The sequence below is a fragment of the Oryctolagus cuniculus genome, chromosome X, assembly GCF_964237555.1.
Source record: "Oryctolagus cuniculus chromosome X, mOryCun1.1, whole genome shotgun sequence".
Lineage (NCBI taxonomy): Eukaryota > Metazoa > Chordata > Mammalia > Lagomorpha > Leporidae > Oryctolagus > Oryctolagus cuniculus.
The window spans coordinates 97,921,671-98,065,849 of record NC_091453.1 but is presented as its reverse complement, the minus strand read 5'-3'; the positions used below and the strand labels follow the sequence as shown (position 1 = coordinate 98,065,849).

General features: G+C 41.1%; 2 protein-coding genes and 1 non-coding gene across 6 annotated transcripts; 1 reads left to right on the top strand and 2 right to left on the bottom strand.

Annotated features, from left to right (window-relative positions):
• Positions 1-20,203: 20,203 nt before the first annotated feature.
• On the bottom strand, positions 20,204-20,336 carry LOC127485044 (small nucleolar RNA SNORA15). The gene has a single exon (XR_007912245.1). It is a non-coding gene; the product is annotated as a small nucleolar RNA SNORA15 (small nucleolar RNA).
• Positions 20,337-33,047: 12,711 nt separating this feature from the next.
• On the top strand, positions 33,048-99,565 carry TMEM255A (transmembrane protein 255A). Of its 3 annotated transcripts, XM_002720401.5 has the most exons (10): positions 33,084-33,339; positions 39,925-40,067; positions 52,788-52,850; positions 56,331-56,420; positions 62,597-62,665; positions 64,165-64,236; positions 64,626-64,714; positions 72,391-72,553; positions 86,676-86,819; positions 97,231-99,565. In XM_002720401.5, the coding sequence occupies exons 1-10, from the start codon at positions 33,282-33,284 to the stop codon at positions 97,387-97,389; spliced, it is 1,050 nt and encodes a 349-aa protein (XP_002720447.1). In that variant the 5' UTR covers positions 33,084-33,281; the 3' UTR covers positions 97,390-99,565. The 3 variants fall into 3 exon arrangements, with proteins under 3 accessions (XP_002720448.1, XP_002720447.1, XP_017205367.1); XM_002720402.5 differs by lacking the exon at positions 64,165-64,236 and having other exon boundaries at positions 33,048-33,339; XM_017349878.3 differs by lacking the exons at positions 62,597-62,665; positions 64,165-64,236.
• Positions 99,566-99,830: 265 nt separating this feature from the next.
• Positions 99,831-108,000, bottom strand: ZBTB33 (zinc finger and BTB domain containing 33). 2 transcript variants are annotated; one of them, XM_002720400.5, is made up of 2 exons: positions 107,683-108,000; positions 99,831-105,014 (listed from the first exon to the last, which is right to left on the bottom strand). In XM_002720400.5, the coding sequence occupies exon 2, from the start codon at positions 105,011-105,013 to the stop codon at positions 103,001-103,003; it is 2,013 nt and encodes a 670-aa protein (XP_002720446.1). In that variant the 5' UTR covers position 105,014; positions 107,683-108,000; the 3' UTR covers positions 99,831-103,000. The 2 variants fall into 2 exon arrangements, with proteins under 2 accessions (XP_002720446.1, XP_069922928.1); XM_070066827.1 differs by lacking the exon at positions 107,683-108,000 and adding an exon at positions 107,447-107,651.
• Between the last annotated feature and the right edge of the window lie 36,179 nt (positions 108,001-144,179).

The window sequence follows — 144,179 nt, the reverse complement described above, 5'->3', positions numbered from 1 at the left end:
AGAGGACCAACTCCATGCTGATCATAGACTTCAACAATTTGCACCCATGCACACACACAACATAAAGAGTACAGTTTGGGGAGAGAATTTGCAATTAATTCTCATATTACAATTCAATAGGGACAGAGGTCCTACATGGGGAGCAAGTGCACAGTGACTACTGTTGTTCCTTTAACAATTAACACTTTTTTTATAACATCAGTGATCATCCGAGGCTCTTGCCATGGGCTGCGAAGGCTATGGAGGCCTTTTGTGACCATAGACTCCATCGGTATTTGGACACGGCCATAAGCAAATTGAATGGTCTCTCCTCTCTTCAGAGACGAGTGTCTCCTTCTTTGATAACCCTTTCTTTCCTCTGAGGTCTCACAGAGATCCTCCATCTAGGATATTTTTTTTTGTCACAGAGTCTTGTCTTTCCATGCCTGAAATGCTCTCACAGGCCTTCCGGCCTGACCAGGAAGCCTTATGGGTTGATTCTGAGGTCAGAGTGTTATTTACTGTGAAAGTCATTCTAGGAGTCTGCTGTGTGGATTGCTTCCCATGTTGGTCTTTCCTTCCTTTTTTTTTTTTTTAATTACAAAGGTTTTTTTTTTTAAAGATTTATTTATTTGAAAGTCAGAGTTACACAGAGAGAAGAGAGGCAGAGAGAGAGAGAGAGAGAGAGAGAGAGGTCTTCCATCCACTGGTTCACTCCCCAACTGACCATGATGGCTGGAGCTGCGCTGATCCAAAGCCAGGAGCCAGGAGATTCCTCTGGGTCTCCCACACAGGTGCAGGGGCCCAAGAACCTGGACCATCTTCTATTGCCTTCCCAGGCCACAGCAGTGAGCTGGATTGGAAGTGGAGCAGCCGGGTCTCGAACCAGCGACCATATGGAATGCCGGCACTTCAGGCCAGGGCGTTAATCCACTGCGCCACAGTGCCGGCCCCTCCTTCCTTTTTAATTCTATTATTTTTACCTTGTACTTGATGTTATTTATATTATCACTTTTAAACTTAGACCGATCTATCTGTTGCCTTTAACGTTTAATATGATCATTTTAACAGTGAAGATGGCGTTTATACCACTAATTCTTATGGGTTTGGAGCCGCATGACTAGTTCTTAGGGTGTACCCTTAGAGGTAAGTCTGTATGACTATATGCAGAACTAGCCTGTTTTATAGTTATAGAATACCTCCTCCATCTCTTATACCTCCTCTTGTGTTTTTTTTTTTTTTTTTTTTTTTTTTTTTTTTTTTGACAGGCAGAGTGGACAGTGAAAGAGAGAGAGACAGAGAGAAAGGTCTTCCTTTGCCGTTGGTTCACCCTCCAATGGCCACTGCAGCTGGTGCACCGTGTTGATCCGAAGTGCTTCTCCTGGTTTCCCATGCGGGTGCAGGGCTCAAGGACTTGGGCCATCCTCCACTGCACTCTCGGGCCACAGCAGAGAGCTGGACAGGAAGAGGGGCAACCGGGACAGAATCTGGCTCCCCGACCTGGACTAGAACCCAGTGTGCTGGTGCCACAGGATTAGCCTATTGAGCAGCGGCACCAGCCCCTCCTCTTGTTTTTAACTGGGATATTTTTCCAATTGCCTTAAAATACATATAATTCACTGTTTTCCACAGTGGATTTTACCAGTTTACATTCCCACCAACAGTGTGTTAGGGCGCCCTTTTCCCCACATCCTCTCTATCATTTGTTGTTTGTTGATTTCTGTATGAGGGCCACTCTAACTGGGGAGAGGTGAAACCTCATTGTGGTTTTGATTTGCATTTCCCTCATGGCTAGAGATCCTGAGCATTTTTTCATATGTCTGTTGGCCATTTGGATTTCCTCTTTTGAAAAAAGTCTGTTTAAGTCCTTTACCCATCTCTTAACTGGGTTGTTTGTTTTGTTATTATGGAGTTTCTTGATCACTTCATAGATTCTGGTTATTACTCCTTTATTAGTTGTGTAGTTTGCAAATAATTTCTCCCATTCTGTCAGTTGCCCCTTCAGTTTCCTGTTTCCTTTGCTGTACAGAAGCTTCTCAATTTGAGGTAATCCCATTTGCTCATTTTGGCTTTGACTACCTGTGCCTCTGGGGTCTTTTCCAGGAATTCTTTTGCTTCTCATTTTCAATAAAATTCATGTGTGACTGTCATTGGTTTTTGTAATACTCTATTTTAACTGATGAGTGGATGCAATAAGGCCTTGGGCCATCCTCTACTGCTTTCCCAGGTTACAGCAGAGAGCTGGATCAGAAGTGGAGCAGCTGGGACTTGAACCAGCGCGCACATGGGATGCTGGCACTGCAGGCAGTGGCTCTCCCCACTACACCACAGCGTCAGACCCTAGAGGGGATACATTTTAAAATGGGTCTGCTTTGGAGTTGGGCTTTTAGGAAAGGTTAGATTAGGAAGGTAAAACTCTATCTTCTGTAACCAATTTCTGCATAGGACAGCACTCTAGGCCCTGGCTTGTGTGGGCAGCCAGTTATCTCACACCTGTCTGTGATAGTAACCCATGCTCTGAAGATGCCTTTGAAAATCTTTGTCTTGCACCTGATTGTAACGCACGCTCTATCTCCTTGAAAATCAAAGAAATTGTAACTAGATGTAGACATAGAATCTAGAGGCAACATAAAATACAAGGTCAATGGTTCTAAGAAAACAGACAACAGACTTGTTATTGTATGAAGAATCATTATGTGACATGATATAAAAATAAAGTCTGGTGCTCAAGACCCAGAGTCATGCCATCAGCCTTGCTGTGAGTGTGTCTCTCATTTCTTCGTGCACTGACACCTCTCACACCTTGGGACCCCCAAGACTGGCTGGAACTGGATTCTAACAGTCTTTAATCTCATTAATTAGGGAGGATTCCTCATGGCCTAATCACCTCTTAAAAGTTTCACCTTTTATTAGTTTGCACATTAAGAACATTTGATTTGTGCAGCGGACACTTCATACCATAGCATTTGGGAACAAAGCAAGATACAGATAAAGATACAGATAATGGTGGAAAAAATGAGTTTCAGGGAGAACCATCAAAAAGTTCATGAAAAATGCACTTTGTCTTTTAGTTCCATTTTTCTATGAACATTCTGAAGTACCACTGTACTTCTTTTTTGATTCATGTCAAAAGGCTTCATGGAAGAGACAGAATTTGAAGAACAGTTGAAAATATTAGTAAAAGAGACAAACTGAGAGTCAGAAAATCTGATAAATGATCTGGAGTCCCTGTTCTATTACAGAGAATGAAGCAGTTCTAAGGTATTCTGCTGTTCCTAGTCCAGGTATACATCGCATGTTCTATATCAGCAAGAAAAAAGATAGAAACTACATTAGATATGAAACCATGGAGCACAGTCAAGGACAAATGCATTCTAAAACTCAAGTTTTTTTGGTTTCTTTGACATTTCTGATTATGTGTTATTTATCTACTGTTTCTATAAATGATCCTTAAATATTGAAGTTTATTTGAATTTTATCCTATTACCTCTGTTCTTCATAATATATAAATTCCCCAAGTGATCTAATCCACTCCAATGTTTTAAATAATTCTGACATTTTCCACACGTTTATTTCTATAGCAGATTGTCTCCTTCCACGCTTCAGGTTTTCTACACAGCTTTCTAGAGAATATTTCTACTTCATTATCCTGCAGATATCTCAAACTTGAAATGGTCAAAGTTGAATTTGAGTATTGTCAGAAATAATAAAGTGGTGAGGAAGAAAAATTCTTCCTCAGAAGAAATGAGAGCAGTAGTAATACTGGTCAGAACCAAAATTTTCAAACCTCAGTAAATTAAAGAAAGACTTAAAGGAATCAGGCAGTATTTAACTAAAGAAAAACTAAATTGCTACACTGTGGTAATAGCAGCAATCTCTGTAGTGTTTTTAACTTATGCTCATCTTCTCTCCAGCTTTGCAGTAACCTTTAAAACTGGCATGCCACAATCACATAGAAAATTGGTAGCCTTACAGCCATTGAAAGAGGCAGAATGAGGTTAGAACTCCTTCAAGGCCCTATACTCATATAATTGTCACTATTTGACCTGCAATATATTTATGTGTAAGACTATAGTCACCAAGCTTTTCTTTGTCTTGACTCAGAGGTTGCCTAGTGTGAATAACTTTTCATTGAAGGTGTTTTTTGAAAACAGTAAGTGGCAATTGTTTTAACATCATGGCTGCCTGATGAAGTGGGTAAAGGCTGGGACAAACAATACAGGTTGACAGAAATGGAAAGTGGAGAAATGAAAGGTTCATAGGAACTTTGAAAAGCTTTGACAGATGCCTGTGAAACTGGAAGACCACACATGCATAAGGTTGTATACATGCCCAGGGCTGTGCTCTTCTTGCTCAGGAAAGACCTGAGACGCTCCAAAGCTCTCACCTCTGACTCACTTTGGAGCTCAACATAAGCAGGGGATAAAATTCTCTGGTTGAGAGTTGACTGTGTTCAGTAAACACAGAACCTCTCAATAAAGACTAAGAAACTTACTAGTTCCAGCATTTAAGGTAATCTCTAATCATCAGCTAATCACTAAGCTAACTAAGCAAAGACTTCAGTGATCACACCTGACAAAGTATAGACTTTACACAATTACTTCAGCAAAGTCATTAAACAAGCTATGAGCAACAAAAACTTACCCTGAGCTTAAGAGAGAACCTAATCTCCAGAATTGCTACATTATATTATTTAAAATATCCAATTTTGAGGAAAAAGAGACATATCAAAAGTACAAGTATATAATGGAAAGGTAGTCAACAGGAACTGTTCTTGAGAAAGCCCAAAGACTGGAATTACTACACTAAAGCTTGAAATAAAACATTTTAAATATGCCCAAACAAAAGAACCCAAGTCTACAGAACTAAAGGAAAGTCTGACAATGATGTCTCACCAAATAGAAATTAGCAATAAAGAGATAGAAATTATAAAAAGAGTAATGAAATAGCAAGTATGTGGTTGAAAAGTACAACTAAAATTTAAGATTCTCTAGAGAAGTTGACAGCAGAATTGAGCAGGAAGGAAGAATAAATCAGTGAACTTGAAAATAGATTAGTTGAGATGATTGAATCTGAGGACAGAGGAAAATAGAGAACAATAGACACCAACAGATCTGTTAGACATGATCAAGCATACCTACACAGGCACAATAGGATATACAGAAAGAGAAGAGAAAGTGGGGGGAAAGTATATTTGGAGAAATTCCTGAATTTCGTGAAAATAATATGAACTTACACATTCAAGAAAGTAAATGAACTCCAAGAATCATAAACTCAGAGAGGTTTATACCTAGACACATAATAATCAAATTGACAAAAGACAAAGAAAAAAATCTTAAAAATTAATAAATTAGAGGGCCAGAACTGTGGCTCAGCAGGCTAACACCCTCGCGGGCATCGCATATGAGCTCCAGTTCAAGTCCTGGCTGCTGCACTTCTGATCCAGCTCTCTGCTATGGCCTGGGAAAGCAGTAGAAGATGGCCCAAGTCCTTGGGCCCCTGCACCCACGTGGGAGACCCAGAAGAAGCTCCTGTCTCCTGGCTTCAGATTGGAGCAGTTCCAGCTGTTGCAGCCAATTGGGGAGTGAACCATCGGATGGAAGACCTTGCGCGCTCTCTCTCTCTCTCTGCCTCTCCTCTCTGTGTAACTCTGACTTTCAAATAAATAAATAAATCTTTAAAAATTATTAAATTAATGTTAATTTTATTTAAAAGGTAGAGAAAGAGAGAAGGGAAGGGAAGGGGAGAGACGGGAAGGGGAGGAGAGGGGAGGAGAGGGGAGGGGAAGGGAGGAGAGGGGAGGGAAGGGGAGGGGCAGGGAAGAGAAGGGAGGGGAGGGGAAGGGAGGAGAGGGGAGGGGAGGGAAGAAGATCTTCCATCTATTAGTTTACTTTTCAAATGTCCACAAGAGCCAGGGCTAGGCTGTGCCAAAGTCAGGAGCCTGGAAATCAAATGTTGGTCTCCCACATGGGTGGCAGAGACCCAAGTACTTGACCCATCACCTGATGCCTGCCAGGGTGCACACCAGCAGGAATCTGGAATTGGAAGTGGAGGTGGAATGCGAACTGCGGCCCTCCAATATGGAATGTGTGCAAGTGATGTCTTAACTGCTGTGCCAAATGCATGCTCCCAAAGACAGAATCTTGAATTAGATTCATTAGATACTACAGAATCTTTAAAATAGCCAGAGAGAAATGAGAAGTGATTCATTAGATGTAAGGATTGCTTAACAAAATTTCAGTTACTTTATCAGCAGAAATCATGGAGGCTAGAAGGCGGTAAGATAATATATTAAAAGTGAAATACCTGCATCCCACATCAGAGTGCTTGCATTGAGTTCTGGCTCTGATCCCAACTCCAGCTTCTTGTTAATGCATACCCTGGGAGGTAGCAGGTGATGGCTCATGTAACTGGGTCTTGGTCACTCATGTAGAACTGGATTGAGGTCCTGACTACTGGCTTCACCTTGGCCCAGCCTTGTGTGTTGCAGGCATTTAAGGAGTGAATCATCAATTGGGAAGTCTCTCTCTATCTCTCAAGTAAATAAATAAATATATTTTAAAATGCTGAAATAAAAAATTGTCATCTAAGAATTCTATATCCAGAAAAATTATTCTTAGAAAATGAAAGGAAATTTAACATATTCCCAGATAAAGAAAAGCTGAAAGAATTTATTGCTGACAGACCTACAGTATAAGAAATGAGAGTTTTCAGGCTAAAATGAAAGGACACTAGATAGTAACTTGGATCAACATGAATAAGGTAATAAATTAGAAAATTTACCTATGTAGATAAATATGAAGAACCTTCAAAAAGTTCAAGGGAAATGCATATTAAGAAAACAGCTGTGTGGGGCTGGTGCTGTGGCGCAGTGGGTTGAAACCCTGGCCTGCAGTGCTGACATCCCATTATGGGCACCAGTTCTAGTCCTGGATGCTCCACTTCTGATCCAGCTCTCTGCTATGGCCTGAGAAAGCAGTGGAAGATGGCCTAAGTCCTTGGGCCCCTGCACCCACGTAGGAGACCCAGAAGAAGCTCCTGGCTCCTGGTTTCGGATTGGCACATCTCTGGCCGTTGCAGCCATCTGGGGGGTGAACCAGCTGATGGAAGACCTCTCTCTCTGCCTCTCCCTCTCTCTCTATGTAACTCTGACTTTCAAATAAATTTTAAAAAATTAAAAAAGAAAATAGCTATGCATGAATTTCAAATATTTGTGCATCAAAATAGACTTGTCTTTTTTTTTAAATTCGATTTTCCTGTAAACTTTTTGAACTACCTGCATATAAAAGACAACATAAGGGGCCTGCACTATGGCTTAGCATATTAAGCTGCTGCCTATAGCACTGGCAGCCCATATGCGCGCCAGTTCAGGACCTGGCTGCTCCATTTCTGATACAGCTTCCTGTTAATGTGCCTGGGAAGGCAGCAGAAGATGGCCCAAGTGCTTGGGCCCCTGACACCCATGTAGGGGATCCGTATGAAGCTCCTGGTTCTGCCCTGGCTACTGTAGCCATTTGGTGAGTGAGCCAGAGATGGAAGACCTCTCTCTCTGCCTCTGCCTCTCCCTCTCTGTAACTCCGCCTTTCAAATAAATAAATAAATCTTAAACAGACAACATAAATGCATTTTTCTTATGTTACTTCTTTTTGTCATCTCCTTTTCTCTCTATTGGGTTGTGGAGATAGCTCAACTTAACACCTGATATTGGGCAGATGAGATTTACAGGAGTTTATTTAACCATACACGTTCATATCTCAGAGGAGGAGGATATTGTATGCCAGGTAGAGCTACAAGGGTGTTGAACTTGGGAATAGTATGAACAAGCAAGGTCTATGGGAAGCAGACTTTGTAGCATCAAGAGGATGAGGTGGTTCTTGGTTTCCACAGAGGATGTGATTGACTTATTTGAATAATTTCATCAGTTTGCAGGGACTGAGGCCTGCTATTCAGAGATAAGCAAGAACTGTGTCTGGTTCCAAGGATAAGGAGAGTTTTTTGGCTAGGGAACCTTATCTGCAGGAGCAAAGTGGTGAGGGGAAATTGTGGTTAGGTTATTTGAAGCCCTCTTGATTTTTCCAGATGTCAAGGTAGCACTTAATTTTAGAACTTTCATCACACTGAGTCTTTGATGTCTTGACATCAGTTTAAACCTTGATAATGACCAAGACTTTTTGGTTATATAAGTAACTTCCTAGGAAGCAAAGTTGGCACTTGACAAAGAGAAAGAAGGCTATATTGTGAGGTGGACACCACACAACACAAACTTTAGAAGTGTCCCCATTTATGGCCAATAAAGGCATTTGAGGGACCTGTGTGGCATTGTACAGGAAGTACATATCCACAGGAGTCATTAATTTAGACTAATCAATGCCTGTGACAATAGTGACTCCCAGTGGGGGTCCATTTGCCACTTTGCAACTTAAATAAGAATTCTCTGCAGAGCTCATTATGCTTTCAATTAAATCAGCTGCCTAGGGCATATAGGAGAGGTGGAAGAAGTTGAATGCCTTCTTCAAGAGCCCAGTATTGTATATTCTGAGAAGTAAAATAAGTGCCTCTGTCACAATGAGTAATCTCCAAAGAAGATAACCAAAGTCCTGGCAAGTCCATATATATGTAAAGATGTGTTACCATGATTTATATTTATATTTCAAATATCTATGAAATAAGAGATTTCCAGCATTCTTTACCCCAAAGGGTAAATGATCCAAGAATTTTAAAAAATGTACAGATGGGGACAGGTGTTTAGTCTAGGGGTTAAGATGCAAATTAAAATACCCACATGCCATATCAGATTGCTTGGGCTCAATTCCTGGCTCAAGCTCCTAAATCCAGTTTCTTGATAATACAGACCATTGGAGGCAGCAGGGAATGGCTCAAGTGGTTGAGTTTCGACCACCCACCTGAGAGACCTGGATTGTGCTGCTAGCTACCACATTAGCCCTGGATCAGCACTGGCTATTGCAAGCACTTGGGGAGTGAACCAGTGGCTGGGAGGGAACTCTCTCTCCTCTCCCCCCTTCCCCTCCCCCTCCTCCCTCCGCTCCCTCTCCCTCTCTCTCTCTCTCTCTCATAATTATAAAAATAAATAAATTGAGCTGGTTTTGGTGAATAAAAAAAGCACATTGCTTTTAAAAATTGTACAGATAGGGCCATTTGTTGGTAAAGGCATCCAGTGTTAAGATGACTGCCTTAAGGATAGCGATAGCTAATTGTGCTGATTTTTGAATTTTAAAGGCCAAAGAACCTGGAACCTGATATTCCAGCAGGAGCAAGAAAGAACATATCCTGGTCATAGAGGAAGAACAAAAGGGGCAGTGGAGAGGGAGAAGGAGAGGGAGAAGAGAAAGAGGGAGAAGAGGGGGTAGAAGGAGGGAAAGAGGGAGGGAGGGAGGGAAGGAGAGAGAGAGAGAGAGAGAGAGAGATTCATTTAGAGATTTCCTCCTGTTTTTCTGTTCCATCTGGGACCCAGCTAATTGGATGATGCCCACCCATTGTGACGGCAGGTCTATCCCCCTCAGTTGGGTGACCTACATGTCAGTATTCTCTGGAAACATCCTCAAGGACACATCCAGAGGTCTGCTTTGTCAATTTTGTAGGCATCCAACAGTCTAGTCAACACCCAATATTAACCATCACAGGCAGTTTCTTGCATCAGAAGTATATGAACCACTTATGTTCATCATAGGTGGTCCAGAGATCCCTGGGTGCATGAAGAGGTTGCTAAAGCTTCTATAATCGAGGAGTATCTGACAGCATTAATAGAAATGTCTGCTTGTTTCAATTTGCACAGATTCTAGAGCCTTTTGTTGGGAAAGGATACATTCAAGGTGAGCTGATTTACAGTTAACACCATCAGTGAAATTAAGTAAAATTTATAAATGAAAAATACATTCCACCCCAAAATACTAAAAGATATCAGACTTGTTAACACTATGAGTGCTGAAAAGGGTCAGTTGCCATGTCTGGACAGTGTCATGGCTGGAACAGACCTCAGTTTACCAAATACTTTTAGGAATTTAACAGAGGTAGCAAGGCCTTGAATTTTGAGAGCAATGGTTTGTACTCTTTTTGAGAGCTCCTTTGTATTTATATGTCAAATTAATCTCCTTGGAGGAAGATATCAATATAATGTTGTATATGTGTCTCTAGAGAAAAGTGAATGCTAAAATCTTGTCTTCAAAAATTGTGTGTAATGGCAAGGCCTAGTGAAAGTATACTATGTCCTTTAAGTGATGTAGATAGACTACAACTGAGAGGCTGTTGAGATACATACTAAAAAATATTATCCGAATCTATAATAGCAAAATATTTACTGGTTGCTGATTTCATGGAGTCAGAAATCCCAATAATATTGTATATTGGGGGTAGGGATCTTACTGGATGAGACCACAGAATTGAGGTTGTAGTTGTCTATTGTGAGGCAACGTTCATTGTTTCCAGTTTAAGAAAAGGACAAATTGGGGATATGTATTGAGAAGAGTGGCAAGGATAATCACTCCTTCACTAATTAGATCAGGCCCTATTTTAAGTTACAATATTTTAAGTGGGGGAGCCATGACATCTCATTTAGTTGAGCCAATTTTTAAGTGACAAAGACTTAATTTAATGCTTATTTATTTATTTATTTATTTTTCATCTACTTGAAAGGTAGCAAGGACCTAATTTAACTCGAACTCATTATGCATTGGATCAATACAGGATATTTTAGGGCAATAAAGGCTAGGACCATGGAGAATTTATGGCAAAAAACCTATTTATTCTCAGTTATATCTAGTAAATTCCTTTTCTCTTTATATTAATAAAACTTTTAAAATATTTTATTCTGGATATTAATCTCTAATGTGATATGATTTACAAATGTTTTCTTCTATTCCATAGGTTGCCCTTTCACTGTGTTGATAGTGTCCTTTGATACACAAAAGCTTTTAATTTTATGAATTTCATCTTACCTTTTTGCTTTGCTGCCTGTGCAGCAATGGCATATTAAATAAATAGTTGTCAACCCTAAGAAAAAATTATAGGGGTAACTTGTTTAAACTTAATGGTCCCCAGTTATAACTGTAATTTGAGTCCTAGTACTGATTAAATCCATGAAGTTTTTTTTAAAAAGATTTATTTATTTATTTGAAAGTCAGAGTTACACAGAGAGAGAAAGAGAGAGAGAGAGAGGTGTCTTCCACCCAATGAGTTCACTCCCCATTGGGCTGCAATGGCCAGAACTGCGCCGATCCAAAGCCAGGAGCCAGGAGTTTCCTCCGGGCCTCCCACGTGGGTTCAGGGGCCCAAGGATTTGGGCCATCTTCTACTGCTTTCCCAGGCCATAGCAGAGAGCTGGATCGGAAGTGGAGTAGCCGGATCTCGAACAGGTGCCCATATGGGATGCTGGCGCTGCAGGCCAAGGCGTTAACCCACTACACCACAGTGCCATCCCTAAGTCCATGAAGTTTTGCAATGAGTACATTTCAGCAACTATTGATATTAATTCAGAATCTATGTTGTAAGAGGTACAAAAGTGAATCAGTGCCCTTTTACCTTTAAAGTTTTTCTTTGTGAATTCTTTTTAAAATATTTATTCATTTTCATTTATTTGAAAGGCAGAGTGCCTGGAGAGGGGAGAGAGACAGAGAGGTGGAGGGAGGGAGGGAAGGAGGGAGACAGAGAGAGACAGAGAGAGAGAGAGATTGAGATTGATTCTATCTCCTGATTTGCCCCCAAAAGTCTAAAACAGCATCAGGCTAAAGCCAGGGGCCCAGAACTCAATCTGGGTTTCCCACATAGGTGGTAGGGACCAAACACTTGAGCCATAATCTGCTCCCCCAAGGGTGTGGATCATCAAGAAGCTGAATTGGAAGTGGAGGAGCCTGGAACTCATCTGGCATTCTGATATGGGATGTGGTTGTCACAGGTAGCAGTTTAACTTGTTATGCCACAATGGTCACCTCCCCATTTTATCTTTTTACTATACAAATTCTTAGTAAATTTTGTATTTCTAATTGTGTCAACTTGTGGGCCTCTGTTTCAATTTATGTTTTCCATGTAATCTTGAAGACTGAGCTCTTTGTTGTTAGGGAGATATAAGCAGGAGAGTAGAAGAGTAGTGGGATCACAATTCTACTATAGTTTCATTCTTTCCCCTATATGGGCTTTCCTTTTTCTAATCCTCTTTTCTCTCTGCAAAAATTCCATCATAATAAATTTACATTTCTAGTCACGTTAAGTCATTGATTTCAGTTTCTCTATGCTTAATCACCCATGATGCAGACTTTTTGGTGATTATCAGGACAGGTTTGGGGCCCTGGGGACTGACTCATAGGTGGCTACATCCTCTTTCAGAAAGGCCAGTCAGTCTTTCCAGGGTAAAGGTCCTCATCCAGTAAGATAATTTTGTTTATGCCCTAGATGAGATTCATCAAGCCCTGTTGTCACAAGATTAGCCCTTTAGCCTGCTGGTAAGCAGCAATGGTAGGTAAATTGCAGGTGTATTGGCTAGGGGGTTATGCATTATTAGCAACTGAATATAAAATAATCCTTCCTATTTTTTTAAAATATTTTATTTACTTAAAAGAGTTACAGAGAGAGGTAGAGACAGAGAGAGAGAGAGAGGATATTTTAGGGCAATAAAGGCTAGGACCATGGAGAATTTATGGCAAAAAACTTATTTATTCTCAGTTATACCTATATCTATCTGCTGGTTCATTCCTGAAATGGCCTCAATGGCTGGAGCTGAGCTGATCCGAAGCCAGGAGCCAGGAGCTTCTTCTGGGTCTCCCACAGAAGTGTTAGAGCACAAGGACTTGGGCCATCTTCCAGTGCTTTCCCAGGTGCATTAGCAGGAAGGTGGATCAGAAGTGGAGCTGCTGGGACACGAACCGGTGCCCCGTGGGATGATGGTGCTCCAGACTGGGGCTTTAACCGGCTACACCACAGCACCTACCCCTCCTATTTTTTTTTTTCAAATAACAGTGTGTGAGTCATGGGCTACCATGGATGTGTACCTCAATACTTTTGGAGGTCAGGAGAGCACATGAGAGTAGCAAGAGAAGCAACATCAAAGGAAAGAAGCAAGGATGCTACCCTGGATTGAACAATGACTACTGGGCAACTGGGGTGCCTTGCTTACTTTTTTTCAGAGTGGCAGTCTTCTCCATAAATCCAACAAAGGAATATCTCCAGACCACTTGGGGGAGTGCACAAGCAAGGGTTGTGTGGCTTTCCCAGGCAGCCAGTGATGGTAATCAGGCTTAACACAATGATCAGAGACCCCTAGCCCAACTACTGACAAGTGAAACTCAATTGTCAATTGGTTATAGAATGCCTTGTTGTATCATCTTCACAGGCAGGAGCCTCAAAGACTACTTGCCAGACACAGGCCAAACTTGATGGCATATCATACCAGGGTATAGCCAATAAACAAGATCTCTTGTCTTGAGGATGAGAAAAGTTAGAGTTGGAAGAGATGGTGATATCTAGTAAATATGCTACGCAAGTCAAAGCACAAATCTGCCAGAAATTGGCAGCTCTGTTCTAGGTAGTATTTGCCATATCATTAAATTAGTTAATTAGCCATAAACAATTAATTATGGCTGATCAAGTATTGTTGGTTCTGGCTGGTCCATCCTGTTCATATCAATTGTTTTGATGAACTACCTCTGCTTCTGGGCCGGCACTGTGGCATAGTAGGCTAAGCTTCTGCCTACAGTTCTGGCATCCCGTATGGGCATCACTTTATGTCCCAGCTGCTCCTCTTCTGATCCAGATCTTTGCTTATGGCCTGAGGAAGCAGTGGAAGATGATCCAAGTGCTTGGGTTTCTGCATCCATGCGGGAGACCCAGAAGAAGCTCCTGGCTCCTGGCTCCTGGCTCCTGATTTTGGATTGGCCCAGCTCCAGCCATTGTTGTCATTTGGGGAATTAATCAGTGGACGTAAGACCATTTTTCTCTGTCTCTACGTCTCTCTATGTCTATAAATCTGCCTCTCGAACAAATAAATAAAATCTTTCAAAATAAAAACTACCTCCTTTTCATGTCATTGGTGAGCAAGGGATCTCATCCTGGGATCATGGGGATGTACATGATACCCAACACTGGATAAATGAGACTGATTGCAATTTATCAGTCACATACTCATATAAACACAACGTGGGGTAGGAGGAGGAGGACACCATATACCACATAGAGCCACAAGGAATTTTCACAGTGAACAACCAAAAGCTGTGGCGGCAGATTTTGTAGTATGAAGAGGAAGAGGTGACCGGATTCCCATGGGAGGATGTAATTGACTTGTTTGAAAAATTCCACATCCTGACAAGGAACTGAAGCTCACTACTACAGAAGAAAAAAAAATTATCCAGTGACAGTTGTTGAAGATTTTAAGACAGATGTTATTCACAACAATTGTGAGTGGTGCAGGGAGCATTGTAATGGGATCTTGCAGTGTGGGAGAGAAATTGGGCTTAAATCTGAATACAGCATGGTAAAATGGGAATTTGTAGCCAAAGATCAGGGTAGGAGTCAGTAGATGGAAAACTACTAACAGGAAACAGCAAGGATAAGGGGGAATTCTGGCTAAACTGACCTAGGAAATTCTTGCTGAAGGAAGGACAGGGTTTTCAGACATCACCAAGGGTATGGGAGAAGATAAGGAACCCAATTAGATATGGAAGGTGATCGAAAATCAAGAATGGGGGATTCTATTAAAATGACAATAGGACTCTTGTTAAAACTGGACAATGCAGAGATTAACATAGAAGTAAAAAACTTGAACTAGTTGAAAAAGATTTCAGGGGAGCCGAAGTATAGAATTTTTCTTGCTACTCAGGGATAAGCAAAAATTATTCCTAGTCCACATGATAAGGTCGGTTGCTTGGTTAGAGGACTTTATCTGTGGAAGCCAAGTAGGTAAGGAAATTTTTACTTGGGCCAATTTTACCATCTTAAGAGAACATATAATATTAATTTTAAGCCTCATACCACATTACTTTTTTAAAATTTCTGATTTCTTTTTCAAACAAGCAAAATCAATTTAATCAATATCATTTACATTGTATTGTGCACTTTCTATATTTGAAGTCATTTTCTTGTCACCTGTCAGAATGTATATGCCATCTATTATTTTCCTAAGAATGCTATAAAATATCTATATACACAATTTTATTTACATATCATAATTTAAACACAGTTTTTAAAATATTGAAGTATGAATGGGTTAAATTCTGATTTAAAAGACAACTGCATAAAGCAATTGTGACAAATCAGTACTGATACGTTAAAAAGTATAAAGATATAACTTATATGACAACAACAGTACAAAGGAGGAAGAATGGAATGACGTTATATTAGAATAAAGTTTTCATATAATACTGAAATTAAGTTCATATTAATTTCAACTAAGTTTTCACAAGTTAATGTTAATTGCAATATCCAGGAAGCCACCAAAAATATAATTCAAAATATAGCCAAACAGGGGCCAGCGTTGTGGCACAGAGGGTTAAAGTCCAGGCCTGAAGCGCATCCATGTGGGCACCAGTTCTAATCCCAGCTGCTCTTCTTCTAATCCAGCTCTCTGCTTATGGCCTGGGAAAGCAGTGGAAGATGGCTCAACTGTGCAGGCCCCTGCATCCACATGAGACAGACCCCCCCCATTATATATGGGACTATTTCAAAAAGTTTTTGGAAAAACCGAAGTAAAAGACAAGTTTATTTTGGTGCAAAGTTTTTAGTAATTCATGTAATTTTTTTAATAGCACAGACTTTCTTTTTTTTTTTTTTTATCTTTTATTTAATGAATATAAATTTCCAAAGTACGTCTCATGGGTTACAATGGCTTTCCCCCCCATACCGTCCCTCCCACCCACCACCCTCCCCTTTCCCACTCCCTCTCCCCTTCCATTCACATCAAGATTCATTTTCGATTATCTTAGTATACAGAAGATCAGCTTAGTATACCTTAAGTAAGGATTTCAACAGTTTGTTCCCACACAGAAACATAAAGTGAAAAATAATAGATGATTTTTTTTTAAATGATGATGAAATCAGATCAGACCTATTGTCATGTTTAATCCCAGTGAGAGTCAAGTTGGGAATTGATAGTTTCTTTTTTTTTTTTTTTTTTTTAACAGAAGATCAGTTTAGTGTACATTAAGTAAAGATTTCAACAGTTTGCACCCCCATAGAAACACAAAGTGAAATATACTGTTTGAGTACTCGTTATAGCATTAAGCCTCAGTGTACAGCACATTAAGGACAGAGATCCTACATGAGGAGTAAGTGCACAGTGACTCCTGTTGTTGACTTTACAAATTGACACTCCTGTTTATGGCATCAGTAATCTCCCTATGCACCAGTCATGAGTTTCCAAGGCTATGGAAGCCCCTTGAGTTCTCCGACTCTTATCTTGTTTAGACAAGGTCATAGTCAAAGTGGAGGTTCTCTCCTCCCTTCAGAGAAAGGCACCTCCCTCTTTGAAGACCTGTTCTTTCCACTGGGATCTCACTCACAGAGATCTTTTTGCCAGAGTGTCTTGGCTTTCCATGCCTGAAATACTCTCATGGGCTTTTCAGCCAGATCCGAGTGCCTTTAGGGCTGATTCTGAGGCCAGAGTGAATAGCACAGACTTTCCATGACATTTTTTTTCATAAAATTTTTGAAAACCATTTATATAAAAGGATTATACTTCATCATCAAGTAAGGTTTATCACAGGAAATTCAAGGTTGGTTCAGCATATAAAATCAATGTAATATTCATACAATCCATAAAAATAATATAATCATGTCAGTAAAAGAAGAATAAGTATTTGACAAAACCCAATATCTTTCATGATTAAAAAACAAACTAGGAATAGAAAATTACCTTCTTAACCTAAAAAGGGCATCTACAAAAATCCACATCCAGCATTATACTTAATGATGAAAGACTGAAAACTTTCTCCATAATATCAGGAACAATGCAAGGATCTCCACTCTCAAATCTTCTACTCAGGATTGTGCTGGAGGTCTCAGCCATAGTAATTAGAAAAGAAAAAGTAAATAAAAGCTATCCATGTTGGAAAGGAAGAAGCAAACTATCTCTCTTTGCAAATGATATGATGTTGTATGTAGAAAATCCTATGGAAACCACAAAAATTATTAGAGCTAATAAATGAGTTTGATATAGCCCCAGGGAAAAGATAGAAAGAGAAGCGAATTGTGTTCCTGCTCACTTGCAATGAAGTCTGTAAATGAGATTAAGAAAACAATTACATTTGCAATAATACTGAAAAAGAACAAGCTACTTAGGAATAAATTTAACAAAAGGATTGTAATACTTGTACACTGACAGCCTTGAAGCATCATTGAAAGAAAATCCAGACCTAAATGAATGGACAGTTATCCAATTTTCATGTATTTGAAGATTTAATATTGCTAAGATTGCAATACTCCCCAAACTGATTCACAAATCCAATGTAATTCCTATCAAAATCTTAGCTACCTTTTAGTGCAGAAATTGATATGCCAATCCTAAAATTCATATGAAAATGCAAGGGAGCCAGAATTGCCAACACAATCTTAAAAAGAGCAAAGGTAGAGGACTGACACTTAACCAATTTCAAAACTTAGAACCAAGTAATGGTAAACAAGACTGCATGCTATCTGCACAAAGATAGACATCTAGAAGAATGCAATAACAGTTTACTATTTTATTCTTTCTAGTATTTTCTTGTTCTACTTAATACCATTGGTTGAACTCTTTAATTAACACACAGTTATTCTTAGGTGTTTAAATTTACCTGAAAATTGACCCCTGTTAAAAATAAGAGTGGGAATAAGAAAGGGAGGATATGTACAGTTCGGCACACACTCACTCAGACTTACCCCTAATGGTAGAGCTAGAAACATGCCATGGGATTCCAAATCCCATTAAGTTGGCATGTACCAATGCCATCTTACTAGTTAAAGTGATCAGTTTAAGTTCATAATTGAAAAAGATAGGATTAAGTGTCAAAGGGATCACATAAACAAAACCAGTGTCTACTAATAATAACTAATATAATTAAAAGGCAAGAACGATCCAACATGGGAAGCAGGAAACACAGCAGACTCATAGAATGGCAGATGCCTTAAACAACACTCTGGCCTCAGAATCAGCCCTTAAGGCATTCGGATCTGGCTAAAAAGCCCATGAGAGTATTTTAGGCATGGAAAGCCAAGACACTCTGGCAAAAAAAAAAAAAAAAAAAAAAAAAAACAAAACAAAACAAAAAAAAAACAAAACCTAAATGAAAGATCTCTGAAAGAATGGGCCATCAAAGAAGTAGAGATCTTTCTCTGAAGGGAGGAGAGAACTTCCACTTTGATTATAGTCCTGTCTAAATACTGATGGAGTTTGTGGACTCAAAAGGCTTCCATAGCCTTGGAAGCTCATGTCAAGAGCCTCGGGTGATTACTGACATCATAAGTAAGCATGTCAATTGTTAAATCAACAATGGGAGTCACTGTGCACTTGCTCCCCATGTAGGACCTCTGTCCTTAATGTGTTGTACTATGAGAACTAGTGGTAAAACTAGTCTTCAAACAGTACTTTATACTGTTGAAATCTTTACTTAGTATATACTAAGTCAATCTTCTGTATATAAAGATAATTAAAAATGAATCTTAATGACGAATGGGATGGGAGAGGGAGTAGGAGACGGGATGATTTGCGGGTGGGAGGGTGGTTATGGGGGGAAAAACTATAATCCAAAAGTTGTACTTTTGAAATTTATATTTATATTTATTAAATAAATATAAAAAATTTAAAAAAATTGAGAATCAATAAATAAAATTCCTATATATGGTCAACTGATTTTCAACAAAGTTGTCAAGACTATTACAGGGAGGAAAAGCAATGTTTTTAACAAATGGTAATGATACCCACATCAAGATAAAGTTGGAGCCCCCCCCCCACCTCACACCATATGGATAAATTAATTCAAAATGGATCAAGACCTAAGTGAAGAGTTGAAATTAAAAACAAAGATCTCTGCAAGTGAGATCCCAGTAGAAAGAACAGGCCATCAAAGAAGGAGGTACCCTTCTCTGAAGGGAGGAGAGAACTTCCACTTTGACTATGACCTTGTCTAAATAAGATCAAAGTCAGCGAACTCAAGAGGCTTCCATAGCCTTGGAAACTCATGACTAGAGCCTAGGGAGATTTCTGACACCATAAACAAGAGTGTCAAATTGTTAAGTCAACAACAGGAGTCACTGTGTACTTACTCTTCATGTGGGATCTCTGTCCTTAATGTGTTGTTCAATGTGAGTTAATGCTATAACTAGTACTGAAACAGTATTTTGCACTTTATGTTCTGTGTGGGTGCAAACTGATGAAATCTTTACTTAATATGTGCTAAATTGATCTTCTGTATATAAAAATAATTGCAAAAGAATCTTGATGTGAATGGTATGGGAGAGGGAGCAGGAGATGGGAGGGGTGCAGGTGGGAGGGAAGTTGTAGGGGGGAAAAAGCCATTGTAATCCATAAACTGTACTTTGGAAATTATATTTACTAAATAAAAATTTAAAAAAAGGAAGTAAAAACAAAACAAAATGAAACAAAACCAAAAACTTCAACACTTATAAGAAAACATAGGTGTAAATCTTTGTGTCCTCAAATTAGGCAATGGATTTTCAGATATGATATCCAAAGCACAAGTGACAAAAGAAAAAATATATCTAATTCTGATTTCTTTAATTTTAAATTTCTTTATGTTTCAAAGGACACCATCAAGAAACTAAACCTAGGGGCTGACACTGTGACATAGGTAGGTTAAGCTTCCACCTGTGGCGCTGGCATCCATATGGGCACCAATTCAAGACTTCAGTTACTCCACTTCTGATCCAGCTCCCTGCTAATGCACATTAGAAAGCAGCAGAGGATGTCCTTGTTCTCTTGCACCCATGTGGGAGACTCGGAGGAAGTTCCTGGTTCCTGGATCAGCCCAGCTTTGGCCGTTACAGCCATTTGAAGAATGAACCAGTGGATGGAAGACCTCTCTTTCTGTCTCTTCCTCTCTCTGTAACTCTGTAATAAAAAGTTAATAAATGTAATAAGTAAATAAATTTGTTTTCTACGAAAGCCATTACTTTTTTTATTAATTCACTACAATTTAAATACCATACTGCATTTGAAAGCCACAATGCAAACAATTAACATATCAAATAAGAAAATGTTCACTGAGCACTTGTGAGTTATTACTATTAGTTTATTTGTATTCACTTTCAATAATGATATGCTTAGAAAAACTCAGCATACCAAAATGATTTCCAAGGGAAGACTACTTTTGCATGGTGTCTGGCTGTGTAAACTACTGACAAAAGAACACAGTATTCAATCATGCCTACATGGCTTTTAAAAAAATAAACTAAATTCTGGCAACCCACAGGGAGAAAATTTCTGAAAATCATACAATTAATAAGGAAATTATATGAATATATATGAGTATACATTTTTTTCTCTTGTCTTCTGCAACACCTGACTCTACCAGTTCTTCTTATACTTCACTACCTTGTTAGTCTCTTTTGACTTCTTTTCTAGCTAACCTATAAATGACGCTGTTCCTCAGGCTTTGGTCATGAATCTTCTACCCTTTCTTCTCTCCACTCTCTTAGGTGATCTCATAAAATTCCATAGATTTTTTAAAAAGATATTCCTCATGTTGGTGGCTCCCAAATCTATTATATCTCTGAACTCTAGACCAAGATGTCCAACTTCTGCTTGATTTTTTCATTACTTATGCTCCACAAGCCTGTTAGATGTAATAAACCTCAAATAGAAATCTTTGATGATTCCCAACCCCAAATTTCCTCTCAAGCCTGTCTGTACATCTCAGTAAATGGCACCATGATCCACCCAGGTGCTCACACCAGAAACCTAGAAATCATCCTTAATATTCCCTTTTTATCACCTCTTCCTCATGTATCCCTAGTACTTAGCACAGTGGTTGGTACACAACAAGCAGATATTTCTTTATTAAATGAATATTTATTGAGCTCCTACAATATTTCTAGTATTGTTCTAGGCATCAGGTATACCATTGAATATAATAAGTCTCTTCCCCCATGGAATTTATGCCCTAGAGGATGAATGACAGAATGAATGAGTAAATCTTTTAATACTTAAGTCAGGCACCACTTCCCCATCTTCTCTGCCTGGGTTAGGAATCTCGTCTCAGTCCTCTCTCAGTATCCTCCAAATATCTTTTGCTATTTCATTGTGTGTGTGTGTGTGTGTGTGTATACACTCACGTGCACTGAAATGATCTTTTCCCCTCACTTCACTGCAAACTTATTTTTATCAATTTTTATTTATTTGAAAGGCATAAAGACAGACACATAGAGAGAGTTCCCATCCTTTGGTTCACTTTCTAGACGCTGGAATGAGTCAGGCTTAATCTAGGAGCTGGCAATTCAATGTGGGTCTCCCAGGTGGGTGGCAGCGACCTAAGTAGTTGATTCATCACCTGCTGTCTCCCAGGATGTATTAGCAAGAAGCTGTAACTGCAACTGGAGCCAGGACTCAGAATCAGACACTCTAACATGGATGTCCCAAGCAGTGATTCAACTTCTGTCCGAACATTCCCTAAACCGCACTATGAATATCTTGAGAGCAGAATGTAGATCTGATTTATTTATAGTCCCTGGTATGTAGCAGTTGGTTAATAATTGTTTAGTTTTATACTCTTCAAGGTATCTTCTAACTTTGTAAACCACCTCTACCTCTCCTGGTCCAAATTCACTTCTACAGTCCTTCCACTTCCTCTACCTTACACACAACTTAATGTGGTTAGGAACACTATTCAGTTCTATGTTTTTTTCTGTATTCTAGATCAATTTAATGAATGGTACTCAGATTCATTGCATCCCTGGCAACTCAGGCAAAGCCTGGGTATCTGGAAATATTCTCAGTTGCCCAGGGAGTAATAGACAACTCACCCCTGTCTTTGATTTTAAGAGGGGGTTACTGTAGCCCTATCATTTGGGTCTTTTTCATCATAAAAGACTGCCATTTCACTTTAAACTGTGACTTTAATAGTCCCAAACATTGCTTTCACCCTGAGTCAGTTCCCCCTAGTGATTCTGGAGTATAGTCTGGAGCGATTTGGTAGAAATATTTCAAACTAGGGAAACAAAGGCCAGAAAGAAATTGTCACTCCAACCTTTCTCTACTACTGGGAAAACATCTTAAAGCACAGATTCCAGTGAAAGTGGCTCAGTAGTCTGTTTGGGTGAAAAGTTCCTGGTATCTTTTAAATATTAGGGCACTGATGTCACATAGATTTTTGCTACATCCCCTATATGTTGGAGTATAATATCGACTACAGAATTTCTGCAAGTCAGTATAATAACTTCCGTGCTTCTGATGGGAAAAATAGGCCAATACAGGTTAATTAGAAAAGGAGACTCCAATTGTTTTGTGAAAGGAGAGGCCATTTTTCATTTTATTTAAGCCTTGAGAGCACCTATGGGAGGAAGGGACAAATGTATGCAGGTATATGTGAGGATGTTAGGAGGAAGCTGTCAGACTTGAAGTCTGGATAGGATGGGGACACTAAGAGTGATGGATTTAGCAGGGTCTGGGAATGGACAATGATAGGAGGGGGTTAAAAGAGCTGACGAGGAAGACTGCGGGGGCCAGAGGAAGGCTGACAGTAAAGGTCCTTGGAGTGGGGAAGAACTGGAAATGTCAGTGATGACCATACACAGAGCCACAGAGGGGCTGCTGCTGTTTGTTGCATTTTCTTACTAGTTGATACAGTGCCCTAGCTGCCCCCCCCCCCCCGGGCTGGACTAATAATGTACGTGCTCCACTACAATGCCAACACATCAAACAAGCCACCATTAGAACAGGATCATTTTCCTCCAGGCAGCTGCTTGCTGCAATCATTCTGCTGATTAAATTTCATTCTGGAAAGTACTGCACAGACATTAATCAGGTGTCACAGCCACTCCATCCTATAGAGCCAAAGCCTCTCTGACCTTTAAAAATACACCAAACAGTTGCTAAAACACATCTCCCTAAGGAGGACAGTTCCTCGGGCCAGTCCACAGACATTCATACTGGCCTTACCCGCTTCCAACCTTCCTCTACCCTGGAGACAGAGATCATCCTGATTATTTCTGCCTGGGGGACTCTGTTCAGCCTTCTGCTTGGTGATACCATCTACCACTACTTATGTGGATTTGAAGGTCTGGACGGGTTTCCTTGTCTAAAACTAGCTTTCCCACTAGCCTGTCCCACTGCTTGATATTTTCACCATAATAGGCACTCTTCTCAGTGAAAACATTGTAGTCCCTAGAAATCCTCTATTTAAATAAAATAAAATAAAACTGACTTATCTGGAAGAAATGATTCATAAATAATAGTGGCACCTTAATATCACAGAGCACTTTTCCTTCCTGTCAATGTACTTTCTGATACAGTATCCCCTTTTATCTTTTTATCAATCATGTAAGGAAGATACTAACATAACTCTCATTTTATCCATGTCAAAATAGAGACTCAGAGGGATTAATTGATTTAGTCAAAGGCCTAGGGCTAGAAAATAATCATCTGACACAAATGAATACTGGCAACTGAGAGCTCTAAAAAGAGATGTGTTTTGATGGGGATACAAGCAATCACTAAGGTGGTCACTTCTGACTAGGATATCAAAAACAGGGTCTGAAAACAGAGGGCAGGAGACAACGAGTGCCTGGGTAAGGGGAGGCAGACTGGACACAAGAGAGGCTGAAAGCAGCCTGATCTTCACTATTGGAAATGTTAATACAACTGCTTCCCTCTTCCTTTCCCCAAAGTCAATAAGTGGCAAATAAAATGCCTTATCTCTAGTTGGGCCTTCATTCCAGAAGTGGTGGAGAGATGCTGGGTCTAACCAGAAGAACAAACATATATTTGGGTTGGGCAGCCCTTGGTGATGTGTACCCAGTAGCCTGGGGCTGCCCACTCTCTGTAGGCGATGCCCATTCAAGTTCAGAGCATTAGTGCTAAGATAGAACATTATAATACTGTATTAATAATGTAAGACAGTGCCCTATCATTAAAGCATAATACAATTTAAAATGCAGTGTGTAGTAGACAGCAACTTAATTGGAAAAGATGCCTTGGACCATTCAGGATGCTACAGAACATTTGGCATAGCCATTAAAAACTGTTCTCCAGAGTCCAGGAAACTAATTGCAAATGGTTAGGTAATGCACAGCTGATGGAAAGGAGATTTTCTCTTAAATTGATTCCATGGTATATGTTCAGGGATGTTTATTGATACATTTCTTGTAACTATGAAAAACTGGAACTAAATTAAATTTCCAACCATGGAATGGGGAGAGGAGGGGATTGGTTAAATAAGTCTGAAACAGTCACACAGATGGAATGTTATGTAGCAGCTAAAAAAATGAGGTAAATCTATGACACTTATAAAGGGCCATGGAAAATAAAATTAAAAGATAAGTTTATTTTAGTACCTCCAAATTTTGCAATCCATGCATAGCTTTTTTTAGAATAACTCTTGTATGCAGGAATTTCAAAAGTTTTTTTGTACCAAAACCAAACTTACTTTTAATTCAATTTTTCACAAACTTTCTGAAGTACCATTTATATATTGACAGGGTAAATATGTCCTTGAAATAGTACCAGTTTTTTTTAAAGTTGCAGAATAATATTTATGGATTGTTCCATTTTTGTTTGCTTTTTATGTGGGTAACTCTGTGTGTGTGTGTATGTGTGTGTGTGTATCTGCATAGGAAACAGAAAAATCTGAGAAAATATACATCAGACTTTTATAGAGGTTTTATTAAATGAGGGAGATTGCAGAGGAAAAGACTTTTACTTTAAACAAAATTAGCTATTTTATTTGAGAGAGAGAGAGAAAGAGAGAGAGAGAAACACGCCTCTATCCACTGGTTCATTCTCCAAATCCCCTGGAACCTGGAACTCAATCTTGTTCTCCCAAGTGGGTGGCAGGAACCTAGCTACTTGAGCCATCACCTGCTGCCTGCCATGGTGAACATTATCAGAAAGCTGGAATAGGGGCAGAGAAAGGACTCGAACACGTGGACTCCCATATTGGAATCAAGTGTCCTAACTGGCATCTCAACCACTGAGTCAATTACCTACCCTTCACTTTTTAATTTATACAGTCCCATATTGTTTAAAATTTTGTGCATGCCGGAATTTTGTAATTGTTCAGAGTGTTTTGTTAAGGGAAGGCAGCCTTGATGGAAAAACCTCTTCATTATTATAGCAGGATTCTATATTCCTGATCAGAGTTGGGAGGTGGACATGGACTTAGGTGCCTTTCACCTTCAACAGAACTTCTTAGGTGCCTTTCACCTGTTCAATAGAACGGGTTCAGTCGAAATGTATTTAGTTTAAACAGTAACATGCTAAAAAACAAACCTTACTAATGAAACCTCTTTAATAAACACAGTTGCTGACTTTACCCCTCTCTATTCTGTCTTGTCTCCCCCAGCCCCCTCCAGCAGAGTTCCTTTTATCTACCCAGACAGATCAGTTTCCCAGAAAGCTAGGTGCTCCTTCCAAGCAATCCACAGAGTAGACAGCCCTCTACTGGCTTAATTTCAGGAGCATAGACAGAACTGGACCTGGAAAAGTCCTTGTCCACCTGCTGGCACCAAGAAGCCTTAATCACGCGACGAAAGAGAAATACAAATTCCCTTGAGAGAGGTGACACATTGCGTGAAATTTACTCAGGCAAGGAAGAGTGAAAACAGATCCGTGTGTGTGTGTGTGTGTGTGTGTGTGAGAGAGAGAGAAAGAGAGAGAGTAAGTAGGCCGGTCCTGAGTGGCCCTAGGCACATACTGCAGGGTGAATAGAGTGTAATTTATGAACCATTCACCTGTTTATTTGCTCATAAAATAGAATTCAGTTTTTTTGTGTGTTAATTTGTGATAATGTTAACATTACATGCTCACTGAATAAATTTAAAGGATACTAAAAAGGACCAAAATAGAAAGCAATCTCCTGTAATTTCACTAATCAGAGATAACTACGATGAATATTCTTGAATTTCCTTCTACTTGTTTTTCTCTTCACATATCTGCAATCTTGAACAAAATTTAGATCAAACTATATATATGGCTCTTAGTCTACTTATCCACTCAGTATCATGTATAGTTCCATGTCCTTAAATGTTGAAAAACATGATTTTATATAGTTATATAACTTGCGCATGTACATCGTATGGCTATAGTTCATCTACTTAATCATTCCACTAATTTTGGGCAGTACAGGGCTTTTTTTTTCCTCAATTGTTTTCAACTTATAAATCACATTGCCATGAACATCTCTGCACATAAATCTTAGTCCAGATTTCTCTTTCCTTAGTATAGCTTCCCAGAAGTGAAATTACTGGGTCACAGGGTGTAAACATTTTTAAAGGCTCTGTGGAACAGTTTGAAGTGGTAGCAAATCTATTGATTCCCAGAAACTACTGAACAAAGAAATCCTCTCCAGTCCAAACCTGAACCAAGCAGTTGGACATACCCTCCTGCCTGTGATAATGCCACTTCTAATTAGGTGTTTAACGAATGTAGGTCTTTTTTGATGGGATAAAGGAAAAGGTTGTACTGAGCTCTGTAATTAATTAGAGGAAGAAAACAGGGCAGTTATGGCTTAACTGAATCCTATTCTATTGTCCTCATCAATTGTCATCTAGCAGGTAAGATCCCCAACCCAGACCCTATGGAATTAAGGTTACTTACTCTCATCCTCTGTCCTTTTATTATGGTTAAAAAATACGTATCATGAGGCCGGCGCTGCGGCTCAGTAGGCTAATCCTCCGCTTGCGGCGCCGGCACCCCAGGTTCTAGTCCCGGTCGGGGTTCCGGATTCTGTCCCGGTTGCCCCTCTTCCAGGCCAGCTCTCTGCTGTGGCCAGGGAGTGCAGTGGAGGATGGCCCAAGTGCTTGGGCCCTGCACTCCATGGGAGACCAGGAGAAGCACCTGGCTCCTGCCTTTGGATCAGCGCGGTGCGCCAGCCACAGCGGCCATTGGAGGGTGAACCAACGGTAAAGGAAGACCTTTCTCTCTGTCTCTCCCTCTCTCAATTGTCCACTCTGCCTGTCAAAAAAATACATATCATGAATTTTTTTGTATGGGAATTTTCCTTCAATAAATAATTTACTGTATAAAATAATTATGTTTATCCGTTGACTGATTCCACTATAACCTTAATATTTTGTGATTTTTAACCTGTTACATTTATTCTAAAATTCAGAAAAACATTACTAGCCTTTTTGAATATCACAATGTCCCTAGTGTATTCATTTTTTCATGAATTATTGTTCTCAGTTGCTGTATTGTGCTTTCAAAACAGGAAAATGTGAAGTTCTGTGGGGAAAAGACTTGTACTTTAAAAAGAAACTACCTCCTTTCCATAGTAGGAAACAGATTGTTTTTTCTTTAGAACTTTGTTATCAGGAATTGAGTAGGAGTATGTATATCTGTATCATTTTTGTGGCTTTACTGTAAATGTCTATAAACAATGTACTTTGAAGTCAGGATTTTTAAAATTTGTTTGCATATAATGCTCCTGATGTTCTTCATCACACATTGATGATCTGAAATTAGATTTACATTCCTGGCCCATAACAACTATATAGGTATAATATACACTGGAGAGAGTTTTATTGTGCAAGAACAAACTACTACCTTGTACCCAAATCCCAATGGAACTCACAACTCTTAATAAAAATATTTATTATTGTATTATTTAAAAGTTTGACTTTTTGTGCCAGCGCTGTGGTATAATGGGTAAAGCCACTGCCTGTAGTGCAGACATCTCATATGGGCATAGTTTGAGTCTCGGATGCTCCACTTCAGATCCAGCTCTCTGGTATGGCCTGGGATAGCAGTTGAAGATGGTCCAAGTCCTTGGGCCCCTGCACCCATGTGGAAGACCTGGAAAAAGCTCCTGGCTCCTAGAGGCACAGTTTCCGGCCGTTGCAGCCATATGGGGAGTGAACTGGTGGATAGAAGACCACACTCTCCCTCTCTGCCTCTGCCTCTCTGTAACTATGTCTTTCAGATAAAACTAAATCTTTAAAAAAATAAAAAATAAAAATTTTATCTTTTAAAAGAAGCATTGAACTCTCAAAGTATGTGACTTCAAAAGGGTCTTGGAAAATGTGCACTTTTAAATCCATATTTCCAAGAACCGCTTGAAGTACCCTCGTAAAAGTATGCATGGAAAAAGAAATTGGAAAAATGTATTCAAATATATACACTGTCCTTGTCTCTAAGAAGTAGAATTGTAGGGGAGAGGGTGATTTGCTGTATCATGTACCTCTTCAGTTTTGGAAATTTTTACATTGTCTTTTTTTTTTTTTAATTTCAGTAAGCAAAAAAATTGTCATACATTCAACAAATATTTAAATGCCAACAATGTACCAGCCATAATGAAATAGTTATAGAAATTTTGAAAACTAAATGTAAAGATTTTGAGTATTACAACAGAGAACAATAATGAATACTACAATGAGACATGTGAGCAGTTGGAGGTCCCTAAGGTACTTGTGGAGCATGAGACAGTGCTGCCTACCTGCCGGGACTGCCATCAGTCTCTGGTTCCTAGATTTGTGGTTCCCTCTGGATACCTTGTACCCAAATCCCAATCTAGCTTCTTTACTGGCTCTTTCCATTTTCAGTGCTAAAACATCTTCTCAAGGCCAGCGTTGTAGAGCAGCAGGTTACAGTGCTGCCTGCTATGCTGGCATCACATATGGGTACCGGTTTGAGTTCTGGCTGCTCGACTTTTGATCCACCTCTCTGATAATGCAACTGGGAAAGCAGCAGATGGCCAAAGTTCTTGGGCCCCTGCTACCCACATGGAAAACCTGGCATCAGCCTGGCTCAGCCCTGACTGTTGTAGCCATTTGGGGAGTGAACCAGTGAATGGAAGATCTCTTTCCAACACATACATACATATATACATACAAACAAACATAAATATTCTTTTTAAAAAAGAATGGAGGCCTACACACTTTCACATGCTAATGGTGGGAATGTACTTTGCTACAAATATTTTGGAGCACAGTTTTTCAATACATATTCAAAGCCTTAAAATATTTGGATTTTCTTATAGAAATCAGAATAGTGGTTACTTCTGGGAGGTTATTGACTAGAAAGGGAGCTCATTGTAGCCACCTATGATACTGGAAAAGTTCAATATGAGAGGGCTTCAAAAATTCATAGAAAATTCACATTATGAAAAAACTATGCATGGATTTCAAAATTTTTTTGCGCAAAAATAAACTTATCTTTTAATTTCACTCCCACAAACTTTTAAAAGGACCCTTGTATCTTATCTGAGTCATGGTTACAAGTGTGTGTGTGTGTGTGTGTTTGAAAATTTAGCAGTATGTACACTTTACTATATGCATGTAGATAAAAAAATTGATTATATATTTGGAACTTTCAAGTTCATGATTCCACTACAATGTTGTGTAAAAAAAAGACACAATGATGCAGTTTATTGTGTTGTTTTCAATGTTGAACAATTGGAAAACTCTAAACTATCCAGTAAGAGTGGAGTGGAAAATAAATGTTGCATTCACTTAAAATCATACTATCAAACATTTCTCATAGATATTGGGAAACACTTATGATGTAGTGTTTGGTAACTAAAGCAAGCCACAAAATAGAGAGAAAACAATAACAAAGTAGACAGGTACTAGGGCTATTCCAGTGGCATCTTAACTGCTCAGCCAAATACCTGCCCTGAGTTGTACTATTATTTCAAAGCCCCTCACTATCTTTTGTCAACCTAAATCTGGGAACTGAGAGATGGGTTGGTGATAAGCAGAGTTCAGACGTAATGGCTGGGACACATATATGCATGTGCATTTGTGGACACTTGTGTGCTCACTGTTTTAAATATGCGTGTGTGCATATACATGTGTGCATGCATGTAGACATGATCCCTTTAGCCCACATTCCCAACTTTGCAATCAGGAAGGTATTATGGTAATTTAACTAGTGAAGTTGATCATCAAAATAAGGAGGTGATTGAGTATTATAGCTATTCCCAGAGTGAATGTGCTAGAGACAGAGTGCCATCTGGCATCTTTCTAATGGCCTGATGGTTTCTGGGCAGAGCCCTCATCATTGGTTTGAAGAAGATGGAGAGAAGTAGATTGCAGTTCCTTTGGCAAGTATTTCCTGATGCTATAAAACAGTTTACAATACTGTATGCTTGATTAAACTTAAACTGAAAAGGATTTATTTTAATAAATTCTTTTTTTATAAGAAGCTAACCAAGCAGTTTTATAGCAACATTCTCTTGTGTGAGAGAACTATTCCCTCATCTAGATGGCTTGTGTATTGGTAAATTTTACTATGAGTCTATTTATGTTTAAAACACACATGTTTTGACATGAACAAAATCAGAACGAAGCCTTAGAAAAATTGTCCTTTGCTTTTTAAATTGTCCAGCTCATTCTGAGTTAAAATAAACTTTCTTTGGAAGGAAGAGAGTTTTATGTATCGGACTAGGTTGAAACATGGGTTTTTTCTTCTGTAGTTCCAATTCTAGTCCCTCCCCTTATCCCAGATCATCTCTCCAGACAACCATACCATCTCTGGGGAGAAGACTGCTACTACTCTCCGAGCTGCTGCAGCTGCTGCTATTGTCACTACTACTGGTCTCAAAGTCATTTTTAACTTGACTGAGTGCCTGCTGTGTTCCAAGTTCCATAAGACACCCAAGAGACAGCATGGAAAAAATAGATAGTATTCTGTTCTTTTAAATAGCCAACTCCAGTACTACTTCTAAACATAACATTTAATTTTCACACAGAATTCAGGAATACAGATGTTGCAGAAAGCAAAGCTCACTCCTGTTAAAGGTACCTCACTTGTTTGTAGCTTTGATTATAAAGATCACATTAAATATTTTCTCTGCATCATATGATGGGTATTACATTTCTCTCCGAAGTGAAAAGGACTCGTTCTGTCCATTGAAACTATCATGGCACCGTAACAGGTTTCTACTTGGCTTCTTTAGGGATCTCCAGCTGCATCATTGCTAAAGGGGGCCTGAGCTTCTCTATAAAAGGTAGTAAATAGGCTTTTCCAGCCTTTATAAAAGCTTCTTTTCTTCAAAGCAACTTTCTTTCACAGAACAAAATAAGTTAATTATAAAGCACTCGTTAAAAATCAGTAATGGTTTCAGGAGTCCTTCACGTTAAATATGAGATATTTAGAGAGCAGGAAAAAGAGGTAAGTCCAAAGGATAAAAAGACTATCATTGCAATAGTATAAATATGGGATTTCCCTCTGCCTTTGTGGAGCTTGTGGAGGCTGACACATAAGCTAAACATGCTGAAGATAGACACCTCTACAACCATGGGCATCTTCTCTCTATCTAGGGCATAGATCATACATTTCCAAACTATGTCTATGGTGTAGGTTGCTAATGATACCTGACAAAGCATTCAATCTGTCCCCTGGGGTGTCCAAGTTCTTTACAAAGTGCTTCCTTTTTAACCTTCAGGAAGTATCTTTCCTTCCTTTGGAAAATGGGAAAGTGTAACCCCCTTCAGTTGCATTTCCTGGATAAGGAAACAAAGCCTCACAGTAGATTAGCAAGGCAGGTCTGGGAAGAACCAAGTATTTGTCTTAACCCCACTGACCCTCAAGAGAGTTTTATACTTGAATCAGTTTAGGTTTTTTTCAGGGGGAGTAGGAGACAGAGAGAGGGTTGCTGTAATCATGTGTTGGGTGTGTGTGTGTGTGGGGGGGCAAGTTGGAAGTAGACCTGTAAAGCAGAACCTGAGAGCTCTTCACTGGGACATAGAGGACACCTCCAAATAGGTAAATGCCATGAGACATGGCAGGCACACAGGGTTGTTTCCAGAGGAAGTCAGAACTCACTGTTACTCTATTCCTCATCCTCCACCTCCCCTGGCACCAGACAGATGTCTTGGGAGGACTCCAAGGAGGCCTCATCCTGTTCTGCAGATGTTTTGAGGCCAGCTGAATCACACTTCTGGGCCAACATATGGTGCTTCCAGTCCAATAATCCTAATGGGGTCCAGAAGAATAGGTTGGGGAAGAACTTGGCTACCTTTCAAGATCAGAAACATTCATACTTCAGTCCCGGTTTCCCTTAATTATCCACAGTGGGTCTGTCAGTCATGACTTTATTTTCACTCTTTCCAAAGCTACTTGTGTTTTCATCCTGTTGCACCTCTTGGGTGCTCATGAATTCCTTAGGTTTTCATTATGCTGTATAAAGTAATCTTTCTTTTCAGCTGCCATAGCAAGAAGAGCACTGACCTGAGAGTACAACAGATCTAGGTTTGAATCCCACCTCCACCACTTACAAGCTAAGTAGCCAGAGGAAATTCCACCCCTTCTCTAAGACTCAGTTTACTCATCATAAAGTGGAATTATTACTGGCTACTCTTCCTCTTTTGCATCGCTGCTGTGATGAGAAAATGAGATCTTTGATATAAAACACCTTGAACAAAGGTAAAAACTGGGGTGCTGATGCAGTCATATTCAGTTTAACTGAATCTTCTAGCTCTTAGGAAACTGTTGGTTCTAGAATTCTCAAATCTGGTGAATAAGCCTGTTTTCTCTAGCTCATCTTTACATAATTTTATACATTCTGGTCACATCTCTTCCCACCCTTCATCGTTTTAGACTCAAGAGTGCATTTGTTTAATCTATCTTCATATGGCAGGCTCTCCCCCCCCCCCTTGATTATAAAGTGACCCTTTTTTGGATCATCTCCAGTTCCATTATGTCATTCTGGAAGCACTAACACCAGACCTGCACAAATATGTATGTGTGTGTGTGTGTGTGTACCTTAGCTCTGAACCAGACTCTTTACCCCTCCCCAATTATAAATCCTAGAAATGATGATTGCCCAAGACTCTAAACTACAGAGACAGCCAGTTGACTCCAGGCTGAAGCCTCCCCCTCATTTTCTGCGCAGCTCTGGCCCCAAGGGGCTAAAACAGTTCCCCGTCTAGCTCCGGAGAGGCTGGGAGGTGGATAACTAGGATGGGGGGGGGGGGGTGGTGTTGCGCAAGCGCACGCCGCTGCACGGACCGCCAATGCTGCTGCCTCCCAGAGCAGAGGGAGGGAGAACAGGGGAAGGAAGGGGGAGGAGTTGCAGCTCTCAACCAGAGCCTGTCTCTCTGAGATATCAAAGGGACCAAGAAAGGCAGCTCCGGAGTAGGATGCTCTGCGGGACGCCCTGAGCCGGGGAGCCGCTTAAAGCAGCTTCGGGGACTGGGGCCATTGGGCAGCTTTCACCATGCATCAGTCCCTGACTCAGCAGCGGTCCAGCGACATGTCCCTGCCCGATTCCATGGGTAAGTCTAGCAGCCTTTCCTCCGGGAGGCGGCAGCAAGGGGTGAGTGCGATGTCCTCTGTATCGCAAGCGCCCTGGCTGCCCACAGAGTCAGACTGGGACGCGGGACTAGAGGGGTCCGCGCCTTCCAGCGTCTAGGTGGGGGACTGGAGCCCCAGGGGAGCGGCTGCGGCGGGGCGACTTGCGGAGATTGGAGCGCCAAGCTTGCGTCGGAGTATCCCTGCCCAGGAGTGCGGATGTGTGTGTTTGTGTACGTCTGTCTACGGACTTGCAGCCAGTGGCAAATCCCAGCACTCTGGGATCAAAACGCTTTGCTGCAACCTGCGCCTTTGCTTTTCATTCGACTGTCCCTCTTTGCAAAAGTCCTCCTCACTTCTGAGAGCTCTAACTAAGGAGAATTAGTGAAAGGAGGGTCCTAGCCCCCTCCCAACTCTCTTGAAGCTGCCCAGAAATTTCTAGCTGTTGTGTGTGTGTGTGTGTGGGGGTGTGTGACTTGCACCTCTGTGATGGGGGGGGGGGGTGTTGCGCAACCCTGGGGGATGGGCGGGGGTAGAGGGAGAAAGGAAGGGGTTGGCAGAAGGGGAATTCCTGAGGAACCACTCAAGAGAGTCCAGCCCTGCCGGGTGCAGCGGCAGAATCAACATTCCTTGAATTTGATTCCAATTCTGCTCCCAACGCAAGGAATGTGCGTGAGTGTGAAAAGGGGCGGTGGGTAGGGCGGGGGCGGACTGGGGACGAGTGAGAGCGGGAGAAAGATCCAGTGCAAGCGAGCCCGTGCGTCTTCTGAAGTCCCGCTTTTCCTCCTCGCGCGGAATTAAGGGGGAGGGGCACCTACCAACACCTTTCCTTCTGGCAACTGGGGGACAGCTACCTTAGAGCACCAATTTGGTTGCCTCTCGAAGCTGCTTTTTAGTAGTTACAAAACAGAAAAGAAATCCAGCCCCCCTCAGCTGTTGGGCACGTTCCCAACCCGTATGATTTCACTGGGTGGAGAAATTAATTTGGAGCCCTGGAGAGGGGGAGGGAATTGTCAAACGATGATCCCACCTAATCTTAAAATTCGCCTCGGATACATTTCAACCAAATCGAATTCTCTCTTTCCAACATAATTAGCATTCTGCCAAATCCCTCCGGCCCCAGTGTCTGCCATACAATCTGCTCAGGTCTTCTCCCTGGAATTTGCGGGAACATCAGCGGGGAGGGGGCGGAGAGAAGATTGAAGCTCCTTTATGAGTTTGTTACTGCTTGCAAAAGACTCAGTCTCAACAAAATTCGTTTACTGGAGAGGTCTCAGAAAATGTTGTCTCCTGGAGAATGGCAAGACTCGTATTTACAATGGCTTTCCATATTCAGTATAAGATTTTGCTTTTTTTTTTTCTTTTTTAAGGACAGGGTATAAATGAGGTCAAGAAATCCAGTCCGAATCTAGATCCCAGAAGTACCAGGTTCCTCCTTACCACTACCACCTCTCTCTCTCTCACACACACACACCACACCATACGCGCACGTGCACACACACACACACACACACACGCACCCACACAGAATGCACTCCTTACCTTGGTCGGCTATGGCTCCAACGCTGTTGTTGGTTCCCTGATGCCAAGTGTTGCTTGCAACTGAGGGACTGGGTGGAAGAGTGCAAGGGTTCCGCAGTGCCCACTACTGCTGTGGCTACAACCACTTGCCCACTTGCAAACCAAGTGTCCTGGCCCTGGAGCCACCTGCCTCCAGACAGTGGGCAGTTTGGTGACTCAGGGTTGCTGGTCTGGATGCTACTGTGGAATGGGGGACAAGATGAAAAAAAGTTTTTTATTGGGCGCTTAGTGACTTTCAGCCAATATTGCATTTCTCAAAAGGTCTGTGCACAATAAGCTGAGTGGTCTTTGCCCAGTCCAATCTTGACACTGAAGGACAGGAATCATAGACCCATATTGACGTGGAACTAATGCTATGCATTCTGCTTTTTCAAGTCTGCAGATGGTTGGCACCAATAAATTCCTGAGTCCAGTGGTAACCCTGGGTTTTTGCAGTTTGAATAGGGGAGTCTCCCCGGAGTTCCCTGGCATGGGTCCCGCACAACACAGGCCTGAATCAGCGTCTAGGCTATTTAGGAGCTACTCCCACTTAATACAGCTCTGGCAACGCCTCCCTTGCGTGGTGGGAGGAAGAGAATGGGTGGGTGGGTAGGTTAGTGTTTCAGCTTCCAAGGGCGGAATTTCTGCGGGGATTCCCTTTACTGTCAAGCCACAACTGCAGCCAAGACAGTAAAAGTGTGACACGCAGACACACACTGCACTAGGTACCTGCTTGCTGGCTGCCTGGGGATGAACTGTTAGTCCAAGACTCAGAGCAAAGCAGGCACTTGGGCAATTAGGAAGATGGTAATTTGACTCCACTGCCCCTCCATCCTCTCCCAACAACCCCCCTCTCCTTTTTGGCAACACCGCCCCCAGGCGCTAAGGCACCTATACTACAGTAGGAAATTCATTACTCCCCAACACAATAACACATTTATAATTCTCCCAAGGCCTTGGATGTTTCTACTCAAGAATTAAGTAAAGGGGAGAGGGTGTTGATTTCAGCACCCTTAAGGAGATGTGTGGGAGATTGGCAGGACCTTGAGACCCTTGTGTAGGCAGCCACCTGTTTCCATGATGCTCAAGGCTGGGGTTTCCTGGGACCCACTCTAGGTGGCAAAGCTGATTCAGGTAAGCAAATCTTGGTGTTTTTTTTTTTTTTTTTTTTAATCAACCCTGAGAATTAGCTAGTCATCAACACAGGGTACCGGGAAGGATACTTGGCCCCCATCTGCTGTACTCCAAAAAGGTTACACACTCTACTTATTCTCTTGGAAGGGAATAATCAAGAATATGTACAAGGTAAAACACAAGTGACAACATCCTGCTTTCTAGCGAATCTCACAGTGGTTTCTGTCAGATACGTAATGCTGGAACTGGTGGACATCATCTGGGTTGTGAACTAGAACTAGTTACAAGTGTAATTGTAGCCATTGTAATCAATATGCTTATTGAGTAAGGTATCTATGAATTTAGAGACATAAAAGAATAGTTGATTAGAATAGAGTAAGCTTGATCAACAAACACTTCTTGGAAGAGGTGAGTTTTGAGCAGGTTTCAAAGGAAGGGAAGGACTTAGAGTCAAAGACCACAGTGCAGGTGGGGGCTCTGATCAGGCAAGGAAACCAGGAGGAGACAGCTGGTTGTATTTGGAAGGGTAGAGGCAGCAAATAATTGGGTGCGTCTGAAACTGAGCATCCTGGTCGTCACCGATCTGGGATGGAGGTGGGGCACTGCAGAGGAGGAGGGCTGCAGCAGTTCTGCAGGGAGCTACTAGGGGGTGGGGTGGGCAGCCAATGCCAATGATGATATTTCAGACTCACTGCTGTTGGCTGCAGAGGTTGTTGTTTAAACAGAAATGTGCTGGACACTAGATAGACAGGGTGGTGACAGATGTTGGGGTTGTGACACTAGTTGGCCAGAAGGCTTTCAGTTCTGGGGAGCACTCAGGTGTACCCTACTTTTTTTCAAAAAGCAATTTTAAGAGCATAGTCCATATTTATTCACATGATTCCTCCCACAAACTTTTTGATTACAAAGGAAAAAATTCCGAGATGTTGCCCCTTGTTTATTCAATAAGTACCAACTGCTTACTAGATATCAAATACCATGATAGAGACTGTTTTCAAGCACCTGCTGCTGCTTTTAAGTACTGTAGCATATAGTGTCTGAATTTTGCGTGTGTGTGTGTGTGTGTGTTAGTTTACTAAATAAAATTGGAATTAGATGTTCCTGTGAAGAACATCTAGGGAAAACCCCAAATTGTACCCTAATGAGTTCAGGACTCTTCTTCTCCTTTCTAAAAACAACCAACAAGAAAATGCCCTAAGCAGACATAATGAGAGGCCTTTTAGGAGCCTAGGCTACACTTTAGAGAACAGGTATGTCTTGCTCTAAGTAGATGTGAATTTTATTAAGTCAAGTTGACACTGGAGATAAACTGAGGTATTATTCTTCATTTTCAAAAAGTTTAACCCCAGAGGTTCCTTAAAATAGTCAACTTACCAGATACAACTAGAAATAATTTCATTTTACATAATGATGTATGTTCCTTATAGTGGAAAATAAGAGGTGTTGGGGAGGAGGGGTCATTTGAGGGGACAGATAATACATATCCAATCTAGGGTTAGGAGAGTTAGGATCTTTTTCCAAAGCAAATCTTGTCTAGAGGTAAGGCCATATGGGGCTGCAGGATCTTTAGCTTTCTCAACTGACTGAATTTTCAATTCAGGTTTCAAAGCAGAAGGGAAAGAAAAATAGATTTTCAAATGACACCATGTGGTTTGCTGAGTCACTTTTTTTTTTTTACCTGGCTCCTGTGCATTTAAGAGTTAGAGTGATATTTTCAAAGAAGACCCAAGAGCTGTGAATAAGAGTAAAGGCCAGTTAGTTGGTTGGGAAGCAGCAAGTAGTGAAACAACCAATTTAGTATGATGGTACATACACACACATTACTCCAATTTAGTCTCTAAAGTTCCATGTTTTTCAGTGTAAGGTGCTGAGACATTCATGTATTGCAGATACCCTTGGTGTAGCCAGATGTTCTCTTGCTCTCTTTCGCCAATTTGGGGCTGGGGAGGTCTTCAAGATCCTGTATGTGACAAAAGAGAAGGAAGACAAAAATGGGGGGTGATTTTGAAAGTTTAGGTTACAGCCCCTTTGTGGAACAAACTGCAAGGTTCACTGAGAAGTTCTATCATCAAATATACCTAGGGATCCTAGTTAAGAGACTCATTCGAGTCCTCAGATCAAGAGGAGAAATAACTAACCTTCCCTTTCCCTGTGTCAGACAGTCCTGACCTCCAGGCTTTGATTATTGTATTTACCACCCATCAGCTTGCCATTTGCATCCCTAATAGCCTCTCACACAAAGTCTCCCCCTCCCCCACCATGTCATAGGTGTCTCTCGTGGCCCTGTTTCCTCATCGAAGCTGGGCTATGGTCTGTCTCACTGCAGAGGAGCCTCATTTCCCAACTTTCCACACCTCTTCTCCCAGGGTGAGCCTTGGCACATTAGTATGTGGGTGCCTATAAATGCCCAAAGCACTCCTACTTTTCCATGTAAAGTAGTCTTTGAATAGCACTGTATCAGAAATGACCCTGATGAGTCATGTCCCTCACTTTCGATATTGACATCAGGGGAGACTGCCAGCCCCTTCCAACTCCCTTGGAACCTTTGGCAGGGATCACAGTGGGGAATATAAGATGGATGGTGGAGCTGACACAGGGTGGCACTCATGGTGCTTTTCTTCCACCTGGGAGGGGATATCTTCAGGGGATTGCCAAGGCCAGCCACAGCCCCTCCCTCTCGTTACCATCAGGTATCCTGTATTGCAGTTGGTTTCCTCAGCTCCCTCCCTCTTCCTCCATCCCCTCTCCCCTCCCTCCCAACTGCTTGCTGAGGCTACAATGCAGCCTCCCTAAATGACAGGATCTTATGAACAGCCCCAAGAGGTTTCTTTAGGGCCATAAAGTCAAGGCACCTGGGTGGGCCATCCCATCCTAAGGTTCCCTACTGCTTCATCTTTCCCACCTTCCATATACCTCCACTAGAAAACTGTGCTCTTTTTAATGTTTCCTGTTCATTCTCTTGCCCCCCCTCTCCCCACCCCTAGATGATAACTCTGCCCTAGCATTTCTTCTTGAGCGCCTTTCCTCATGCCAAAGAAATGCCAGCTGAGTGTGGAGCGGTGCTCAATTCCTTTAAAAATTTTTAAATTGAAAAGTGAGCCTAGGTACCATTTTTATCTGATTTAATAGGCCCGTTTCTTTTTTTTTTAATTAGTTTGCACTATCATGTCTGATTAGTCCTAAGTGGGAAAATGGGTTCCATATCATTTATATTGATGTCATCCTCACATAAGCCTAATGTATATGTGATAATCCTTCTTATGTACCTCCCTTGAAACATATCTTTGTGGACTAATGGCCTCCAGACACTTATTTTATTACACACATTTGTTATGTGACAAATTTTGCCAACACAATTTTAAAGTTTATACATGAGATGGCAAATGTCAGAAATAAATGAAAAAAAAAAACAATAACTGGCTTGGTTCTGCTATTTACACCGAAAATGAAGCTTCATATCTCTAGCTTATGAAAAAAAAATCTTAGTTGCATATTGGTTGTAAAATACTTTCATTTAATACCCTCATGTATACACTTTCCATTTATCATATGTTGTATAATTTGGTCTAAAAATGCTCTACTAAATGGGTATGACTATCTTTTATAGAATATGAAAACCACAAAAATTTGCTTTATGTAACTGATGAAATTTATTCTGTTGCTTATTTTCAAACTGGAAATCTATTTTTATTATAAAAGTGGCACCTGATGACTGCAGAAACTGAAGCTCCTTCTTTTTCCCATAATTCCTCTTCCCAGAGGTAACCCCAGGTACTAGTTGGAGTTGCAAAGGGAAAGCTTCCTAATGGTATTTCTTTAAGTCATTCCCTTCCCTTGCTGAAATGAGCAATTTCAGTTTTTCTCTGTGTTTTCAGGAGCCTTCAATCGGAGGAAACGGAATTCCATCTATGTCACCGTGACTTTGCTTATTGTGTCCGTGTTAATTCTCACGGTGGGCCTTGCTGCAACCACCAGGACGCAGAATGTGACTGTTGGGGGTTATTACCCGGGAGTTATTGTAAGTATAGAAGGCATAGCTAGGCATCAGTAGCTTGGTGGCTACAGAAATTAGCGCTCTACTAGGACACTTTTCAATTCTGAGTTTCCAGTGTTTGCTCAGATTTCCTCCTTTCTGTCACTCTATATTTATCCATCTCACTGTTTAGGATTTCAATTTTTAGGTTTAGGTGATATTACTAATTAGCAGTATTAATATGAAGCTAAGGTCCTCTCTTTCTCTCTGGGCATCTGCTTTGCTATCTATCATAGAAGTCACCTGATTTTAGCTGTGAGGACTCTGGTATCTTGACATGTCATGACCAATAAATAGTATTGGTCACTTAAAGTGATCTTGCAATACTAACAGGAAAAATTTGTAGAATATATACTCCTAAAATAAATATATTTATTTATAAATGATATACAAATTCTTAAAATTTACACAAAAGTGGAAATTCAAACGTTAGATTAAAATGAAATTAACAAGGACTGGCGTTGTGGCATAGCAGGTTAAGCCTCCACCTGCCATATCAGCTTCTCATATGGGCGCCATTTGGAGACCTAGCTACCCCACTTCGATCCTGGGAGAGCAGCATAAGCAGGCCCAAGTGCTTGGGCCCCTACACCCATATGGAAGACTCGGAAGAGGCTTCAGGCTCCTGGCTTTGGCTTGGCCCAGCTCTGGCCATTGTGGTCATTTGGGGAGTGAACCACTGGATGGAAGATCTCTCTCTCTCTCCCCCCTCCTCTCTCTGTTTCTCCACCTTTGAAATAAATTTAAAAAAAGAAATAAAAAGAAATAAACAGTACATTTTACTATCTTCATATGAACACTAAAATGCAATAGGTTGTTATTCAGTTAGTGTCAAGTTTGTCATGAAAGATAGTAGCTCTAAATCCCTATTTCAAATGGCCTACTAGATTATTGTGAATATTTTTGAGTGACTTCTTATCAGTTATGACTAAATCCTCTTTGAAATCATTGTTCTTAGTATTATTTATTTATTTGAAAGTCAGTTACAGAGAGGTGGAGAGACAGAGATCTTCCATCCATTGGTTCACTCCACAGATGGCCCCAAAGACCAGTGCTCAGCCAGGCCAAAGCTGGGAGCCAGGAGCTTCATCTGGGTCTCGCATGTGGGTAGTAGAGTCCCAAATATTTGGGCCATCTTCTGCTACTTTGGCGTTGTGGCATAGCAGGTTAAGCCTCCACCTGCCATATCAGCTTCTCATATGGCGCCATTTGGAGACCTAGCTACCCCACTTCAATCCTGGGAGAGCAGCATAAGCAGGCCCAAGTGCTTGGGCCCCTACACCCATATGGCTATTATCAGGGAACTGGATTGGAAGTGGAGTATCCAGGACATGAACTAGTGCCCATATGGGATGGCAGCATCACAGGTGGCAGCTTTATCTGCTACACTACAACCCTGGTCCCAGGAATCATTGTTTTTTATTTTTTTTTGTGTGTGTTTTTTTAAAGATATATTTTATTTATTTGAAATACAGAATTACAGAGAGAGGTAGAGCCAGAGAGAGAGGGAGAGTGATCTTCCATTCAATGATTCACTCCCCAAATGACCACAATAGCCAGAGCTGAGCTGATCTGAAGCCAGGAGCCAGGAGCTTCTTCCAGGTCTCCCACATGGGTGCAGGGGCCCAAGGACTAGGGCCTTCTTCCACTGCTTTCCCAGGCCATAGCAGAGAGCTGGATAAGAAGTGGAGCAGCTGGGACTCCAATCGGCGCCCATATTGGATGCCAGCACTGTAGGCTGGGGCTTTAACCTCTGCACCATAGCACTGGCCACCTTGGAATCATTGTTGTTGTTGTTGTTTTTAAGATTTATTCACTTGATGCCGGCGCCGAGGCTCACTAGGCTAATCCTCCGCCTGCGGCGCCAGCACCCCGGGTTCTAGTCCGGGTCGGGGTGCCGGATTCTGTCCCGGTTGCTCCTCTTCCAGTGTGGTGCGCACCGCAGAGCAGCGCACCGCCAGAGCAGCCATTGGGGAGTGAACCAACAGAAAAAGGAAGACCTTTCTCTCTGTCTCTCTCTCTCACTGTCTACTCTGCCTGTCAAAAAAAAAAAAAGATTTATTCACTTGAAAGTCAGAGTTACATAGAGAGAGAGGAGATGGAGAGAGAGAGAGGAGATGGAGAGAGAGAGAGAGAGAGAGAGAGAGAGAGGTCTTCCATCTGATGGTTCACTCCCCAATTGGCCGCAATGATTGGAGTTGCGCCAATCCAAAGCCAGGAGCCAGGAGCCAGGAGCCAGGAGCCAGGAGCCAGGAGCTTCTTCTGGGTCTCCCACGCAGGTGCAGGGGCCCAAGGACTTGGGCCATCCTCTACTGCTTTCCCAGGCCATAGCGGAGAGCTGGATCAGAAGTGGAGCAGCCAGGCGCTTCAGGCCAGGGCGTTAACCTGCTGCGCCATAGCGCCAGCCCTGGAATCATTGTTTTTAGTTTTTTTTTTTTTTTTTAAAGATTTATTTGTTATTTACTTGAAAGTCAGAGTTACACAGAGAGAGAAGGAGAGGCACAGAGAGAGAGAGAGACAGAGAGAGAGAGAGAGAGAGAGGTCTTCCATCCGTTGGTTCACTCCCCAGATGGTCGCAACTGCCGGAGCTGCACCACTCCAAAGCCAGGAGCCAGGAGATTCTTCCAGGTCCCCCACGTGGGTGCAGGGGCCCAAGGACTTGAGTCATCTTCCACTGCTTTCCTAGGCCGTAGTAGAGAGCTGGATCAGAAGTGGAGCAGCTGAGTCTCCAACCGGTGCCCATATGGGATGCTGGCACCACAGGCAGCGGCTTTACCCGCTACGCCACAGCGCTGGCCCTGGAATCTTTGTTTTTTAATGTCAGTGTCACAGCCACAATGTTGCTGACACAAAACTGACCCTGGGAGTTCTAGTGTCAACACTGCCATTTTTTTCTTTAAAAAAAGATCTATTTATTTAAAAAATTTGTTTATTTTGAAAGGCTGAGTTACAGAGAGAAAGGGAGACATACATGGAGAGAAAGAGAAATCTTCCATGCACTGGTTCACTTCCCAAATGGCCACAAAGGCCAGGACTGTGCCAGGCTGAAGCCAGGAGCCAGGAGCCCCATCTGGGCCTCCCATGTGGGTGAAAAGGGCCCAAGTACCTGGTCAATCTTTAACTACCTTTCTTAGAGCATTATTAGGAAGGTGGATATGAAGCAGAGGATCCAGGATTTAAACTCACACTGCAGTATGAGATGCCAGCATTGCAAGAGTGGTCCAACTTACTGCATCGCAATGCCAGGCCCCTCTGCTTGTTTTCTTGTTGCTCACTTGCACTCACATTATTCAAGTTCAGACTGTGGTTTCTCAACAAGAATATTTCCAAACCTCTTATCCATTTTGTTGGGACAAACTAGATATTACAAATTGGGCATACATAAAATACCTCACCATCAACCCTTTGCTGCTTGGAGTGTGCCCTCTTCCCACAGAATAGCTCCCTCCCAGTCATCTGAGAGTCCCGCGACTGAGTGCACCACTGACAGTCTCTTTATTGAACATTAGTAACACCGAATTTCTTATTATACTCTATAAATAATAAATAAGAACCATAATTTATTTCTATATTACAGTGGATTGTTTTACCCACTCCTACGGAGTATGCAATACATCTTGGAGAACACGGAACATGTTGCATAAAAAATCTTGTTTGGGTCTGTGGCCACTTCTGTTGAACCTAGAGGTTAGGTCATTTTTTTTTTAAGAGAGAGGGAGGGAAGGAGAGGGAGAGGGAAGAGAGGGGGAGAGAAGAGAGAGAGAGAGAGAGAGAGAGAGAGAGAGAGAGAGAGAAACATCTTCTATCCACTGGTTCACTCTGTAAACGGCCGCATCAGCCAGAGTTGGGCCAAGCCAAAGCCAGGAGCTTCTTCCAGGTCTCCCACGTGGACGCAGGGGCACAAGCACTTGGGTCATCTTCTGATGCTTTCCCAGGTGCATTAGCAGGGAGTTAGATCAAAAGTGGAGCAGCTGGGACACGAATCAGCACTCATATTGGATGGTGGCATTTTGGCCATTGTTTAACCTGTGCCACAATGCCAGCTCCTGGGTCATATTTTTAATATCAGTTAAATGGCTCCCCAGTTGTAAGTGCTAGAGAGCAGGAAAAATGTTTATCATGGTTTATTGTTTTTAACTTTTAGCACAGTGAAGAGGTCACATGTGCTTTTGGTTGTTCTGTTTCATCTCTCTCTCTCTCTCTCTCTCTCTCTCTCAGAGGTGGAGAAGTGGAGGTTGGAGAAAGAAGAAAAGGAAGGGGAAGGGGTTAAAGATGATGCCTTTGACAAACCAGTGCTGGGAGTGACCAAGCCTGGTGCCTGTTGCCTAGATCACCAGTTCCATTCCACAATTGGCCTCCTCCATAGTATTTGCAAAACTGAGGCCTGACTTGGGCTATGCCTCCCTGGAGCTGAAGGCTGCTGGGGGAAGTTCCTTTATAGCCCTTGAGCAGACAGGGCTCTCCCCAGCTTAGAGCAGGTGTCCCACAGACACTGTTTGGTGCTTGGTGCCCTCTGTTAAACATGTGTTGTGAGAAGTCATCCAGTCCACTTCCTGTGGTGAGGTGAGAAAAGCGGTAGTCAGCAGAATTGGGTTTTATTTTTAAACACAAGCAAGAGAGGTGGGAGGGAAGGAGGGGGTAAGAAAGCATTTTGGTGGCTTGGAAAAGCAATTTATAGGGTCTGTGTGACTTTGTGTGCTTCAGATACTGCATTAGTAAAATATTTTTGACTGATGAGCAAATGCCAGAGCCAAGATTGAGTCCCTGTGGGTGAGGGGAGGGTGTTTTCCATATCAGTTAATAATACGAACTTCTATTTATGAAAAGTGGCTATGAACTTTCTCTGTGGATTATCTGACCATGGGTGGCTAGGTTGGAATACATTAACAGAGGAGGGTGTATGATTATTTTTCAAGTACCTGACTTTCAGCTAGCACTGGAAGTTGAAGCAATGGGGGTGTGTGTCTGTGTACTTGTGTGTTACTGAAAGCTAATACAGAGAGCCATTTCTAATGGACAGTGTGTCCCATAGTTTAACCTTCAAATCTATGCTCTCAAAATTCTTACAGATGGTTTCTTTAAAGTGGGTTTTAATCATAGAAAGTAAAGAGAGGAAAGACAGCAATTGGAAAGCAGAAAGATCCATTTGAGTTTATAGATCAGGTGATGTTGTAACAAATACAGTTATCACTGAAGCCTCTGAAACAGTAAACACCTGAGAATTCAGACTTGTATGGTAAAGGGGTACTTTCATTAATTGAATAGTTTATTAGGGAGTTACTATATAAACTCCAAGCCACTGGTTTCTTCACCCTGGTGTGAATTAAGAATCACCTGGGGAACCTGTGAAAAATTCATATCTCTATTTCCAGAGATTCTGATTCAGGAGGTCCAGTGGGTCCCAGGAATCTGAATTCTCTTCTCATGAGCTAACCTTGATTTAAAAAGTAATACACATTGAATCTATATTTTATTTACTTTAATGATTTATTTTATTTATTTAAAAGGAAGAGTGACAAAGGGAGAAGAAGAGAGAGAGGCAGAGAAACAGAGAGATCTTTCATCCACTGGTTCACTCCCCAAATGGCTGAAATAGCTAAGGATGGTCCAGGCCAAAGCCAGAGGTCAGGAACTCCATTTGGGTCTCCCATGTGAATAGCAGAGGCCCAAGTACTTGAGTCATCTTTTGTTGCTTTCACAAGGCACGTTAACAGGGATCTGGATTGGAAGTGGAGCAGCTGGAGGCTGGAGGTAGCACTCAGATATAGGATGCTTGTGTAGCCACCATGTAGGCCCTGAATCTACATTTTAATAAGCACCAAGAGGGGAGCCTAATTCAGTTGGGCCAGAAACAACCTGGAGAATGAAAACAAAAAAATTTGCTTAGCCATAAAACCAAAAAGAGCATACTGTGGCATTTTAAGATTCTGTACCTTCAGATTGGTCACTTTGAGTACAAATTACCACTGTAAGGAATAGTGAAAAAAATTTATGTTATTGAGAACTCTGTTAGTTTGGACTTTGGTTTAAATGTTTTAGCAACTTATGCTAATTTGCATTTTTTTCAAAACAGATAAATTACAGAGAAGTTATTAGATAAAAAGTCATAATTTATTTAAATATTGATATTTTGATTAAGTAACATTGCAAAACTCTAAGTCATGTAAAACTTCTCAGGGGCATGTTTAATTTGTTTAATGATATGCCCAGGTACTATAAAATGCCTTATTATAGCATGTTAGCTACTCCCTGTCTAGAATGTAATGTCATTGTTCTAAGAGACATACAAACATGTGTATCTTTAAAGATGTGCTAATTTGTATAGGCTTAACTGTAAAGTTTAAAAAAAGTAACACTTACCAAAACAAACTGGCTTAAGATTTTTACTTTTAGGGCAGGCATTTGATCTAGCAGTTAAGACATTGGTTAAGATGCTTGTGTCCCATATAGGAGTACCTGGGTTCAATTTCCAGCTCTAGCTCCCAGTTTCTGCTAATGCAGACACTTGATGGAGCAGTAATGGCTCAAATAGTTGAGTTCCTGCCACCCATGTGGGAGACCTGGATTAAGTTCTTTGCTCTTGGCTTCAGTCTTGGCCCAGCTATCCATTGTGGCATTTGGGGAGTAAACCAGCAAGAGGGAGCTCTGTGTATCTCTCTCTCTTTAAGCCTATCAAATTAAGAATAAAACTCATATTTTAACTCTACTGTAATATTCAAGACATATTTCACTCCAGAAGAGTTCTGATGAGCTTTCAATTCTGAAAGCCTAAAGTCCCAAGAGCCTTGGTTGTTGCATGAATCTGAAAAAGGCAGGTGGGAGAGGTTGCTCCTTCTCTCTAGACTTCCATTTACATTTTTAGATCTAGGAGGACAAGGACGCCAAATGTGTTTCCCAAGCAACCTACAAGAGAGAGTTGGCCCACCTGATCAGTGAGGAAAACCTTTCATTCCCCTACCCTTTCTTTGGCTGCTGTACTGTTATGGCCCATACTAGCCTGGGTTTTCTTTTGGGAAAGTAACAAAAGTTTCTACTCCATATCTTGTGTGTGTGTGTGCATATGTGTGTGAATTGAAAATCCTATCAGAGTTACAGTGGGATCTTAGGAGAAAAGAGCAACAGAGATCATTTAAAACAGGCAATAGACCAGAAACTTTCTCTAGGGCAGTGTGGGTTCAACTTCAGACGTAAAGAGTCCTTGCATAAGTTCAAAAGAGTTTTGATTACCTTAAATGTTCAGGAAATATAAGGCACTCTGGATAGTGGGAGTTTTTTTTTTTCTTTTGGTTTATTGTAAATTAGAAAATTTTCTACTTGTAGTTGAATAGATTTTTTTTTGACAGGCAGAGTTAGACAGTGAGAGAGAGAGACAGAGAGAAAGGTCTTCCTTTTTCCGTTGGTTCACCCCCCAAGTGGCTGCTACGGCTGGTGTGTTGTGGCTGGTGTGCTGCACTGATCCGAAGCCAGGAGCCAGGTGCTTCCTCCTGGTCTCCCATGCGGGTGCAGGGGCCCAATCACTTGGGCCATCCTCCACTGCACTCCCAGGCCACAGCAGAGAGCTGGACTGGAAGAGGAGCAACCGGGACAGAATCTGGCACCCCAACTGGGACTAGAACCCAGGGTGCCAGCGCCGCAGGTGGAGGATTAGCCGGCCAGTTGAATAGATTTTTAAAGTCTGAGTTTATTCTAAAATATAATTTCTTATTGCATTTAGAGTTACTATAGATAATGTAAGAAACTACAAGATAGAATTTTTAAACTTAATTAATTTATTTGAAAGGCAGAATTTCAGAATGAGGGGGAGAGAGAGAGAGAGAGAGAGAGAGAGAGAATCTCCTCAATCCACTGGTTAACTTCACAAATGGCCACAATGACTGGGGCTGGGTCAGTCCAAAGCCAGGAGCCAGGAACTCCATCTGGGTCTCCCATGTGAGTGCAGGTGCCCAAGCACATGGGTCATCTTCCATTACTTTCCCAGGCACATTATCAGGGAGCTGGATCAGAAGTGGAGCAACTGGGATTTGAACTGGCACCCATATGGGACTCTGGCATTTCAGCCGGAGGCTTAACCTTCTGTGCCACCATGCCAGTCCTAGAAGATAGAATTTTTGATGTTTTCACTGTGAAGAAATGTTAAGTGTTTGATGAGATACATATATTTACCTTGGTTGGATATTACATATGCATTATAGATGCATCAAAGCATCATATTTAACCTCATAATTATATACAATTCTAACAAAAAACCTGTAAATTCCTAAGTAAATACATTTTAAAGATAAGACTTGAATCTTGATTTTCTAGATAAGACTTTTTAAAAAAGATTTATGTACTTATTTGAAAGGCAGAGTGATAGAGGAAGAGGTGAAAGAGAGAGATCTTCCACTCACTGATTCATTCCTCAAATGGCTGCAATAGCTGAGAATGGTCCAGGCCAAAAACAGGAACCTGGAAATCCATCTGTGTCTCTCATATGGGTGGCAGGGATCCAAGTACCTAGGCCATCCTCTGCTGCCTTCCCAGGCATATTAGCATGGAGCTGCATCAGAATTAGAGCAGCTGAGACTTGAACCGGTGCTCTTGGATAAGACTTGTATAATGCTACAAGGTTCTAGCCTTCATTGACTCCCTGTCACCTCCCTAGCATGCTAGTCAATCTCTCCACAGATGCCTTTGGCTTGGTCTCCATTATTTCTCTTTTGCAAAAATCGTCAGTTCATAGTCCCCTAAGCATGACTTGAGCTTCTCTGCCTTGGTGCTATTATTTACATTGTCCCCGAATACCTGGAATGTCTTCCTTGCCTTCTATATCTAACTGTTCCGTCTTGTCTTAACTTACATACATTGCAGCAGGAACATGTCTCAGCTACTGAGTACACAGTGGTATCTAACATCTTTGACGTCACTATTGTAGATTCCTATAGTTCCTAGAAAATACTCATATCTTGCTTCATGGCATCTGTGGGTTATATTCTTATTTAGTTTTGTTTATATAGATTTCTTATCTGAACCCCTGTACTGGATGTGATTCAGAATTTAGACTTTTCTGTGTTTTAGAAAAATTATTCAGTACATATACCATATGTTAGCTAATACTACAATGGAGTCTTGAGAAGCACTCCATAATCAAGCACCTTTATATTTTCCATAATAAAATGTGAATTTTTACACTGAGATAAAGATTATAAAATAACCTCACATCGGTTTTCCCACCAAGTTAGTTGTCAAAAGAAAAAAATTTCTTTTAAGAACTTTGTGGATTTCAGGATTATGGAATGTGATTGTGGACTGGTTTACCTAATTATTGTATGAGTTCATTGATCTTGAATCTCATTGATTTTGGTGTCATACCTCCCCCTACCTCATGGCCTCCAAATTACAGTTCAAATGTGGTACAGAGTATTGGACAGAGTAGATGTCCAATTAATATTTGCTAAATGACTAATTCTTCTGTGCCTCATCCCTGGATGTCTGGAATGGAAATAGGAATCAATGACTGAGTTCAGCCTCTAAAACAGCCCTTGAGTTAACTTTGATTTCTAATGGTTTGTCTTTTTTCTTCCACAAGTGGAGGGCAGCCAAGACAAAGCAAACTGGTTATTTGTTAGATAATGGCACACCAAAATGGAGGTCCAAAGGTCTGAATATCGCATGATTCCACGAAGCTCTTGATGGGGAACCACAGAGTTTACCTTTCTGGAGAGAGCAATGGGAGAACACAAAGCTTACTTTTCTGAGGAGAGTAAACAGTTGATTAGAAGCAACGTCCCATTTCTGGGTTTCAGAATGAATTATTCTCTGCTGTAGCACTTTATTTTTACCTGACCTTTGGTCCTTAAAACACAGTTTCTCTCTCTCTCTCTCTCTCTCTCTCTCTCTCTCTCTCTCTCATTAAACTGTGAGCTTTTAGAGGACAAGGATAATGTCTCATCATTTGACATAAAGGTATTCAGTGAATATTAGACAACTGAATAGATTGGTGTGTAATAGAATGGAATCAAAGGTAAGGGAAAGAAGGGAGGGACTGGGTGAAGTAACTGGTTGGTCTGGGTTTCCAGTTCTGGAGTGCCTTGTCTTTCCAGTCAGTTCTACAAGACTTTAGCCCATGTCTTCTGGTCACTGCCATCAGAGAGTTATTTGAGAACATCAGGAATAGCTAGTGCCTTTGTTTCCTGTGCAAGGGAAAATACTGCTGTTGGACTTAAGGAGGCATTCTGTGAATATCTGTGGATGTTGATGAACTGTATGGTAAAAGGATTTATTTTCCCTGTAAGAAGCTGCCCCTGAATTTCTCTCAGTCTCCACAAGTGGCCCAGCATGCCATAAACACAGACTATTCATGGAATTTCTTCTAAAAAACAAGAGCTCCAAAACATTTTGGAGGGGGAGATAAGATAGAACAGGGAAACACTCTTATCATGAAATAGAATAATAATGATAGGCTTTCCCAGCTCAAATCAGGCTAGAGTGGCTCAGCAGTTAAATGTCTTTAAAAAATAGTAACAGCTGCTGACGCCACGGCTCAATAGGTTAATCCTTCGCCTGTGGCACCAGCACCCCGGGTTCTAGTCCAGGTCGGGGCACTGGATTCTGTCCTGGTTGCTCCTCTTCCAGTCCAGCTTTCTGCTGTGGCCCGGGAGCGCAGTGGAGGATGGCCCAGGTCCTTGGGCCCTGTATCCGCATGGGAGACCAGGAGAAGCACCTGGCTCCTGGCTTCGGAGCAGCGTGGTGAGCCGGCCACAGAGGCCATTGGGGGGTGAACCAACGGAAAAGGAAGACCTTTCTCTCTGTCTCTCTCTCACTGTCCACTCTGCCTGTCAAAAAATATAGTAATAACCACTAGAACAAAATAGTATTTACTGAGTCCTTACTGTGGGTCAGGCACTGAACAAAGTTCCTTGAAATCATTATCCTAGTTGTCACAAAAGCCATAAAAGATAACCACTACTATGCTTTCTATTTTATAGATAAGGAAACTGAAATTTAGAGAAGCATAGACATAAGTGGGAGAGCTGTGGTTGGAAGTTAAGGCTAGTGGGATAATCAGGTTTTTTGTTTGTTTACCTTAAATATGTTTATTTGAAATTCAGAGAGATAGAGAGACCCATAGAGAGACTGAGCTTTCCCATCTGCTGGTTCACTTTCCAACTGCCTGCAACAGATGGCATTGGGCCAGGCTGAAGGTGGGAGCTGGAAACTCAATCTAGGTCTTCAACCCGGGTGGCAGGGACCCAACTACTTGAGCCATTACCTGCTGTCTCTCAGGGTGAGCGTTGGCAGGAAGCTGAAATCAGTAGTGCAGCTGAAACTTGAATCCAGGCATTCCAGTATGGGATGCAGGGTCCCAAATGGGTGTCTTAACCACTATGCCAAATGCCCAATAATCAGGTTATAATCAGTATACTTTATGACAACACATTTTAATTATGTTTGAAGACAAGGTAGAAGAGATATATAGTTTAACTGCTGAGTGGGGATGTTCTTGGTAGATTCTTGGATGGCATGAGGTACACCTCCATGGGCTTCAGTTTCTATTTCCCACAGGGAGTTGCTGGCTGTGTGGAACTGCAGAAGGAGTCCTTGGACATTTGAATTCATTCATTCTCTTCATTGTATTTCTTTCTTGGTGTTCTGAGACAACCACTCATCTCTACTAAGCTCCTAAAGAGCTGTTGGGTCCATTGGATTTCCCAGCCTGGGTGTGAGTCTTGTATGCCTTGTATGCCTTGTATGCCTTGTATGCTCCTGTGAGCCCAAGTAAAGCTACAGATAGAAACCCAGACCATTAGTGAGGCTAAAGAGAAAGGTAACTACATCACTGAACTTGTGTTAAGATTTATTGTTCTGTTACTGCCACTATTCACTTCTTCCATTTTTGTCCTTATCAGCAGCTATTACCTAGTGATCATTTTTAGCTGCAACTGTCATACTCAGCCTGCTAATGGCAGAACTGAGAGGGCAGTAGGATGTGCTACACTGAGCCATAATCCCAGCTACTTAGACAGGGAAATTGTTTTTCAGGGTTTCACACTGCCATTTCTGTTCACCCTTTAATGAATGCTTTCTGTCCATAAATGAAGCAGAGATGGAAGAAGAGGTGAATAAGTACTAACATAAATTGCAGTGGGTCAACCACAAATATAGGCTTTCAAATAATTTTCTTTTTCTTTTTCTTTTTTAATGTGGGTTAAGGTACTTACTGATTTCTAAAGTACTTCCTGAGTTTGATTAGTATGCGAGATGAATCAAAAGTTGCTATTGCAAACCTGTATTTTGTAATCCATGCATCAGAATGGAAGGCTATTCCCCAAAACAGGTAAAGATCAGAATATAATGTTTCTCATCATTGTAGTTCTCTTACTGACTCACCAGTCATATGCTAGGTAATGGATATTGAAATTGAGATAGGCAGACTCTGAAAAGTTATAGTTGACCTTTACTTTTAGTTTTTGGGCACATGAAGTTTTTCTTTTTTTTTCTTTTTTTTTTTTTTTTGAGGTGTGATTCATAGCCACAAGGTAAAATTGGCAAATGCTGAGAGAAAATACTTTTATTGTACATGCTGTATTCATATAAGTAGCAACTGCACATGGCTTTAGCATCTATACCTCAGTTGTTTACCACTATGCTGAATCAAATCCAGGAGGTGGTATGATTGTGTGGTCAAACTGTTTTCCCATATGCTATCTATGTGTTACTCTGCAGCTTGGCTTTGGGTCATTCCTTGGAATCATCGGATCAAACCTCGTTGAGAACAAACGGCAGATGGTAAGTTGTCATCCCTATAAAACCAGGTTCTTCATCTGAAAAAAACTCATTACTTATGTGGATAAGTAACACATTGCTTAAGTTTGCATGAATTTGGCAACAAAAAAACCTTGCTACTTTGCCTTTTCTCCTAAGTCTCTAGAGAAATTGTTTTACAGTGAGCATGTGGTGTGGGACTTGTTCATATTTTGCCTGATGCTCCCTCACTGGCATAGGTAGTTTCCTTAAGCTATGGGGATGGAGTGTTCTGGATTTTGTCCTTTGCGCCTCACTTCCAAAGGAGTTCTCCAGCCTATCTAGTCAGACTGCTGTCCTCACTTAGAATGCCTTTGTTTCTGTTATTTCTTTTCTTGTAGCCCTGAATTATTGATGACCCTCATATCTATCCTCTCTGATACATAAACTTTTGGGGACATCTTCATAGGGGATTCCTGCCTGTTAGGAGATTACAACCTAAGGGACTTTAATTAAGAGAACAAATATACCTGAGGTACAACAAAGACAAAATAAATTTACAAAGGCAACCGAAAGTGTCTCTGTTACCTATAGGTCAAAGCTAACTGTGTTGTAAGGTTGATAGAAATGGTGAACACATGACAGATGGTGCAGTTTAAAAAGTTCTATGTCCTATTGGGGGCCCAGAAAGGCAAGCTGCTGAATTTTCCTATTTCAATCAGAGAAGGCTTCCTCTGAGGAAAGGGCTGACGGCACAAAATGAACTATAAGCATATTGTAGTTTTATAGACTTGTAAATCAAGATGCCTGGTGAGTGGTCAGATGGTGGACTGATTAGGCTTGCCTTGTAGAAGTCTCTGTGGCATCAAAACTTTAATAATGGGGTCTATTTGACAGCAAGTTTAATCAGATAATGTAATAGCTCCAGGAACAGGGAACTCTAACCATATGCTTTCCCCCAGCAATGTGAGGAATCACTCTCAGGGGACTTCTGATAGTTTTCTTCTTCCATTTCACCTGGACTGCCTCCTCCCCTGCCAGTTATGCTTGCACTTTGGGCTTAAATTATTCAAAATAATGATGGAGTTTTAATTGTAATCTGATTATGAGATAGCTAATAATGCCAATTTCATGATGTCGTTCATCCATTATTTAGCAATTCTCTAGTGCTGTGAAGTGAGATTTATGGAGAGAGGTTTCTGAATAACTCCCAAAGGAGACAAGTATTTCCTCCAAGTTTCTTGAAGTGGGAGAACCCTAAGGTGGCCTTTACTTTAACTTTCTTCTTCTTGATATGTAACAGCTTAGTGACTTGCTGTTTCCTCCAAAAACCTCAAAAAAGAAAAATTCTGATTGCATCCACTTCTGAGATCAACACAGGTAGAAAATGGGCTCAGGTAACACCAATACCTGCCTCTGGAGACACTTTGAAACATGTACCCCCTGACACATTGGCTTGGATTATAGTGTTACCTTTGTAATAGAAGAAAAATTAAATAGGAAAATTTCTGTTACCACTTGAATACGACAGACTGGCTCAAGAATACGTTTTCTTTTTTTTTTTAACATTTATTTAATAAATATAAATTTCTGAAGTACAGTTTATGGATTACAGTGGCTTTTTCCCTCCCATAACTTCCCTCCCACCCGCAACCCTCCCATCTCCCGCTCCCTCTCCCATCCCATTCACATCAAGATTCATTTTCAATTATCTTTATATACAGAAGATCAATTTTGCATATATTAAGTAAAGATTTCAACAGTTTGCACCCACACAGAAACACAAAGTGTAAAGTACTGTTTGAGTACTAGTTACAGCATTAATTCACATTGTACAACACATTAAGGATAGAGATCCTACATTAGGAGTAAGTGCACAGTGACTCCTGTTGTTGACTTAACAAATTGACACTCTTGTTTATGGCATCAGTAATCACCCTAGGCTCTCGTCATGAGTTTCCAAGGCTATGGAAGCCTTTTGAGTTCGTCGGCTCTGATTTTATTTAGACAAGGTCATAGTCGAAGTGAAAGTTTTCTTCTCCCTTCAGAGAAAGGTACCTCCTTCTTTGATGGCCCGTTCTTTCCACTGGGATCTCACTTGCAGAGATCTTTCATTTAGGTTTTTTTTTTTTTTTTGCCAGAATGTCTTGGCTTTCCATGCCTAAAATACTCTCATGGGCTTTTCAGCCGGATCCGAATGCCTTAAGGGCTGATTCTGAGGCCAGAGTGCTGTTTAGGACATCTGCCATTCTATGAGTGTGCTGTGTATCCCGCTTCCCATGTTGGATCATTCTCTCCTTTTTAATTCTATCAGCTAGTTTTAGCAGATGCTAGTCTTGTTTATTTGATCCCTTTGACTCCCAATTCTATCATTATGATCCATTGTGAACAGAAATTGATCACTTGGACTAGTGAGATGGCATTGGTACATGCCACTTTGATGGGATTGATTTGGAATCCCCAGGCACGTTTCTAACTGTACCATTTGGGGCAAGTCCGATTGAGCATGTGCCAAACTGTACATTTCCTCCCTCTCTTATTCCCACCCGTATATTTAACAAGGATCACTTTCCAGTTAAATTTAAACACCCAAGAATAATTGTGTGTTAATTAAAGAGTTCAACCAATAGGAATGCATTTTCTTACTTGAAAGTTTTCATATATACTATAAAAAGTCCATCAACAGTGTCTTCTATAGTGGCTTTACCAGTTTATATTCCACCAACAGTGGATTTAAGGTACTTACCTTCTTCTCCACATCCTTGCCAGCATTTGTTGTTTGTTGATTTCTGTTTGAAAGCCATTATGAGATAGAAGCAAATAAAAACAAAACAAAGAAACAAAAAGTTTGTGGAAAATGGAAAAAAAAGTCCATCAGTTTCAGAGACTTCAGCCCTTATAAAGTGTTGTGACATTTAAATCTCAATAAATTAGATGTTTTGTTTTTCCAATGATGCAGAAGACCACGTAAGGGTTATGCAGAACCTAAGAATCATTATTGTCTTCTTGGTGTCTACTATGACATAGAGTAACAGTGTGTGGAGGTGGAATGAAAAATCGAATAGGAGTTGGTGGGCACTAGGCCTTTCCATAGATGATATGAAGACCCTAACCACAATACTTTCTGTCACTGTGCCTCCATTTTCACATAAATAAAATAGAGGATTGGACTATATGATGTCAAAGATCCAATATTTTTTTCTGAGTCTGAGGATGGTAGAACATCGCAGTCAAGTTCCTCCATGGACAGTGTACTGGTTACCAGTAAGCTACTTCTTCATTTAGTGCTCACAGAATTTCTCACTTGCCCTGAAAATGTAAAAAGTGTCTCAGTTGTCCCTTGTCTTCCTCTCCTGCCTAGCCTCTTCCCCCCAGCACTTACCCTGCATGACTGAAAAGAGCATCCCCATGGGGTATCAAGCTAGAGTTTTTTATTTGGCTGGCAGTCTCTTGGGGATTACCTAGCTTCCAGAAGCAGCAGGAATAGAAGGTTAACAGACACTTGTGTTTTTTTCCCCCTTGCAGCTGGTGGCTTCTATTGTGTTTATCAGCTTTGGTGTTATTGCAGCTTTTTGTTGTGCCATAGTTGATGGAGTCTTTGCTGCCAGACACATTGTAAGTATTTTCAGTCCTGGGTTTAGAGAAAATGCACAGCCAATCTTCATTGAATGTGTGTTGAATATTCAGCACTGTGCTAAATGCTGTGAGGGGGTACACACAAGGGAGAAGACATAATCCCTTTTCTTAATGAGTTGACAGTCAAGATGATAATGAGGGCACTGATGGATATACAGGCATCTGGAGAACTGGGTCTAAGCTGCGGGTACAAACTCCAAGTGTCATAGTGTTCTGTCTTGAGCTCCAAAGGTCAAGGGAGCTTCTTAGTGGTGGTAGGGTTAGAGATAGACCTTTGACACATGGCTAAGATGTGGAAAGGCAAAGGCAACGCTACTGGGGCCAGGGGAATTGTTTGGAACTAGTATTGGGAATGAGGCATTGGGGTTGAAAGGGCAAGAGAACAGCAGGAAGCCACAACTTCCTGAGAGTCTTAAAGGTTTCAGTGGCTGACCTTCCCTTCAACAGCAACAACAACAGACCATGAGGACAAAGTCACATTTTCTAACATCTCAGACTTTGCTGTTCCTGTAACAGTGGTAGAAGAGTATCGATCTCATTGAGGGTCTGGTTACATGATTGGAGGTTGGGAGAAGCTTCCGGTCAGACCCCAGTCATGCAGTTCAGATGTCAAATGCTTCCTGCTCTGGAGAAACTATACCTTGAGTAAGGGCCATTTTACTCTGGAAACCTAAAGCTGTGTTTCTCTGGGGAAGCCTGGTACTAAGGATTACTACTTGGTTCTCTTTAGGAATACTCATAGCTCTTTTAGTGCCTTATATTTCATATTATTCCACATGGCTTTCCCAGGGATGACTTCTCAATTAAACATGGTAAACACAGTGCCTAGGACCCATAGTTCTTTCAGGGTCAATAAAAATGTTATAATTTATTTTATTTATTTATTTTTTTTGACAGGCAGAGTTAGACAGTGAGAGAGAGAGAGAGAGAGAGAGAGAGAGAGTTACAGAGAGTGAGAGAGAAACAGAGAGAAAGGTCTTCCTTCCGTTGGTTCACTCCCCTAATGGCCTCTACGGTCAGTGCTGTGCTGATCCGAAGCCAGGAGCCAGGTGCTTCTCCTGGTCTCCCACGCGGGTGCAGGGACCCAAGCACTTGGGCCATCCTCCACTGCACTCCCGGGCCACAGCAGAGAGCTGGACTGGAAGAGGAGCAACCGTGACTAGTACCTGGCGCTCCAACCGGGACTAGAACCCGGTGTGCTGGCGCCGCAGGTGGAGGATTAGCCAAGTAAGCCATGGCACAGCCTATAATTTATTTTTAGATAAGAAGAAAACTGGTTAACTTTAGGTTGAAAAGAGTCTTAGCATATAATATAAATATATTTATTTTTATACCAATGAAGTTATACAATAACTTAAAATATATGTAATTTTCATTTTTTTTTTACTGGAAGAAAGGCCTGCAAAGGCAAAAGAGCTTAGGGCCCAGTAAACTCATAATACAGTCCTGATCTGGTCCACAAACCACAATCAAGGTTATTGTGTGATCCACAATAACTTACTGAACCCCAACACAACAAACACAAAGGCTCATTTTTTTCAATTGAGCCAGTATTGAAAATGAAAATATGTCATAAACTAGTCAGAAATTAAATTTTCTAAAATAATTGATTTAGAGCAAAATTACACTAACAGAATTTTCTGTGGATCAAATTACATTTTATTCCATTTTATTCACTGGGTAATTGTTAAGATCACCATGAGGGAATGTCATGGATATGGTGGGATGTTGGTTAGGATGATTTGAGATATTATTATTTCAATTTCAACTCATTCTTGGACCTTCCTCCGACACAGAAGAGGCATAGTCCCTTGTTTGCCAAGATTACAGGGATTCAAATGGTCAATATTATAACTGAGGCTATCTTTGAAGTGGCATCTCAGGAAATAATTTCTGGGCAGGGGAAAAAATAAGAGGTAGAAGAGAAAAGATCTTGGCCTTATTTTATTTCAGGGCCATCAATATAAATGTAGACTCTTCTATCAGAACTATACCTTTTGGGTTTAGCTGAGAGCAGCCATCTTTTTCTTAAAATTTTCCCTCTTAAAAAGGCAACTGACAAGTCAATAACTTTAAACATCCATGATTATTGTTGTTTTTGTATATTACCCTTTGAGTATATAACTATTATTGTAGCATGGTTGCAGTCAATCATGGTATGTATGTTATTTTGTATTAACAAGACAATACTTTGTATTAACAGTACAATACTTTCTTGTTTTTGTACCATGCATTTAGCTTTTCAGTGTGTTTTCACATCTATTATCTCATTTGAGACCCACTGCAATACTGAGAGATATATAGGGCAGGCATTATTATCCCCATTTGACAAAAGATATTCACTCTGAGGCAGTCCCCATGGCAACATGGGCCCAGTGGCTAAGAAACCTGAAGTAGACTTCGATGGCATCATGAGCTAAAATGGCTTCCTTCCTTTCCCTTCCTTCATCCATTCCCAATGCTTTTCAAAAGCAGATTTACTGAGATATAGTTCACATCTTGCACATGTCACCTACTTACAATGTATAATTCAATTATTTTTAGTGTATTCATATTTATGTACAACCACAATATTTATGAACACCACAATCAAATTGAGAAAATTTTCATCACCTCAAAAAGAATTCCTCTACCTTTCACTATTGCTTCTCTATCCCCTTATCCACCAGCCCTAAGCAAACACTAATCTACTTTCTTTTTTAGAGCTATCCCTATTCTAGAGGCATTTTATATTAATGGAATTGTAATATATTCTTATGAGATTGACTTTTTTACATAGTATAAGGTTTAAACAAATTGCAGCATGTGTCAGTAATTTATTTCTTTTTATGGTCCTATAGATGAGCAACATTTTGTTTGTCCATTTACTAGTTAATGGCTATTTGGATTATTTCCACCTTTTGACTATTATGAATAATGCTGCTATAAACATTTGTGTACAAGTCTGCACAGACATCTGTTTCCATTTTCATTTCTTTCCCTTTAGGTGTAGGATTTCTGGGTTATATAGTAACTATGTTTAATTGAGGAACTTCCAGACTGGTTTTCAAAGTACCTGTACTATTTTATATTCCCATTGGCAGTGTATGAGGGTTCTGATTTTTCTATCCTTGCCAACTGTCATTATTATCAGATTTTTTTATTCTACCTATCCTAGTGGGTATGAAGCAGTAGTTCACTACTGGCTTTGATTTGCATTTCCCTGATTCTCCTATTGTTTGTTTCTTTGCTTTTTATCATTGGTCTCATTCAAAATCAATGGGTAAAGACCCAAATTCTATTTACTTGGAGTTTCTTATAATGATCACCTATTTTACTCTGAGTCCATGGCCTCTGTACCACCTGCAGGTAGTGACTTGCAATATAATATTTGATATAAGGGTTTGGGTTTAAGGCTAGATAACTGTTTAAGAAAATATTTCTGCCTACATTATACCTTCCCTAAGACATCTGCCAGTCTTCGATGACACTCAAGGGGTTTTGAAGAAGGAGGCTTTGTTAATCTATGATGATATCTCTTGGCCAATTTAAATGAAAGATACATTTGGACCCTAGCACAGATGTGGTGGGTTGGAGCTAGACTGCCCTGTTGTTAATATTTTGTCCTTTTCCTTTGATTTGAGTGAATCTGTATGTCCTTTCAAGACCTGCCTTCCCATGCATCCCTTTCACATTTGTCCTATTCTCTCTCTCTCTCTCTCTCTCCTTGTTTCCTTTCTTTCCCTTCTCCTTACTATAGCCTTTAACTAGCTGTGAAATTCAGTTTACCTTCTTATGTCAGTTTCTGGTGAATATAATAGCAACCTACATTTCAGATTTAGTATTAGAATGAAATTAAATAACGGATTCATACTATTTGTTGAACTCTTTACTTAGTTTAGGGTTAATCTTATGAATATAAAGTAAACTGAAAGTAGATCATTGTAAAAATTAAGAAAGGGAATAGGAGAGGAAGGAGGAGGAAAGGAGGGAGCATGGGTGGGAGGGAGGGTAGGGTGGGAAGTATCACTATGTTCCTAAGTTTGTATACATGAAATTTGTATATCTTAAATAAAATTTAAAAAAGGGATATGAACATACCCTGAGAGAGGCCTGGTACAAAGTAGACGCTCAACATAAAACAATTTCTCTTTGCACCCCTTCACTGCATATCTGGTGGCCCTTGCATTTAAATAGGTTGACGAGCTCTAACTGAATGATCTTTTCTTATCTCCCAATTGCCTGTTATTGTTCCTTTGCTGGGGCCCGAGTGAAGAGTAGCAGCCAGAAGCAACAACCAGACAACCCTCACACATATCTTTCTTCATTTAGGGCAGTTGGTGGCTCAGTGTTTTTTGCAAAATCAGGTCAGGAGGGCTTTGATCAAGCCACCTCTTTAGCAGGATAAAAATGACTTCTGCCATTACCCAAACTTGGAAAATAACCTCTGCCAGGTGTTAGTGTAAAACCCTCATTCCTTTCGAGGCTAAACTATCTGGGTAATGTACCTTCAGGACATTGAGAAGTCAGAAGGTTCACATAGAAGTAGCTGATGCAAAGTCCTAGGTCTTTGGTGGGGCAGCTGGCTAGAAGGCAGGAAGCACTTGGGTGCCAAATACAGGAGGTGCCAGATTACTTGTGTGGGAAAAAGCAGCCACCAGGATTATTGGCAATGGCAAGAGAAGTGGAGACAGAAGGGAGGGAGGCAACAGATTCCCTTTGCCTGGGTACTTACGCCAAACCTCTAGGGTCAGTTTGCATAAACTGCTGTCCTGTCCTAATTTCCCTTTGGTAGAAGCCTCTACCACTGTGAAATTTAGTGTTTTCCCTGAAAGTGAACTCTAATCCCCTGTCTCAAAGCTTCTGTTGCAGGACAATGCTTGTGGACAGGGACAGTGAGCAAAGTGAGAATTACTGAAAGTGAGAAATCTCCTGCCACAGCAGTCAGGAAGGGATGCCAAGGGAAGAGGTGCCAAAGAAGCTTGACAGTACTATCTCTCTTATACACAAAGTGACTCTCTCTGATGGGGCCCCTTTCTGAAAACTGGATCCAGATTTAGCCACTCATGAGGAGTAGAATAACAACCAATCAGGAAACAGGGATAACAACCAATCAGGGGTTTAGGATAACAACCAGAGAGCTAGGATAACAACCAATCAGATAATAACCAGAGAGCTGGGATAACAACCAATCAGATTATTAGGATAATAAATCAATCAGAGGGAACTGAAATTTTATGCTAATGAAGTATGCTATATGAAATAACTAACCTTGGAGTAGCCTTTTTTGCACAGAAGTGGGCAGAGTTCTCAATCAGGTCCTTTTTTGCAAACTCAACAACATCTGAAGATTACACTGTATATGCTTTCCCAGTCTCTCCCTCCCTCAGAGATCCTCAAGAGTTAGCATCATGTGTTTTTTCTTCACTATCCAGGGGCCCCTGGGATCCCTGTCACTTCCAGGCATCCCTGGATTGTGTCTGTTCTACCCCAATCCCAAAACCTGAGAGCAGGAATAGATTCTCACCAGAAATCTAGCTAAGCCAATTGGGTAAATCAACTGTCCTAGAGCCCCACGTTAGGTTTCTGGGCTTTGGTAGTACTTTTGGAGTGTGGTGGCATTATCTAATCCATGTAATTGAGTGAAAATGGCTTGTAGTTCAGTTGAGTTGATATCTATAGCTGTCTCAGCAGCTGCCAACCCTCCAGGGGCTGGCTTCCTGAGCTCTTTCTCTTAAAAAAGCTGGGAAATGACAACACAAGTCAGTCAGTCCTAGTGCTGTCCTACAGCTGTGCTTCCTCCATTTGGGTGTGTAATGTGACAGTGACTTGGAGGTTTGAATTTTGTTCCCTGGTGACTGAAAGAAGACAATGACTAAAAATAAGAAGAAACCAGAGAGCAAATTTCAAGAAACTTGTTTCTGAATTGATTTCTTAATTTCTAATTCACCAATAGCCCAGTAGAAAACAGTTATTAGAATATTTTTGTGTGATCATTACATTCTCAGGCTCCCTAAATGGGTAACTTTCAGAAGTTAACCCAACCCATTGCCTATTCCAGGGTGTGTGTGTGTGTGTGTGTGTGTGTGTGTTCAAACCTTTTATTACCAAGGAGAGCTCTTGCTGTTTTATTTTCCAAACCCCAAATCCCTTTGGTTTGGTGTTTTCCTTTCCAGGATCTGAAGCCACTGTATGCTAACCGGTGCCACTATGTCCCCAAGACATCCCAGAAAGAAGCTGAGGAAGTGAGTCAGAATGTGACTGCATGTCTTTAACTTCTGAGAAAGTCTCTTGTTCTGCCTGAAATCACCTTTCTTTTACCCTTTTTGTGATCCTAAGAGGCTTATTGTTATGCATCTGTAGCTGATTTGTTCAGTGGGTCAGAACACAGTGCTAATGAGGCCATGGTGATAGGTTGGAGCCTCATGAAGCATAATCAAATTTACTTTGTTCTGTGGCCACAGGCTGCATCTCTAACAACAACCAGCAACCCCTCAGTATGTGGCTTTCATCTCAAGAGAGACAGATGAGAATATAGAGACCATAGGTCATCCCCTCCCCATTTCTGTGGATGCTGGTTCAGTTGCCTGGACTAAGGAGGCCTGACTTCCACACATAAGGAGGGGTCTGGAGGCAGAAAGAGTAATTGAGAAGCCTTGTCCACAGCAAGGCACTAGGAAGGCCTGGGCTGTTAGCCTTGACCCTCTCATCACACCCTCAGGAGGCCTGCCTAATAGGAGGGTTCTTCAAAATGTTCATAGGAAATGCATAGTATGAAAAAATTATGCATGAATTTTAATTTTGGGCACCCAAAGAAACTGAACTTCTGTGAACTTTTGAAGCACCTGGTAATGCTTGAATACATCTTTCCTGTCCCATGTGCTTCTCCTTGTGCTCTGTGTCACCTCAGGCAGAACTAGAGGCAATGAACAATGAGGTGAAGCATGACTCCAGGTACTTTTAGAAGAGCTTTCATTTCAGAACACAATAATCCCTTCCAATCCAGGGATCGCTTCATATGAAACTCTACTTATGCTTCCAGGAACTTTGACACTTTGTTATGCTATTGTCCTCCAATTGAAGCCAGTTGCCCCAAGATTGTTTAAGAAAATTATAAATGTGATTTGAACAAGAGAAGGAAGGCATGTGGATATAAACTGGCCACTGCATTGCAACAAACTTTAGGAGCCATTTTACATAAAATATAATGTGAGTGGTGCCATTGGAGTTAGGCGGAGTGATGGTCCTGCTCCCAAGGCATCATAGTAAAGGCTTTTATTATGGTTCTGTTATCTGCTTGCTTCATTTTTTCTTTGACAAACCACAAATTGACTATTTTCCAACTATTTTCAGGTTAGAAGGGAGGACTAGAAATAGGAAATGTGTTAACAGCTCCTCAGAAAGGCACTGAACACTTGGATGAAGGATACAGTATTAAAAATTGTCCATTTCCTATAAATACTCCCTATAACAAAGAAAACAAATCGATGAGCACTCTATTGCATCCATATTGCAGGAGAGAGCCTGGAAAATTTCTTTCAAATAAGAGATGGTAAATGGAATTTTTTTTCAGTTTTAAGAATTTTTTTTTGGCAAATTCAAAATGTGTTAAATGTCATTGTGTTCTCTTGATTTTGTCATGATAGCTTTCTTGCATTAATTTGATGGGTATAAAATATGAATAATGACTTCCATAGGTTCACTTGTAACACTGGTCCCCCTAATCCTATTTTTCCTATATAAGGTCATAAGTTCCTCAACAAAAAATTCTCCTTCCGCGAGGGTTATGAGGAACCTTACCCAGACAGCTAGAGAGGTACTATCGTACTTCAGAGTGCATGTGATGACCCCTCTGTCTTCCTTCCCACCTGATCCTCTTTCCTCCTATACCCTGATTTCCTCTCCTCTTGAATCTTCATTTCCTACCACCAATTGTTCTTCTGTCTGTCCTTCCATCTGTCCTTCTTCCTCTCCATCACCACCCTTAAGGGATGGGGCACTGAGGGCTGGGGCTGGGGCTGGACACAAGCCTCATAGACAAGTTTGGCTAGCTGCCTGCCCAGCCCCATCCCTTTCATACGTTGGTGCGTCCATTTCACAGCCATCCTTACCATTTTCATCAGTCACTAACTTGCATTTCCAACCCCAGAGGGCCCTGCTTCCCATGCAATGCCAGCTCATTGCTTCACTGTTGTGTACTCTCAGGTGAACTGTCCACACCTCAGCCGTGGGTTCTGCACACCTCGCATCCGGGGCAACACCTGCTTCTGCTGTGACCTCTACAACTGTGGCAAGTAAGTGTTGAGCCCCAGGCATAGTTCAACTACAGTGTGCATTAGAAGGGCTGAGAATGGGGAAGAGTGCATGGTGGGGATCAGAGAATTAGAAGACACTAGGCTGTCAATAGATTTCAGCTAACAGGCTTTACCTACCTTCTCTGTACCAGGCATCATGCAAGGTACTTTCAGATATTTGATCTCATATAATTCTTACCTATGGAGTATGTAGAACTATCCCATTTTACAGATGAGGAGACTACTAATCTTAGGTCACACAGATCTTGAAAATGGTAAAAGTCGGATTCAAACCCAGCTCTGTGTGTGTCCAACTTCAACAGCACTCAACAAATAGTTACCTGATCCTATTGTAGACACTGAAGATTCAGTGCCAAACAGAGCAAAAGTCCTTTTACCCCTTTGGGCTTATGCTCCAGTAAGAGAGATATAAATGCACAAATATATAACATCATGCAAAGTGGTGATCAGAGCTGTGAAGAATGAAACAGGAGAAGTGGATAGATTGTGATGAGTTGGTATATGCGTATGCATGTACTAAGTTAGATAGAGTAGCCAGGGAAGGCCTCTATGAGGAGGTAAGGTTTGTGCAGAAACTTGAATGAGATGAGAGAGCAACCCAAGTGTTTCAAGCAGAAGGAACAGCAAGTACAGCAGGTTTGGTGATAGTTCTACACTTATTCTGGCTCTCTGCCTTCTAATTCCCATTTACTTAAAAAAATTTAGGTGCTTAGAATACAGATGTTGCCAGTGAGGAGTTTCCTAGACTAACGGAGAAGACAAATCTGAGCAATTGGTTGCAATATAGTGTGATAAGTACATTGATGATTTGTGGATATAGTGGGAACCCTGGCATCCCAAATAAATGAAAGACAGAGCTTGCTGGAGTACAGATCAGCGTGAAGAAGAGGTCATATAGGAACTAAGACTTAAAGGATAAGTAGAGAATTATGAGACAAATTACAAGGGGGTAGAGAGAGGGAGGCTGTTCTTGACATTTGTCAGGAGGTCGGAAGTAGAGATAATTATAGAAGTTGTGGTAGGAGATGAGGGCAGAGCTGTAGTCAGAGGTCAGATGACAGCGATCCCTTTGGCCACAGGAACAACTCCAGACTTGATCCTGTGGGCAGTTGGCAAGCATTGAATTAGATAGCATAGAAGATGGGCTTGAACAGTAAGAGACCAGAGCAGTTAGGAGGCCACTGCAATAGTTCAGGCCACGGAGAATGGAACTTGGATTAAGTTGGTTTGGTGATAATAGAAATCTGGGAATATTTTTTAAGGGCAACTTAGAAGGTGGAATCCACAGGGATGTGTGAGTAGGTGATGCAGAACATGTCCATGCACATATTTTCTTCAGAATCTGAGGGAGTGTATAAGGAGAAGGGCTGGATGGAGCTAGATTTAGAGGTGTCAGAGGAATGAATACACATCCCTTACTGTTGCAGGCCAGTACTGACAGGCTGTAGGCAGAGAAGGAGGAGAACTCACAGGGGCCATTTATCTTTTTTGCTCCCATCAATCTCATTTCATTGACATGTGTGGCAGTGGAGTAAGAGAAACTTAAAAGACTCAAATGAGGTTTAGGGATTATCTGAATGGCTCAATTATTCATGTTGTAATAATAACTAACACTTATAAAGGACTTACTTAGTGGCAATGATTAAGAGCTTGCTATAATTGTACTGCCTGAGCCCATCCTTCCAAAAATGATCAAAGGAAAATAAAATAGGCCTTATAAGAATTGAGATTATTTTTCTCTCTTACCTCTTGCTTCCCTTTATCCCTAACTCCCTCCCCTTTTGTGTCCATCCCTCCCCCTTTCTCTCCTCCTTCTTTTGACCTTCCTGTTTCCATCTTTCTCCCTTCTCTGGCCTGCTCCCCTTTCTTTTTCCATTCCATGGCCTCCTGGGGCTGGGAAGTAGTGGGAGCCCAGCCTGCAATCTTGAGCTGCAGACAGGGGCCCCACTGAGAAGACTGAGAAGCAATCCCTTGCAGACACATCTTTCTTTCTTTCTGTGATAGGTGTGTTTCTAGAAAAGGTTTAAATACACAAAATCCTTCTTTAAATTCCATTTAGCTGAGCACTCAGGTGATTTTTTGTAAGGGCTTAAGCACAGTTTATCTTCATGTTAATATGAACTTCATAATAACTGACTTTCTTACTTTTTAAAAGAGGGTTATACCAGTATTGTCTTTCATGAAGAAATTTTATAAGGAACTGTGCTAAACTATGAGCTCCCTAAGGGCAGGAAACAAGACTTAATTTTATCGATATCCCTGAGTTCTAGCATAGGGCTGGGCATGAGTAGAGAGCTGATGAAAAGGGAGTGACATTTGTTGAAAAGAAAAAAAAGAAGAAATCCCTTTTCACCAGGAAAATAAACTATTAGACAAGGTTACTGAAAGGGGTCCTGGGAACACTTCTTTTAAAGATCCAAGCCTGAAAATAGATCTCACCTACCCAATGCCTGGAGGCCAGTCTCAGGCATTTCTTCCCCTCTCCCAAGGCTGTGGTACTAACAATTCAAGGCCAAAGCCAGCAGAAAAAGACTTGCTTAGCTTTTTTTCCAGGAGACAGTCCAACCAGGTATAATCTCAGACTATGAGACTGAAGAGAGGATGCTCCCACAACACAGGGAAAAGTTGTTCTTTGACCTGGGATATTTTCCAGCCAGAGCCAGAGCCAGAGCCAGGGCCAGAGCCAGAGCCCTAGACCCAAGGTCTAAATATAGCTAGCAATAAGCATTCTGAGGCTTAGAGACTTTCATTTTGTCAAGCGCATGTTTGCTTTCCTCACACGAAGCCTAATTTTAATCAATTCCTAGCTCTTCCAGTCCATTTCCTGGAAAGGAGGCCAAGAAAAAAAGTGGGAACAAAAACATCAGGTAGTGATTTGCACAGTGCTACAGAGACAGAGTTTCTACCGTTCTTTCGAACCCACAGATCTTCTTTGACGTCATGGGTGATGAGGTTTTAATACCAAACATAAATTATTCCATTTAGCCTTGTGCAAGAAGGTGGCTTTCTCTAGAACACAGCTCCTTAGCAGCGGCCTTTCAGAGTACTTTGGGTGTTCATGTATTCACTCATCTTTGGAGAAGTTATGTCAACATCACAGGTTTTAAGTGTGTAACCTAAAGGAACTGAAAGGAAATGGAGTGCTTTGTGAATTGCTCCATTTGGTAATAAAAGGAAAGAAGATGGTTCACTTCTATTCATTCCTTCCCTTGACAAACTTTTGTGAAACTCCTACCATGTGCCAAGCACTGTTCTGAAAGGATATGTGTTGATGAAACATAGCTTTACACTTAAGGGACTTGAGTTACCAAAGGGATTACAGGGAGAGGAACTTAAATGGGTGTATACAATATATGTGGCAAGAAATACACAGAGGCTGCCCATGAACACTGCCTGCCCACCAAGAATTGGTTAATGGCACCAGGCCCCTATCAAAGAGAAGAATGACCTTCTGCCATCTCCAAGATCTGCTGCCTCCTACTTTGTTAAGTGGTTACTGAAACACAGAGAGGCTGTCTGATTCTCTAGGCCCACCCAGCAAGTTGGGAGCAAGGGGATGCAAGGTCATATTGAGTAGTCAATATCATAATCAATGTAATGATCTGTCTTTGTGCTCAGTTACTCATTTACTAAGAATCTGTTCATAACCTTTAATATTTCTAGGCAGTGAAGAAGACACACAAAACATTTAAGAGGTGACCATTGCCCTCAAGAGGTTAGAATATCAAGAGATAGCCTGTTGGCCATAGCCTTGATAGAGATAGCCTGTTGGCATTGCCTTAATTATAGCTTCAGCATCAAGCATAGTACTAGGCACTGTTTAGGCTCTAAATACATATTGGATTCAGTGAGTAATTGAATGATTTGCATATACAAAGTACCAAGAGGAATAGACTGTTGGGGGCTGTGGGAAAAAGCTAATGAATGGTACTGGAGTCCTTAGAGAAAGCATCTGAGGCTTTGCACAGTGGGACAGATTAGGGCAGGCAGAGAACAGAAAGCAGTCCCTCCTGTGCAGGGGGGAAATTCCAAGCAAATGTTTGGACTAAGCTCAAGCATGGCCCGTTTGGGGCTTCTGAGGAGTCCAATCTGGCTGGAGCGTGGACTTTATTTTGGGGTGAGATTGTAGCATACCAAAGAATTTGTACCCTTTTTTCTAAAGGCACTGGGGAGCCATGGAGGGGTTTTGATTAAATGAATGATATAGTCTATAAAGTATTTTATGAAGAGAAAACAATAATAGGGCCTATCAAGAGGGCCTTGCAGTCATGAAGGCATGAGGATGGGAGCAGTGGGAATGCAAGAGATGCAATTTCAGAGGACTCTGCCCAGAGCTGAACCAAGTGGAATTATGAATCTAAAACTGAAGCAAATCACTTTAATTTGCTAACCCCTGGACCATATCTAAGTATTAACTTCTTTGTTGCATGGTTCAGTTAAAAACAATAAATAGTTGCTGAAACCATTCAAACCGATACCAAAACATATTCCCTAAAATTACTGAATATTTTTAAGTGAACTACTAAACCTATCTCCCATGTTGTGGTCTGTTACTTTAAAATATTAATGCCTTTATTTTTTTTAAGATTTATCTATTTATCTGAAAGTCAGAGTTACACAGAGAGAAGGAGAGGCAGAAAGAGAGAGAGGTCTTTCATCTTCTGGTCCACTCCCCAGATGGCTGTAACAGCTGGAGCTATATCGATTCGAAGCCAGGATCCAGGAGCTTCCTCTGGGTCTCCCACATGGATGCAGGGGCCCAAAGACTGCTTTCCCAGACCACAGCAGAGAGCCGGATCAGAAGTGGAACAGCTGGGACTTGAACCGGTGTCCATATGGGATGCTGGCACCGCAGGTGGCGGCTCCACCCGCTACGCCACAGTGCCAACCCCTTATTGCCTTTAAAAACAAGATGCATCCGCTGGCTCACTCCTGAAATGGCCGCAACAGCCGGAGCTGGGCCGATCCAAAGCCAGGAGCCAGGAGCCTCCTCCGGGTCTCCCATGCAGGTGCAAGGGCCCAAGGACTTGGGCCACCTTCTACTGCTTTCCCAAGCCACGTGGGAGACCCGGAGGAGGCTCCTGGCTCCTGGCTTTGGATCGGCCCAGCTCCGGCTGTTGCGGCCATTTCAGGAGTGAGCCAGCGGATGGAAGACCTTTCTCTCTGTCTCTCCCTCTCATTGTCTGTAACTCCACCTCTCAAATAAATAAATAAATAAATAAAATCTTTTAAAAAATTATCAAACCTAGAGTTTGTGCTACTGTATGAATAACACCATTACTGGCTTCGTCCAGCTTGTGTTAATTTCACAAAACAAGGTGTGTGGTCTCAAGTGTTTCTAGGTTATGGTTTTCATAAAGGGTGGTGGAATTGTGTTGGTAAGGTTGGGAGAGAAAGATGAGGTTTGCTGAGGATTTTTTCATTAAATATCAATCAATTGTAACTAGCCTTTAAACAATTCTCATCTCCCAGACTACCCAATGTTTGCAAATATTGAAGCTGATCTTTTGTAAAAATGCTGAAATTGTACAGTGTTTGTGAAAGAAAGAGCTCTCCTGCTAAAGAGAAAAAAAAAAAGATGCAAAGGTTTGAATTGTGTTGCCAGAGGCTCGCTCTTGGAAGGTATAGATCTAGCTACATTTTATTATGTGTTGGAGTACTGCTTCCATGCATACTCTCATGAAATCTCCTGTGCTCAGAGAAACTAAGAAGGTTACTGATGGTCAGACAGCAAATAAGTGACAGAGATATTATTTGAATACAGTCTGACTCCAGCATCTGCTTTAGTATACCGCCTGTCTATAAAAATGCTCCTCAACATACAATGAAGTTACATCCTGATAAACTCATTATAGCTTAAAATATCATAAGTGGAAAATGTATTTAATACCCATAACCTGTTTGCACATCTTAGCTTAATAATACAGAACACTATAGTGTTAGTGGTCTCCCCTGGTGATCACCTGGCTTAGTAGAAGCTGTAGCTGCTGCCCTGCCCAGCATCACGAGAGAAGACCATACTACACAATACCAGCCAGGGAAAAGATCCAAACTCGAAATTCAAATTACACTTCCTACTGAATACATGTACATTTCACACCACTGTAATGTTGAAAAACCATAAGTCAAACTGGTATAAGTTGGAGACTGTAAATGCTATTTGTCCACTCTCAGTGCTTTAGGAGATAGGCAAAAATCATTTGGGAGAACATCAGACACTGCCTCTGAAGCCACTATTCTGTCTCTATGGTCACAAATCTACTCATAGACACAGGCCTGTTCTTTCTAGCTGTGCCTTTTTAGGGCAGTAGGAATCTGTGCATGTTCCCTGCCACATCCCTGGTGCCTAGACAATGCTAACTAGTAGGAGACACTCAAGTGAGTGGACTCTTCAACTCTGTTCCTGAAATACTGAAATTCAGTTCAAATTCTGGTGAATTGAAATACCCTTAAAATTCCAGAGTGGAAGCATACCATTGAGAAGAGTGGGTTTCAAATATTGGTGAGCTTATATTTTTAAAATTTTTAAAAAATTATTTATTTGAAAGTCAGGGAGAGAGAGAGAGAGAGACAGAGAGAGAGAGAGAGAGAATCTTCTATCTGCTGGCTTATTCCCCAGGTGACTGCAATAGCCAGAGCTTGGCCTGGCTGAAAACAGGTGCCAGGAGCTTCATTTGGGTCTTGCACATGGGTGCTGGGGTACAAACATTTGGGCCAACTTCCGCTGCTTCTCTCAGGCCATTAGCCTAAGATCAGAAGTGAAGCACCCATATGTGCACCCTCACCCATATGGGATGCTGGCATCGCAGGTGGCATCTTTATCTATGATGCCACAACACTGGCCCCTGATGTCTCGAGATAGTGGTCATGGAAGGTTTTCTCCAAGGATATAGTATTTGGGTATCATGAAGCAAATAGGCTTTACTTCTTTATTGGGACATTGTTTTTTGTTTTGTTTTCTTGTGTTTTGAAAGAAGAGACACTAAAGTATTTGAAGCCTGAATTCAAATTCTAGCTGTACCACTTACAACTTGGGCAAGTTCCTTAACCTGTCTGTGCCTTTTCACTTTATTCATCCGTAAAATAGAAATGGTGATAGCACTTACCTCCTAGAATATTCTAAGAACTTGAAACTCTGTTTCATAGAACTTTCTGTGATAATGAAAATGTTCTTCAAGCTGCTGTGTCCAGTACAGTAGCCACTAGCTATGAGTGGCTGTTGCACACTTGAAATGTGGCTGGTGAGACTGAACAACTGAATTTTAAGCTCCTAATTTTATCTTAAATAGCTTCGTGTGGCTAGTAGTGACAATACTGGAAAGCACAGATTTAATGAATTCACATATGTAACATGCTCAGAACTGTGTCTGGTACATAACAAGTGTCAATAAATGCTATCTAGGATTAGTGTTAATGATGGTTACAAGTGTTTCTCTGGAAGGTAGGAGTGTGCTTGTTTTGTATAAAGATCAATAACACTTTTATTTATTAAAAAGTCTTGCCCTCCCAAGTTAATTACTATGATGTCCTTATGATAGCTGCCCACCTGCACACCTGTTCTTTCACTGAGCTCCATGATAGCCAAATCCAGGGCATGGGGATGGGGGAGGCATTCTATTCCCTGGGGACTAATAGGGTGTGCTCCTCCCTGACAGTCGCGTGGAGATCACTGGTGGGTACTATGAATATATAGACGTCAGCAGCTGCCAGGACATCATCCACCTCTACCACCTGCTCTGGTCTGCCACCATTCTCAACATTGTCGGCCTGTTCCTGGGCATCATCACTGCTGCTGTCCTTGGAGGCTTTAAAGACATGGTAAGGAAGGAAGTGACTTTCCAGTTCATAGTGTCCTTATAGGGTGTAGAGGGCAAGGCTATGTGGTTGGGTGCAATGGGGACACTTATTTTGATGAGAGAAATCAGAATCAATTGCTTCAAGGATATATCTGCCTTCAGATATCTCAGGTTGAAGAAACTAATAAATTGCCATCAGTCTGCACATATTTCTTGTTAACATGAATTACCTGTGTTCTTGACACACATTTCAGGGCAGAATGAAGAGGAGGGAAGGAAGTTCTCAGTCCCTCATTCATACTGGTTATGACAACATCATCTGTCTTACCCAGACCCCACACTTTTATTTATTTATCTTAAAATATTTATTTATTTATTTGAAAGAGTTACATTTACTTATTTGTTTGAAAGTCAGAGTTAGAGATAGAGAGGGCAGAGAGAGAGAGAGAGAGTTCTTCTACCTGCTGGTTCACTCTCCAAATGGCTACAACAGCTGGGGCTAGGCCGGACTGAAACCAGGAGCCAGGAGCTTCTTCTGGGTCTCCCATGTGGGCGCAGGGTCCCAAGCACTTGGGACATCTTCTGCTTTCCCAGGCACATTAGCAGGGAGCTGGATTGGAAGTGGAGCAGCTGTGACTCAAACAAGTGCCCATATACGATGCTAGTGTTGCAGATGGCACCTTAACCCCCTGTGCCACAATGCCAGCCATCTGGCCCCCCACTCAATTCTCCCACTTCTAGTAGCTACATTTTAGGGTAAGTTTTCTTTCAACTTTAGCAGAGATGGAAGGAAAGAGGAATTTTTAGTTACAGGTAAGATTAATGTTAGTCTACCCTTGCTCAGGAATTTTATCCTGGAGTTTTTCCAGAATGAGCATCTGGGCTCTTGTTGCATTTGAAAAGCAAGCCTTAGACTGAGTTGCTTTGCCAGGTCTTGCCTTCAACTTCAACTTTAACCTGAATCTCAGACTCAGTCTCAGCTTTCCCATGTCCCCATTCTTTCATTCTAGGTCTTTTTCACATTGGGGTGTGTGTATGTGTGTGTATGTGTTTGTGTCTGCAAACATACAGCAGGACTCAGCTCCAAGTAGGTCTGTTGCACAATAATCATTTCTATCTGGTTGCAGAACTTTTTTATTTACCTGAAACTTGTGCCCCTTACCAGCTACTTCTCATTCCCCTTCTCCTGTGCCCCCAGCAACCACTAATCTGTTTTCCATCCATATAGATTTATCCAAATAAATGGAATCATACAATATGTGAACTTCTGTGTCTGAATCCTTTTACTTAAAATTTTCAAGATTTGTCTTATAGTGCATATCACTGCTTCATTCCTTTTTATAAAGGAACACTATTCCATTGTATGGGTATGCCACATTTTGTTTGCTTTTTTATTTGTTGATGGACATTTGGGTTATTTCCACTTTGTGGTTTTGGGGAAGAGTGCTGCTATGAACATTCATATATAAGCATTTTTTGAATACATATTTCCATTTATTTATACAAGGGGAACAAATTTCATATATTTCATGTATACAGTTTATATATATTTAATTCATTAATTTATTTTTTAAGGAATACAAATTTCATATGTACAACTTTAGGAATAGAGTTATTCTTTCCACCATACCCACCCTTCCACCTACACTCCCACTCTTACTTCTCATTCTTCTCCCCTTCCCAGACCCATTCTCCATTAAAATTCATTTTCAATTAACTTTGTACACAGAAGACCAACTCTATACTAAGTAAAAATTTCAACAATTTGCACACACAGACACACACACAAAACTGTTTGAGGACAAGTATCACAGTTAACTCTCATAATACAACTCATTGAGGACAATAAAAAAACCAAAACTGTTCCTTGACAGTCAACACAAGGGAGGCTCAGGTCATTCCTTCTCAAAGTGTCAATTTCATTTTTGCAGATTTCATTTTAGTTGCTCTATTTTTAACTGCAGATCAGGGAGAAAATATGACATTTGTCCATTTGGGACTGGCTTATTTCACTAAGTATGATGTTTTTCAGATTCATTCATTTAGTTGCAAGTGAGCGGATTTCATTTTTTTTTACTGCTATGTTGTATTCCATAGTGCACATATCCCACAATTTCTTTATCCAGTCTTCAACTGATGAACATTTAGGTTGGTTCCATGTCTTAGCTATAGTGAATTGAACTGCAATAAACATGACGGTGCAGATAACTCTTTTATTTAGATTTCATTTCCGTTGGGTAAATTCCGAAGAGTGGGATGGCTGGGTGAAATGGTAGGTCTATATTCAGATTTCTGAGGTATCTCCATACTGTCCTCCAGAGTGGCCTTACCAGTTTACATTACCACCAACAGTGGATTAGGATACCTTTTTCCCTACATCCTCACCAGCATTTGTTGTTTGTTGATTTCTGTATGAAAGCCAGTCTAACTGGAGTGAGGTGAAAATTCATGGTGGTTTTGATTTGCATTTCCCTCATGGCTAGTGATCCTGAACATTTCTTCATGTGTCTGTTGGCCATTTGGATTTCCTCTTTTGAGGAGTGTCTGTTTAAGTCCTTTGCCCATCTCTTAACTACGTTGTTTGCTTTGTTGCTGTGGAGTTCCTTGATCTCTTTGTATATTCTGGTTATTAATTCTTTATTAGTTGCATTGTTTACACACAATTTATTCACTTTCTTTCTTTAAAAGATTTATTTATTTATTTGAAAGTCAGAGTTACACAGAGAGAGGAGAGGCAGAGAGAGAGCGAGGTCTTCTATCTGATGGTTCACTCCTCAGTTGGCTGCAACAGCTGGAGCTGCTCCAATCTGAAGCCAGGAGCCAGGAGCTTCCTCTGAGTCTCCCACATGGGTGCAGGGGCCCAAGAACTTGGTCCATCTTCTACTGCTTTCCCAGGCCATAGCAGAGAACTGGATTGGAAGTGGAGCAGCAGGGACTCAAACCGGCACCCACATGGGATGCCGGTGCTTCAGGCCAGGGCATTAACCCGCTGTGCCACAGCACCAGCCCCTGCCTCTTCACTTTCCTGAGTGTATTTTTGGCAGTACAGAAACATCTCAATCTGATATAATCCCATTTGTTAATTTTGGCTTTGACTGCCTGTGCCTCTGGGGTCTTTTCCAAGAACTCCTTGCATATGCCAATGTCATACAGGGTTTCTCCAATGTTCTCTAATAATTTAATGGTGTCATGTCATAGATTTAGACCTTTAATCAATTTTGAGTGGATTTTTGTATAAGGTATAATAAGGTAGGGGTCTTGCTTCATACTTTTGCATGTGGAAATATGATTTTCCCTGCACGATTTTTGAAGACTGTCTTGCTGTAGGGATTGGTTTTAGCTCCTTGGTCAAATTTATGTTGGTTGTGGGTGCTTGGATTGATTTCTGGCGAAACTATTGTATTCCATTGGTCTATCAATCTGTTTTTATACCAGTACCAGACTGTTTTATTTTTATTTTTAATATTGTTTTAAATTTTTTAAAATTTATTTGACAGAGTTAGACAGTGAGAGAGAGAGAGAGAGACAGAGAGAAAAATTTTCCTTCCATTGGTTTACCCCCCAAATGGCTGCTACAGCCGGAGCTATGCCAATCCGAAGCTAGGAGCCAGGTGCTTCCTCCTGGTCTCCCATGCAGGTGCAGAGCCCAAGCACTTGGGTCACCCTCCACTGCCTTCCTGGGCTACAGCAGAGAGCTGGACTGAAGAGGAGCAACCGGGACTAGAACCGGTGCCTATATGGGATGCCGGTGCTGCAGGCGGAGGATTAAGCAAGTGAGCCATGGCGCTGGCTCCAGGCTGTTTTGATTATAACTGCCTTACAGTATGTTTGTTATTGTGATGCCATGGCTTTGTTTTTGTTGTGTAAAATTGCTTTAGCTATGTGAGGTCTCCTGTGTTTCCATATGAACTTCAGCAGCATTTTTTTTCTATAGTTGAGAAGAATGTCTTTGGTATTTTGATTGGTATTGCATTGAATCTGTAAATTGCTTTCAGAAGAATAGACATTTTGATTATATTGATTCTTCAATCCATGAACATGGAATATTTTCCCATTCTTTGTATCTTCTTCTATTTCTTTCTTTAATGTTTTGCAATTATCATAGAGATCTTTGACATCCTTGGTTAAAGGTATTCTAAAGTATTTGATTTTTTTGCAGGTACCGTGAATGGAATTTATCTCAGAATTTCAGTCTCAGTCTTGACATTTTCTCTGTATACAAAGGCTGTTGATTTTTGTGTATTGATTTTTATATCCTGTCACTTTACCAAACTCTTCTATGAGTTCCAATAGCTTCTTGGTGGAGTGTTTTGGATCCCCTATATAGAGAATCATGTCATCTGCAAATAGGGATAGTTTGACTTCCTCCTTCCCAATTTGTATCCCTTTGATTTCTTTTTCTTGCCTAATGGCTCTGGCTAAAACTTCCAGGAATATATTGAATAGCAATGGTGAGAGTAGGCATCCTTTTCTGGTTCTGTATCTCAGTGTGAACGCTTCCAACTTTTCCCCACTCAATAGGACGCTGGCTGTGGGTTTGTCATAAATTGCCTTGATTGTGTTGACGAATGTTCTTTCTATACCTAATCTGCTTAGAGTTTTCATCATGAAAGGGTATTGTATTTTATCAAATATTTTCTTTGTACTATTGAAATAATCATATGGTTTTGTTCTCTAGTTTGTTAATGTGATATATCACATTGATTGATTCGTGAATGTTGAACCATCCCTGCATATCAGGGATAAATCTCACTTGGTCTGGGTGAATGATCTTTCTGATATGTTGTTGTATTCAGTTGGCTAGAATTTTGTTGAGGATTTTTAAAAAGATTTGTTTATTTATTTGAAAGTCAGAGTTACATAGAGAGAGGAGAGGCAGAGAGGGAGAGGTCTTACATCCGATGGTTCACTCCTCAGATGGCCACAATGGCTAGAGCTGCGCTGATCCGAAGCCAGGAGCCAGGAGCCAGGAGCTTCTTCCAGGTCTCCCATATGGGTGAGGGGCTCAAGGACTTGGGCCATCTTATACTGCTTTCTCAGGCCATAGCAGAGACCTAGATCAGAAGTGGAGCAGCAGGACTCGAACCAGCACCCATATTGGATGCTGGCGCTTCAGGCCAGGGCATTAACCCACTGCACCACAGTGCCAGCCCTTGTTGAGGATTTTTGCATCTATGTTCATCAGGGAAATTGGTATGTAATTCTCTTTCTCTCTTGCGTCTTTTTCAGGTGTAGGAATTAAGGTGATGGTGGCTTCATAGAAAGAATTTGGGAGTATTCCTTCCCATTCAATTGTTTTGAATAACTTGAGAAGAGTTGAAGTTAGTTCTTCTTTAATTGTCTGATAGAATTCAGCGATGAAGCTATCTAGTCCTGGGCTTTTCTTTGTTGGGAGGGTCTTTATTACTGATTCAATTTCTGTCATGGTTATGGGTCTGTTTATGTTTTCTGTGTCTTCATGGCTTAATTAATTAGGTTGTATGTGTCCAGGAATCTATCAATTTCTTCTGGGTTTCCCACTTTAATGGCATACAGCTCTTTATAGTAACTTCTGATGATTCTTTTTATTTCTGTTGTTATACTTCCTTTTTCATCTCTGATTTGAGTCTTCTCTCTCCTTTTGTTGGTTAGTTGACCCAATTGTGTGTCAATTTCATTTTTTTTTTCAAAAAAGCCAGCTCTTTGTTTTGCTGATGTTTTGTATTTTTTATTCAATTTTGTTTATTTATTCTCTAATTTTAGTTCTCCTACCAGCTTTGGGTTTGGTTTGCTGTTGTTTTTCTAGATCCTTGAGATGCATTGATAGCTCATTTATTTGGTGCCTTTCCAATTTCTTGATGTAGGCACCTATTGCTATAAACTTTCCTCTTAACACTGCTTTTGCTGTATACCATAGGTTTTGATATGTTGTATTGTCATCTTCATTAATTTGCAGAAATTTTTTGATTTCTCATTTGATATCTTCTATGTTCACTGTTCACTCAGGAATATGTTGTTCACTCTCCATGTGTTTGCATATGTTCTAGAGATTTCTGAGTTGTTGATTTCCAGCTTTATTCCATTGTGGTCTGAGAAGAAGCATGGTAGGATTTCAATTTTTTTAATATGTTGAGACTTGCTTTATGGCCTAGATGTGGCCAGTCCTAGAGAAAGTTCAATGAACTGCTGAGAAGAATGTGTATTCTTTAACTGTAGGATCATAATTCTGTAGATATCTGTGGGGTGAATTTGGTCTATAATGTCGATTAACACTGCTCTTTCTTTGTTGATATTCTGCTGGTTGATCTGTCCATTGCTGAAAGTGGAGTATTAAAGTCCTCCATTACTATTGTATTGAAGTCTATATCTCCCTTTAGATTCCTTAACTCTTTTAAATAGCCAAGCACCCTGTAATCAGGTGTGTATATGTTTATAATAGTTACATCTTCCTGTTAAATTGATCCCTTATTCATTACATAGTGCCCTTCTTTGTCTCTTTTAACAGTTTTTGTGTTAAAGTCTATTTTGTCTGATATTAGGATAGCTACAGCTTCTTTTTGGTTTCTGTTGGCACAAATATCTTTTTCCATCCTTTCAATCGGCATGCATCTTTGTTGGTGAGATGTATTTCTTGTAGACAGCAAATAGATGGGTTTTGTTTTTTAATCAATTCAGCTAGTTTATATCATTTAGCTGGAGAGTTGAGGCCATTTACATTCAAGGTGACTATTGATATGTAACCACTGTGCCTGCCATTTTTCCAAAAAATTCCTATTTTTTACTTTAAATTTACTTGGAACTTTTACTGGGAAATTTCCTTCCTTTACTTTCTTTTGAGTGATGAACATGTTTTTGTGTTCTGTGTGCAGCACATCCTTAAGCATCTTCTGTAGGGCTGAATGGGTTGTGACAAATTCTTTCAGTTTTTGTTTGTAATGGAAGGTCTTTATTTCACCTTCATTCATAAATGAGAGCTTTGCAGGCTATAGTATTCTAGGTTGACAGTTCTTTTCTCTTAAGCCATAATATATCTCACCATTCTCTCCTAGCCTGTAGTGTTTCTGATGAGAAGTCTGTTGTGAGTCTGACTGGAGATCCTCTGAAAGTAATCTGGCATTTCTCTTGTGCACAGTTTAGAATCTTTTCTTTATGTTTTAATGTGGTGAGTTTGATTACAATGTGTCATGGTGAAGATCTTTTCTGGTCATGTCTATTAGGAGTTCTATGTGCTTCCTGTACTTGGATGTACCCCTCTTGAAATTAGGGAAGTTTTCTGTTATTATTTCACTAAAAAGGCCTTCTAATCCTTTCTGTCTTTCCATGCCTTCAGGAACTCCTAGAACCTATATGTTGGGTCATTTGATAGTATTCTGTAGATTCCCATCAGTGTTTTTTAGTTTTGTAATTTCCTCTTCTTGTCTTGGTTTGACTGTATGATTTCTTGTGCTTTATCTTCTAGGTCAGATATTCTTTCTTCTGCTTCACCAATTCTATTGTTGAGGCTTTCCACTGCATTTTTTATTTGTTCTATTGAATTTTTCATTTCATTTTGATTTCTCTTTAAAATCTCAATTTCATGGGAGAAATTTTCTTTCATATCATATACAGAATTCAGTAACTCATGCATTTGCTTCTGATTACTTCCATGTAATCTTATAATCAATGTTTGTAATTCCATTTCTGACATTTCTTTAACCTCATCATCTTCACAATCTAGTATTGAAGTGTTGTTTTCTTTTGGGGGCATAATGTTGTCTTACTTATTCTTGTTTCTTGAATTGGTGCATTTTTTATTTGGCATTTGTAGAGATACTCATTGGTTTCTTTTTTGCTTCTTCTGCTGTGGCAGCTTTTATCTTCATACTATGCCTCTGTAGATACATGCAGTGTCTGCTGTCAGGAAATATCTAGAGGTGTGTGGTGTGTGTGGCCAGGGAGCTCTGTTCAGTTCTCCAGGGTGAGGGACGTGTCTAAGGTGACACACCCAGGTTTGGCTTGATAAATATCCTCTTTTTTTAATTCAGAAGGGAGATTTATTCTGTTCAGCTGAGCTCTTCTCCTCAAAGGAGACCAGTGCTTGAGTGTTTGCCCCAGTGGGTGTAATATTCGTCCACTCTGTCCAAGGACCACATAAAGGATCCAGGCAGTCCTCAGTGTAAGCTCAAATTCCCCAGCAATGTCTCTCACCAGGTAACCAGGAAGCCCTGAGCCTGTGGAGTCTCCCACAGTGACTGCCCAAAGTCCCAGGCACACTGTGAGTTCTCCCACTCAGCCTGTTTTTTTTAAAGTTCCAGCACAAAAGCCTCCTACAGCCATAAACACTCAGCCCCCTGTTTGTTCTCCCCACCAGAGTCAGGAGTTTACACTCAGTTGATTCTTGTGTGCAAACACAAGTAGCCACAGCTGTTATGTATGTCCAAAATGGCGCCCACTTTATTGGCTTGTTACAGGACACTGTTGTAAGGTGATCAGGGAGAGAGAAACATGTCCCTCCTTTTTTTTTGTTTTCCTCTAGCTTGGTAGGTACACTATCCCCCACAGGGCTCCAAGCCGGGTTCCTTCTAGGCTCTTCCTGCAGCTTTATCGCCAGGATAAAGCTCCTGCAGTCTGGTCTTGCCTCATTCTCCCACACTGGTGTTGAAGCTCTTGGCTAGTGGAGTCCTGAGCCATGGGTGTCCCTCTAATTTGTGTAGAATTTCCTCTGCCATTTTCTCCCTAACTCTTCCCTGAGACTGCACTCTCTCCACTTTTTTTAAACTTTTCTCTCCTAGACCAGAGCAGTAAGCTCCCCCCTACTCTGCCATCTTAAAAATATAATGATACTCCCCACCCTTTCCTTCCTGACTCTCTTGTTCCCATCCTCTCTCCTCCTTCTTTACTTACTTTTCTTTTAATTTTTGCAATGACATTCTTTCTTTTCTTTTTTTAACTTTTATTTAGTAAATATAAATTTACAAAGTACAGTTTATGGATTACAATGGCTTCCCCCCCCATAACTTCCCTCCCACCTGCAACCCTCCCAACTTCCACTCCCTCTCCCATTCCATTCACATCAAGATTCATTTTCAATTATCTTTATATACAGAAGATCAATTTAGTATATATTAAGATTCCAAAAGTTTGCACCCACACAGAACATAAAGTGTAAAATACTGTTTCAGTACTAGTCACAGCATTAATTCACATTGAACAACGCATTAAGGACAGAGATCCTACATGAGGAGTAAGTGCACAGTGGCTCCTGTTATTGACTTAACAAATTGACACTCTTGTTTATGGTGTCAGTAATCTCCCTAGGCTCTAGAATGACATACTTTCAATTTAGTTTATAATCACAAGCTTAGTCCTCCACTAACTAAAGAATTCAACATGTAGTAAGTAGAGAAACCACTGTTCCTCAGGAGTATAGACCAGGCCTATAAACAATAATCAAATCTCATTTCTAATTCTTTTGCATGTATAGGTAGGAGTGGAATTGCTGGGTTTATGGTAATTCTCTTTAACTTCATAGAGAAACACTAATTTGTTTTCCACAGCAACTGCACCACTTTAATTTCTCCACATCCTTACCAACACTTTTGGTTTAAATTATAGCCATTGTAGGGGTTGCAAAATGATATCTCATTGTGTCTTTGAATTGCATTTCTCTAATAACCAGTGATGTCAAGCATCTTTTCATTTGCTTATGGAAAATTTGTATATCTTGTTTATAGAATTGCCTTGCCCATTTTTAGATTGGGTTGTATTTTTACTGTTGAGTTATGAGTTCTTTGCATATTGTGAATAATAGAGCTTTATCAGATATGTGATTTTCAAATATTTTTGCCAGTATGTAGATTTTCTTTTTAACTTACTTGATAATCTTATTTTTTTAAAAAAGATTTAATTATTTTATTTGAAAGAGTTATAGAGAGAAAGAGAGAGAGGTCTTCCATCCATTGGTTCACTCCCAAGTAGCCACACTGGCCAGAACTGAGCCAGGCCAAAGCCAGGAGCCAAACACTAGGGTCCCTCCATCCACATGGGAAACCTGGAAAAAGTTCCTGGCTTCGGTCTGGCTCAGCCCTGGGCATTGTGGCCACAAGGAGAGTAAACCAGTGGATGGAAGATTCTCTGTCTCTATCACCCTCTCCTGCCCTGCTTCTGCCTCTCTGTAACTCTGCCTTTTAAACAAACAAATAAATATTTTTAAAAAGTATTTAATTTTCAATAAGTTCAATTTTTTCTTTTAATGCTTTTGCTTTTGGTGTCATATCTAAGAATTCATCACCAAATACAAAGTCATAAAAATTGCCCCCTAAGTTTTCTTCTAAGATTTTTGTAGTTTTAGTTCTTACATTTATAACTTTGATCTATTTTGGTATAATTTTTGTATCTAGTGTGAGGCATGTGTCCAAGTTCATTCTTTTTCCTGTGGATATACAGTTTTCCTTGAACATTTGTAAAAAAAATACAACTCTTTCCCCATTTTATGGTTTTAGCCGCCTTGTCAAAAATCAGTTAACCACAGGTGTGTAGGCTTATTTCTAGATTTTTAATTTCACTGTTACCTTTGGTCTCTAGAGTAAGACTATTACTAGTCCATTTAATAAATGAGGAAATAGGCAAAGAGGTATCAAGTGACTTTCCCAGAGCTATATAGAAGAACTAGGACTGGAGCCCAAATTTGTCAGATGCCCAACCCTTTGCTTTTTCTACCCATCTCAGAGCCCCTAACTAGGGATAGCCCTTTCTGGTTCCACAACTCTTTTACATGACATTAAGTCCTTTGTTTAGTAGCTTTAATTAAAAACAATTAAAAGTGAATTGTTTCCAACTGTTAGGACCTCCTTTAACAGTAAGGGAAAAGAAGGGAAGTACTGAGCACTATCAAATGCAAAACCTGGGTACTCTATCAAGGAGAAGTGGGGAGATCATAAGATGAAAACAAAGATCAAGGAAGAAGAAGTTTGATTCATTAGATGGGATGACACTAACAGGTGTCTACTATGGGGGCACAAAGGAACCATTACTTAGATCACTTAGAAGAGAACATAATGTAGAAATTTCTGGAACATCAACTAAGTTGAACATAAATATAATCCTTGGCCTAGGTCCAAATGTGGTTGGCAACTTGAGGTGTGCTTCCTCTCTGAGCAGAGTGCCCTGGGATCTGTAGAGAGACCCAGTTGTGTTGTCTAGCTGATGGAAGCCAATTCTAGGGAGTGAGAGCAGTGGCCAAGGGCTGTCAGTTGGCATCCTTTAATAGAATCGGCTAGGAGCCACCATTTCCAAAGTTGTGGGATCATGAAAGCAAAGAAGGATGTCTTCATTACATAACTAGAGGTGTTTTTTTTTTTTTTTTTGACAGGCAGAGTGGACAGTGAGAGAGAGAGACAGAGAGAAAGGTCTTCCTTTGCCGTTGGTTCACCCTCCAATGGCTGCCATGGCCGGCGTGCTGCGGCCAGCGCACCGCGCTGATCCGAAGGCAGGAGCCAGGTGTTTCTCCTGGTCTCCCATAGGGTGCGGGGCCCAAGCACTTGGGCCATCCTCCACTGCACTCCCTGGCCACAGCAGAGAGCTGGCCTGGAAGAGGGGCAACCGGGACAGAATCCGGTGCCCCAACCGGGACTAGAACCTGGTGTGCCGGCGCCGCAAGGCAGAGGATTAGCCTAGCGAGCTGTGGCGCTGGCCAGACTAGAGGTTCTTGAAGAACTATCTTAAAAAAATTTGATGAAGTATTCGTTGATCAAAGAAAGATTTGAGATGAATATTTATAAAGTGAATGTATCTTGCCATTTCCTCTGAATTGGTGTCTTTGGTTTGAAGTAAACTGGAGAGGAATGAAAGTGGCATTCTTTCCAAAGTCCACAATCTGTCTCAGAATAGACTCAGTTTTGTCCAGGCGAGATTGCTTTCTCCATTTCCTGTGCTACCCAGTAACCTTTTGTTTTACTAGTGCTCAGAATGCTACCATTGATCAATAATGGGGGTCTCACAACTTAAGCTGCAGAATTTTAACAGCAATTCATTCATTTCCTCTCTCTGTGTCTCTTTCTCTTACACACACCTATATGTGTATCCAAATAGAGACAGAACACACTTTTTATAAAATCAGAATTATTGACTTAAAACATAATCAGACTATTATTTGGGACCATCTTTTTACCCCATTTGTCCTCAACTTTTCACACCCCAACCTCTCTTCTTTTTTCTCTCTTGTTGCCCTGTGTTCTCCACATCCTCTATCCAGGCTTTCATGTGCTCATTCAAGCTTACTCTCGTGTTTCTCCTGTTTTTTGCCCTGTGGTCATCAGCTTCTTTCAAATACTATCCTGGACCCCTGACCTCACTGAACACGAAAAACCTTTTATAGATATGGTTTACATTGAGTTATTGTTTCTCCATAGTTAAGCTTAATTTATTTGGACAGAAGAGCTAGTTTCATCTTGAAAGAGCTGAGAGGGGGTGTTTTTAATTGACAGAAGGCCAAGAGAACATGATTTCTGGTATTTCCCCAGGGATGAAATTTTTTCTTAGAATCTTGTTGGAGAGTAAGGGCATTTCTGAGCGTTCTTCCTCCGTGAATGGAGGCAGCCCTTGAAATAGTCAAAATCTCAGCCCTCTCCCATGGTAGACAGGCTGGCAAATATTTCTGTGGTTGTGAGCTGCATTGTAATGACTGAAGTTTGTAGTTCTTCAAACCTCCTAGAGATGTAAACAGTAACCCACTCTAAAGAAGAGAGCAACAGAATTGTGTTGAAACTTGCTGTAAGGGAGGTTCTCCTGCCAACACCCTAACATGGTTGCCTTGCCACTGCCAAAGTCTGCCTACATATTTTCATCACTTGAGAGGAAGCATCTGCTCTCCTTTAATGTGGCGTAGTTATGTACAGGAAAGAAGACGCATTGATTTTTCACATGTTTTTCACTTATTCACGTGAACAGAAGCAGAGCCCATGACGTAGAAGATGGAAAAAAAATTTACTCCCACGTCTTGACCCATGTCGTACAAAGCACAGACCTAGTTGGGAACTAAAGAGCAGTGGTAACTGCCTTTAGCAGTCCCTGGCCCTGTTGAAAACAGGGCCCACATCCTGGACAAGATCACTTTAACCCTTGAAGGGTGACACACTATCAGATTGTAAAAACAATATGAAAGTATTTCTGTACTGTTTTGTTTGTGGGAACAAAAGGAACATCATGTTTTGCTTGGTCCTTCATGGGTTCTGTGCATTGCTAGCATTTTGCCTCCAGCCCACAGGCTGATGAGAAATGAATACCCTTCATGTCTGCAGGAGAACTCCTTAGCAAGGTTGGAAATTTGCAAGAATCCACACAACTTTAACAAACTCTTTGTGATCAAATGCATTCTGTGACAGCAAGAGCAGTAGCCTGTTTAGCCTTCTTTATTTGATATTTTGTAGTTTTAGTCTTTTTTTTCTTTTTAATGCTTATATGTAAAAATCATACAAATAGTTTCAACTTTCCTATAGGTTTGAATTTTTCAAATTAAAAAGTTGGGGCAGAATGACAAAATGCATTTTAGTTATAAAAACTTGGGTGTATAGAGAAGAAAATTAAGAATATTCATTTACCTCTTTTTCCCAGGGGATTAATTCCTTTGCATTTGCAAAAATACTTACAAATGGGCCGGGGCCGTGGCTCACTTGGCTAATCCTCTGCCTGCAGCGCCAGCACCCTGGGTTCTAGTCCCGGTTGGGGCGCCGGGTTCTGTCCTAGTTGCTCCTCTACCAGTCCAGCTCTCTGCTGTGGCCCAGGAAGGCAGTGGAGGATGGCCCAAGTGCTTGGGAGAACAGGAGGAAGCACCTGACTCCTGGCTTCAGATCTGCACAGCGCGCTGGCTGCAGCACGCCGGCCATAGCGGCCATTTCGGGGGTGAACCAACGGAAAAGGAAGACCTTTCTCTCTGTCTCTCTCTCTCTCTGTCTAACTCTGTCTGTCAAAAAAATACTTATAAATGTAATTAAGTTTCTTATATAAATTGGGATCATTTTTAAAAATGAACAATGTATCATGGACAACCTTCTCTTTCACTACATATAAGTCCATATCATTGTTTATTTGTAGCTACATGATATTCATGTATAGATGTACTGGAGTTTATTTAACCATTCTCATAGTTAGGAACATTTATGTTTTTTATAATTTGTGTTTTTATGCAGAATCCGACTCTCCCAGCGCTGAACTGTTCTGTTGAAAATACCCATCCAACTGTTTCGTACTACGCTCGTCCCCAAGTGGCATCCTACAATACCTACTACCATAGTCCGCCTCACCTGCCACCATATTCTGCTTATGACTTTCAGGTATGTTTACAAAGAAAAATAACTCTTTATTTCCCCTGTTTTCATTAAGGTTCTCTTGTCCTCTCCCTAAATTCAATTATGGAACCTTCTCATGGTCTTTATAATTTCTGAGGTAGCTAGTCTCTCTATCCTTAATGGCCTTTAGCAGTCTATGTGTAGCTTAAGAAATATGTAGGCAGACCATGATAGGAAGGTGGGGAGGCCAGGAGCAGCAGAAGAGGAGAAGAAAAAGAGAGATGGAAGAAAAGATAGAGAAGGAAACAGGAACAAGATATCCCAAATTGCCTTGAACTATACTAAGGAGACAATGACTTGCTGGGAAATGACTGTCCCTTCAGTATACCATTTTAGACCCCTGTCCACTAGTGGCTTTTTCCAGTCCTCTGCTATGGGAAGAGGTCTAGACTTGTTTTTGTGTGTGTGTGTGTGTGTGTGTGTGTGTGGTAACCTGAGCCACAAAAAAAAGTGAGTACAGTTTCTGAGCTCAAAAACTTGTAATGAGGAAGAAGTCTGCTTGTTTTTCTCCAGACTTCCTAATTAGGAATACACAGAGAAAATATTTTTAATATATTACCTCCTTTTTCTTGCCCTATTATCATGTGGCTCAGCAACAGTGTTACCAAATTTGTACTGTCTCCTTTTCCTTTCTAGGAGAGGTGAAGTGCAGAAAAACAGAACTAGGGGTGGGTGTTTGGTGCAGTAGATAAGACATTGGTTGGGGTGTCCACATTTCATATCAGAGTGTCTAAGATTGAGTCTTGGCTTCAGATTCCCACTTCAGCTTCCTGCCAGTGCAGATTCTGGGAGTTAACAGGCGATGACTCAAGTAGTTGGGTCTTTGCCACTCATGTGGGAGACCTAGATTGAGTTCATTGAGTTCCCAGCTCCCACCTTCAGTCTGGTCTAGTCATAGTCATTGTGGGCATTTGGGGAGTGAACTAGTGGATGGAGACTCTGTCTGCTCTGTGTCTATCATTCTCTCTCTATGCTTACTGAACTTAAAAATAAAAGAATAAAAAGGCCACTGTATTAAAAGGGATTCTTTGTGTGCAGAAAACCAACTAGGCATTTTAGGAAAACAAAAGAAATGGTCCTGTAGTCATGAACAGTGACTGTAAACCCTTGACTGCAGAAAAGGAGGATTACACCAAACTCTGGTTAATTCAAAGATTCAGGGACCAGAATACCTTTGAAGGAAGGGAGACTCATGATAAATTAGCTTCTACTGACTTAAGAGTCCGTGAATGTTCCAGTGACATGAAATCATGACTGTTAGGAGGTTCTTCCAATCACCAGCAGTTAGGAGACAGACTCTAAGGGAAGAGTTGCCAGAGAAGTTTGCCAGTACTAGTTCTTTTTTTTTTTTTTTTTGACAGGCAGAGTGGACAGTGAGAGAGAGAGACAGAGAGAAAGGTCTTCCTTTGCCGTTGGTTCACCCTCCAATGGCTGCCACGGCCGGCGCACCGCACTGATCTGAAGCCAGGAGCCAGGTGCTTCTCCTGGTCTCCCATGGGGTGCAGGGCCCAAGCACTTGGGCCATCCTCCACTGCACTCCCGGACCACAGCAGAGAGCTGGCCTGGAAGAGGGGCAACCGGGACAGAATCCGGCACCCCGACCGGGACTAGAACCCGGTGTGCAGGCGCAGCAAGGCGGAGGATTAGCCTAGTGAGCCTCGGTGCCGGCCTTCTAGTTCTTTTATACACAAAGTTGCTCTCTCTAATTGAACCATATCTGAAAAGTGAGTACAGATTTAGGCAATCAAGAGGGGCAGAATAGCAACCAATCAGGAAATCAGAATAACAGCCAATCAGAAGGCAAATATAACAACCAATCAGGGAACTGAAAGTATATGCTAATGAGGCATGCAATATGAACCAATAAAGAAACTGATATTGGAATAGCTTGTTTTACACAGAAGTGTGCAGAGTGCTCAATCAGGTCCATTTGGTAGACTCACCAACATCTGCAAATTACATTGTATGTATTTACTCCATCTCCAGTCTTGCTCTCACTCAGGGCTCCTGGAGAGGTATGCCATGTATTTTTTTCTTTCCTGTTTTTCTTTCCTTTCTGGAGGTCCCTGGAGTCCGTCCCTATCATAAGATACAGCACTGGTATAAGAAGGCATTCGTTAAAGTTTAGGAAAAATTGTTAGAATTTGTTTTAATGTTTACCATATACACAGGTACAAACACAGGTACACAATGCAGGCAACTTGTTACCCAAACAGGTGGTATAGACTGGAAAACAGTCATATATATTCAAGAATGGCAAAGACAATTTCAGTAGTGACAGAGTCAATAAGGAATCCTTTAAGAGAATGCAAGGCTGTTGAAGAGAACACAATAAGGGTCACTATTCTCTTGGGCCCCTAAAATAAAAAGTCATTCTGGAATACAGGGGCCACACACACATAGGTTGAGACCAAGAAACCTCCTTTTTATATAGAAGTAAATTACTTTAATTTTTAGGAATTCATGTTTTATAATGAACCCTTTATATAGGGACAGTAATATCCTTGGTGATGGTTGCCATAAACTCTAAGATAGGAGCCCCTCTATAGAGTATGGAGTCATCTCTCTGTCCATCATTCCTCATTCAAACCCTACCCCAGGAATGAAAATGAGTTTGACAGTGCCAGTGATGCGTTGGTTACAATCGCTATTTCCTCCGTGTTCCCATGTGCCAGGCAATATACTACCAGCTGTGTATATAGAGGTTGGAGACAGTCCTTACATTAAGACATCATTCTGTGGATTTGGGAGGAATATCAAGTGACAGAAATGGGGACAAAAATATAAATAGACAGTTACCCAGAATGCTATGGAAACAGGGTACCTAACCCAGAAAAGGGATCCAGATTTAGTCACCTAGTCCAAACTTACATGGTGACTTGTGACAGGGACTTCAGGGATTATAGAAACATCTACCTACTTTGAATATTCACTTGATTTATTTATTTGAGATGAAGAGAGACAGACATATAGAGAATGAGAATTCCCATCCACTGGTTCACTACCCAGAAGCCTGTGGCAGCTGGGATAGACCAATGCTGGGCCAAGACTGAGCTGAGGCTTGAAGCCAGGAGCCAGGAACTCAATCCAGATCCCCCATGTGGATGGCAGGGATCCAATTACTTGAGCCATCACCTGATACTTTCCAGGATCTGCACTAGCAGGAAGCTGGATTCAGAAACCAGAGGCACTTATCCTAGGTACTCTGATATAGGACGTGGATGTGTTAACTGCTAAGCCAAACATCCGTCCCTAGAAGTCTCTACTTTTTAATAACAGATATTATTCTTTGAACACTTACTATGTACCAAATGTTGTGCTAAGTGCATTACATGTCTTTCAGTCATTTAGTCCTCTGAGGGAAGTACTTATGTCATTGTCAGTTTTAAGACGAGATGACTGAATCATGGAGAGGTTAAGTGACTTTCTCAAAGTCACAGAGCTAATGAGTGGAGGAGTAAGTGTTTATATCCAGGGCCACCTGATACCAGAGATTAGCTTGAGGGATTCTTTGGAGAAACTGTGAATCTAAATGTAGTATAAATCTTTTCTGTAGTCAATTTCAGAATATTTATACTTGTCTACTGGTTTAAATTATAGGCATCCTAATAATGACCTTAGAAAGGATCTCTTTCTTATTAAATCCATCTCCATTGAAAAGGGATTCCCTCCCTTCATGCATTCCCCAATTCAGGGTCTGCCTAGATAGTTCTTGTACATCTCCCAACTCTTTCCCTGGGCTCAAGCTGTTTTTTGCGCTTTCTATTAGGAGACTTTATAGTTGTATGGTATATCTTGAGGGGTATGGTTTTAAGTGATTTGTATCCCTCTAGAACTTAAATCGAGTTTCATTTTGGTATTTGAGTTGAGCTTTCTTTTGTTCACCAAGGTCCATTCCTTTATAGTTCCACTCCTTTATAGTTTCATAGGAGAAAATACCAATCTTTATCAAAAAGTCAAGAGACCAGGGATTGTCTGCTTACGTTTGTAGGTAAACAGAAAGCAGTCCGCAAACATATACCAGCTCTGACAATAAAACCACCAGAGGCACAAACCTTTGCCCAAATGGCCAGAACTCCTTCATGCTCTTCTCAGATTGAAATGACCTAAGTTATAGCCAGAAAATTGACATTTCTACACTTTCTTTTAAACGATTTCTCTATTTTGGTCATTTCCAAATCGGGTTATTTATGTGACTTTGGGTTTGGTGGTTTGTTTCTTTTTTACTCTGAGGCTAATAAAAGGATGAGAAAAAAGACTTACAGGCTTGTATTTTTTTAAAAAAATATTTATTTATTTACTTGAAAGGCAGAGTTATAGAAATAGAGAGAGAGAGAGGGAGAGGAAGAGAGAGGGAGAGAGAAATATGCATCTTCCATCTGTTGATTCACTTTCCAAATGGCTGTAATAGTCAGCGATGGGTCAGGCCAAAGCCAAGAGCCAGAAGCTTCATTCATGTCTTTCATGTGGGTACAGGAGCTCAAGTACTTGGGCCATCACTCACTGCTTTTCCAGGCAAATTAGCAGGGAGCTGTATGGAAAGTGGAACAGCTGAGATGAACTGGCACCCATATAGGATCCAACACTGCATGCAGCAGCTTAACCCATTGCACCACAGCTCTTGTCCTCGATCTTGTATTTTAATCTCTCAAAGTCATGCCCATATTGCATAGCTACCCAATTAGGAAGATTGGGGAACATTTCCTGTGGTTGGACATGGGCAAGGACTTGGGTCTGTTTATTTGGAGCTGAGGAAACTTTGAGTTGATAAAGTTACAGAAACAGGACTCTATTTAATATATTGGATTCCAGGTGTCTGCTTCAAATGAACTCCCTATACTCCAAGGCTGAAAGGATACAAGATGATAGTACCTTTGCCTTGTTGCTCATTTCTTCAGCAATCATTTCTTTTGCCCTTTGCACTCATTAATCTACTACCCCTTTTGGGAAGCAGTCCCAAATTCTGCAAGGTATAAAGCATCAGTTTTTATTTCTGCTGAAAGATTGAACCAAGTGTAGCTTTACATAAATCCCTTAAGATTCCAAGCCACAATTTCCAGTTTAGCATACTAGGCCAGTCCCTGTACTTTTAACTGTAACAATGGACTAGTCTCTTTCTTGTCCATTGTGTTAACTGTCACTTTTAAGTTTAAAACAAAAGTCTCAACCTCTGCAAAATGTAAGCACCTCTTTGACGCTTTTCATTAAATCACAAGAGGGTATACTAGGTTCACCTTAGCCAGTAAAAATGACTCATTATAAATTGGGCTCATTTAGTAAAAGGATTGCTTTAATCCTGTAGAAAGCAATTTATGGGACAGATTGCTAAGAGCCTTATAAGGCTGTTGCTGCTGTCACTCAACTTTTTCCTTTTTCCTCCACTTCTGCCAAATTTTTCCTTTCTTTCTCTTGTTCCTGCCCCTCTTTCTCTTCTTCCTCTTATCCACTCTTATCTCCAATTCTCTAGTCTTTTCTTTCTGGGGACAGAGCAGAGGGAGAAGGAAAGAACAAACAGATCCTGTATATTACCTTTGGGACACCCTGTCTCTGGCTAGCCATTATCACTAACCAATTAGGGCTCTTTTTGGAGTCTCTGCCCACAATGTTCCTCAAGAGAGAAACATGCCTTGACAGATACACACAGTGATCTTGAAGAGTGAGGGTCAGTTACCAGGCTGACAGGAGGCAGGCTAAGGTGGGAGAGGAGAGCTGTCTGTCCCTGAAAGGGTAGGGCTTATTGTTAGTACCCACAGCATATAGGCCACCCTAACCTCTCAGAAGCAGCTTAGGAAGTTAGAGCTGACTAGGCCCAGCACTGAATCCATGCTTTCTGGCACTTAATTCAAAGCTCTGTTCTCCTGAGGTGCCCATCACATTAGTAAAGTCAGACTCTCAGGCAGGAACTTAAATTCATGATTCCAGCTCCCCAAATGCAGCAAAGCAGAATCTTTCCCAAGGTGCCTGCCTGTTGCTAGGAAGCTATGCTCTGATTCTGTGCCCCTCTCTTCAACTCTAATGGTGTGTGAACTGCTCTGCCAGGAACCCTTCAGTTTTATCCTTAAGACTCCCAGCATCCTCAAAGGGAAGTGAGAATCATCTCCCCGCTTCTGCCACCCCAATACTTCCCAGACATGAAACTGAGAAGTGAAAACCCAAGGGTCATTGTACTACCCCCTTTTTTATTGGAGTATACAATATACAACTACCACCCATGGCAGCTGCTGCCACAGAAGCTTTTTCATATCTCTCAGAACAGAACTGGCTTTAGCTCTATTGCAGGAAACTTGCCCCACCCAACTGTGGTTGGGAACACCTAAAACTAGCCTGCTGCCTCTCACCGTTCCTGTAGTGGGATTTTTGAAGGGGTGAGTGCCACATGCTTGGGCAGAGAAACTTGGTAGCTTACACTCTCCTCTATGGTTAGGAGAGAATTCTTAGTTGAGAAAGGCAACAGAAGAGGAAAGAGGGAGAGAAGGAGGAAGGAAGAGTTTGGGGGATCAAGGAGTGGAAATTGGGAAATTACTGTAGTCATGTGCTGCGTAAACACATTTTGGTCAGTGACAGACCACATAGACAACAGTGATACCCTAAGATTATATCACCTGGTGATGTTGCAGTTGTCTTAGTTTGTGTATGCACACTCTATGATGTTCACAGTAATGGAATAACTGAATGACACATTTCTTAGACCCCATCAGTTTTTTTTTAATTTTTTTTAAAGATTTATTTATTTTACTTGAGAGTTACACAGAGAGAGGAGAGGCAGAGAGAGAGTGAGAGAGGTCTTCCATCTGATGGTTCACTCCCCAAATGGCCGCCACGGTTGGAGCTGTGCTGATCCGAAGCCAGGAGCCAGGACTTCTTCCGGGTCTCCCAGGCGGGTCAGGGGCCCAAGGACTTGGGCCATCCTCTACTGCTTTCCCAGACCACAGCAGAGAGCTGGATTGGAAGAGGAGCAGCTGGGACTAGAACTGGCACCCATATGGGATGCCGGCGCTTTAGGCCAGGACGTTAACCCGCTGCGCCACAGTGCTGGCCCTCATATCAGTTTTTAAATGACAAGTGGCTCTACTGATGTTTTAAAAAGGATTTCTTCTTGGAGGGAGGAGAAAAACTGAGTTTTTAGGAAAACACATGGCTTATCTTGAGTCAACTGCCTCAAGCAGTTTTGCCTTTAAAGGCTTTCCATATTCTAGGACCCTATCAATCCCTCACTCAGAGTGAAATAATGGATGGGGTTGCAGAGGAGGTGGAGGTGGATGGTGGCAACTACAGTCTTTTTCTCTCTCTTATAAAAATACTTATTTATGGGGCCAGTCCTGTGCCATAGCAGGTAAAGCCACCACCTGCAGTGCTGGCATCCCGTATGGGTGCCGGTTTGAGACCTGGCTGTTCCATTTCTGATCCAGCTCTGCTGTGGCCTGGGAAAGCAGTGGAAGATGGCCCTAGCCCTTGGGCCCCTGCACCCGTGTGGGAGACCTGGAAGAAGCTCCTGGCTCCTGGCTTCAGATTGGCGCAGCTCCGGCCATTGCGGCCAATTGGGGAGTAAACCAGCTGATGGGAAATCTCTCTCTCTCTCTCTTTCTTTCTTTCTTTCTCTGTGTGTGTAACTCTTTCAAAGTAAATAAATAAAACTTTAAAAAAACTTATTTATTTATTTATTTGAAAGGGAGAGTTATGGGGGGGGGGAGATATCTTCTATGCTTGTTCGTTCCCTAAATGGCTGCAATGGCCAGGGCTAGGCCAGGCCAAAGCCACTAACCTGGAACTCCATCCTGGTTTTCCATGTGGATAGCAGGGGCCCAGGTACTTGGGCCATCTTCAGCTGTTTTCTCAGGTGCATTAGCAGGGTGTTTGGTTGGAAATGGAGCATCTGGTACTTGAACTGGCACTCACTTGGGATGCTGGCATTGCAGGTGGCAGCTTAACCTGCTGTGCCACAACACCAGCCTCAGCTAGTCTCTTCTGGGTCCCAATATTATTTTGTAAGAAACAGGTATTTCAATGTCTCAGGCAACACCTAGAAACCTAGACACCCTTTTCCCAGAAGTGCAGAGCACAGGACTGGGGATAAAGAGAATCAGCCAAATGGTTTCAGGCTACAGAAATGTCAAGGCTGACTCTAGATTGCTGCAAGCCTCGAAAAGTCTCTGTGGCTTATAGCATGAAGTGAAAGTGTGAACCTTCCATTGCCCCTACCCACCCCACTCACCAATAGACCTTGAACTCTTGAAAAGTTTAGAAATTTTAGTGTTTTTGTTTTAATATACAAGTTCCTTGTAATACTTTTGTGCAAGACACAAAAGAATAATTGCCGTTCTCCTGCTCTGTTTGTTGGCTTATGTTCACTCTTCCTGAGAGCCTGAATCTAACTTCCTTCCTCTTACCATCCCTTATAGACCCCTACAGGCTTCAGACCTTACCTCAGCCCCTCTCTACCACTGAAGTAAGGCAAAAGTACTCACAGGATGTGACCATATTCTTTGAAAATACTTCTACTTTATTTTTCAAAGCATGCCAAATTCATCTTATGTACTCCTGAAGTTATATTCACTCATTCAAGATTTATTGAGCAACTACTACTTGCCAAACATTGTTCTGAATTCTGGGAGATACTCCAATGAAATAAGAACAGGCCAACTCTATTTAAACAGGAAGATCATTAGGGTCAAGGATATATATGGGCCAGGGTAAAAACGCAAATGACTCCTAACATGCCCATTCATTGGGTATTTTTAAAAATCCATATCTGCTCCTTTCCCAAAGACTACTAAAGTTGGACAATACAAAGGAAAATTGAGGCCTCAGTGTCTCTGTAACCTGACATATTGCTATTCATTCTTACCTCTGTGCCTTGGTTGCTCTTTGCTCTCCAATCTACCCTGCACTTGGGGGTGATGGGTTGGAAATTAAGGTGGAAGAGAAAATGAGAGATCCCAGTTCCATTTAATCTGGCCTGAGTTTTTTTTTTTTCCTATGAAATGGGCTTCTGACCACTGTGCTACTTCCCTGTGATATATCCTTATAGCAAAGACTTTCCCAGGGATCAGTGACTTTAACTCATTTAATGTTACAGGCCCAGAGTACCTTTTTGAAGACTGGTTGAGATGCTGCTGCCAGCATTTAGGGGAGAGGTATTGAAGGCTTGAGGTATAAACATAGAAAAGGGAGTGATGGGTTCAAGAGACCACATAGCAACAGAACTGTCTGACTAGATGTGGAGATCAAGGTCAGGAATTCTTTTTTAAAGATTTATTAACTTATTTATTTATTTAAAAGAGAGAGAGAGAGAGAGAGAGAGAGAGAGAGAGAATCTCCCATCCATTGGTTCACTCTGCAAATGGCCACAACAGCTGGGGCTGGATCAGGCTGAAGCCAGGAACTTCATATGGGTCTCCTAGGTGGGTGCAGGGGCCCAGGTGCATTAGTAGGGAGCAGGGAGCTGGATCAGAAGCAGAGAAGCAGGGACTTGAATTGGTGCCCATATGGGATGCTGGCATTCAAGTAACCCAACACACCATGTTGTCTCCTAGGTCTAGGAATTCTTTTTTTTAAGATTTATTTTATTTATTTGAAAGACAAGAGTTACAGAGGGAGGTAGAGACAGAGAGGGAGGTCTTCTATCTGCTGGTTCACTCCCCAGATGGCCGCAACAGCAGGAGCTGCACCGATCCGAAGCCAGGAGCCAGGACTTCTTCCGGGTCTCCCTCGCGGGTGCAGGGGTCCAAGGACTTGGGCCATCTTCTACTGCTATACCAGGACATAGCAGAAAGCTGGATTGGAAGAGGAGCAGCTGGCCCTAGAACCGGCGCCCATATGGGATGCCAGCACTTCAGGCCAGAGCGTTAACTCACTGCGCCACAGCACCGGCAAGTCAGGGGATTCCAAGTTCTCCATGTGAGACTTGCAACCTGGCTGACTATGAGAACATAGGCCTTCCTGTTTCAAGTCCCTTAGTAACTTTATAAAATTTAGGAGGCATTTCAATCAGAAACAGACTTGATCTGTGTTCTTCTTAATTATATTTATTTGGGAGAAGAATGGAAGGGAGGAGGGAGAGAGAAAACACACTCCCATCCTTCCATCTGCCGGTTCACTCCCCAAATACCCACCACAGCAGTGCCCAAGCTGGGAGCCAGGAACTCAATCCAGGCCTCCCACATGTGTGACAGGGCCCAGATTAACTGAGCCATCATTATTCCCTACCAGAGTCTTTGTTAGCGTTAAACTGGAGTCAGGAGCTTGAGCCAGGAACTGAACCCACTGACCTGTGGGATGCAGTCATCTCAGCCACTAGGCTGAAGGCCAGCTCTGTCATTTTAAAATTGTAATGACTTGGGTGATTGGGGAATTATAAAATCACTGCATAAATTAATGTTTTCTTTTTATTACACAGCATTCCAGCGTCTTTCCATCCTCTCCCCCTTCTGGACTTTCTGATGAGCCCCAGTCTGCTTCTCCCTCACCCAGCTACATGTGGTCTTCGAGTGCACCACCCCGTTACTCTCCTCCCTACTATCCACCTTTTGAAAAGCCACCACCTTACAGTCCCTAAAGAGGAATACCTGCTCACTATTGAGATTATTGTGGCTTTTGTATTTCTGCTTTAGTGGAAGTAAGTAGGGTACAAAATTTAAAGTGACTCTTATGCATAAGGTTTTACAAATGGCCAGACAGGCTAGGGAAAGAAAGAGATGAAGCTTATTCCTTAGCACTGCAGAATCCAACACTTCAAGGAGGGCAGCTCACACTAAACAAGGCTGGGGAGCCAGCCCAGCAAGAAGCTTGTCATGTTTGGACCTGCCTTACCCTATGTTCCACCTCTGTACTGAGCAAATGTGTGGTTACCATCTATTTTAGTTTATGTAAAGGAGTGTTGTCCTCAGGCCTTTGACAGATTGCCACCCTAGCACCCTGGTGGAAGCATCTGGCTTATAAGCGCTCTTTCCCTACCACTGAAGTCAGTCTCTAAGGAACATTTCCCAGGTGATGGGGCTACCCAGTAGTTCCAATACAGAGAGTTCTGGCTAAGATTTTGTCTGCTTGTGGAAAAAAAGCTGCCCCTATCTTACTCCTTTTTTCTTTGTATTGTAAAAACAACTTTGAGACCATTCAGCTCAGTTTTTGTTACCTCCTAAAGGGAAAAGTGCAATATTCCCTTGAGTAGTAAGAGAACATGACTGATTGTTCCAGAAGCAGAGCAACATGTGATATATTTTAAGCAGATCTCAGTAAGAAATCTGACAACTTAGGAGACAGTGGTTCGATTACAAGTTGCATTATTAGAAAATTTGCTGCAGGAGATATAAATCTTATGATTGAAATTCAGTTTTAAAATGTTAGATTAGGTTCTTGGGTTGTGACATGAATTGTTACTAATTGTTGTGACTATTTAATCTTCAACTACTGTGCTTCAGCCCCAGCAAACCGCATGTATCCTGCACCTCACCCCAGAAGAATCATCTGTATTTTAATACCATTGCTCTTATTGGCCCTTTTTTCTGTTAAAACCAATCAAGATAGTGTTCAATTCAACATTATGAAAGTGTTACAATGGCACATCAAGTCTGTAAAATCTCAAATGTACCCAACGTGACAAATTCTTAGGTGTCACCATAGATTTAAAATCCATTTGGTACACTGGCCAATTTTACAATTCATTTAATTTACATAGCTTTAAACCATCAATTTGATGAGTTTAAAACACTTTAGCACCCATTCCTTCACTTTAGGATGAACACTTTCATTGTCATCTTATGTTAACCTGAGAATACATTTAAAGGAAGACTGATAATCCTACGTATAATGTAAAAATACCGGGGCTTCAGAAGGGTACTTAATTAAGACAGTTTTGCAAACACAGAACACATACTGGAAAAATTTCCAGCCAATTTTGCTACCTCCTGACTTGATGGATTTGAGGTAGCAGACAAACGCTGGTGCTCCCATCTACCTTGTAGACACCTGGCCATCAAGAATCCCCAAATCACAACAAGTGCACTCATTGTTCAATGTTTGCAAAATATCCAGTTTAATTTTCAGAATCATGTTGTCTTATCCAGATTGCAAATCTGAAAAACTATAATCCTTTTGCATTATACAAAATAACTATTATTTTTTACAGTGCTGAGCATATTCAAATTCTATTGGATTTTAATAGTGTCTAATAACCAACTTACAATACAAATATTGACTTGTTAGAATACTCAAATATATTTTTTGCTGTTTACACTTAACCTTTTGCTTTAGTGAATGTGTACATTTAGTTTTTTAAAAGGCACCATTACACAAAATACCCTACATTTATCACATTTCTTAAAATGTTAAGATTCTATAACTCATTTCTATGTATTTTTCTTACTTTACAAAATAACTTGAAACAGTATAGATTTTGTAACACTTAATTTGAGCAGCTTCTTTTTTTATTACATTGAATTATATAAAGTGCACGTTACCTTAGAAAAATATTTGCTGCTTTACTGTTTTGCAAAACATTTGCTGTAATGAAGGAATTTGTATCTCCAACATGTATTTGACTGCATTTTGTAATATTTACTGCTTAATTCCTAATTCTGCTTTAAAGTATTGAACTGGGCATGAAATATTAAAATATTAATCCAAAACTTTATGAACTGGATGTTGCTTAAAAATCTGTATCACTGCCATGTTGGAAAATTCAGACTGCTTTTGTGATGTTTCAAATTAATAAAATCATCCTCCTTATCCATTTACATGTATCCTCATGATTATCTACACAAAGTATAGAAAATTCTCTAAAGCACTGGATAGCGGCTGATTCATTTGAGTATTGTAGTTCAAGATACAATGGGAGAATGAATAATCAACATATAAAATCTAATGGAAAATTTTCCATGCTGCCATCAGAAATATAGTCTGTCTCCTGCTACAAAAAAAAAAAAAAAAAAAAAAAAAAAAAAAACCTGAAAAACAATATAAAAGCCTATGTGATTTCTGAAATAAAAGTGCACTCAAAAATTAGAATGAAAACATTTTTATTTTTGCCATAAGAAACTCTATAAACTAGTATCAGGTAATGGTTCATGAAAAGTAGAACTTAAAGTCATGACAGGAAGATTGTACAAGTATGAACAGTATTGGGGGAAATGAACAAGATTTAATATGATTTACAGAGGAGGGGAAGCCAGTGGTGTTCAGTTAGCATTTAATTCTTTAGAATATGTATGCTTTGGCAATACCTTGCTCAATGTTTACCTTTTTAAAATTTTTTGGTACCACAGGAAAAAATATGACATTTCCTCATAGGGGCTGTACATGGGGGATGTCAACACCAAAATGATAACTGCTTAAAATATATTTTAGTCTTTAAAAAATAGAAAAACAAGGAAGAAAGAAAAAGGAAAAAAAAGAACAAAAGAGGGGGGGAGCATTATGGCGTAGCAGGTAAAGCCACCACCTGTGATACTAGCATCCCATATAGACACTGGTTTGTGCCCTGGCTGCTTCACTTCTGATTCAGCTCCCTGCTAAATGGCCTGGGAAAAGCAGCAAAAGATGGCCCAACTGGTTAGGCCCCTGCACCCATGTGGGAGACACAGATGAAGCTCCTGACTCCTGGTTGCTGGCTTCTACCTGGCTCAGCCCTGGTGGTTTTGGCCATCTGGGGAGCAGAAGTGAACCAGAAGACAGAAGATCTCTTTCTCTCTCTGTCTTTAACTCTGGAGAATTTTCATTTTGTTATTTATATAACAAACTTCCTATCCTGAATATTTACCAGAAATTCAGCATTGATGCAAATTTGAAAGAAAAGCTCAAATAGCCAGAAAGCTGAGTATAAAATAGAAAAACCCCATGGCAAATTTTAAACAGCATCTTGCTACAAGTTCAATTACAATAAATACTGAAGTTCACCCCAAAGGAGTATTCCACATAAACTCTGAACTTTGGATAAGTTCTAGAAAAACTGAAGACCCTGAGATACATGCAATTAAGAGTCTTCTAGCAAAATTACAATTTAATTTTCCAGTTTTCCTCCTCCCAAAAAACTCCAGAAAATACCTTTAGTGGGCAGAGTTTAACTTTCATATTCAAAATTTACACAGAGTACAGCTGCAGCAAATAACCTTATAAATATTATTCAGAATACTTTTCCATTACAGAATTGATTCCTGGTTTGTCATAATAGGCTTGTAGAAACCGTCAACTATTATTAGGACAAATTTAATTTCCTAGCAGTGGAATCTGAGAGGTCTGGAAATTCTGCTGGCATCATTATCGTTCACACTGGCAGAAGTAATTATGTCTAACTGGTGAAACAGCATTAATGAAACATATTTCCACTGAGAACATTTCAGAGTGCACCCTGTTGTCAAAGTGTACTATTACCAGTTATCTATACACAAAGGAAATATATACTGTGACTTCAAAGACCACAGATTCTTTAAGTTATAAGGTAATTTCCAAGTTTTCCAAGGGTTATTAGTTTTACAAAATGTTTTGAAGACCTGGACTCACAGAACAGAAAACAGGTATATGAGCATTACTCTACCCCTTGGTAAGCAAAAGATTATTTATCTTTTTTCTTGTACTATTGCAAATACCAATGCCTGATCTCCTCAGCTATCAAAGTAAAAAAACTCTGAAACTATTATCTTTCAATCTAGCTTACCATCAGAATGATGTATACATGAAAAATTATTATTAAAGCTTTAAGTTCAAAGTCAAGATAGACTATTTTTTAAAACACATAGTAAGAAGAAAATATCTATGCTGAAATAAGAAATATTTAAGGTTACAAATAACTAATAACTATACACAACAATTTTTTTCTATTAATTTTTTCCCTTGTAAAACATTCATTTACAGAATTTCAACAAGTTAACTCTGTTATAAATTCTAGGCTAAGTATTTGTTCCAACCTGCTTCGTTTTAGTACTAGCTCTTCAATAAGTTTTAGCTTTATTTTCTAAATGTTTAAATATGGGTCATTTTACAAGGAAGAAAGGTGGTATTTATTGTCAAGATAAATGAGAATTGACAAGCCTATATAACATTCCATATGTAGTTTCTGATTGCTATAATATTGTAGAAATTTGCAAATGGAATGGAACTTACTTTAGTAGGGGTAAAAACCTAAACGATCTTGTGGAAAGAAAAATACTATATTACTGCTTCAACTATGTCAAATTGATAACTTCCTGGAGATTCTAAGTAATACGAACATTTAAAATATATGCCAGTAACCTCCTGCCCAAAATAAGCATCTCATCTGTAGAATCCATTGTTTATAAAACTTATACATAATTAAAAGATTTGGTGGCTTTCAGATCCAAAATTTGAAAAATGTCACAAGAATATTTTTAACCATTATGAGCAAAAAGGTAATCTGCAGTTTCATTTTGTCTTTATCATGTAAGAGCACAGAATTAAATATAAGTATGACAACAGAACTTTTCAATTTCTCCTGTCTGTATTACAGAAGTGTCTTTTTCCATTTTGTGCTTTGCAGAGATCACATTGCAGAGGTATATAGTGGTCTAGCCACCAAAGTCTTTTACAGACTGGCAATAAAAGGATTAATCTAATCTAATCTGCTAAAACTAATTTATTCTTCAGATGACAAGACTCTGGCCATTTTTATGGGAGGAGGGTGGCAGGAGGTTGTTATCCACTGAACTAGCAGAATAAACAACCAAATGGAGACTTATTCTGAAATCTTCCAGAACAATTTTAGAAGTTCTTTACTTGTTATGACAGATACAAGACACAACACCCATTTATAGTTTCAATGTTGAGAAAATTATTTCAGCAGTAAAGTGCTAACATGGAAGGGGAAAGTTATAAGATGTACTAGGTATGCTAGTAACTCCAGTTATTTTTAAAGAACATTCAGACCACTTCAAATTCTACTCAGGAAACTATCTCTCCACACTTTAAAATTTTTGTCTCTTTTAAATGAGCTGAATGCTAAATATATAAACAGATACTGGAGGAAGGGGACTTCTCAATTTCTACTCAAACTTTCAGAAAAATTTGCTTCTAAAATTATCAACAAATAATCAAACTAGACTACCTTCAGATGAAATGGCAGATCAAATTAACTTGTTTTAGCCATAATTTGTTTCACAGGTCTTTGGAAATCCCTGCCCCTGTATCCAAATCAAAACTTTCTGATATTTCAAAGTAGTTCAGTAAGATTCTGGTATTATAAATTCAAACTCAGTACTGCCATCTGTTACATTCTGTTTAAAAATTGAATCATTTTCCTGCTGAATGAAAATATCTTCCCAGGTCATTGGCTTGTTCTGAGTATTAGATGTGGTTTCCACAGGAGGTTCTTTTCCAGCATCAACTTTATACCCAATACCATCATCCTTCATTACAGGCACAGTACTTGACCTATCAGAAAGGTAGGAATATTGTCTGATCTGTAAAGACTTGCATGGATGCAAACGATAAAGCTTCGAGTCCCCAGAAGGATCTTGACTATGAACTGACTTTATGTGTGAAGACATAAACTGATAGTTGATGAAAGATTTGCCACACGCCAAACATTGATACCTTCGCTCTCCCGTGTGATGAATTTCATGCTTCGTGCGATATTCTGCAAGAGGAAACACCTTCTCACAGTAACGGCACGGATATTTCTTCTCCCAGGAATGAATGTTAAAATGTCTCCGCAAGCTTGTCAGACAGACATATGACCTTTTACAAACAATACAGATATAATAGACCCTTCCATCTACTATTAACTCATAGTGATCATCATGTTTTACTTTCATACGTTTGTTTGCTGTTTCATTGCCAGATGTTTTTGGTGTCTCATTCTCAGGTTTGGACTCTCCTTCATCTGGGTCATCTTTGACAGGGATCACTATGTCATAAGTATCTTCACCGATATTTGCATAAATCTTGCAACCATTCGATAAGCCTTCAATTTCAGTAGCTGTGTCTAAAGTAATGATCTTCTGACCCTCCATTAGATGTTTTGATCCTAAGCCTCGGTCATTAGTGAATCTAGTAATTATATCTGAAATATTTAAGGAATTGGAAAGTGGTTCTTGCAGAAGTGTAGGAACCTGCATCTTCTGTACCAACGATCCATCAAAAGTGGTATTTTGGGAGGTATCAGCCTGTGGGACCAAAGATGTATTACTGACTGCTGAGTCTGGACTGGAGCTAATAGTGTCATCATCATCATCTATTATTTCCTCCTCCTCCTCTTCACTGGCCTTCTTTCCTGTTAAAGCGGCACTGTTTGGGGTCTGCTGATTCTGCACAAGTAAATTGACTGAAGAGGACGTATGATTTGGAAGTGAAGAACTGACATTTGGTGGTGTAGTAAGTGGTGTCTGATTTAACACAATAATATTGGGAGTCAGATGTGTTGGAGCTGAAGACACCAGCAATTTTTCACTTCCCTGTGTTTGGCTCAAAGTTGCCTGATTTACAGGAGTAGGAAATTTCTGAGTAGGTGTTGTATTTGTTAAAGGGGTAGAGTTATTGTTAGTGCAAGGTACAGCATTTGAAACAGCAACAGGGCCTGGGTTAGGCTGGACCTGTGTCACGGCATTGTTATTTGACAAGGTCTCCTTTGCAGGCAAAACCTCAGAGCAGAAAATGACATCATCATCATCAGAATCAGTAACAATTATCTTTTTCATTTCATAATCTTCAGCAGATAATGAAAAAGACTCTGTTATAATAGGCATTATGGTAGCCCCATTATCTTGGGCCTCCTCTTTTGATTTTTGTATTACAAGGTTCTTATCATTAGAACCAGGAGGTATGGCTTCAGCACTGCCATCTTGAGCTGTACCTGAGATGCTTTTAACCTGTGACAATGGGACACCAAGCTCCGCTATAAATTTTACTCCTAATAACTGGCCTGACTTAATTAACTCATCAAGCAAATCTGCTCTAACACGCACAATTTTAGAGCTATAGATATAATTAAGAATTTCGGCAAAGATCTCTGCTCTTATAAAACTCAGTTCAACAACTTGCCCAGCAACGGAGAAAAGCTGATGGAAGTATGTACTGGAAGCTGAAAGAATATTCCTGTGGGCATGGAATTTTCGGTCTTCCACAATAACAGTAACATCACAGAAGAGGCCATGGCCACGTTGCTCATTCAAGGTGTTGAGAAGACTGCCGGAATATTGGATGTCTGTAGCAGAAATCAGTTTTCTACTCTCCATCCTATAAGAGAAAAGGATGAAGAGAGGATGGGAGAGGATTAGGCAGAAAAAACAAAACCACTTTATCATTCAGAATTTAAGCTATGAAATCATTAGTTTATTCAGATTTTAAATGAAATGTGGCATAACTTTTTGGCTTTTTTAGAAATTGTTCATACAAGCTGGCTTTTAGACCACGTATCAAAACTCATATCCCTGCTAAGAAGAGTCAAGTGAGAATGATTTTTTTAAAAATTTACAGAGATACAGAGATAAAGATATAGAGAGTGACAGGTGGTTTACTTCCTTAAATGCAACAGCTGAGGTTGGGCCAGACCAAAGTCAGGAGCCAGGAACTCCATCCACATCTCCCACATGGGTGGCATGGATCCAAGTACTTGAGCCATTACCTGCTGGTACACATCAGCAGGAATCAGGAGTGGAGCTGGGACTCAAACCCAGGCACTCCAATATGGGATACAGGCATCCTGAGGGACGTCTTAACCAAAAATACCCACCCTCTGAAGCTACCTTTAAAACACTATGCCAATAGGAACAATAATCTCATTGTCACCTTCCTTTGAATCCCAGATACATACATTTCCAATAACTACTTTTTAAAGATAAGAATTTTCTTAGTCCCTAATTTGGGTTTTCTCCTCAAGAAGAGATGAAAAGTTAATTTTTATCTTAAAAGTGTTTTAAGGAAAAGCTTCACCATGAACGCACAAGTTCATCTGTAAATAAAAGGTTGGTATCCAACAATGAGTCTGATATACACTTTCTAAATTTTTACTCCTATCTTTAAGATCATATTCAAAAATTACTCCCTGAAGCCAAAGACATTTACAAATACTGACAATTATCTCTCAACTTCCCGTATTTCTGCTCTTATTTAATTTGGAGTGCCTATTCTTGAAAATTGTTAAACATCTTTCCTCTTTCTTCATCTCTTTGACCCCTCCCCTCACCTCTCCACCTTTACAATTTCTAGACATAGAATGTTAAACAGAGTGCCAAGAGAAGTCAACAGATGCTATTATTCAAAAAAAGACAAAGGAAAAGGAAAGTTTACCATTTCCTAAGGCTATTTGCATGAAAACATGAAAGATTCCATTTTGTTGGTAAAGAATTATGTGTATTAGACCTTTAGTCACATCAACTGACTTAATGAAAATACAATAGAGCAGACATTATTCTAGAAAGTCAGAGGTGTCAGTAAATCACATTGCGGTGCCCCACCCCCCAAATACAATTTTTTTTTGTACTTCACATAAGATATTCCCCATAACAATGCCAGAATCAAAAAACCAACACTCACACATATTAAAAATACATATATGTATATATAGTATACTAATAATTAGCTGATAAGCACCATCAGTAAATAAATATTTCTTGTAAATATGATTTCTCTCTAAAGTTACCAAAAGACTTGAACTGTCACAGTGCTTAAGTTGGATACACATAGGAGACAGAATGCATCAAATGCCTTTTAAATTTCTTAAAATTAGAGCTTAAGAACTAAAAGCAAGAAAAAGTCTAAAAATCAAGCATTTAAAACATCATCTGTTAGGAGGTGTTGCCTGTTAAAAGTACCAAGAAATTTCAGGTTATGAAAAAGGCATTCATCAGAAAGGGCGACCTTTGGACAGCGTGCCAACAATCAGGCCTCCCGAAATACGGGGTTTCGCCAGAAGTCACTTTTAAGTGTAGAGACTGGTTTTCTGAATGCTGATCCACAATTTTTTCTATTTGCAAATGGGCTTTTCCAGTGTGGGAATGCGTCAAACGTATGCGTCCAGGTGACACCAGGACTTGGTTTCATCTTGTTTACGTGTTCCCCTCCTCCTTGTCAGGGTGGGCCCAGGGACAGCACCAGTTCCTCTTAGCAACCCACACCTTCCTGAAAATTTGCGACCTATGGAAAGCCACTCCTTGAGACAAATCCTTGACCAAGGGCTGGTTCGGAGGGGCTGGTGAAGGTGGAAAAGAGATAAAAAAGCCAGCCGCGAGGAAGTGAAACAAACCGACACGCGGTTCCCTGCAGCAGCTGAACACCTCCCTCCCCTCCATCTCTCTCGTTCCACCCCCGTCCTCTCCATTTGTACCCTGCCGGCTGCAACCGAGGTTTTTAAAGCCAATGCACGTGAAAAGCTAGCGTCTTGCAAATCCAAATGGCAGATTGAAACGGCGGGAGGAATAAGGGGTGCCAAGGAAAGTACAAAGTGGCGAATAGCAGGGTGCGGCGTTGGGGGGTTGCAGGATGAAGCGAAGCAGGCGGCATTGTTATGCCCCGAGAAAGAGCCGAAAGGGGAAGGTGGGCCTGGCAGAAAAGCTACGAATCAAAGTAGGGGCTAGGCAGAGAAAAAGGGGCCCAAAAAGGAAAGCACAGGAACGAGGGGAAAGCCCAGAAGGTCTTGGTGTTGGGCTCCCCACAGCCCCAGGGCCTACCCGGGACATAAACAGCCCCTTGGCCCCTGTCGACGAATCGGAGGGCGCCGCGGCGCTCTCGGTTCGTCCCCTTCTTCATTTCCGAGCCCGCACAAACAAAGAACCGGAGGAGCAGAGGCTCCGACTCTGTCGCTTCCTGGTTCAAGTAAGGCGACCGCAAACGCAGGCGCGGCCCAGGAACAGAGGAGGCAAGCGCACTCCCTCGCCCCCTCCCCGGATCGAGGCCGCGTCCTTACCTGCTTCCCGGCGCCGGCGCCGCCGCTTCTCCTCCTCCGGCCACGGAAGTGTGGGAGGCCTCCAACAAGAAGAAGCCGGACTCCCCGGCGATCCTACTCCTTTAAACGTCGCTCCAGTCTTGGACGACGTCCGCGCAGCTGCCGCCTCCTGCCGCCACCGCTGCTACAGCTGCCCCACGCCGCCGACAGAGGGCACAGCGATAGGGTGAAGGCCTTAAATCCCAATGGCCCCTCCTCTTCCGAGTGCAGTCCGTGGCTGTCCGGAAGGGCCGGAACCCTAGGCGCCCTACTCTGCCTCGGCTTTTTCCGTAAGGGGGCGGAGAGAGACTGGGAAGCTCTAGAAGTGTTCGGCTATTTCCGGAGAGCGAAAGGGTGGGAAAAAGCAAAGGGAAAGATCGGGTAATTCAGTCAGAACTGTTGGGGTGGAAAGGAAGCAAGTCAGTTTCCTTTAAATTCAGTATATACTTCTAGGGAATAACAAATTTTAGAGACTATAACTGCAACTTTGAATATGCTTTATTAGCCTATTATATGATAAATCATCTTAATTTTACTATTTTCAAAGATGTACTTATTTATTTGAAGGGAAGCATTACATAGAGGAGAGGGAAGAGGCAAACAGATCTTCCATCCGCTGGTTCACTCCCCAGATAGCTGCAGGGGTGTGGGGAGGTGAGGGGCAGGGGGTAGCTAGGAGTTCACTAGGAACTCCACTTGAGTCTTCCACATGGTGGCAGAGGACTAATGACTTGGGCCATCTGCTGCTGCATTCCCAGGTTCACCAGCAGGGAGCTGGGTCGGAAGTGGAGCAGCCAGGACTTTAACCAGAAGTTGTGAGTTGCAGAATTTTAAAAAACTTGGCAATACACTGTAGCTCAGTACCATGTTGAATCAAGCAACAGGATAAGTGAGTGGAGGGCAGAATATTTCTCTTTAGGTTCTTTATAGATCATACCCAAATAAAGAGGCAAATAGTAATTTTCATCTGCAACTATTAAAGCCATTCACTAACTTCATTTTCTTCCTAAAAATATGTATAATATTGGGGATTGCAGGGGCCCCCAGAAAGGAAAGAAAAAGATCAAAGAAAAAACACAGTGCAATTTTCTTGGAGCCCTGAGGGAGGGGGACATGGGAGACAGGGGAAACATTTACAATGAAAACTTGAGTGGCTTCACAGACCAGACTGAGAACTATGCACACTTCCATGCAAAAAAGGTTACTCCAATGTCAGTTCTCTTATTCGTGTAGCATGCCTCATTAGCACATAAATTGATCAATCAGGAAGAACTTCCTGCTTTAGAAACACATAAAAGTCCAAGTTAGGCAATGGCAATGTTGAGCAGGCAGCCCTCCATGACAGACCTCCCTGGCTGCCAGGGAGAGAGAATGTCACTCACTAACTCAGCACAGAAGAGAAGCAGCAGCTCAAAAGGTGGCAGAAGTCCACCAACCTGGCAGAGAGGAGAGAGCTGTGCTGCCCAACACAAAGTGCTGTGCTACCCCCAGAAGAATCCAGCAAGAAGAACTTGCCATATATCTCAAGACAAGATGAAGACCTAAGTGACTAGGAGTTGTAGACTGCTCCTGCCATTGCTCCTGTAACACTGACTCCATAACTCCTGCAGCATATTTGGAGTCTCACCTGGAATTGCTGGAGGGGTGAGTGAAAAAGCAGGCTAAGACATAGTTGCTAATCCTTACCTGTTGATTGATCTATTCTGGCCTCTTGAATGGTTAAGTTGTACTCCTCAGAAAGAGACCAATCAGAGAATCTATTTGTTTATAAAAGAGCCAGCACTTGCAGGTTCTATGGGCAACTCCTCCCTTGGAGTTCCCCTCCTGACTGCTATGGCAGGACCTTTTAATAAATCTCAATGCACTAAAAAAAAAAAAAATCTCAATGCACTTACTGTCCCTGTTTATGTGGAAATTTTTCATTGTCTTGCAACAATATTGCTTTAGTTTCCAAAAACTTGAATTTGTGCCTATTTATGTCACTTGAAATTCTTATGCTTCTTGCCTTCAAAAATCTTGCTGAAAATGTCTCAGTATATTCCAGAGTGAAACAAATTATATGGATGTCATCAGATGGGCATCCCTGATTAACATCTCAAATAACCACAACTGCTAAGGCAGGGCTGGTCCAAAGCTGGGAGATGGGAACTCAACCTAGGTCTCCCATGTGAGTAGCAGGGGCCTGGTTACTTGAACCATAACATCACCTGCTTCCTCCTGGGGTGTACATTAGCAGGAAGCTGGAACTAGAACCTGAGCACTTATATGGGATGCAGGCTTCCCACAAAGTGCCTGAACTACTAGGCCAAACACCTGCCCCCCAACTAACAGATTTTAAAGAATCTATGGGGCTGGTGTTGTGGCATAGTAGGTAAAGCTGCCACCTATGACGCCAGCATCCCATGTGGGCACCATTTCAAGTCCCCGCTGCTCCACTTCTAATCCAGCTCCCTGCTAATGGCCTGGGAAAAGCAGCAGAATATGACCCAAGTACTTGAGCCCCTGCCACCTGTGTGGGAGACCAGGATGGAGTTCCTGGTTCCTGGCTTCCACTTCACCCAGACCTGGCTGTTGCAGACATTTGGAGTGAACCAGAAGATGGAAGGTATTCTCTCTCTCTCTCTCTCTCTTTCTCTCTCTTTCTCTCTCTCTCTCTCCCTCTCTCTCTCTCTCTCTCTCTCCCTCTCCCTTTCAGATATAAATCCAAAGACAAAAACCTATATCAACATAGCGAACTGATGTGTCTCAGTAACAGGATGTTAGAAAGATCTTATTATGGTATTTGAGTATTTTGAAGGGGGATTTAAGAAAGCATGAATGAACTCCAACCCACTTGTTATCAGAAAGCAGGGCCAATTGCATGATTGTCCAGCTCAATCTTAACCCATAGGGAGAGCAGACTAGGGTGAGAATAAAGCTGTAATTGGCAAAGTGGCAGTCACCCATCTTGGCTAAGAGAGCGGGAGTTTGATGTTTTTTGGGTGTCACGGTGATCATGTATTTATCTGTTCTTTGACAAAATTACAAACTAGTCTTGTTTTGTCTCACTGAGTCAGCCTCTAAGTGGCTTTGTCTTAGGTTGGTGCTCTGTGAGTTTATGTCCAACAAGAGAATAGCATGCTTAACTCTGAATGCTTTGTCAGCTTTCTTGATGAGAGGGGCCTCCTTGACTTCCTCTCTTTCTCAAATAGTAAGTGAAAAGCCTTATAATATAAGGAACAAATGTTATAAGTGGTGGGAAAGAAGAGAGGAAGTACAACAGGGGCGATTATCCTGTCTTTAATAGAAAGTAGTCATGCACATTGATGCAGTGGCCAAGTTTACAGGAATTAAAACTGCTATTTTGGTTGGTGAAGATTCTATGCAGAAACAGCAGAGGATGCTGAATTGCCATCCAGAGATGGTCATTGCCACACCAGGCAGGCTGTGGGAGCTGATCAAAGAAAGACACTCTCATTTGAGCAACCTACTTTTTTTTTTTACATTTTTTAAACTTTAATTTAATAAATATAAATTTCCAAAGTACAGTTTATGGATTACAGTAGCTTCCTCCCCCCCCATAACTTCCCTTCCACCCTCAACCCTCCCATCTCCCGCTTCCTCTCCCATTCCATTCACATCAAGATTCATTTTCAATTATCTTTATATACAGAAGAACAATTTAGTATAAATTAAGTAAAGGTTTCAACAGTTTGCACCCACACAGAAACATAAAGTGTAAAATACTGTTTGAGTACTACTTATAGCATTAATTCACATTGTAGAACACATTAAGGATAGAGATCCTACATGAGGAGTAAGTGCACAGTGACTCCTGTTGTTGACTTAACAATTTGACACTCTTTTTATGGCATCAGTAATCACCTTAGGCTCTTGTCATGAGTTGCCAAGGCTATAGAAGCCTTTTGAGTTCACCCACTTCAATCTTATTTAAACAAGGTCCTAGTCAAAGTGGAAGTTCTCTCCTCCCTTCAGAGAAAGGTACCTCCTTCTTTGATGACCCGTTCTTTCCACTGGGATCTCACTCACAGAGATCCTTCATTTAGGTCTTCTTTTTTTTTTTCCAGAGTGTCTTGGCTTTCCATGCCTGAAATACTCTCATGGGCTTTTCAGCTAGATCCGAATGCCTTAAGGGCTGATTCTGAGGCCAGAGTGCTGTTTAGGACATCTGCCATTCTATGAGTGTGCTGTGCATCTCACTTCCCATGTTGGATCATTCTCTCCCTTTTTGATTCTATCAGCTAGTATTTGCAGACACTATTCTTGTTTATGTGATCCCTTTGGTTCTTAGTCCTATCATTATGATCAATTGTGAACAGAAATCGATCACTGGGACTAGTGAGATGGCATTGGTACATGCCACCTTGATGGGATTGTATTGGAATCCCCTGGCACATTTCTAACTCTACCATTTGGGGCAAGTCCGATTGAGCATGTCCCAAATTGCACATCTCTTCCCTCTCTTATTCCCACTCTCATATTTAACAGGGATCACTTTTCAGTTAAGTTTCAACACTTAATAATAATTGTGTGTTAATTACAGAGTTCAACTAATAGTATTAAGAAGAACAAAAAAAATTCTAAAAGGGATAAAGTATTAAGTTGCTCATCAACAGTCACGGCAAGGGCTGATCAAGTCACCATTTCTCATAGTGTCCATTTCACTTCAACAGGTTTCCTTTTTGGTGCTCAGTTAGTTGTCACCAATCAGGGAGAACATATGGTATTTGTCCCTTTGGGACTGGCTTATTTCACTCAGCATGATGTTTTCTAGATTCCTCCATTTTGTTGCAAATGACCAGATTTCATTTCTTTTTACTGCTGTATAGTATTCTATAGAGTACATATCCCATAATTTTTTTTTTTTTGACAGGCAGAGTGGACAGTGAGAGAGAGAGAGAGAGACAGAGAGAAAGGTCTTCCATTGCCGTTGGTTCACCCTCCAATGGCCGCCACGGCCGACGTGTTGTGGCCGGCGCACCACGCTGATCCAATGGCAGGAGCCAAGTACTTATCCTGGTCTCCCATGGGGTGCAGGGCCCAAGTACTTGGGCCATCCTCCACTGCACTCCCTGGCCACAGCAGAGAGCTGGCCTGGAAGAGGGGCAACTGGGACAGAATCCGGCGCCCCAACTGGGACTAGAACCCGGAGTGCTGGTGCCGCAAGGCAGAGGATCAGCCTAGTGAGCCGCGGTGCCGGCCCCATAATTTCTTTATCCAGTCTACTGCTGATGGGCATTTAGGTTGATTCCAGGTCTTAGCTACTGTGAATTGAGCCACAATGAACATTAAGGTGCAGACTGCTTTTTTGTTTGCCAATTTAATTTCGTTTGGGTAAATTCCAAGGAGTGGGATGGCTGGGTTGTATGGTAGGGTTATATTCAGGTTTCTGAGGAATCTCCAGACTGACTTTCATAGTGGCTTAACCAGTTTGCATTCCCACCAACAGTGGGTTAGTGTCCCTTTTTCCCCACATCCTCGTCAGCATCTGTTGTTGGTAGATTTCTGAATGTGAGCCATTCTAACCAGGGTGAGGTGAAACCTGACTGTGGTTTTGATTTGCATTTCCCTGATTGCTAGTGATCTTGAACATTTTTTCATGTGCCTGTTGGCCATTTGTATTTCCTCTTCCAAAAAATGTCTATTGAGGTCCTTGGCCCATCTCTGAAGTGGGTTGTTTGTTTGTTGTTGTGGAGCTTCTTGATCTCTTTGTAGATTCTGGTGATTAACCCTTTATCTGTTGCATAGTTTGCAAATATTTTCCCCATTCTGTTGGTTGCCTCTTCACTTTCCTGACTGTTTCGTTTGAAGTACAGAAACTTCTCCATTTGATGCAATCCCAAATGTTAATTTTGGCTTTGACTGCTTGTGATTCTGGGGTCTTTTCCAAGAAGTCTTTGCCAGTGCCAATATCTTGCAGGGTTTCTCCAATGTTCTCTAATAACTTGATGGTGTCAGATAATAGATTTAGGTCTTTAATCCATGTTGAGTGGATTTTTGTGTAAGGTGTGAAGTAGGGGTCTTGCTTCATGCTTCTACACATGGAAATCCAGTTTTCCCAGCTGCCCTTGCTCCAGGGAGTGGTATTGGGTCCTGGATCAAATATGAGTTGGCTGTAGATGTTTGGATTGATTTCTTGTGTTTCTATTCTGTTCCGTTGGTCTATCCATCTGTTTCTGTACCAGTACCATGCTGTTTTGATTACAACTGCCCTGTAGTATGTCCTGAAATCTGGTATTGTGATGCCTCCGGCTTTGTTTTTGTTGTACAAGATCGCTTTAGCTATTTGAGGTCTCCTGTGCCTCCATATGGATTTCAGCATCATTCCTTTTTAAAATTAGTTTTCTAGGGGCCAGCATTTTGGTGTAGTAGGTTGTTGTCACCTGCGATTCCTGCATCGCACATTGGTGCTAGGTCGAGTTCCAGCTGCTCCATTTCTGATCCGGCTCCCTGTTGATTTGCCTGGGAAAGCAGCAGAGGATGGCCCAAGTGTTTGGGTCCCTGCACCTACTTGGAAGATCTGAATGAAGCTCCTGGCTCCTGGCTTTCTCCTGGCTAGCCCTGGTTGTTGCAACCATTTGGAGAGTGACCCAGTGGATGGAAGATCTCTGTATTTCTCTCTCTCTCTAACTTTTCCTTTCAAAGAAATAAAAAAAAAACCATAGTTTTCCTATATCCAGTACTATCAGCAGCTAAATGCTTTTTGTTTATTTATTTTCTCTTTTGTGTTATTCATATGTGTCTTTTTTCCTCTTCTCTATTTGTGTGTGTATGTTAGGTAGAGTTGAGACAATGTGCTTGACAGATAATACTCTAATTTGTGACATGATGATAAAGCATTATTATCTGAAATTTGTTCTTATAGATAGCTTTGGAAAATGCTCAGAGGAACTGAATTCAGGATTGGAATTGAAAGGAACTCTAAAAATAATTTTCTAGGCAATACCTGAATTATTCTAGCATTCAAAATAAATTATAACTGTAATCACACTTTGATGCCAAATAGTTCTCTGTATGATTCCTTATATTTTTTAATGATATATTTTATTTATTTTTAAGGCAGAGTGACAAAGACAGAGAGAGACACAGAGAGGAACGTATCTTCCATCCACTGGTTCACTTCCCAAGTGGCTGCAGCAGCCAGGTCTAGGCCAGGTGAAAGCCAGGAATCTGGAACTGCATCTGGGACTCCCATATAGGTATCAGGAGGCAAAATATTTGGGTCATATCCCAATATCTTTCTAGGCATATTAACAGGAAGCTGGATTGGAAGTGGAGTAGTCAGGGGCCGGTGCCATGGCGTAGTAGGTTAATCCTCCGCCTGCGGTGCAGGCATCCCACGTGAGCGCCGGTTCTAATCCTGGCTGCTCCTCTTCCAGTCCAGCTCTCTGCAGTGGCCTGGGAAAGCAGTGGAGGATGACCCAAATCCTTGGGCCCCTGCACCCACATGGGAGACCAGGAAGAAGCTCCTGGCTTCTGACTTCAGATTGGTGCATCGCTGGCCATTGCAACCATTTAGGGAGTGAACCAATGGACGGAAGACCTTTCTGTCTCTCCTTCTCACTGTCTGTAACTCTACCTCTCAAATAAATAAATAAAAATCTTTAAAAAAAGCAAGTGGGGCAGTCAGGTCTCAAACTGGCACTCTGCTATGAGATGCTTGCAGTGCAAGTGTTGGCTTAACCTGTTGTGCTACAACAGCGGCCCCAGGACATCATTTTTTTTTTCCTTTTTTGTAATATAATGGTTTGAGAGACAGGGAGCAATATTTTGAAATTTTATTCATTTTCATTTTTTTTTGAAAGGCAGAGAGGCCACGGCAGGGGGTAGGGAGTGAGAGAGAGAGAGAAATATCTTCCATTTGCTAGTGCATTCCCCAAATGGCTGCAATGGCCGGGGCTGGGCCAAACCAAAGCCAGGAAAAAGGTCATCTTCCACTGCCACCGAGGCACGTTAACAGAAAGCTGTATCAGAAGCAGAGCACCTGAGACTTGAACTGGCACTCTGATATGAGCTGCTGGCATTGCTACAACACTGGCTCCTTCATTTCTTCGAAAATGGCACTTTCCTACTTAACCACAGTGAGCATTAACTCACTAAATAAATTAATGATAATTCCCTATGTTATCTACTATCTAGTCTGACTTTAATTTCCATGTTCCCAGTGCCTGACAAAATTCCTGACTAGTGGCAGTTCGTATTTGAATAAATTAATTACTCTAGAGCAACTAATGGGACAACAAAAGCATATTTGTTTATTCAAATATATTGAAATGTTAGAGGTAGATTTTTTCAATTATAGTATATTTTAATTTGCAGATGAAAATAAAAGAAGGAGAAGAAAGAAACCCAAGAGAAAGGAAAAGAAGAAATACAGATGACCAGATTTTTTTCCTTTCATTTGTGTTATGGCAAAGATTAAATGTATATAAAAATAGAGAATGGTGTAATGATCCCCCATGCATACAACAACCAGCTTGAATAATTATCTATTTGTGGGAGGTTCCCTATGTTCTTCAGTAATTTTCAAACCAATCCCAGGTATCATTTCATTTATAAATAATTTAGCATTTCTCTCAAAAAGATAGACTTAAAAAAAGCATAACCTCAGTACCATTATCATACTTAACAAATTTAATAATAATTCCTCAATTCTCATCCCACTCCATTTTAAAAATTTCTGTTGTTTTCTAGTTTCATAGTTTTACATGAGGAAGACAGCATGAAGAAAGCCAAGGTCTGACTGCTTCTTTTCAAGAATCAATTTATCTAGAATAATAATGGGAGGATGATCTCCTTCCTATAGCTTCCAGTAGCAGTAAACTAAAACATTTCATTTTAGTGTTTGTCAGCAACCAGGGTCTTCTCAAGGAGGTTAAATGATACAAAATCCATTTGAATGCATGATTGTCAACTTCTGGGCTGGAAAATGTGCAATTCTATACCTCATGGGCTTGGAATTGGGGCAGAAGAGGGAGAACAGCCTCACCCTGGCTTTGATGGAATCATGTCTTGTGTTTCCTTTGACTCAGCAAGACTTTGAGACCAGAATAGCTCCTATTTCCCCATGTCTTCCACAGAAAGAGGATACACCACATGGATGTTTGCCTGTCACTTTCCCATTAAGCCCTATGGGTAGCTTCCTAGGAAGATTTCTTAGAATCCAGGGTTGTGCATGATATAAATGGAGATTGGCCCTGTCTTGAAACATACTGTTTGCATTCTAGGAACTTACCCTGCTCCTATTTTGTACTTGTACGTATATGAGATGTGCAGGGCTTATTTATGGTGACTTAGGAATGTCACCTCAGGAAATGAGGCTTCCTTGAAATTCTGTTTAAATGGCTTTTCCTTAGCAACTCATAGCCACACACCACCCATTGCATAAAAGAAATATACAGAGAATTAACATTTTTTATTAAAAATATAAAATATGAACCATAAAACAGGATATAATGACTTTTTTAGATTTATTTATTTGAGAGTCAAGGTTACACGGAGAGAGAAAGAGATGCAGAGAGAGAGAGAGAGAGGCCTTCCATCCACTGGTTCCCTCTCCAGTTGGCTGCAGCGGCTGGAGCTGCACCAATCCGAAGCCAGGAGCCAGGAGCCTCTTCTGGGTCTCCAACATGGGTGCAGGGGCCTAAGGGGTATTCTGATAACACTGACTTTTTGTTTATTCATCGAACAGAAATTTAGTAAACTGTGATTGATGATGTGCTGTACAGAATTTGAATCTGGCAGAAAAACACTTTGGAAAAGTCATAAAAAATAGACTTTAGACAATGGGGCCTATAAGATGAATGCCGACGACAGGGGACCATGCTAAAACCAAGCCAAAGGAAGGCACAGGCAAAGGAAGCAAGAGCAGACAAGGCAAGAATGACATGAATAGTTGCCTGGGCATTCTGGACTACAGTAATGCCAGAAGAACCAAATTGGGCTCCAGGACAGAGTGACATTATAGGGCCCCTCCAAGATTATGATGATAGGGTTCCATGACAGTAGGAGGCGTATTTCTGAAAACTAAAGCCTTTTGACATCTTTTCTGCGTGGTCCTCAGATTTTTAAACCAGACTTTCAGGAGGAGAAAATGATTGATTTTATATATCAAACAGTTAGTGTCTTAATAGAAAACACAGCACACAAATCTATATGCCATTGAGATTTTGAATCACAACAGGAGAAGTTATCACCTTATTGTTAAAATATCATAGGAAAGTTAACATTGCACCCCTCATTTTAGTTAACCCTTAAAGATCAAGGAATATTTGTCAAGCTCTGGACGAAGCTTTGTTTGTGTCCTCCTAATTTTACTGTCTTTCCTGCTTTTTTTCTAGGTCTTGGATGCAAGTATAACTAATAAATTGCATGGTGCACTTGCTATTAATGCTATACCTGGTAAAATTATAAAGAAATGTTGGTATTCTAACAGCTAACCATCACCCACTCAACTGCTCTGCCCCCTCCAGTTGTCACCCTGGTCATGGCAAAAGCTCAGTGCTGTAAAAACTGGACTCTTTTCATCATACTGAGGGAAACAGTCTGGTGGTATAAAAGTTTATTTGGTCTTTGTTCCTGTTTCCTGTCACAGAGTTCTTAAAATCCTTGACTTTTTCTGAGTGATAAGAATGTCTTTTGTTATTCGTAATGAGCATACCCTTTTTAAAAAATCACATGTGAGTTTATGCTAACCACGTGATCTAGGTTGGAGACCCTAGGAAGCCCAGGATGGGACTGGTCACCTAAAAGACTGGGTCATTAGAAGACTGGAAGTTTGAAACTTTCAGTCACACCCACTAACTTCTAGGAAAGGCAAAGGTGGCAAGAGTTGAGTTCTGTAAAAACTTGAACCATGTTTGAGGAGCTTCCAGATTGTTGAACACTTGGAGGTGCTTGAGAGATGCATAGAAACTTCACATCTCTTCCGTCATGCTGTACTCTATGTATCTCTTCCATCTGGCAGTTCATCTGTATCCTTTGTAACATCTCTTATAATAAATTGGTGAACCCAAGTAAGTGCCTCTCTACATCTTGTGAGCCACTCTAGCAAATTAATTGAAACTGAGGAATGGGTCATGGGAACCCTGTATTTATTGCCAGTCAGCCAAAAGTATAGGTGGCAACTTACTATATGTGACTGGCATCTGAAGTAGGAGGGAGGTCAGTCTTGTGTGGCTGAACCCTTAATCTGTGGAATAAGATGCTATCTTCAGGTCAGAATTGAATTAAATTATAGGATACTGAGGATGGTGTTGTGGCATAAGGGGTAATGCCACTGCCTGCAATGATGGCATCCTATATGTGTGCCGATTTGTGTCCTGGCTGCTCCACTTCTGATCCAGATCCCTACTAATGGCCAGGGAAAAGCAATGGAAAATGTCCCAAGTATTTGCCACCCTGTTACCCACGTGGGAGACCCAGATGAAGCTCCTGGCTCCTGACTTCAGCCTGGCCCAGCCCTGGCAGTTGCAGCCATCTGGGGAATGAACAGGATATAGAAGATCTCTCTCTCTCTCTCTCTCTCTCTCTCTGACTTTAAAATAAATAAATCTTTTTCAAAAAATTGTAAGATACCCAGTTGGTGTCTGCTGCAGAATATGATATCAAAAGTGTTGTCTGTTGAGCACTAACTGTATCATAGTAAAGGAGGAAAATATCTTCATTCTGAATTAACTAACTAATAGGATCATGTTGAATTTTTATTTATTTGTTTTAAATAGGAGGTTTTTTTATTTAACTAATTTTTATTTGGAAAACAGAGACACACAGAGACAGAGATAGACAAAGTAAGCAATATATTCCATCTGCTGTGTCTCTCCCCAGATGCCCACAATAGCTGAGCCTGGGGTGGGCTGAAGCTAGGAGCCCAGAACATGGGTGGTGCAGACCCAAGCTGCCTCCGAAAGTATGCATCAACAGAAAGCTGGAATTTAGAGCAGCACTGGACTTGAACCCAGGCATTCCAATATGAGATAAGAGTATCCCAAGCAGAATCCCAACTGCTGCACCAAATACCTGACCACATGTTGGTTTTGCAGATAGATGGTTTCCTTCAAGCATGATTAAGGGATAATTTATTTTCCAAAACCTCGTGAGAATTTAAAAGATCCAATGGCAAGGTCATACAGCTGAGGAGGTTATGACTTGTTGTGCTGGGACACAAGAATTTCTGAAGCTCTGCCCTGGTAGTTTAGCCTTTAATGCTAAGGAAAGTTTAGCCTAACTAGGCTCAAATTCATTAAAACTCAAAATTTCTGCCTAACCAATCATTTGGAGGGGAAGAGGTATACCATCATCAATTCTATATATTCCAATATACCTCCACCCTCCAGCTAACTCTGTTTAGCTGCAGATTCAGAATTTTGCACATAAGCCAGCGCCGTGGCTCAATAGGCTAATCCTCCACCTTGCGGCGCCGGCACATCGGGTTCTAGTCCCGGTCAGGGCGCCGGATTCTGTCCCGGTTGCCCCTCTTCCAGGCCAGCTCTCTGCTATGGCCAGGGAGTGCAGTGGAGGATGGCCCAGGTGCTTGGGCCCTGCACCCCATGGGAGACCAGGAAAAGCACCTGGCTCCTGGCTCCTGCCATCGGATCAGCGCCGTGCGCCGGCTGCAGCGGCGGCCATTGGAGGGTGAACCAACGGCAAAAGGAAGACCTTTCTTTCTCTGTCTCTCTCTCTCACTGTCCACTCTGCCTGTCAAAAATTAAAAAAAAAAAACAAAAAAGAATTTTGCACAGAGCCTGATGTTGCTCTGCTATCTATCCTCAAGTAGGAGACCCAATTCCCATAACCAGTTCCAAAGTCAAGAAAGTGAAACTAAGCATTTTAGCATAAGATCAAAAATGGTATGGGGGTGAGGACGCAAAAAGGACGTTTTCTGTAATGCCTAGAAATTATAACACAAAACATGGCAACTTTGTTGATTCAATCTCATTGTCCACCTAGCATCCTAGTTAACAGGATTTACATTATATTTAATCATTTTGGAAATTCCCAAACTGCATATTTTAACACTGTACGCCTTCTCTCCCTGCCTGACTTCTCGCCTTCATTTTCCTATTTTAAGATTTTTGATCCTTCCTCTGCATGAATATCTAATCTAAAGAAGACCAATATAACAGGGGGATTCAATTGTATCAGTAGTCAAACTTCCCTAGGTTGAAGGCTCTGCAGTTCTTCAAGAAGTATTTTACTAATGACCTAGAATGTGTTAATCTCCTGAGTATTCACACTAGCTTCTAAGCATGGGTCCTATGCTTGACACTGTACTTGATTTATCCTATTTTTACATGTACAACCACAATTGTCATCATCCTTATTTTATAAGAAATAAACCAGAGTGGAATGGCTCTATCTCACTCATCAACAAGCCATATTCTGCTTTGATGAATGAAATAGCTCCATTCATTGGACTTGGTGGCATGTGGGCCCTGTTTCACTAGCAAATTGGAATAGAAAATTAAGGGCAGGTACATATAGGCGGGACCTGTTATTTCAGCCAACCTGCCTTTAAAAGGGGAAAATTGTTCAAACTGTTTCTTGGTGCCTTTATCCTGGAGAACATTAGTCATTTTCTGTCATTAATTCACAGTGCCTGGCACTGCAAGTAAATGCTTGATCCATGTGAGCTATTATGCACACTGTTAATACGTTATTATTATTAAAACTATCTGTAATTCAGCGACTCACTAAAGTAATTCATCTAGAAATGAGAACTGAGCCTGAACAGACAGGATGGTTAGGAATTAATGTAGCACTTAGTTCACACAGAAAAGACATGAGCCAAGGCCCTGAGCCAGGGGCATGCAGATATATCCAAGAGATGGAAGAGTGCCCAGGGATCTCTAGACTATGTGTGTGATGAAAGGGAGATTGGAATATAGTAGGACATAGGTTTATTGAGGACAAATTGCAATGTGGCCATGCTGTATAAAACTGGCAGGTGTTTATTCTGTATGTCTGTGGGAATCAGATATTTAGGGTAAAGTTACATAGGCCCATTCATGTTTCAGGGAGGTAACATAATCTGCGGGAGGTAGGGAAGGAGAGAGGTGGAAGCTAAAATTAGGACTCAAGAGTTTATTGCAATAGTGCAATAGAAGTAAGAATGAATGATGACCTGGCAATGGGAATTGGAAAAAAAAAAGGGTAATCAGATAATCGAGGGATTTAGAGACTGATTAGATGGAAAGTGTTGAACAACTGTGATATTTTGTGTTTGAGTGACTGAATTGTGGCAATGCCATTATCCAAGTTAGGAGACATGGGGCAAGTCACAATACAGAAGTAGTTCAGTTTACACATGTTGAATTTGAGAGTCATGTGACTCCAAAATGTTAGAAACATGTGCCTGGCATTTAGGAGAGAGACAGCAGAGATAAGAGCATAAATCTGTATACTATGAGTGTGGAAAAATGATGGGTGAAAAAGCTTGACATGAAAAATAAATCACAGGTAATAGTTACTTGTATGTGCGTGTGTGTGTGTCTTTTTGACAAAATAAAATATTCATAAATAATATCTATAATTCTGTATATGAGTTGCAAATTTGGATGTAAGATAATAATAACCAGAACACTATTGGACAGGGTGACCAGAGAAGCACAGTGCAAAGCAATAAAGAGGACAGGAATTTGGCTTAGCAGTTAAGACACCAATTAGGATGCCCATGTCCCATGTCAGAGTTCTTGGGTTTCAGTCTGGCTCCAGCTGCTCACTCAGCTCCCTTCCAGTGCAGACCCTGGGAGGTAGCAATGATGACTCAAGTAGTTGGGTCTCTGCCACTCACATGAAAGACCTGAATTGAATTCCTACCTTCCAGGCATTTGGGGAGTGAACTAGTGGATGGGGGCTCTCTCTGTCTTTATCCGTCTCTGCCTCTCAAATGAACAAAGTAATAAAATAAAAGCAATGAGGGTAATTACAAGAATTAGATCTTATGCAATTGCAGGAGCTCTAGAATACATCTATGGAAGGATAGCATCTCTGCATTTGATGGCAGCTCAAAGTCACTAGACATTTGGTGTCCACAGTTGGGAAGAAGTGACATTTGTGACATAGAGGAGAATAAAAACCATCTGGAACCCACAGGATTCACTTGATTTTATGAGGACAAACTAAAAGCTATAAATATTTATATTTACTGGGACCTGCATCTATCTCCTACTGCCTCCGACCTGGACAAGCAGCTTACAGACTTCACCACGAAGCTGCATACGCATCTGTCCCAAGACATGGAGAAGCTGAAGAAAGAGATATTGGCAGAGTTGGAGTTGCTGTAGACCCCACCAAAACCCCACAAAATGTGCACATGGACCAGTGCTAGTGAGCATAGTGATAGCAGTTCCTGATTCTACACCAAATTTCACAACATAATACAAGTGCTTCACTTCAATTTCCCAAATCGTGCTCAGATTTTTCCTCTGGACTTCACTCAGAACCATACAGTTAGGGAAATCCTTGGAAACATAGTTCTAGCTTAGCTAAACTGAGAAAACCACCACGACAGGTTTGAGGCAGTATAGTAAAATGTCAGTGATCACTTTTAATGTGGGTCATTCTATGCATTGATTATAGACAAGAACTTCTCAGTGTTTGGTGCTCAAATTCAACAAAAAGCTTTTTCTGAGAAGAACTCATTTAATCCATCACATTTATTCCCCCCAGATCCCAATGAGTACCTCTATCTTCAATGTTCTGTGAAGCAAGGAGGAAGGAAGAGTAAGCACAGTTACTGGCACCATTTGGGAAAGATTCTGGTCATCATGAAGTTTGGTCACTAACTTCTGATATCTTGAGAATGGACATTACATTCTGAATCTTTCTCCTAGATTTTTTAAAAAAGATTTATTTGAAAGTCAGAGTTACACACAGAGAAAAGGATAGGCAGGGAGAGAAGTAGCGGTCTTCCATCCCCTGGTTCACTCCCCAATTGGCTGCAAAGGCCGGAGCTACACTGATCCGAAGCCAGGAGCCAGGAGCTTCCTCCGGGTCTCCCACAAGAGTGCAGAGGCCCAAGGACTTGGCCCATCTTCCACTGTTCTCCCAGGCCACAGCAGAGAGCTGATTCAGAAGTGGAGAGCCGGGACTCAAACCGGTGCTCATAGGGGATGCCGGCACTGCAGGAGGCAGCTTTACCTGCTACACCACAGTGCCAGCCCCTTACCTAGATTTTTGAAAGAGTGTATTTTCTCTTATTTTTGGCAAATCTTGGGGAAATAGCAGTGACACATGAGTTGGATTAAGTATATAAGCCATAGAAGGAATAGTGATAATTTCTAACACTTTACATGGGAAAATGGCCCCAAAATCCCCAGTGTGACTCACAGATATTTTCCCAGATTAAGAGCAGAGTTTTAGAGGCAACACATTCTGCTATGGTGCCCTCACTCACACCTCTTAGGAATATGAGCTAGAGGAAGGCCTGTGGATACAAAAGAAGAACAGAGGAGGGTAGCTTGAAGGCACAATGATGTTGGACAAAGGATTGCAAAGATATCCTTATGATTTTATAGGATAAGGTGTGCTTTGAGCATTTTCCAAAGGAAAGAATCAAAGGCGGTATTGTTACAAAACTCCTTATTTTTTAAATATTTATTTATTTGAAAGGCAATGTGTCAGGGAGAGGAGAGAGAGTTATCTTCCATCCACTGGTACACTCTCCCAATGGCTGCAACAGCTGAGGCTGGGCCAGGCTAAAGTCAGGAGTCTGCAACTCCATTCGGTTCTCCTCACATGCGTGCAGAGGCCCAAGCAATTCTACTGCCTTCTCAGGTGCATTAGCAGGGAGATGGATTGGAAGTGATGTGGCTGGGGCTTGAATGAGTACTTATATGGGATGCTGGCATCACAGGCAGCAGCTTAACCTGGCCCCAAAACTTTATTTTTACTTAAGAACCTCCAGTGAAAAGCCACACTCTTTTTTGTTTTGACTGACATTAAGTTATACAAGTATAACCAGAACATGGTAAATAACTCAAGAAACATAAATACATCAACATACATAGTTTACATATTTTAAATATATTATTTTACTCTGGATAAATAAAGTTTAAAAAAGGAAAGATTAATTTAGCTACTATAATTTTTCACGTAAAATTTCTTTATGAAGTTCTGGTTATTATTCTTTTTTAAGATTTATTTATTTATTTGTAAGGTGGAGTTACAGAGAGAGGCAGAGACAGAGAGAGAGAGAGATCTTCCATCTGCTGGTTCACTCCCCAGTTGGCAGCAATGGCCAGAGCTGTGCCATTCTGAAGCCAGGAGCCAGGAGCTTCTTCTGGGTCTCCCACATGGGTGCAGGGGCCCAAGGACTTGGGCCATCTTCTACTGCTTTACCAGACCATAGCAGAGAGCTGGATTGGAAGTAGAGCATCCAGGACTCGAACCAGTGCCCATATGGAATGCCTGCACTGTAGGTTGTAGCTTTACCCACTATGCCACAGCACCAGCCCCTGGTTATTCTTTTAAAAAGTAATAGGAAATATGGGTGTTATTTTGAAGAGAAAACTTTCTTCAGGGTTTGTGGTAATAGCAATAATTAATATTGACTTAGGAATTTCTATATGATGGGCATTAACCAGTTATTTACACATATTATCTCATTTAACCCTCTCAACACCCCTGGGCAATTAATAGTACAATTACTTCCACTTGGAGGTGAGGAAATTGGAGCTCAGAAAGGTTGTAACTTATGTAAAGATACACAGCTAACTTCCAGAGCCAGATTTCAAATCCAGCCTACAGGACTACATTAACATTTCTACAAAAAATTCACACTATCCCTTCATATTTACTCTGTTTTATTTGCCAAATTAAGTTATTGTTCCCATTTGTACGTTTCCAACAATCTTTTGATGAGGGAACATTAGTGCATTTCACCAGAAATGTGTCAAATAGCTCTAGAGAAATAAGTGTCTTTCCCCAGAATGACTAATTTTACCCAATACGTTAACAGACAAAAAATGGCTCGGATTGAAACAGCACACCCACACAACCCAAGCAAAGAAATCGGAGTAAAGCAAACTAATCAAACAGGATCTCCATGTTCCCGTGCTTATCCCAAATTCTTGTCTTCATTCTCCTGATTGATTATAATAATAGTGATGATAACTCTTTTAATTTTACAGATACCCATGTGGCCATTTAAAATATTCCCACAGAATATACTGAACTCACGGTCAAGCAGAGGAGGGAAAGAATAAAGAATAATTTATTCTTTAGAAAGGCAGTGGTTGGCTTAATGAGATCTCTGTCTGCCATGGAATTAACCCAGGCAGGGAGGCTGTACCTGCAGGAGGGTGTGTCCCCTCATTGGCTGTTATGAGAGAAGCTATCAGGTGCCTTCTGCTGGAGTTGGCCCTGTGCTGCCTCTGTCTGAGGGTCGTCCTGTCTGCACATGGAACTCTCTCCACCCACTCCTTCCATGCTTGCTTTTCACAAATGGCTGGTTTTCCACTGTCATTAGGCGATACAAATCTGCAAGGTGATGTGGGTCGGCAGGGTGATGTGGGGCCAGGTGATATGCAGTTTAAGAAAAGGCATGTGCAGCCTCCGGGGGTTGTGAGTCAGTGAGAACGTGCAGCCTGTGGTGTTATGTCACCAAACTTACGTGAGCATGGTCCTGGCACAACTTGTTCCAGGGCGTTTCCCATGCCTGCTGCCCTTAGCTGTGTTCAGGCAAATAGTGGAAAGTCCTTGTGAAGTTTCCTAGTCCTCTTTGAAATCTGCCTCCTTCTAATAAATTGAATAATCTGCTCTGGAGAGAAGTTCTGTATTTTCTGTTATCCTTCCTAGCCAGGGCAGTCTTTTAGCAGTCTGTATTATGGACACAGAGATATTTTTTCAACAAACATAAATATTAAATATGTGTCTTGCACATTATATCCCCCCTCCAAGATCTCCCTAAGATTCAGTGCTGAGGAATCTTCTCACTTGCATGATCCACACCCACATCTCCTCCTCTTGCTTATCCCCATAGCAACAGTCTTCACCCATTCTGGGGTCTTGTCCATTCATGGCCACTTGCTAGCTGTGTACCAGGAAGTAAATCACTAAACTACTCTGAGCTAATAACATCATCCTCCACAGCACCCATTCATTTATTCATTCACTCAACACATGTCAACTGAGCTTTTAGTTGAACAATGAGCTAAGTACTGAGAATTCACCAGTGAATAAGACAGATGCTATCTTTACTCTCACAAAATTGGACACCCAGTTTTATTGTCTTGGGGAGCAAGACAATAAAACGACATATATAAAAATGCTAGTAAGTGGGTCAATATAAAGAACATGATATGACAAGAAAGAATACAACAGCTTCTTTTTTTTAAGGTTTATTTTTTATTTTTAAGAGTTCTTTTTTTGAGAAACTTAATCGACTTTGAAGAAGAAACCAAGAATGATACATCTTTTGCGAGGACTTAGACATAACTATAGCTTATGAGACATAAGAATATACTCCATTTAATACACTAAAACAAAGTAAATCTTTGAGAACAGGTTTTACTATTAACTCTCATAATCCAACTTTTTGAGGACAGAGGTCCTTCATGGAAAGTTAGTGCACACCAACTCCTGTTGTTAATTTAACAATTAAACCTCTTATGGATGATGTCAATGACCACCTGAGGCTCTTGACATGAGCTGCCTAGGCTATGGAAGACTTTTGTGACCACAAAATCCTTCAGTATTTAGACAAGGCCATAAGCAAAGTAGTTCTTCCCTCCCTTCAGAGAAAAGTACCTCCTTCTTTGATGACCACTTCTTTCTGCTGGGATCTCACCCACTGAAGTCCTTCATGTAGGATACTTTTTGCCACAGTGTCTTGGCCTTCCATGTCTGAATGCTCTCGTGGGCTTTTTAGCCAGATCAGAATGCCTTAATGGCTGATTCTGAGGTCAGAGTGCTACTTAAAGCGAATTGTCATTCTATGAGTCTGCTGTGTGGACTGCTTCCCATGCTGGCATATTCACTCCTTTTTAATTCTATCTATTGTTATTACCAAATACTTAATCCTACCTATATGATCACTTTAACACTTAAAATGCTATTTCACCACTCAGCTTAAGGAGATTTGGGATTCTATGGCAAGTTTTTAAATTGTAACATTAGAAGTAAGTTGTAGGAATGTATGAAGAACTATATGGTTTTACAGTTACAAACTTCATACATTTCACAATTACAACTTTAGGTACATGATGATTCTTCCCAGCATGCTCACTCTCCCACCCACACTCCCAACCCTTTCTCCTCCCTCTTATTCCCACTCTTATTTTTTACTAAGATCTATTTTCAATTAACTTTATATACATATGATTATCTCTGTGTTAAGTAAAGAGTTCAACAAATAGTATGAAAAAAAAAACTTCCTCTAAAGTTGAGACAAGGGCTGTACAAGTAATTGCTTCTTAAAGTGTCAATTTCACTTCTACAGATTGCCTTTTAGGTGCTCTATTAATTATCACAGGTCAGGGAGAATATATGTATTTGTCTCTTTGGGACTGGCTTATTTCCCTAATTATGATGTTTTCCAGTTTCATCTGTTTTGTTGCAAATGACTGGATATCGTTTTTTTTTTAATCACTCATAGTATCTTTCTTATTCTTATTTTTTGAATTTTTGCCTTTATTTTTTGGCATTTGTAGAATTTTTTTTCCTGATGGCTTTTATCTTTGATTTGCTTCTTTGTTGCTTAGTGGGACATATATGCTTTCAATGAATACTAAGAGGTATATGCTGGGTGTGGCCAGGGTGCTCTGTTCAGTATTCTAGGGTGGGGCAAGTATCCAGAGTAAGACCCCAGTTGGGCATGGCAGATCTCCTCTGGCTGACTGGATGGAGAAGAATGGTTACCTCTGTCGGTGTGACCAGCCCTTCTCCCAGATGAGGAGCAACCAGGTGTTAGTCTCCAGTGTGCCCAGAACTCATCCACTCTGCTTAATAAACTGCACATTTGATCTGTGGAGTCTTTCCTGTGAGCAAGGTTCCCTTTGCTATGAGCTGCTATAGGCAAGTGAGGAACTCAGAGAGTGCAGAGAAGAGCTCTGTGGTTGCCCAGAATCTAGCCACGCTCTGCCTCCTCTAATTTAGTCACTGTTTTCTCAGATTCAGCTTCCAGGACTCTCTGCCCCATTAGCCAGTCCTGTCTATAAGGAAACTAAAGTGTTCCCAGAGCCACTGTCCATGTGCGGTCCTCCTAACCAGATTCGGTGTCGGCAGGGAAGGTGGGTTTTTCTCTCTGGTTATATCTGTGGTTTGCAGGCCTACAAAGTACCTGCCATTGCAGCCCTGGTCACTTCTCAATTGTGCTGGGTGAGTAGGAGAGTCCTGCAGGCAGCACTTCCCCTCCCCTCCCATTGCAGGGCAACCCGCATGGTACAACTGGAGCAGTACAGGCCCTCCTTCTCCGCTTCATCTGAATTGGTGTGACCCTCCCTGACTGGGTGGGGGCGGCCCCAGCTATTGCTGGGTGCATGCACAGGAGCTGGGGCAGCTGCCACCTGCCTGTGTCCAAAAAGGGCATCAACTTTGCCCCACTGCTGGCTGCACATCTCCACTGTAGCAGGGAGAGAGATGTGCCATTTTTTTCCCCACCTCTTTTAGATTGGTTGCCTTCTGTCATGGGTGATTCATGTGGAACCCCAAAAGCAGTCCACCAAGCTTTCTTTCCCCTTGTATTAGCAGCACTGTGGGCCTATGGAGTCCACTCTCACCTGGCTTGCCGGGGTAGATGTCCTCCTTTCTGGATGCAAGTCGATGGTTCTTCTGTTGTGTTTTTTCTCTCTCAGAATGGGTCTGGACTGCCTCCACTGCTCATGCAAGGTCTCCCACCACAGCTCTTTTGCAGCTTTATCCTGATAATGTACTCTCTCTCCTTTTTAAAATATTTTTGCCCCACATAAAGAAGAGTGTCCTGTGGCTATTCTGCCATCTTGGAACCAATGGATTCTAATTTAGATTGTAAGTCATGGGAGGCCACTCCAAAGAAAAGCCATGAAAACTGAACCTGAAGGATGAAAAAGAATGTAAAAGTTATAGGATAAAGTCTATAGTTACAGAACAAAATTTTTTAAAACTCACATTACTGTCTTTTCACTGAGAGACAATGCTTCCCTCTTGAGTTGCAAACTGGAACATACATATAAGAATAAGAAAGGGCTGAAAGAGCTTGGGCAGAGATTTGGAGTTGGGAAAGTTTCATATATTCCAGGAGAGTCCAGATAGCTAATTTATGAGTGAATGCTCCAAAGGGGTTTGTCGAATTAAAACAGGGGATAGATTAGGCAAGGGCTTGGAGTCCATGCGAAGAATCTTGAATCAAATACTAGAGTATAGTGGAAATCTGTCATATTGATTTTTTAAAGGGGTTTTGTCATCCAGCAGGCTCAGGCTATACTTTTATTTTATTTTATTCTATTTTATTTTTTAACAGTTTATTTATTTATTTGAAAGTCAGAGTTACACAGAGAGAGGAGAGGCAGAAACAGAGAGAGGTCTTCGATCTGCTAGTTCACTCCCGAATTGGCTGCAATGGCCAGAGCTGTGCTGATCTGAAGCCAGGAGCCAGGAGCTTCCTCTGGGTCTTCCCATGCAGGTGCAGGGGCCCAAGCACTTGGGCCATCTTCCACTGATTTCCCAGGCCACAGCAGAGAGCCGGATCGGAAGTGGAGTAGCCGGGACTCAAACAGGCACCCATATGGGATGCCAGCTCTGCAGGCAATGGCTTTACCCATTACATCACAGCATTGGCCCCTATATTTTTATTTTTTAAAGGTTTATTTATTTATTTGAATGGCAGAGGGAGAGAGAGAGCGAGAGAGAGAGAATCTTCCATCCGCTGGTTCACTCTTCAAATGACCTCAATGGCTGGGGCTGGGCCAGGGCCACAGCCCAGATCCAGGAGCTTCTTCCAGGTCTCTCATGTGGGTGCAGGGGCCAAAGTACTTGGACCATTTTCTGCTACTTTCCCAAACACATTAGCAGGGAGCTGGATCGGAAGTGGAGCAGCCAGGACTGGAATCGGCATCCATAGAAGACGCTGACACTGCAGGCAGATGCTTAACCTTCTAGGTCACAGCATCAGCCCCTGTCATATTGATTTTTTAAAAAAGATTTATTTATTTGAAAAGCATATTATCAGGGAACTGGATTGGATGTGGACCAGCTGGGACTCAAACTGATGTTCTGATATTGGATTCTGGCATTGCAAATGGTAGCTTAACTCACTCTGCACAATGCTAGCCCTTGTATTTATTTTTAATTACTGACATGATGTGATGCAAGTTTTAGAAAAACCACTTTGGCTAATATGAGAATAATAGATGATGATGAGGCAGGGGTAACAGCTACTTTAGGAGTTTGGGGAAGAGCTGACAATGGCATCTTAGGTATGGGTGGTGACAATGGAAGTGGAGATAAGTAGCTAGATTCAGAGCTTATTTCACAGGAAAGGCAGAGAGGATATGCAGACATATGAGAAAGAGGATGGTGTCATGGATGGGGGTCTTAATTATTTTTTCAGGCTGCTATAACAAAATAACATGACTGAATGGCTTAAACAGCAGACATTTATTTTCTCACAGTTTTGGAGATCTGAGTTTTGGAGATAACAGTTTTGGAGGCTGAGTTGGAGATCGGTGTGCCAGCATTGTTGTGGATTCTGGTGAGAGCTGTCTTGGTTGTAGATGACTGACATTATGTGTTAACATGGCCTTTCTTTTGTGTCTGTAAATGAATAGAGAGGGAGGGAGAGTGGGAAGTGGGGAGAAAGAGAGAGAGAGAGAGAGAGAGAGAGAGAGAGAGAGAGAAATGGAAAATGCAATTCAATTCACCACAGATGGCATCTAAATTTCTGGCTTTGAGAGTGAGGATTGGGAGGAGCATTTTCAGGGAGTTGCTCTAATTTATACAGAACAATAGCCCCATAGCTTGACCAAATCTGCAGCTACATTTTAAGGAGGTGTTGATAAATGTCTGTAGGGAAATATATTTGACACAAAACTTCTGTATTATGTGATGAAGATACTTGTTGAATAATCCTATTTTGATGTACAGGTAAAAATGAGACATGTTTTAATTTAGTGATTTCCAATGTTATTATTATTGAAAATATAATGAAAACATGTATTTTACTATGTCAAAAGAGCTAAAGTGAAAGTCAATGTGAGATTTAAGAATGACATGGGGAAAATCAACAGGCAGCAGTTAAGCATACAAAACAAGCCAGGAATTGGGTCACATTTCTTACAGTTTTTGGAAATTTTAATTAAGTGAGAGACTCTAATCTTATGACACAAAGGTAGTGCTTTTGTTATTATTTTTACTTTAGCCAATGATAAACTTCAGGTCAATAGGGCCCTGAAATAAGAATAAGCACCAAATAATTCTGAGTTATGACATTCTTATTGCAGTCTTTGAGTGGAAATTTAAATAATAATAAGCAGAATGACTACTCATTATGACATCTAGTCAACTGAGAACTGAAATAAGCAGGAGCTGAGCAGAAATAGGGGTCATGATCAACCTACAGCTCATCTATCAGCAACGGTTGGGGAAAGATTGGGTGATCAAGGGGAATGAGTTCTTGAGTTGCATTCCTGTGTGGCAGGAACATTAAGGGCAAACTTTATATGCCTTTTTCTGGATCCTAGGTAATTTCTTTGGGGACATTCAGAGGCTGGAGGAAGGAAAGACAGAGGAAGGACTTCTGGGTTCCAGATTTCTGTGGGAGTCAGTGTTTGATCAGCTGCTCCATAATGTTTGTGTGAACTTCTTCCTTAGGTCTCTATGGCTTTTTCTTGGCTGATCACCACTTTGGAAGGCTTCCCAGATGCTATGCTTTGAATGTTTTGTCCCCTCCTAATTTTGTCTTGAAACTTTTTCTGTAATGTAATTCATCTCCAAATTCACCAGAAGAGATGGATGGCCATCACCATGTGGACCCCAGTAGGGTCACTTATTAAGTCTCCCGAGGCCTGGTCTCTGGTCCCAAGTTCCTCAGTTGGAATCTTTGAATTCTATTGAATAGTCAGATTTACATCTCTTTGGAAAGGTCCTTGCCTAAATAATCCAGAAGAGGGCGCCCAATTACCATTTTTATACTCTTCTTTTGGTCAGTGTGTCATTTTCTCAATAGCCACTTCTATGCCAGAGAATTTCCCAGTTAAGATCCAACTTGTGTCACAAACCTCATGAATTGGTTTAATTGGGCTCAGTGACAAGCAGGAGTAGCATGAATACACCTATAATTCCAAGTCTGGCTGACAATGTCATCATCTCCTGTTCCCACTCCATCATGGTAGACCTCAGAGACTATCAGGAGGACTACAGGACATCCATAGCATCTGAAGTATACTTCAGACATGTTTTCCACTGACAGGGTATCCATCATGTGTAGGGCAAATATGCCACAGACTAAACAGTACCCAGTTGAGGAATGGACCTTTGTTGGTATACATACCCGTTTATCTCCCTGTTCTTCTTTCTCCTTAGGCAAAGTGGTCACTGTCAAGGCATTCTGCAGAAGGGGAATCTGTAGTGATGCTCCCCTCAGTGGACTACTTTCCTTCATAAAGTGTAACAAGATTACCTCTTTCATAAAGGAGGCAAGCTAGGCAAGTCTCTTAAGGTCTCTTCAGATCACCAGTTAAAGAGAGTCTGGAGAACTCAATATTCTTTTTTATTAGAAGCATGGGTTACAATAACATGCTGCATGGCAGGTTATCCATAATCTGTAGAGACATGCTTTATACAGCAACAGTTACTAGGTAAAACTCAATTTAAAAGTTTCCAGTGAGTTATGGTCCCATCATTAGAGAATAGTAACCAGTAGCCAAGGGATTGCTACCCTAGTTTTTTTTAGAGTTCCTCTGTTGGACCTCTAGTTTGATCCACAGCTGTGATAGTAAGGACCAGAGAGAATAATGAATGGTTCACTTTGGAACCAAAAAGCTTGTATAAAAAATCTCCTTACACCTTCCAAATGCTGGCTTCTACTAGCACCTCCTGAGACCCGTTGGCATGGCTGGTACAGTGCCCCTGGGGATCAGCTAGCACTTCTCAAGTGCCTGGCAAGACTCTATGACTCTGGAAGATGATTCACTAGCATCCTCGAAGAGTGCCTTGCAAGCTCTGCTTGTGCCCCATTTGTGAAGTGTCCTACAAGATTTTCAGGCTTTTTACTCTTCAAAAATGACTTGTGCTTAATCAACTACCTTACATAATGTACCATTGTTTTTCAAGCACTGAACTGAGCTAAAGAGAAATGAGCTGCAGGATATCAGAGTATTTAAGATAGTAAGTCAAAATAGAAGTAAGAGCCAAGCCTTCAAATCACATCCTTTGATACTGGCCCAGAAAAAGTACTGGCCCCAACATTATTCCTATTTTCCACATGTAAAGGGTACAGCAAAGATCAGAGGCATTAGCACATATATGGAAAATCATTTCATTGTTGAGGAAGCCCTGAACAAAGGCCTTCTTTCAATTTATAGGTTCAGAGGTGGGAAAGGTGGGAGGAAAGGGCTAGGAGTAGAAAAGTACTGATTACTGAATCAGAGTGGAGAAAAAAAAAATGTCTTTAAATTTCCCAATAGTCCACCTTGGAACCAAAAACTTAGGTAAACAAGTCCTTGATCACAACACTCTTCAGAGGCTGTCATGCAACAGGTCTGCACCAAATATGCCAGGACAAGAGCCCTTTTTCCTATGGTCTCTGCCTGGTAAACCTTTTTTAATGCCTGTAGTAGGGTCTGAAAGATCACACATAGGCTTATATCTAGGAGCTGGTCTTCTCACTCTTTAAAGTGTTCCCAGCACCTCCTAGGAGAGGTATTGCTGTCCTTGTTTCTAAAAGCATGAAACAAAGGAAGTCAGGGCTCTGCACCTTATTAATGAAGTTGCTATAGGGCTGGGTACTTCTAGCTCCCACCCCAGAAGAAGCACAGCATACCCCTGTTCCCAGAGACCCCAGAAGGAAGGCAGAGATGTGGTTTAGGGCAGCTGTGGTACCAAGAGGTTTACAACAGTTGGTCTGGTGGGCTCTATGGGGGTCAAACTGCTTATCATCATCAACAGTGTTAGTGGCTCTGGAGCTTACATGCTCACCAATGACAGTGTCCTCATAAATCCTCTTCCTGGTTGGGATTCTGGCCATTGGCCCTAATAAGTGAGAGCACAAGACCCACCTGGCCCTGTAGCATTGGGCGATTTTTCCCAGCTTTAGGGGATTGGTTGTTCTGACACTTTTGTTTTTTAATTCTGTCTGGCATAGTTAGTCCCTAATTAGTTAATCATAATTTGGGGACATTCTCTGCACGAACTCCACTTCTGATCCAGCTCCTTGCTAAATGCATTTGGGAAAGCAGCAGAGGATGGCCCAAGAGCTTGGGCTCCTGCCACCCATGTGGGAGACCCAAATGGAGTTAAAGGCTCCTGGTTTCAACCTGGCCCAGTGCTGGCTGTTGCAGCCATTTGAGGACTGAACCAGTAGATGGAAGACACTTCTCTCTCTCCCTCTCTGTCTCTCTCTCTCTCCTTCTCCCTTTGTAACTCTGCCTTGCAAATAGATAAATTAATAAATAAATAACCTTTTTTAAAAAGTAACCATTCCATTTACAAACCACAGAGATTAAAGGCAGGGGTTCTGAGACTTGGGGATTTAGGGACTAAAAAAATTAATAAAATAAAACTCTATCCTGCCAGAGATCATGATCTTTTCATCTCACCAGTAAAGGCCACTTAAACAAATAGCACTTCCACTATTAATAGCATGAATATCTAGGTCTTATATAGATATACATAATGTAGCAGGTGCTATTCTCAGTCTTTCAGTGAACTTTCTGGTTTGGTTCTCATAAAAATCCTATTCAGTAGGCCTGATTGTTATCCAAATTCTATACTGAAGGCAATTAGAAAATAGAAACACTACATAAATTGGTCTTGAATCTGTGCTGGAAACCACTGTAGTATAATATTTCTCATCTTCTTTTTTTTCTTTTTTAAAAGGACATATTTATTTATTTCAAAGGTAGTTACAGAGACAGAGAGACAGACAGAGACCTACCATCTGCTGGTTCACTCCCAAAATGCTCACAACAGCCAGATCTGAGCCAGGGCAAAGCTAGGAGCCAGGAACTCCATCCAGGTTTCCCCACATGAGTGGCAGGGGCCAAAGTACTTGAGATACCACCTGACACCTCCTTCGGTGCGCATGGGGGAAGAAGGATGGGAAGCAGAGTAGCTGGGATTGGCCCAAGCACTCTGATATGGGATGCCAGCATCCCAGTGGCAGTTTGACCTGCTGCACCACAATGCCCACCCCCTCACATCTTTTTAAAAAGCCCAAAGGGAGGCCCAGATTTCAGAATTTAGGAATAACTGAGTGAAAGCAGGGATACCACTGGGAATCTTAGGCAAATAAGCACTGGTTCTATCTCCTGATATTTAATAAGAAAACACTAATACCTATCGTGAGGGGTGGATGACTTTATATGAAACTTAACATAGCTACTGGCATAAGAAAAGGGGGCCCCATGTATACCAGCTGAAGAAGTGGTCATGATTGTTCCTTCTGGCACAAACCTATAAGCTCATCTCCTGCTGTGATGAAACTGAGTACATTTAACACAGGCTGGTTCTGCTATTGAGGTCAAATAGTTTCTGTGAGAGGCCATACCACTTCCTTCTCTCACACTTTCCCCTCTAGGAGAGGGATGAAACACATAAGTACTATTAGGCTTTATTTCCTATGTGTTGTAACTGATGCTGCCCTGGCTGTGTTCATACATATTCTCTGAGAACCCTGGGGAACAGCTGCTGAAAGACTATTGAGTTCTCCCTAACTGCCACTGCCACTGCTCCAAACACAGATTTTGATCTCTCAGATAGCAGAGTCTTTATAGATAGGAGTCCACCAAAAGGTTCTGAGTGGTTCTTCCTATCAATTACCAGATCCTAAAATTCAACATGGCCACCTATTTTGCCTACCCATTCTGCCTGTCTGTCCTTTTAGTAGGAAAGTAATGAGAGAGACACAAGAATGATTTGTTTCCACATTTGTGTGTGGATAAAGTATCAATATCAACCCTCTCCTGCTGCATCATGGGATTCCATGGGTAGGAAGGTGGTTCCCTCCTTGGATTATGGCCCAGCCTTGTTTGCCTGCTGTTGGAGCTGCAGATTACATTTGACTCAAAAAGTCAATTAATCAAAAATCACTTGCAAAAATTCAGGTCATTGAATGACTAAGAAAAAACAAGGCCATTGTCTGCAGGATGAAGTTGCTGCATAGCTAATTCACCAAAGCCTACTCAAAACACCAACTTACCAAAAACTCTGTTATTGATATTTGCCTTGGGTAAAGGGGAATGGTCTAAGAGCTGTGGAGAGCCTCCAGACATGTTATTTCACCATCTTTCAATCTTTTCCCTGTAGAGATGGATAGCTCCTAAAGACTTTTTCCCCAGCACATGGCCCTCTCTTTCATCCTCAACATCCAGCTGCAGTAATAGAAAGTTGGCTGAGGCTTTCCAGTTGATGTGTGAAGCCACAAGAATCAGTGGATTGAGGGAAAGTGTGTGAGTACTCCTGGTTTCATGCTCCAGACCTGCTTTACAGGGCTGCTTAATAGAAACATTGGAGGGGCCAGCACTGTGGCACAGTGGGGTAATGCCCTGGCCTGAAGCACCGGCATCCCATATGGGCGCTGGTTCAAGACCTGGCTGCTCCGTTTCCGATCCAGTTCTCTGCTATGGCCTGGGAAAGCAGCAGAAGATGGTCCAAGTCCTTGGGCCCCTGTACCCGTGTGGGAGACCTGGAGGAAGCTCCTGGTTCCTGGCTCCTTGGCTTTGGATCAGCACAGCTCTGGCTGTTGCGGCCAATTGGGGAGTGAACCAGCGGATGGAAGACCTACGTCTCTCTCTCTGCCTCTCCTCTCTTCTCTCTCTCTGTAACTCTGACTTTCAAATAAATAAATCTTTTTTAAAAATAGAAACATTGGAACCTTTGTGCCCTGAGAGAAAGAGGCAATCTTGGAAACATGGGAAAGTTTCTGTTGCCCTAGCTCCCAGAATGCTTCCACCACAGTGCAACCACCCGAAGCTCAGGAAACTATAGAAAATATTTCAGGTATATTGCCAAAGTTCTGCCACATTCCTAGGGGACCTTCTACCAATGTGAAGAGATGTGTATATGTATAATATACTCCTTTTCAGTGCTGTTTTGACCAGTTTTTGAAGCCATGGCTAGAGGCTTGTCAGTTCCCCTTCTTGAGCCACTAATTAAATCCATACTTCAACCACTTACAGGATTTTTACATTATGGAAAATTATGGGCCTTTCTTAATTGTTCCCCCTCTCAGACTAGGTACTCGACAACTGCAGATCAATTTCAACTTAGTAAATACACAAGGAACTCTTGAAACCTCACCTTCCTTGCCTTAGCTATCTCCTACTGCCGCAGCTCTGTCTTCAGTTGCAACTCTAGATGTGACTCTGCCTGGAAACCCTCTCTTGTTTTGGAGCTGTGAGTAACAAAGAGTTATTCTTTTTAAAGTATTCTAGTATATTTGTGCTATGTTCTATGTTCCATTGTCCCAAGAGCCTATATTACTCCCTAATATCTTACAATTTAAGAACAGTATGGATATAAATAAGACAATAGGTGATGCAGTCCCCTAAACTTTGTCCAGTTTTATATAAGCATCTCCCAGTTTAAGGTAGGCATGGGACAAAGTCCTTTCTCAGTCTCAAAACTTAAATAACTGAAGGACAATAGGATGCATTTCACAACATAGTCCTATCAACAACATAATCAATTGCTTTTGTTTGGATACTTTCTCTGTATCTTCACATACATATGAAATATAACAATGGCTCAAATTAAATTCTTTTCTGAATATCTGCTGAATTAAAAGAAAAATACCAATTGGACATGAAGAAAAAGAATAAACTATTCAAAGTATTTTCTAAGCAATTAACAATGTGTCTGTTAAATGGTTGCCAAGATTTACCAAGTAAAAATACAGGATGTTCAGTTAAATTGGAATCACAGATAAGCAACTAATAGATATGTTCCATGCACGTTGTTTATCAGTAATGTGCTGATAAGATATAGTACAGGGTAATAGCAGCAAATATTGCTTGGTATTTACTCTCTGGTTGGACCTTTTGCTAGGTACCTTAGATATGTTATGTAATTTATTGTTCTCATCAAGTTTATGAAATAGAAAAAAGATATAAGCATTGCTGTTATCCAAGTTTTATAGAACAAGACACTTAAGCCAGAGAGTTTTGGTAAATGGCCTAGTGGAAGGCATATGAAAGGTGGCAGAACTGGAATTGGAAGTCAGGTTGCTCTCACCCTGGCATCCAAGTCTATGCCAACTGTATTAAATTTGACAAAGGATAGGTTTTGATGCGAGACAAACAAGATTTTTAATCCTGGCTCTCTTATTACCTTTGTGGCTATGTGCAATATTTTCCACATCTTTACCTTTAAATTTTAATTAATTAATTAGTGAGAGAGAGGGAGAGAGATCCCATCCACTCCCAGATCAGGGAACATAAATGTGCTGATGTGGGACTCAAGCATCTCAACCAACATCTTTTTTTTTTTTTAAACTTTTATTTAATGCATATAAATTTCCAAAGTACGACCTATGGATTACAATGGCTTCCCCCACATACCGTCCCTCCCACCCACAACCCTCCCCTCTCCCACTCCGTCTCCCCTTCCATTCACATCAAGATTCATTTTTGATTATCTTAATATACAGAAGATCAGCTTAGTATACATCAAGTATGGATTTCAACAGTTTGCTCCCACACAGAAACATAAAGTGAAAAATAATAGATGATTTTTTTTTAAATGATGATGAAATCAGAGCAGACCTATTGTCATGTTTAATCCCAGTGAGAGTCAAGTTGGGAATTGATAATTTCTTTTTTTTTTTTCTTTTTACAGAGGATCAGTTTAGTATGCATTAAGTAAGGATTTCAACAGTTTGCACCCCCATAGAAACACAAAGTGAAATATATTGTTTGAGTACTCGTTATAGCATTAAATCTCAATGTACAGCACATTAAGGATAGAGATCCTACATGAGGAGTAAGTGCACAGTGACTCCTGTTGTTGACTTTACCAATTGACACTCCTGTCTATGGCATCAGTAATCTCCCTATGCTCCAGTCATGAGTTTCCAAGGCTATGGAAGCCCTCTGAGTTCTCCGACTCTTACCTTGTTTAGACAAGGTCATAGTCAAAGTGGAGGTTCTCTCCTCCCTTCAGAGAAAGGTACCTCCTTCTTTGATGACCTGTTCTTTCCACTGGGATCTCACTCGCAGAGATCTTTTGCCAGAGTGTCTTGGCTTTCCATGCCTGAAATACTCTCATGAGCTTTTCAGCCAGCTCTGAATGCCTTTAGGGCTGATTCTGAGGCCAGAGTGCTATTTAGGACATCTGCCATTCTATGAGTCTGCTGAGTATCTCACTTCCCATGTTGGATCACTCTCCCCTTTATTTACTCCATCGGTTAGCGTTAGCAGGTACTAGACTTGTCTATGTGCTCCCTTTGACTCTTAGTCCTTTCATTATGACCAACTGTGAACTGAAACTGATCACCTGGAACAGTGAGATGGCATTGGTACATGCCACCTCGATGGGATTGAATTGGAATCCCCTGGTATGCTTCCAACTCCACCACTTGGGGCAAGTCAGCCTGAGCATGTCCCAAATTATACATCTCTTCCCTCTCCCATTCCCACCACCATGTTCAACAGGGATCACATTTCAGTTAATTTTCAACACTTAAGAATAACTGTGCATCAATTACGGATCTAAACCAGTCATATTAAGTAGAACAGATAAAAAAACTACTAAGAGGGATAATGTATTAAGTTGTTCGTTAACAGTCAGGGCTATGCTGATCAAGCCACCGTTTCCCATAGTGTCCACCTCACTCCAACAGGTTTCCCTCTTGGTGTTCAGTCAGTCGTCACCGATCAGGGAGAACATATGGTATTTGTCAACCAACATCTTAACCACTAGGCGAAGCACCTGTCCAGGGTTTCCCTATCTTTAAATGGAGATAATTCTCAATCTGAGGATTTATTTAAGAATCAAATAAGGGGCCGGCACCGCGGCTCACTAGGCTAATCCTCCGCCTAGCGGCGCCGGCACACCGGGTTCTAGTCCCGGTCGGGGCGCCGGATTCTGTCCCGGTTGCCCCTCTTCCAGGCTAGCCCTCTGCTGTGGCCAGGGAGTGCAGTGGAGGATGGCCCAGGTGCTTGGGCCCTGCACCCCATGGGAGACCAGGATAAGTACCTGGCTCCTGCCATCGGATCAGCACGGTACGCCGGCCGCAGCACGCCGGCCGCAGCGCGCCGGCCGCAGCGCGCTGGCCGCAGCGGCCATTGGAGGGTGAACCAATGGCAAAAGGAAGACCTTTCTCTCTGTCTCTCTCTCTCTCACTGTCCACTCTGCCTGTCAAAAAAAAAAAAAAAAAAAACGAATCAAATAAGATCATCTGTGTAAATTATTTAGCGCATAGTCAGATAAGAGTAAGTACATCCTTTTAGGCCATATCTCCTATCTTAATAAATGTGAGCTACTAATAAAAAGAGGAGGGGACAGTATCTCCACCAATGTGCCTCAGCAAAAGAAAATTTTAATCTGTTCCCAAATTGGCCCCTTAAAATAGTCTTTTCATTTGCTACCACAACAATATGTAGTTGAAGGTCAGTTTCTATCTATTACTTATTGTTTTTAAGTGAAAGAACATTCTTATTCTGATTTTATTGATTTTAATCATCAAAGGCTCAATAAATTTGCCTTTTATACTAAAAGGTAAGTTGTCAGACATGTTGTATTAGTCTGCTGAGGTTGCCATAACAAAATACCATAGACTAGTTGATTACATGACAGAAATTTATTTTATGACAGTTCTGGAGGCTAGAAATACATGATTAATGTTCCAGTCAATTCAGTTTCTGGTGAGGGTTATCTTCCTGGCTTGCTGTCCACTACTTTCTCACTGTGTGCTCATACAGCCTGTCCTCAGTGCATTCACATGCAGAGATATATCTCATGTGTCTCTTCCTAAAAATACACTAACAGTATTGTATCAAGGACAAACACTTATGATTCCACTTAACCTTTATTACATTCTTGTAGAACCTATCTTCAAACATATTTGATTGAAGATTAGGGCCTAATATGTACTGAATTTTGTCTCCCCAAAATTATGCTGATGCACTAACATTCAATGTGTTGATATCTGTAGATGGGAGCCTGTGGGACTTATTAAGTTTATATAAGTTAATAAATTAATAAGGATGAGGTTAGCAGTCTTATAAAAACAAACACTATGGGTAATTATTTGGCACGGCAGTAAAGATGCCACTTGGGATGCCCACATCATCCCATATTGAAGTGCCTGGATTTGTGTCCCAGCTCTGGTTCTGATTCCCCTTCCTGCTAATGCACTCTATAAGAGATAGCAATGATGCCTCAAGTAGTTGGATTTCTGCCACCCACATGGAAGACCTTGATTGTGTCCCACACTCCTGGATTCAGTCTAGTCCAGCTCTGGCTGTTGTGGGCATTTGGGGAGTGAACCAGGTGATGGGAAATCTTTCTGTGTCTTACTGTCTCTGAATAAAAATCAATCAATAAGTTTAAAAAATTAACATCAGAGAGCTCGTTCTATTTTTCTTCCACAACAGAATCTGATCATGCTGGCATCTTGATTGTGGATAATTCCAGCTTCCAGAACCATAAATTTCTGTTGTTTAAACCACCCATTCTACAGTATTTTAAAAAATGCGATCCTGAACAGAATAAGACAGGTACTTAACATACATATTTGGGGGGAACATAATTCAATTCACAGCACACAAGAAAACTAATGCCAATTGCTTATGAGAAATCTCCTTTCCTTGAATATAAGTGAAAGATGTGTGGTTGAAAGTCTAAAGATGCTTTGAAAATTTAATAAATCAGATCTCAATGGGAATGTAATTTTAAGCTCCCCACCTTGTTTTCTTCCTCCCTTTTAAAGTATTTTTAGAGAATCTCCAGATAGTCTCCTGCTTTAGAGATGCTGGTAGGACAAAAATGGATGTGCAGGAGTGGAGAAATCAGTATTGAGTCTACCAAGTTGAGGCAGCTAATTTCCAGAATGATGTGTTCTGGAAGCCAGAAGTTAAGGGGGTAAGAATAGGCACTGTAAACTTTATTAGCCTCAGAGAAATAAGGTTAAGGCAGAGCATAACAAGGTTAGTGTAAGGAGAAGCCTTTGCAAAGCAATCACTTAGCTAATTAATGTGATCTGATCCCTGTTGCTAATGAGAGAATGATTTAGGGGCTGTAGAGAGACTTTAACAACACTGTTGGAATATATGAGATTTAGGTGTTTGCTGCAAAATAGTTCACTTTAGATATACTCCTTGATGGGAAGAAAGCAGATCTGTATATATGATAATTTGCTTCAAGGAAATTTCTACTTTTAACAGTATTCCAATTAATATTTAAAAATGAGCAAGAAAACAAAAAGGTAGGATAAAAATAAGTAAGTAGTAGATTTATCTAACCACGTATTATTAGAAAACTACAAAAACACTAATCTTCCAGACTTATGTTGGCTCAAAAGTGACATATTTATTAGTGGAAAGGAAGTAGTTGTTGGCATACAGGATATTAAGGATACCAGATATGTACATACCAGATATGTATTGTAGGACTATGTGTGAAATGTCTGTGGCTTATCTCACTTCAGAAAAAAGAAAACAAGGCTTATTTTGAATGCAAGTATGTGAAATTATAGGACATATTGCGTGAAGTACTTTTATATCTATTGCTAGACAGACCACCATACAAATAAACCAAAAAACAAGAATAGGCATACCTTGTGAAGATTGTATTCAAACAAGGGAAGATATGGTCCATATTAAAGCATTGACCATGTCTTTTTTTCAATGTGTGAGACCTCCAAATTATCATAATATTCTGAGTTCACAGACCATCTGCCACTCACCAAGAGGAAAGGAAAATGGCTTCTTCTTTTGAGAAGGACAATCCATTGTTAACATCTTTCTTTTTTTTTCATTTTATTATTGCATTTTTTCAAATTATATGTTACCTTACAATTTAAAATAGACAATAAGGGGTCAGCGTTGTGGTGTAGAGGATTAAGCTACCACCTTCGATGCCAGCATCATATGTGGGTGCTCATTCAAGTCCTGGCTGCTCCACTTCAAATCAAGTTCCCTGCTAATGGCCTGAGAAAAGCAGCAGAAGATGGCCCAAATGTTTGGGCCCCTGCCACTCACGTGGGAGATCCAGAAGAAACTCCTGGCTACTGGTTTCAGCCTGGCCCAGCCCTGGACATTGTGGCCAACTAGGGAGTGAACCAGCAGATGGAAGATCTCTCTCCCCCCACCCCCATCTCTCCCTCTCTCTGTGTAACTCTGACTTTC

Bases quoted from the DNA above. Each gene is read 5' to 3' on its own strand.
- TMEM255A (XM_002720401.5), top strand. From the start codon at position 33,282: ATGCATCAGTCCCTGACTCAGCAGCGGTCCAGCGACATGTCCCTGCCC. The intron at 62,666-64,164 runs GTGAGTCAGAAT...TTCCTATATAAG, and splicing joins CCCAGAAAGAAGCTGAGGAA to GTCATAAGTTCCTCAACAAA. The intron at 64,715-72,390 runs GTAAGTGTTGAG...CCTCCCTGACAG, and splicing joins GACCTCTACAACTGTGGCAA to TCGCGTGGAGATCACTGGTG.
- ZBTB33 (XM_002720400.5), bottom strand. From the start codon at position 105,013: ATGGAGAGTAGAAAACTGATTTCTGCTACAGACATCCAATATTCCGGC.